This window comes from Melozone crissalis, unplaced genomic scaffold (genome assembly GCF_028551555.1).
Source record: "Melozone crissalis strain CALT ecotype California unplaced genomic scaffold, PUWL_Pcris_2 ptg000033l_1, whole genome shotgun sequence".
In the NCBI taxonomy this organism is placed as follows: domain Eukaryota; kingdom Metazoa; phylum Chordata; class Aves; order Passeriformes; family Passerellidae; genus Melozone; species Melozone crissalis.
In genome coordinates, this window is record NW_026535811.1 from 10,179,832 (window position 1) to 10,324,010 (window position 144,179).

At 41.2% G+C, this 144,179-nt stretch overlaps 2 protein-coding genes across 2 annotated transcripts; both read left to right on the forward strand.

Moving 5' to 3' along the window:
- Positions 1-3,334: 3,334 nt before the first annotated feature.
- PAH (phenylalanine hydroxylase) lies at positions 3,335-37,357 on the forward strand. The gene is made up of 13 exons (XM_054282020.1): positions 3,335-3,376; positions 7,357-7,464; positions 18,240-18,423; positions 23,674-23,762; positions 26,330-26,397; positions 28,730-28,926; positions 29,831-29,966; positions 31,497-31,566; positions 32,997-33,053; positions 34,062-34,157; positions 34,478-34,611; positions 36,576-36,691; positions 37,250-37,357. The coding sequence occupies exons 1-13, from the start codon at positions 3,335-3,337 to the stop codon at positions 37,291-37,293; spliced, it is 1,341 nt and encodes a 446-aa protein (XP_054137995.1). The 3' UTR covers positions 37,294-37,357.
- Positions 37,358-41,164: 3,807 nt separating this feature from the next.
- On the forward strand, positions 41,165-69,197 carry LOC128940410 (tyrosine 3-monooxygenase-like). Its single transcript, XM_054281794.1, has 12 exons — positions 41,165-41,362; positions 42,240-42,414; positions 44,316-44,404; positions 46,455-46,522; positions 47,184-47,234; positions 50,903-51,048; positions 56,557-56,692; positions 57,311-57,380; positions 59,055-59,111; positions 62,054-62,149; positions 67,174-67,307; positions 69,038-69,197. The coding sequence occupies exons 1-12, from the start codon at positions 41,165-41,167 to the stop codon at positions 69,195-69,197; spliced, it is 1,380 nt and encodes a 459-aa protein (XP_054137769.1).
- Positions 69,198-144,179: the final 74,982 nt, after the last annotated feature.

The window sequence follows — 144,179 nt, forward strand, 5'->3', positions numbered from 1 at the left end:
CCAGAGGGAAGGAACCGGGGAAATCCGGGTGGAGTGGGATCGGGCGCAGCCTTGAGGTCTCGGGGAGCCCGGTTCTGCAGTGCTGGGTGGATTTGCCAGCACGGTGCAGAGGGACGTGCGGGAAAATGCTGTCTTTACGGGGTGTAAGGGAGAGCTACAGCATCCTGAGATCTCTGGTAAATGCATACACAGTGTTGATAAGGGGGATGCCCCCCTCCCATGCACACACACACCAAGTACCTAAGATACTTGTGGAATACTCATCTGGGAATTTCTTCCACCAACTTAGAAAATTCCCCATTCCACTGCTTACTGCACTCTCACACTCACTGGGACCTCCTGAACCAGCAGGGAAACAGGGAGCTGCAGGCCAAGGGTGGGCCCAGTGTCCTGGCACAGGAAAGGACATCCTTGCCCAGACACAAAGACTCAGAGCTCCAGGGAAGCCGCCACTGTGCAAATGGGTAGCAAAGAGCAGCCTGAAAAGCAGCCCAAGTCCGTGGCCCCTTGAACTCGCATCGTGCCGGCCAGGGGAGCTTGCCAACTTCAGGGCAAAGAGCCCTGTGAGCTGTGGCTGAGAGCACAGCCCAAAAGGACTGCATGTGGTGTGTGCATGTGTGTGTGTGTGTACTCAAAGAAAGTGTGTTTTGCAGGGAGAACACGTGTTTTAGGCAAAAGCAAGGTTGGACATCAGTGCATATTGTTGAAAGAAGAGGGGAATGCTCTGTGCTGCAGCAAAATCCCAGAGCAGAACTAAGAGACTTAAAGCCCAGCTGCTCACACCAGCCAGGGAATCAGGCCCACGAGGAAGCTTGAAACCCAAGTGGGAAAACCTGGCTGGCAGTGTCACTGCAGGGGGAAGAATCCGTGCTTGGTATGCTGAAGTTGTACTTCAAAGAGTACAGGGAAGCTCCAGCAGTTTGAACTCTGAAATGGCCCAAGGTAACCGATGCTGATGCAACTGCATATTCCTAAGGGGAATGTCACTGGGCATACACATGCTCACACAGCCCCACACACCACTTTGCTCCAAAACAGGAGACACTGGGAATTCCTCCTAGCAAGATGGAACTTTGTTTTCTTCAATCAGTGCCTTCTGCCACCAGGCAACCTCTGACAGTGCAGTGACCAAACTGGTGGCAATACACTGGTGATATTATTATAATTGTATAACAACAAGGGTGAGAGATAATCTTGCAAAATAAATACAAAAAATCGTGGGCTAGGAGGCAAAACAGATGATTACAAAGATTTGTCATGAGCAGTGTTTTAGGTATTTGATATTTCACTTTGTCTTGCCATTACCATTGAGTAGAGTGGACACATGCAAGAAAAGGGATGGAGAAAGGGAATGAACGGAGACCAAAACCATGTAAAAACCATAAAGTAAAAGAGAGATTAAAGATTATAGAAAAGAGAAAGAGTTAGGAAAGAAAGAGGAAGGCACAAACAGAGGAAAGAATAGTTTATCGCACTGAAAATTACCAGGTGGCAAGGCATGGTGTGTGGGGAAGGTAAACAAGACTAGTTTCTGGAGTCTGTCTTGTCCTGCACAGGGGCTATAATCAGAGTTGTCACCATCTTCATCTCACTGTTATTTTTTTCCAAGGTGGTCTTCAGTCTCCCTATCATGATAGGGCTATGCCTCGTGCTGCACAAACACAGGCTACAAAATACTGGCTGCCATAATGAATTTACTGGCTGAGTAGCTAAAACACAGTAGTTTTTCTACTGCTGGCGATTATTAGGGATACTTTCCCCTACTGCTCTGCCTTTCCTTGCCCCATCCTCCTGCGACGTGAGCAGGATCCAGTGTGTGTAGTGTGCATCACATTTGGTGATCTTGACCTGCCAGCCCATACCACAGGCTTGCTGATCACATCAGAAATAACTTCCTACCCTACAGGCAGTTTCAGAATGCACAAAGAAGCAGCTCTTCTGAAAAAGGTATGTATGTATTTGCACCCAAAGCACAGAGTCACTTCAGAATGCATGTTATATAATTGATATTTTCAGTGGGATGGACTCTGACTCCACAGTAAGAACTATGAAATGGTTCCACTCAGTTTCCCCGCTGTAAGGCTGCTGGGTTTTGTAGGTATGAAAATTTACAGTAAGTCTTTTCTAATGTTCATCAATATGAGTTTGCACAGGTGTGGGTAGTAGAGCTTCCTTCAAGGAGAAAATAACTGTAAAGAGAATTTTTCTTCATCATGAAAATATAGCAAGATTACCTGCCTTGGCACAGTTTCTAAGACTTCATTTTCCCAAATAGCAAGATAGATACTTCAAGCTATCTATCTGTCAAGCTCCATTTTTTCACCTGCCCTCTGATATTGGGATACAGATTTCCAATCTCCTTTACCCCCTTTGGTGACTCTTATTAAGCCAAACCTGGGCTTTTTCATATCAGTACTTTACTAACCTTTCCTGATTTATGTGTCCCACCCTGTTCCCCTTGTGCTTTCCATGGCTGACACCACATACAAGCACACGTACATCACGTGTAGTTTTCTACATCTTCCTGCCCTGGAGCTCTGACCTACTGTTTCCTGCTCTTTTTCTTCCTTTACCTTCCTCTCTTTCCCCATGCTCAGGCTCATATCCCAGTGTGAGGTTCATGCTGCTAACTCCTGTCTCATGTTTCCCCTGGACTGGATGTCTCTCTCTGGTTTCTGGTGAGCGGAGTGGTGTCTCCTGCTCTCTGAGATCTTTGGAAGCAGCCCCAGAGGTCCTACTAAAGGATAAATCCCTCAGCTGCTGTGCCTTGCCAGAGCCTTCCGTGCCTGACGTTTGATATCCCAAGAACACATCATGGAGAAGGTCTGATATCTGTCCAGAGCCTTCTGTGCCTGATGTTTGCCATCCAAAGAGCAATCCTGGAGAATGTCTGATATCTGTCCAAGGGGAGTGACCCCGAGGTGAAACCCACCTGAGGCTGAACACGCAGCTGCAGTGGGAAGGAACGGGCTGGAGGCTGAGCTGAAAACCATGTGTTGACTTGAAAAAAAATGAAAACAGCTGATGTTGATCAGGAGGAGGAAGGCTGCTAATTCAGAGCATGCTGCTGCTCCACGTTGGGTGCAGCCAGAAGCAATCTGCTGGAGAGCGGCAGCGGCTGCTCGGTGTGCCAGCGGTGGGTGGGGTGGGCGTGCAGGGAGAACGCCCCCTTGGCACGCTGTGCAGGGGAGGGAGCTGGGGAAGGGAATGGCTTTGCCTTGCCTGCTCCTCTTTAAATACCTTTGCACACATCTCTGCCCACTGCACTGAGTCAGAAGGTTTCACCTGCTCTAGTGGAGGGGCCTCCCTGTGTGGGCATTGCTGCCTTTGCAACATGGACTCGCAGCACTGCAAAATGAATGGTGACGCTTTCCAGGTAAGTGGTGGGGGTCTGTGCCTGCTTTTTGCAGAGGTGAGGGGTGTCCTGCCTCACTCCTGCACTCCTATGCTTGTCCTTCCCTCTCTGAGAGGCAGTGTGACCCCAGAGGAGAAGAATCAAGGTGGCCTGTCCTGATGCTTTGCAGTACCTGAGCAATTTTGGCAGCTCTGTATTTGTCTGCTGTTAATTGTGCTCACAAAAACGCAGTGAGAATACAAACAAACATTGCAACAGTATCATTGTGTACATGGCAAAAAGACAAAGAATCAGAAAAGACCAGAAGCTTATTGGAGGTCTTAAATGTGTGTGATGAAAAAAGCTGTCTTCTTTGGTTAAAGGAAAACAGATGAAATTATGTGCTCTTCTGGTGTAACTTTTTGTTAAATTTGGGGCTATCTTGTCTTCTTTTTTAATGTTTACTTACTGACTGACTTTGAACTCTTTGCTTTGGGAAATACAGGAAGGACCTGAAGTTCATGCCTTTTCAATACAGGCACTGATGTTACTGCAGGGGCAAGTGATGTAACCCGAGGCCAGCATGGTTAATTATTAGGACAAAATTCTGCACTTATCTGTCCTATGCAATGCTGCTGAAGCCTGAGACAAGCTGCATCAGATGTGCAAAAAAGGGCTTCTATTTCTTTTAAGAGCAGAGATGCCAAGGAAGCCTCTATTCCTACTTCTTTGTGTGCTGAGGCTGAACTCCCACAGTATTTCTCTAGAGTCTCACCTTGCTGCTTATCCAAGTTGTGTAATTGCTTGGTTCCAATGATGAGTGCCATGAGGAGCATTTAAATGCCTTAAGAAATTTGACTTGGAAACTAATTCCATTTTCACAAGTAACTTGGAAATCTTTTAATTTGAAATATTTTTCCTTCCTCCCCTCCCCCCTCCGTTTTGCATATCTAGTAAATTTGAACTTTACAGCAGTGAGGTGAAAGTTTTATATCCCTGAAATTGCAAGAAAAACTTTCTCTGTCTCTACCAGTGTTGGAATTCACTCTGAAGGGCTTTAGCTAAATGTCTCAGCAAGGGATTAGAAGGCAAGATGCATTAGATAGGATTGGGTTATTGACCCCTAATGCTGCCACCTGTGTCAGAATGGCAATACCAATCTGTGCAATGTGGCTAACTAAAAATGCAGGTTTGTGATTGTCTCAAGTCCAGGGATGGTTGTTCATGCTCTTCAACTGGTTCTCATGTTATTTCCTAGAAAAAAAAAACAGAGCTGGAAGAAAATTAGAGCCGAATTTATGCACATTATAAATCACATATACATATCACAGAGACAATATTGCAACACAATAAAATTGTTTCTTTGAGTCTGAATCATAATCACAATAGTAACAAAACTGTAGGACTACCCCAAAGCTTCAATTCCTCCATGTATGTTGAGGGACAAGTAGTTAAAGTCCAAAATGAGAATGGAAAAACTGATCAACAGGTAAAGCTATGCATAAGTACTACAAAAATCTCAACAATAATGTGAGTGCCTCTGTTTTTGCTGCTATCACCTCCAGTGCACATGTTGAGGTTTATTATCTACCGTATGTATTGATACAGGCTCCATATACCCTGATAAGAGCTGAGTACCAGGGAAACAATCATTTTAGTCTTCTCCCCCTTTGCAATTAAAGGTGTCACCTCTGTGACAGGTTCAGGCATGGGCTGATCCTTGTCAAAAGACCTTCCAGGGAGCTGAGTGCAAATGCAGATGTGCAAGAAGTTAAGCAAGTATGAGGCTCTTTAGAGCATTAGTGCCTACTCCCTACTGCAATATAAATCAACTTACAAGAGTGGGAAAATTACTGAGGACACATTGAAAGCAGCTGATCTTAAATCAAAGCTAGTGACCAATGAGTTTGAAAAGATTTTTTTAAGAATTTTTTGTCTAATCTCGTTGTACAAAGAGATCAATTATTATCATCAGGATTACCTTGCAGGACTTCAACTTTGCATTATCTCCCCTGCAAGTATGCAAATCATGAATTCTTTATTTGTCACACACATTCAAGTCAATCTGTCATATAAGTTGGTTCTCACAGCATGACTTGGCAAAAATATTTTAAATATATAACTGTTGTCTTTTAGAGCAGTTTCATTGCAGACAGTGAAAACCAACATATCGACCCACTGGACAGACAATGGTGGAGCCAGTTCTGTCCTTGAGATCAGTTTTGGCTGTGGTGGGTGAGAACAGAAGGAAAAAGCAAAGTATGGGCAGTATTTGAGATGACAGTTTTGGTCACACTGCCATAAAATTTCAGTACTACAGACATTTGTTTTGGCTTTTGCCAGACTCCTGTCATTGTTTTCCCCTGTGGTTGCTGGAGGTGTAAATGGGTTTCATTAGCCAGCTGACACATCACTTCCAGCTGCTGTTCCTCTTGGTGCTCCCCATGTAGGAGCTGGGCTGGCTCCTGCATGGGGACTCAGGAGACACAGAGATGCTGCAGGAAGTGTCACAGCTAAACAGGTGGCAATCTTCCTTCTGGTGCAGCACTTCTACTACAGTTCGCACTAGAGGTCCCTCATAAGGCTGAAAGACATTTGGAAAACCTTTGCAGGCTCTGGAAACAAAGCCAGATAGAAAAATGTGTGGCCAGTCTGTTAGCTGCAACCTTGGAGGCAGCCTTGGAGAATCAGCAATTATTTACTTTACAAAAGAAGGCAGCTCTTCATAGCTCTGCCTCAGGAAATGTAGGCCCACCAAGAGCTTCATGGCTTCAGGGCAGCTGGCTTTGATTGCTAATTTGTCTTCTACAAAGGCTATCTTTGCTGAGGACAATATTTGGGAACTGGGACTCTTTTTACTCTGATTTATATGTTCAATTGAGCAATAACCATAATAAGAGCAAGCTCTGCCCAAAAAGACAGATCTTTATAAGGAATATTTGAATGGGTACCTTGAATCAAGCTTTAGCCCAGGTCTTTAGCCCTCTGTGTTGCAGATGTGTGGTGTGATCTTCGAAATAACGACCTCAGACAATTTGTCCAAGTCCAGTAGATGTTAAAAAAAAATGAAATAAACCTGCAAATAAGATATTAATGTGGTCTCCAAAAGTTTGTGATGGTTGTACATGAAGTTTACTCTGATATCAGAAAAATTGGGTGATTGAAATGTCAGCAGGCATTTACCTGCCATGCCAAGTACCCAGCTTTCAAGACCTGCCTCCACTCCAGGGCTCAGTTTCCTCTTTCAGAAGTGGTGAAATAGCTCTTCCCTTCTTAACAGGGCTTTTGTGAAAAGAAACACGTGTAGAGACATGCAAAGACATTCTAGTCATGAGAACTGTGAAAATAATGAAAATAAACCTTTTGAGAGTATGGAAAATTGCCTTTTGGAATTTGCAGAGCAGAAAATCAATGAGAGAAAGGGAACAAACATAAATGAAAACACATCTTGCCCCGAGTCTTTACTCATTTTGGGATTTAGGGAAGATCTAGATGTTTGCTCCAACATTTTTCTTTTTTATTTTTCTTTTATTTGATTGATGTGGTTATTTTGTTTCAAAATCACCTTCCATATCCTTCCTGTGGATACTACCTCTCTCCTGGGGATACCTGGAAGGTACAAGCAGAACTGAAGGGAAACACAGACCATGGTCTGCATCTCTGCACAGAGCTCATCCACATTTCTCTGCTTAACCCTGAGTGCTGAGGAAAAGGAAGCCTGAGGGAAAGACTTTGCTGCACTGGAGCTGAAACCAAAGTGCAGAAATGTTTCCAGTCATCCCTGAGGGGAGACAAGGATGATATTAGGTTTATTTACATGTCCTTTTTGACTACCTTACTCTCACCAGGGCTCTAGTTGGAGAGAAGGGATTTGCATCTCTACCATCATAAATCAGAGCAGCCCCAGAGCTGTTTTATACCTTCTTTACATCGCTGCTGTGCAAAAGGGACATGGAGAAAGGCAAAACTGACTCCTAGGGTGAATGGTAGTGATTTTTGTTTATTTTTTTCTTTCCTTTCAGGAATCTAGCTACATTGAAGACTCCCCCAGTAAAAATGGTGTGATTTCTTTGATTTTCTCTCTGAAAGAAGAAGTCGGGGCATTAGCTAAAGTCCTGCGCACATTTGAGGTAAATATTTTCCTTCAGGTCTTTACAATTTTGTATTGCAGCCACACTTTCTCAGGGTCTTGGAGGTTGTGTTTGTGATTCTATTTCATTGCTATTGCAGGGGAAAGCAGCCTCTGTTTCTTTTCTGGGCTTAAAATCCCTTTAAGTCTTGGGGCAGAAGTAGCTTAAAAATTAAAGTAGTAAATTAAAACCGCTACCCCACATGAGGGTGGGATAAATGAATTTTTTCCACTTAAAGGGGAAATATTTAATCATAACTGCTTAGTAAAAGGTAAGAGTGAGTTGGGCTGTGACCTAAGATTGACTTATAACCAAATAATTTGCCTTACAACTTGTAAGGCAAATATAATTTGCATGTGAGCCATGTGACTCACAATGCACATTGCATGAGGTGTTTCTGCTGGGGGCAGCTTTTAGCTCTTGCCCACCCAAAAAATCTGATATAAAAGATTTTACCATCTCCTACCTGCAGTACTTCTACAGAGTGGGTAGAGGGTGCCTACAGAACAGCATAAAAATGACAGCAATTTTTTTCACAGCAAAGGGACTCAGTAACTTAGGCTGAGTGATTTGGAAAATTTTGGGGGAAACAAGGAGCCATTTACCTTTCAGGACATTGTGTGCTTATTTATTCTTGCAGAAATATTTCCCAGATGTCATGAATGTTGTTTGAAAAGCACGAAATCCTTGCGGTTCAGGATGGTTGTGTTGCAACACTCAGCTGTGTACTCTGTGCTCCCAAGCAAATACACTTTTATATTGGTCCTGTGGCTTTTTTTTCTTTTTTTTTTTTTATGTAATAGTTGTGCCTGAAAACAGCATTTTTTTTTAGCACACTCTAAGAAGTTGTGGCCTGCATATTTTCCGTTCATAAATTGAATTTACTAGGAAATGAGAGGTTGTGTGTTATGGGTACAGAAGAAAAACAATCATGAGTTTTAGGACATACTTGATTCATTAAGATAAAAGGAAATTCACCAACAACAGAAGAGCAAGTCTAAATCTGTGAATTGACTAGTAAAATCCTGCAAAATGTCCGTATGTCAGTGATGTGCATGTCTGTAAATGAATTAATGAGACTGATGATATTCTCTTATTAATGCATTGATGTCTAGTAAATAAATTGCTATCAGCTCCAGAGAAAAGTTTGTAGAGGAGCTAGTATAGGAAAGAGAGAAGCAACCATTTCTTGGATGTGACTTTTCTTGCCCCAAAGCAGATACCTAAACTAGACCAACAGAGTCACTTTTCCCAGTGGCCCTGACTGCAGCTGAGAGGTTGGGACTCGTTGGTTTTCCACCCAACAAAGCCAAATCTTTCTGTGCTAAATCTCAGCTCCTCCAGCACCAAGGCTTGATAAGAGACCTGGCACTGGTGCTCTTATATCAGTTTTTCATTTGGCATTGTAATGGGGGCATGGATGGATGGATGGATGGAAGGAATTTAATGGTACGAGCACAGCTCCTCAGGGCTATTGTTAGTGAATTCCTGGTGTAAACCAGAGCAGCCTTTGGGCTGTTGTAACTCCACTCCAAGAACTGCACAGAGGTGTAAGTTTTACACACATGCACAGCTGGGAGAACTTTCCCCCTTTTCCATCCTGGCCATCGCTGTGGTGCCTCAGAGAAACAGACTTTGTGCTCCCTGACATCACAGCCCAGACAGGGAAAGTGGTGATAGGCAGGTAAAGAGTGGAAGCAAACAGGAAGAGCTTGAGGGAATGTGTTTGTCTTGTTCTCCTTCACTGCCTAATAGCAGTAGCTGAGAGCAGCTACTGGAGCTAGCTCAGACTCTCTGTGGGTGGGCTCCCTGGGCAGGGAGACACCCAGCCTTGTCCCCTGGTTTGTGTCGCCAGCTCGCTGCTGCCTTGTGGAAACGGGTTGGGTTTGTCTCAGAGGGGCCTCACAGGAGGATATGTGAGGGTGGCTGCTCCTGCTGTCATTGCCTCATGCAGCAGGAAAAGAGAAAACTGACAAAGCCACAAACAGGATCAGGCTGTTTCCAGGAGCAGATGTGGAGCTGCAATTGTTCACTTCAAGGAGGGGGTCCACACCTTGTGCAGCTGCTGGTGCTGATGTTTTATGCCCGAACCTTCTGCTCCTTGCTGGGGTGGGGGTGCCCTGGCTGCTGGCACCTCTCTGGGCACTCCTGCATGGGAATGCAGGCAGAGGGCACAGCTCAACCCCCTCCTCCCAGCTCGGGTTTGGGAGTGGATATGGGACAGTGCCTCCAGCACTGGCTTTGAGGATTTTGCCTATTTTCTAGACAGTCTGTAACACTAATGTGGAACATGAAAGGGAGAGGAGGAGGAGGAGGGTTGAATGAGCTGTAAATATTAAGGACTTTGAAAATTTGCCCTCTCTCCCAGGGAAGTAAGATCCAGGCTGAGTCATAGGGAATTGAGAGGATACCTAAAGAAAGGAGAAATGCTGAGGAGCCATCAACACACAGGATGTCTTTCTGTAGAGGAGGTTTCCATATGGACATAGGAAGGCTCATGGCACAGAATTGTGTCCTCTAACTGAGTCATCAAGTTTAAGAGAATTTAAATGTGTTTTTGTGGAAAAAGTAATGTTTGTCCTACTCAAACATCCCTTAGGGTTGCTCATGCAGTTGGCAGAGTACTGTATGCTTAAATTTGGGGGGTTTTTTTGCTCAAAGACCCAAACTCTAGTTTTCTGTTCAGGTCTCAGTTGCACAGAAATATGTGCTTACAGTGACAACTCTTGTTTTTTCTATGCTACTTGAAGGGGTTTTTTCGTGAGGAATCTTCTCAATGAACTCAGCTCTTTTTGTCTGCTGCCTTTAGGTCCAAAATAGACTTGATTATTTCCACTTTTTTCTTATGTTTGCTCAGGAAGGCCCATCTAAACACATGGCCTCAGCAGGGTTCTAAGCTTTTCTGATCTCTGGCTCTTGTCTCTTCTCTCTGGTTTGCAAACCCTTGCCTGACTGCATGAATCCATTCCTCCTGGACTGGCACAGCATAGAGCCCTGCCACAGCTGGCAGTGCAGCCCCTGCAGCCCCTTCCTCACCTGTCCTGTGGAGAGATGTGTCTGCAGGGCCAGATTCACACTCTGTAAAGTGTTAGCAGCTCAGTCATGCTCAGCAATAAGCAGATTGCTAAAGCTGAATCCACTTTGCTTCCACACTAGCTGCTCTGTTTGCATGTTGGGAACGTGGCAGACATTCACTTTTTGCTTGTCAAACCCAATTGTTTTGCACTTGAAAAGCCCCTTTGTCACCTCTGCCCTCGTGCAGGCTTGAGGGTGGCTGTGGGGACAGCACAAATCCACCAGCAGGGTCTTTACACCGACTTAATTTTAATGGGATCTGCTGTACACTGCAGTGCTCCTTGGTGTAGCCTTGTGCTGTTTATTTGTGCTGTAGAAGATGACAGCTAGGCAGCAAAAACTTGAATAATTACCTTCATCTGAAACAGAAGAGCACACATGAGTAAAGGATCATGCTTAAAATCAGGAAGACTGAACAGTCACGGTGAAATTTTGTTTCTTTTTTGATTCACTGGATACATCAAAAATATTCAGAGTATAAGTTGAGGCCAAAAAAACCAGAAATCTTCCAGGTTTTTTATCAAAACTGAAAAAGCAAAACTGAGCACTTTGGGTTGACCTGTGTTATACTTGGTAAAAATATTTGTTTCTCTGTAGTGATAAAAACCTATTGAAATTGAGGAAGCTTTTTTAAATAACAAAGTTCATTCTGAAAAAAAAAAAAGTGAAGAAAAACCCATATTGTTCCCCCTCAAAGATTGTCTTTTCTGTAAATTAATCATTAAAAATATCAGAAATAACAATTTCCATATACAAAAAGGATTGCCTTCAGTTTCAGTTGCAGATTCCCCACATGAATTTGTGAATACACTAATCCTCTCTGAAATGCTTTTCCTGCTGGATTTACAAGTAGTAGATTGTCAGCTGTTTTAAGAGGCAAACGTTGGAATACATCACAAGTTTGCTCAACCCATTTTGAGAGGGGAGCCTTCCATCTTCTCCTCAGTGATGGGATCTTCTCAGACACAGAGCAGGATTCAGTACAAGGTGCAGCCATCAGTGGGTAGGGATCTAGCTCAAAAGCAAAAAAAGAGAACTTGATTTGCACCAAGCACTCCCACTCCCAGTGTAAGTTACTGTCCCGTGGGGGTGAGTTACTGTTCCATAGGAGGATGGGATGGGAGTAACAAGCTGTGCTAAATGAGACCTGCCACTTTCAGAGCCAGCAGAGGCAACTCTGCTCTGTTTCTGTTTAGGAACTTCATTTCACACAAAGCCCTACGTGACTGTAATCTCTGTGTGCCCTGGGAAGGCCCTGGCTCTGAGGTGGCTGGGGTTGTTTCCAAGCCAGGGGAAGAAAATCACTTTGGCCAGGGGGTGTGCTGGGAGTGTCTGCACTGATAGGTGAGCTGGCTTGCCTCTACCACAAGATTGTTTTTTCATTATACTGTACATATGCACAGCAGGGATCATTTCCTTACACTGCTCCACATCCACATCTGTGGAGGTCCCAGTTGTTGGTTTCTCTGGGTCTGGATGGAAGGCACTTGAGACAGTAATTTGTGTTTGGACTCAAGTGTTGATTATTTCTTATCAGTAAAACAGTCTCACTACTGTGAGTTTGGCAGCTTTTCATTAGAAGGCACAAAATGGCCAACAATCTCTTGTTGCAAGGTCTTTTGAGACTAAACTATCCAATTCAGAACTGACACCTGGATTATTTTCCCTTGGAACCCAATAACTGATCCCACAGAGCTGCAATGCAGATTTTTCTGCCCAATTACAAAATGCCACCCAAACCCATGGAGAAGAAGGGAGAAGAGGCCTGAAGAAGAAACCCAGGACAACACCCTGTGCCCTCCATCTTGCTTCCATCCACAAGGTACTAAAAATCCCAAACCCTAAATTTCTCACCAAGTGATACACCTACACTACTCTCAATAATCTATTGCACACTTTTGTAGATTCCAATCTATCTTGAAGTCTGGGAAACTTTCTCCATGAATGAGGGTCAAAGCCAGTGCTCCCCTGGGGGTCAGGGCACCCCAGAGCAGACAGAGAAATATTCCCTGTGCCTTGGGTTTGCACACACATCCTTGGTCTTATCCCTCCTTTTCCTGTGGCCACAAGAGCAGGACTTGTGGATCTAATTAATCACCAAGGGTTTAAAGAGAGGAGTGCTCTCTTCACAGGTGCTTGTGCAATGCCACACGCTGTCACGTTTTTGGTTTTCCTGCTCCACGTGTTTTGCAGCCAGATTCTGCTGCAAGCCTTGTGCCAAATTTCAGGGTTGGAGCAGAGTGATGGACACCAGGGATCGCCCCAGGGCCAGCTGCCCTCTGGCACTCTTTGTTGGTCTGAGACACTTTTCCTCCATGAGCTGGGAAGAAAACCCTAACATTTGTGAAGAAGATTCTCTCTGTCTCCAGCTGAGAAGCAGACCCTTGGATAGTATATCTGAATCTATGATCTGAAAAGATGGCTGCTTTTGCTTTTGCTTTGGAAATCCATGGCTGAAAGCATTACCGTAACTTCCTAAGTCCTCTGATCTATGAAAATTAAGCACTGAGCTTATACTTGTGCCTCTGAAAGTGTCTTCCTTCAGGAAACCCTGGACTATACCATGGCAGGGGTTAAAAGAACATCTCTTTTTTTGTTTTGTTTTGTTTTGGTACCAGAAAGTGCAAGTAAAATCCTTCTTTTGGGAGATTTTACCCAAATTCTCACTTAGCTTTTATTAGTGGCACCATAGTGTTGTTGAAAGTTCTTCATCTGGTGACAACGGGGGGTCTCCTGATGAAGCCAAACTTCATTAATGGCAACAGTCATGAAAACAAGCTGCAGCTGGATTTCACAGCTGTACTTAGTTTTAGAAGCATACATAGGAGCATTTAGTAATTAGTGAACAGAAGGATGTGTGAGTGTCATGGGAAGTAGTAACCCATAACATTTTCAGAAAGGATCTATCCCTACTGAAAGCTTCCCTGTGTAGCTGTGAGCACACAACTTTCCTTTTCCAGTGACCAGGCCATTAAACAGAGGGTGGGACTAAATTCTCTTGGTAGTGACCTCAGCAAGACCGCTGGTGTAGTGCAGCACCAGTCTGGTTTTCTCCTGCTGGTGTGGGGCACCATAGGTGGTGCTCAATTGGGATGGAAAACCTGGAATAACCTGGGCAAGGGGCTGGAGCTGCTTCACAGACTCTCAGAGGGAGCCAAGGCTGAGATCCATCACTGAGAGGTAAGGCAGGGAGGGACATGGGCAATTTCCTCCCTGCATCCACCATTGTCTCTGTTTTAAATTGATATTTGTGTTTCTCCCCCTTCAAACCCTGTTAGAAGTAATTCTAATCCATTTCAACCTCATTATTCATCTTTGAGCTCTGAAAATGTATCTTGAGACTTCCTTCTCTAACGGGCAGTGATAGAGGTATCATTGGCTTGGATATTAAAATAATGAAAGCTGAGTTTTTCTACCCCTCAGAGTGGGGGTTTTAAGAAAAGTTTAAGGAAAAGAAATACAGCAGGCACATGGTTTTATGACAGGATGTATCTATAGAGGAGAGACTCAACCTCTCCCCTGGGTCATAAATCTGAAGAGAAGGGGAGAAGTACCAACCTGCTCTCCAAGTTCCTTGCAGTTGCAGGGAATGGTGGGGTGAACTCAGCAAAGACACATCTAATCTCATTCCATGGACTCATCTGGGCTCTAAAATAGGAAAGGCAGAGGAGATCCATGTTAATAGCTCAGATGGGAACCCACCACAAACATGTGACAGTTGAGATCTTCCAAAGGTGTTAGGTTAGGAGTTAGGTTCCATCAACAAAGCTCATAAAACTGGAATAACTTTTAATAGCTGACTTTTGAAGGCATACATTGTCAAGATGTCAATCTCTACTAAAGAGCAGATAGAGATTGTAAACTGCTTAAAATGTACAACTAAACAAAAAAAATGCCCCCATTCTCCTTTCTCAGGCAACTATTTGTCTCCAGAAGTTGCAGCTTTAAAGAAAACATCATCTATTGGGAGAAATGTGATGCAATAGCAAGATCTGGCAACATCAAGGATACTAAAAATGAACAATGTGAAACTATGAGGATTAAACACTAGATGGAGTAGTTGGACTAGAATGAAATTGAGATTTATAAAGCAAGTCTAGTAACAGAGCCGCTGTAAATATTTTGAAATCAAGGGCTTAGTAGCAAGGCACAGCACATGAGAACACGCTTCTCCAGGAGTGCCAGTTCAGGGAGTTGGACATATGCTGCTGGATTCTTGCTCTATAAACAGTCACCAGAAGGGTTCTCCCTTCAGTGTCTCTGTTCTGAGGACCAGAAACCTCAGCAGAAAGAGGTAACAGGCTGGCTCTGGATGTCGCTGGGTGGCAGATATCCCTCAAATAAACAGCAAAGCAGCTTGACACTCTGTGGGAAGGTGTTCTGCTTCTCTCAGGTGTAAGAAAGGAGGTAACTCTCCCCATGGGCTCCTTCCTCCATCTTCTTTTTTCCCCTCTTTTTCTCACTGTCTTAGGCTGTGATAGTTTGAGGGGTATTGATACTCCTGCTACTTTAAGTGTGTCCCATGCCCACCCTGCAGCTTATCTCTTAATTCCCAATCCTTGCATAATTCTGTTTATTTTGGGGGCATTGCTGTCTGTCCAGCTGCTCACTGAGCCTGACTGGAGAACTGGTGCAGCAGAAGAGTCAAAAAACAAAGGGAGTTTAAGGAGTCTTCAGCCCAGAAAAGAGAAGGTGCTGGGGTGAACTTATCGTGGCCTTCCAGTTCTCAGAGGGGTCCTGTAAGAATGGATATGACTGTGTTCACAGGGGTCTTAGGATGAGGGAAGAGATGAGGGTCTGACTCCATGTTTCTGAAGGCTTGATTTATTATTTTATGACATATATTATATTAAAACTATACTAAAAGAATAGAAGAAAGGATTTCATCAGAAGGCCAGCTAAGAATAGAATAGGAAAGAATGATAACAAAGGTTTGTGGCTCGGACTCTTTGTCCGAGCCAGCTGACTGTGATTGGCCATTAATTAGAAACAACCAACACGGACCAATCACAGATCCACCTGTTGCATTTCACAGCAGCAGATAATCATTGTTTACATTTTGTTCCTGAGGCCTCCCAGCTTCTCAGGAGGAAAAATCCTAAGGAAAGGATCATAAAAGATGTCTGTGACAGATTGGGACAGAGTTTTTCTGCAAGGCTGTTTTTGATGGCACATGGGATGATGGTTTTAAGCCAAAAGAGTGCAGATATGTAGATGCCAGGGCAGGCATAAGAAAGAAAACTTTTAGGATGAGGATGATGAGACACAGCGAAGGCACAGCAGCTCCCTGTGCCTGCTCTCTGTCAGGAGCTCCCAGTGCCTCAGCACAGGGACAGCACAATGGGCAGTCTGTGTGGGAAGCAGGGCTTTGGAGGCCTAAAACAAACTGTCCCCAGGGCCAGGGACAGTGCTGGCCATTCTCTCCCTGGACAGACAGCCCTGTGAGGATGGCATCTCTTGAGAGCAGCAGTTGGTGAATGAGCTTTTGACCTTTTCAACTTATTGTATTGGTATCTAGCCAAACAATTTGAGTTCATCTGTAGTGTGCAATGCTCAGGAAACAGAGCAGTGACATATATGTTTCCTATCAAGGAATAAACTGCCTTTTGTGGAGGAGTAAATCAGGCCTTTGCTGCTGATGGCCAGATGCCCTCCTGCACTATGCAAGCACTGAGAGGAGCAAAGAAAACCCTAAAGAGGCTCAGAAAGAAGGATGTACAGTTAAAAAATCTTTCATTTTTCTTCCTTGTAGGTCAAAAGTAGATCCTAACAGCATTACTTTGTGGATGAAATCCTGACCCCACTGTAGCAAGGGGTTTGACATTGACACCAGCAGGGCCAGCACTTCACCCCATGTAGTTTGGAGTCTTCTTCAGCTTGAAATAAAAACCAAAATTTCTCTAGGGATGCTGATCACCACATGTCATCGCCTCAGACTTTTCTTAGGGTAACGATTCTGTGATCTTCAGGCCCAGATTTCCTCCAGGGGTTTGTATATTCCTCCCAGGGGACAGAAGCCCAGACCTGGCCATGATATGCTGTGTCTGTAGCACCAGTGTGAGCCTGACAAGATGGTCAGGGGACAGAATCAATATCCATGGAAACCCGTTTAAAAGATTTTCTCAAAAAAAAAAAAAAAAAAAGGAAGGAAAGCAGTATTTTCATATTCAAATTATAGTGCTCAAGACAACATTTGAGTTCAGTTAACAGGGGTAGATGTTCCTGGACTTTTCTTTTGGGCTTTCTGGGGTTTTTTTCCCCAAACATTTTTGGTTTTCCTGGACTTTTTCTTTGCTTTTTGTTGGAAAAATAGGATTTTTAGCTGTTTGTTGCTTACACATCAACATGGCAGCATGTCTGAGGTCAGGTTCCACTGGCTATAGTTGTCAATGCTATAGCTCCCAGTGATCTCTTTCTTCAGGGCTAGGAGACACTGCTGATGGTCAGCAAAGATATTTGGTGAGACAGAACTTGAATTTCTGTGCTAAAGAAAATAATCCTTCTCTGTGAGGGTGACTAGACTTGGGAGCAGCTGCCCAGAGAAACTGAGGAGTCTCCAAACCTGACTGGACACAGCCCTGGGCAATGCTCAGGCAACCTGAGCAGATTATTGTACTTGCTGATCTCCAGAAGCCCCCCCCCCCCCCATTCAGCCTCACCACCTCTGTGATCCTGTGATTTAAAACACCCATCTTTTTACTTGCCCAAACCTGGGCTGCCTTTTTTAGTGTGGATCCATGCTTCCCTTTGGATCTTTGCCCAACAGCTGCTGGCAGCCCTGGGAGCTGTGCAGGTGGCTTTGCAGGTGACTGAGCAGAGGTTTGGCAGAAGCTGATCTCACAGGGTGCCCAGCTGCCTGCTCATCCAGTCTTCTCTCAGGATGCTCATCAGGACAGCATTCAGTTTCCCATGAGAGGGCACTCCACAGGTGGAATGCCTTCTTCCTGTGTTGGTGCTGGGGAAATGTCTCTGTCAACACAGACGAGCTCTCATTATGTGCTTGAGGGACTGCAGTTGCCATTTGCAATAAAAAACCTGTTTACAGCCTGTACCCTGTGACTGTGTTCACAGGGGTTCTTGGATGAGGGAAGAGACGAGGATCTGACTCCATGTTTCAGAAGGCTTGGTTTATTATTTTATGATATATATTATATTAAAACTATACTAAAAGAATAGAAGAAAAGGTTTCATCAGAAGGTTAGCTAAGAATAGAATAGGAAGGGATGATAACAAAGGTTTGTGGCTTGGGCTCTGTGTCTAAGCCAACTGGGCTGTGATTTGCCATTAATTAGAAATATCCACATGAGACCAATCACAGATGCACCTGTTGCATTCCACAGCAGCAGATAATCATTATTTACATTTTGTTCCTGAGGCCTCCCAGCTTCTCAGGAGAAAAAATCCCAAAGAAAGGATTTTTCATGAAAAGATGTCTGCGACAGTATCCTGCTTCCACCTTTCTCTAAGCCTTCAGCAGTGCCCAATCCTCGTGCTGAAGCTCTGTACAAGGGTGAATCCCACATATTTCTCATTCTTCCTTTCTGCTTCTCTCTCTGCTGTGAAAGTCCTCAAGTCCAGTGGCTGCTTTTGAGTTATTTGCATGGTACAACATGGTTTGTTGACTGACCCGTGTTTATCCAGTCTTTATGTCATATCCCTTCCCCCAAAAACTGCAGGACCAAAATTTCTCTTTCTCATAGGAAAAAGGAATAAACTTGACCCACATTGAGTCCCGACCTTCCCGTCTCAACAAAGATGAGTATGAATTCTTCATTAACTTGGAAGGCAAGAATGTCCCAGCACTGGACAAGATCATCAAGTCCTTGAGAACTGACATTGGAGCAACAGTCCATGAGCTCTCACGAACAAAGAAGAAGGACACTGGTAAGGAAATGCTGACAAGGTTAACACTGACATGGACTATTTATGCCACATACTGAAATTACTTATTTTTCCTGTCTCTATTTTCCCTGTACTGTTAACTTTTTCATTTGGGATTTTTTGTAGTGTAAATTTTTGCCATGATTCTAAGTCTCCTGTGAAACTAGGGAGGCTCTGCCACCCGTTTTGGTGGGAACAGGACTAACTCTCCCTTACTGTAAGAAATCCCAGGGAATTGCAGTTCTGCCTTTGGAGGGAAAAAAGGAAAGATTTTTTTGAGTTGCTCCCGCTCCTAATTCTCAGAGATTTGCTGGAGTTGAGGCTGCTTGGTGCAGTGGTGGCTGCCTGGCAGATAGTCTGAGACAGACTTGAATGCCTCTTCAGATAACAGATGTGATTTTAATAGGATTTCAGACTTTAAATACTTTAGGCCTGGATCTTCCTCTTCCTTCCTAGGAACAACATGAAAGGACATTAATACCTTCTTGAGATCAGTACTGGTAATCCTTTTACCGTTTCCTTTGTGTCCTACCCATGACATTACATTTGAAGATGAAAAAGGAGAAGGCAGATTCTCTTTGGAGTCAGTTTTCTCCATTCATAGACAAAGGGACAAAAGGTTGATTAGGTGATTTATGATCATGTCAGATCGAAGAGGTTCACTTTTGGGGGCTTTTTTTATTTCCAGAATAAAGCTACAGGACCTACCAGGGCTTAACATTCATTTCTCTAGTTAGTATGAAGAAAGTAATAAAGAAGTTTATGAAATAATAAAGTTGTCTATAAACATATGCCAGAGTCAGACAGAGATACAGCTCTAAATATCATGCAGGAAAGTCATGCATGTGAAATTCTGACCTCACAGAAATCAAAACTCCTGTGGTCAGCTGTAGGATTAGGATTTCACTGCATGTTACTCTGTTGATCAAAGGAGTTTTTGAGCTAGATTATCCTGTCAGCTTCAAAAAAGGATTTGATCCTCTTCTGTCTGAGAGGATAACTTGTGTTTGTTAGTTTCAACAATTCAGAAATATTATAAAATGGGAACAATTTATTGCCAGGGAGACAGAGGAAGATTGATATTTCTTCTTGCCTTTTCTCATTTTTTTTCAATTTCAATTCCTCTCATGAGCAATAAGGATCCAGTCAAACTGAAATCCTCCAAGGGCCATATTTTGAAAGGTCAAACGAGCCCTGCTTAGGGGATGAACTGTGGGTGGCAAATCCTGGGCAGAGGCACTGCAAGGGCAGAGAGAGATGGGAGCAGCCCGAGCTGCAGGAAGTGTGGTGAGATGCTGTCCTTTATCAGGGATGGCACTAACAAATAACAGGCCTTGTGGTGCCTTTTGGGCCAGCTTGTCTTTCAAATGAATCCTCCTGGCAAATCTGGTCCTAGTCCACAGATGTGCCTGTGTGAAATCTTATTCCCAAATCACAGAACAAGGGCGCTGTGCCTCCAGGGAGCACAGTCTCAGACAGATGGTTTATGGGGATGTTGCCACACTTGTCTCAGTGGGCAGGTAAAGGCTGGGAAGGTTTTCTTCCAGGGGCAATCTGGGATCCCATGGGACTGATTCTTTTGCTGCAGCCTAGAATGCTGTCATTTCTTCCCTGCAAAGGATTCATTTTGCTCCTGCTCATGATTTGAGAAAGAAAAACCTTAGTTTTCTGTTTCCTCTGGAAAGAACACAGTCCCTTTTTTGGGGCACTGCTTTGTTGGCACTCAGAGGAAATTTCTGTATTCTGTCCCTTCTGTATATTAACATATAAATATATGTATGTTTAACATACATATATTATATGTATGTTAAACATGGCGTGTATGTGATTTATTGGGCAAGGGATAAGTGAATGACCTTTTCCCTTTTCCCTTTTCCCTTTCCTTTCATTTCCTTTGTCACTTTAACTGCTTTTAGTATCTTTTCTCAATGCAACATTTAATTGACAAATTCCAATAGTTACAAATATCAGGTTTGGATCAGCAGTATTATTTTAGGCGAGAGCAGGCCAGCAAAGTGCTCTAAATCCAAATGTAGCTTTGGAGCTTCAGATGAGAAGGGCTGGCAGCTGCTGAGCCAAAAGTTCTTTGTGTATGTGGAAAGATTTGTTGTAAAAACACAGTGCATCTCCTAGTGGCTCTTTTTGGGAACAAGATGGTAGCTGCAGTCCACTTGGAGCCCATGAATAAAAATAATTAAATATTATTCTGTTGCAGCATTAGGGAAATGCAGACAATTTATTGCATTTCTGAAACAAGCTGGGGGCTGAGGATCTGTAGGGCCCTTGTTTGCCAGACCCTGAGGCTAGCCAGAGCATTTGAGAGTGTTTAAAAAAGGGCTAAACCTGGGCCTTGAACTGCTATAAATTGCATAGACCTGTCTTTGACCCTCCTCACAATGGTCCAAGTGGAGGATTCTGCACAAGTCCTGCTCTGCTGCCTCTCATTTAAATGGCTCATTAGCATTCTGCTCAGCGTTTGACCCCACGGTAATTTGGTCACCACTTGGGTGTCCAGCACCATCCCCTAAATGCTGCTATTTCACTTACAGACAAATCAATATTTATTGCTGATCAGCCCACGTTGGCTCCTCAGACCTTGACAGAGGCCCAGTGTTGCAGGAGCTGGCCCTGGCAGCTCATTAATGGCTGTGCAGACAGACAGACAGCGAGTCTGGCTGCAGGAGGGTGCTGCAAACAAAACGTGGGATAGATTCAGCCAGGGGCTAATTTGATTTCATCTTTTGAATAGTTTCTGGGAGGGCTGGGGACAGTGTCCTGGCACGTCACATCTAGGCAGAAGACCCACCAGTAGCCTTTTTTCACCCTGGGCCTCAGTGTGAGGGCTGTATGGACTTGGTGCAGTGTTTGCCCCAGAACTGTGCTCAGAGTCTTTCATTCTTGTTTCCATGAGAGCTGAGAGAGCTCAGCACTTTCCAGGACCCAACCTAACAACCTGGGATGGTGCAAGCAGCACTAAGTCTCCTTGGGATTTCCCTTCCACAGCCTGCCATGTCCATCCAGCTCTGCAAGCTCAGAGCTGCTCTCATTTAGCCCCTGCTGGTGTTTGGGCCGGCAGGATCAGGGCTTGGTGCCAGGAAGATAAGTTGCTTCTCCTGTTTAGGGAAAAATCAAATCACCCATCTCCACACCCAGGGCTGACACCACATCAGCCTGGAGTCAGTTTTTCCTCGAGTCTTTAATGAGTTCTGCACCAAGTACTACTGCAATCTTGAGAATAGGATATTTAATGAAATAAGTCTGTATGCAAAGTAAGGCAGCAATGTTTCAAACCTGGCCCAGCGAGACCTTTTTGATTCAGGCCAGCAAAGCCCTACAGACATCTCTGCCAAAATCCAGCACAGACTTCAGCCCCCACCAATTTTTCTACACAGCTTGGACTCTCCAGGCCATGGTGCATCCCTGAGAGGAGTGGTTTTCTCTCTAACACTGACCAATCCTTTGCTGTGGGGCTACCAGGAAGCATTTTTTCCCCAGTGCCTAACACAAAACCTTTACCAGTGTGCCTCACCCCAGGCTGGTAGTAGGGAGTGTGAAGCACAAAACACTGGAGCAGTTCCCCATCATCACACAAAGCTCAGTGATACAGCCAGGAGACAAACCCAGACAGAAAATGGGCAGAATATGGTGTAATTAGTGACCATTCTCTATAGATCAAACACACCTTTTTCTACTCTCCCCTGTGACTAGTTTAAATGAAGGGGTTGAGGGTGCAGAAAACTTTCTGGCAGCGAGGGGAGAGAGTGTTTCTGGAGCAAGTAGGATAACCAGTGGTATATCCAGCAGCACAGAAACCCATCTGCGGACCTTCCCGGGTCTGCTGCTGCCATCTAGTGACTCGCTCAGGTCTGGATTTCAGGGCAAGGAGAAGCGAGAGCATCCTGGAGAGGGGCGGACCAAATCCCCCTTCTGCCGGGCGGGGAAGGGGAGGCACGGCTGAGCGGGTCCCTGCATCCCGGGATGCTCAAGCGAACAAATGTGCAGGCTGCCAGCACGGAGCCAGGCTGGGATGGGACAGAATCCGGGGTGTGGGCTCTCTCTCTCTGCCTAGGGCCCCAAATCGAGCCCTGTAAAGCTGCTGCTGCTGCTGCTGCAGCGCCTCTGTGCAGGTGCCTTGCAGAAACCCAGTGTGCTACAAGTGCCCTCCGTGCTGTGAGGCTCGGCACAAAGCTGGATAGTCCTGGAGACAGAGATCCTCTTATCCTGCAGGTGGTCCATCGGGTCTGGGATGAGCCCCATCCCCAGGGCACTGCAGGGAACTCATTCAGCAGCTGCTGTCCCAGGATCAGGTTCACTTGGCACAGCCCCCAAATTAAGATGGGGAGGTATGGCCCGGCAGCAGAGCTCCCAGCTGAGCAGAGAGCCACAGAGGGGAATCAGCTGTTTGCCAAGCACTGGCTGGGCAAGCAACACCCATTTTCCACCAGAAAGTCTCTCGAGGAATTGCAAACTTTTTACTGATAGAGGCTGCCCCTGCTCAGTCCCCTGTATTGAATTGCCATGAAGATGCTTGACTTACTCTTTTTTTATCTCAACATATCACATCTGGAAATCCCTGTGATTCTTCATTGTCTTGCACCTTATATCCTGTAATGAGAGGGTCACAAGGGCATTATGCTCTGTGTGCTCACCATGGTCCCTTCTCACATGGCTGTGCCTGGGACAGTGGGTAGAGCAAATGAGTTACAAGTTACCAGACCAAGAAAATTAATCAAGTTAATGCATTATTTTGTAATGACTTCAGTAATATAATGCTAGTGTGAGGTATTAGGATGCCATTTGTCATTTGTTTCAGAATCCTAGCACAAGTGGGTCACCAAGTAGGTCAAAGAAAGTGTGTTTCAGACAGCCCAAAAATTCTTTATCCTTGTTGTGGAGTTTCTTGCAATTTCTTTGAAGGGGATGATTCTGGCTTATTGTGAATATTTTTTTTTCATTTTGATAAGCCAAGACACCAGAATTAATATAAAGAAAATCATAAACCTTTCAAGGCAGCTCTGCACCAAGGTTCAGATGTTCTTGATGTTCTGTATTCTCCCAACAGTGTGAAACAATCACAAATTCAAGACAACTTGCTTGGTTTGTTCTTGTTTTGATTATGGGCAAAAGGATTGAAAGAACTTAGCCCCTTGCCTATGTTTCTTTATATATATGATGAAAAGATGAAAATATCAGAAGGAGGCCAAAAATCAAGTAACAAAGGATACCAGTCTCTATTTCTTTTCTGTTTTGCAGTACCGTGGTTCCCAAGAAGTATCCAGGAGCTGGACAGGTTTGCCAATCAGATCCTAAGCTATGGAGCAGAATTGGATGCTGATCATCCTGTAAGAATTATTTTTAGCAATTTTTCTACTTATTGGCAGTGATGTTTCTCTCACTTAAATTTGCTCTTTTTTAATATAGATCTAATAGACTAAATTTCACATGGTACAGGACAAGAAGGCCACCACATTTCTGGGGTTACAATCAGCCCAATCCCTCTTATGGAGTAAATCAAACCAAAGGTTGCTATAATTGAGCAAATGGCAGCAGATCTTAAAAATTGTGGTGGTTTTCAGAGCACAAGGCCACCACAAGGACACATCTAATCTTCCCAGGAGGCTCTGATGCAGTGATTTCAGGCTCACTTTGTGCATCACTAACTAGGAAAAGAAGCAACATGGCATAGCACAGAGAAAGAAAGACTTTTTTGATTCTTGATTACATACACATGATTTAGCTCAGTGTATTGTTATGTGGATACTAAATCTGACATGGTACTTTTAAGGTGAGACATGACAAAAGAAAATGTTCTTGGTTCAAAAAGTTTATGGTTTCAATGCATCAGAAAGTTTTGTTCATTGACTTAGCTGATAAAAAAAAATTGTTTTGTGGTTTTTCAGTTTTGTTCACATACAAGAATATTTTCTGCCTCTATTCCCTCTCCAAGCAAACAACAACTTACTTTCATTTGTCAAAACACACTGAGTTCCATGCAGTGCACCAGAAATTGCTGCTATTAGTTTAATTGAGATAGGGTGATTATAAATAAATTACATGCAGTGCACCAAAAATTGCTGCTATTAGTTTAATTGAGATGGGGTGATTAGTCATTCACTACCTATTGCTTAATTCAAGACGTGTTATGTACCATGCACAATGATTCATGATGTTCACTGTGGTCATATGAGAGGCAGGATGAAAGGGAGTACACTGAGCCAATGGCCCCCTTGTGTGTCATGTGGGAATAGACCAGGATTGCATTTGAAAAAAGAACCAAGAAAAAAAAAAGAAAAGAAAAATATATAAAAAGAAATGAAGTGTCTTTCCTCCAGTTCCTAGAATTAGTTAGTGAGCACTTGTGCCTTAAAAAAGGAAGCCAGCTGCTGGGGTAAATAGGTGACAGTCCATAGAGTGTAGAAAAAGAGAAATTAAAGGAGCCTGTGTTTTTAGTAGTGTGATGCGTGGAATTTAATCACAATGACCTCCATGACAGGTTAACCTTGGACAGTGCATTTTTTTGGCCATTGGCTGTCCCTTTTTGATTCACACCCATGAATTTACACTCCACTTCAGCTGCCTCCTGTACTTGGCTGTGTTTTGTGGCCCCTCAGACCAGTTGTGCCATTGACCACTAGGAGATGCATTTATGGATCTCTGGATCACTGCATTTATGCTGCAGTGCCCAGGGAGCTGTTCCTGTTTGCCCTGCAGAAGGGCATCCTAGCTTGGAAGGGAGGATGTTTCTGCACTCCAGGTGGTGAAGGCACTCCTGCTCCTGAGGATCTTTTAGTCCAAACATCAGGCACACTGGGGTGGGAGAAGGGTTATCCCAGATGAAGATTTAAGGGTTTTATTTCTTATCCTTGGTTTTATTGCTAATTAGCTGCAAAGGTCAAGCTCCCAGCCACAAGGTCTATTAGACATTCTTTGTAGTCATTAATTGCCTTCAAATGGTTGCATTTGTACGACAAATAGGGGGTTTTGGCCTGCTAAGTGGCTACTGATCCTCCAGCAGTTTGAAAATGAGCACTTTTAAGTGTGGTTCATGCTGAAAATCTGCCTAAAAGGTCCGATTGAGTTGATGAATGTGTTTCTAATGTGTTTTGATTCTGGTTCTCTAGAGCAGCTCGGCTGTGCCAGGCACAGCAACAAGCTTCAAGGGAAACCAGAAGGGCATGGTTATCCAAGTACTGATAATTCTGGGCTGCGCTTGCCAGGAGCACCTTGTCGTTATTGTAAAGGAACGTTTCCCTATCTTATAGGAAGTGGAAATGAGAAAAAGAAAGGATTTATGGGGCAGGGGTGGTGAGAGACTGTGGCTGCTCAGGGAGGCAGCCCAGGAAGGGAGCGCTGCCCTGGCTGAGTGCAGCCTGGCAGAGCAGAGGCAGCTTTCCCACCTGTAGCCATGATATTTTCTGAAAAATCCTTTCCTTGGGATTTTTTCTCCTGAGAAGCTGGGAGGCCTCAGGAACAAAATGTAAACAATGGTTATCTGCTGCTGTGGAATACAAGAGGTGCATCTGTGATTGGTCTCATAGAATTGTTTCTAATTAATGGCCAATCACAGTGAGCTGGCTCGGACCCTGTGTCCGAGACACAAGCTTTTGTTATAATTCTTCCATTTATATTCTTAGCTAGCCTCCTGGTGAAATCCTTCCTTCTATTCTTTTAGTATAGTTTTAATATAATATATATAATAAAATAATAAATCAGCCTGCTGAAAGATGGAGTCAGATCCTCGTCTCTTCCCTCATCCTTGGACCCCTGTGAACACGGTCACACCCACTGACCTTGCTGCCCTTCTGGGATGCACCAGCCATGCCTGAGGGTGCTCACTAGGAGCAAGGCTCTTCACCTTTTGCCCTTACCGTCCATTTTGCATGGACTGAGCATCAGTGTTTCTCTGCAGGGGTTCAAAGATCCCGTGTACCGGGCCCGGAGGAAGGAGTTTGCAGATATCGCCTACAACTACAGACAGTGAGTACCCACGGCATGGAGCAGAGCAAGCCCTCATCTCCTGCCCTCATCTCCTGCCCTCTCCTAGGCTGCTCACCCTGCTGCCTCTCCAAGCTTTTCCACAAGCATCCTCCTGCTGTTGGCTTTTCTCTGCCACGTGTTTAAATCTTCCTGTTCACTCATTTATCACCAAATCACAGCCAAACAAAGGTAAATTGTTCCAGGCACACGTTCAGAAGAGACATCTCCCTTCTCTCCCCACAACACCCCTCTTTCACAGCTTTGTTGTCTAATTGAGCAGCAGACTGTTGCTGCTACAAAGACCTGAGCATTGAATAAATCTGGTATTCCCCATTAAACCAGGGCTGGGGGAGGAGTGCCCATCATTAACATTAAAGCAGGATCTGCATACACTATTAAAATAATGAATAACATATGGTTCTGATGCTAATCCAGTGTCTGTTACCCTACTTTTATCATGTCTAATCCAGCTGCAATCAGCAATTTAGGCTTTCATTTCCCAAGAAAAATAAATTAATAGACATGATAAATTCAGTTAGAGCTTATTTGATTGCTTTCAATGATCAGATCTGGAGAAGAAAAAAATTCTGTTCCCAGAGACACTCATGTGTATAGATCAGTACTACTGGGCTTGATTCTTCCTGGGACTGGTAAAAACTGTGTTTGCAAGGAAAAATTATCATATATTGTAAATTTTGGGCTACAATTTGCAATTAACATCTTTGCAAGATAGCCCTTGAGCCAAAGAGTTAATAATGTAATCACAAAAGGACAAACAAAATCGGACTGGTTGATGGAAAGTACAAAATGCCAGGTGAAAAAAGTCAGAAAGCCAGTTTATAGCCAGAAAATTTGGATAAGAGTTTTGTGTCCAGGTGTGAACAGATCTAATGTCCATTGTTAGATATGCCACAGATGATACAGAGAAGTGGACGGGAGGAGAGGCATAACCAAAGTTATCAGGCTTCACTGAAAAGGAAAGGGTTCTTAAGTTGTGAAGGTGCTACACAGCTGCCACAGTGAGATGGGCCAGTGGTTGCTTGCCTTGTATTCTTCCTAACATTAATTTAATCCTCTTCTCTATCCCTTCTTTTGCATCTGTTCTGTCCTTTCTTTGTGCTGTTTGCCCCTACTTTGCCTTTTCCTTTTTGCCTCCTCTCATGATAGATTAACCCACTGTTTTTGTTGAATGCCCAATTTCCCTGATTTCTCTTTGCTTTTAGCTTCTCTCTTTGCTCTGCCTTACTTTGCTTCTGGCCCCATTGATCCCTAGAATTTTTTTTTAATTGAAATTTGAAAGGTTTTAAAGTCATAGCTTCCCCCAGGTAGTCCTGGAAGGTGGTTGAGGATTATTTAGGAGTGCTATAGGAACAAAAATCACCCGGCAATCCTCATAATTCAACATGATGTTTAAAGCTCCACAGATCAAGGGGAGCTGATACAGAGAGACAGAAGGTGATGGTTCTCCAGAGGAGCTGCCCTGAGGCTCAAGATAAAAAAAGAGAAAGTGGGAGATAGTGGGGAGTCATCAAGAGTTTAACAATGGGTCTCTGGGGTTTGGAAAGCTTCAGCATTGTTCCAGCAGTGTTGTTAAACCTATTAAGTTACTTAAACCCCTTTGATTATTTCCAAGCTGCTGGATTCACCCACGGCCTTAACATTATTGCTAAGGAATTGGTTGTTCACAGGAGGCCAAACTGCACTGCTTGTGATGGATAACTCCTGTTAGCTTCAACATGAGCTAAGCACGTGCAGGCCTGAGGGTGGGATTTAACTCATAATTGCCCCTTACAATTATAAAAAGTCAAACTGGCTGGAGTCTGCATCTGTTACGGCACAGAGCACAGATTAGAATTTCTCTGCTCCTGCAACAGTTTTATGGAGCTGATGGTTTCATGTTTTTACAAAAACCATCAATGTAATGCTTCACTAGAGCAAGAAGCGAAACAGCTCCTTCATATCAAGAAAGGAAAAACAAATTGAAACCAACAGCAAGCAAGTATTTTTAGAAGAACACATTTAAAAGACAAATAAGCACTGATTTATTTTTAACACAATAATGCAAGGAGCTGTCTAAAGGCCATTTTCTTAGCCAAGGTCATTAGAGTCCTTTCCAGACACTGCCTAGGGACAAGTGAGGTTCCTTTTGCACTTGCACATCAACCCAAAAGCAGCTCCTCCCCTGCAGCAGCAGCTCCTGGCCAGTCCTAGTAAGGCTGCAACATGAAGCAGAATAACAAAACTGTTTTGAAAATGGGAAAGGACAAATAGCATGTTGATGGCATAAGACATTTTCTGTGGATGCTATTGAGGACATCCATTTTCTTTCTAGTGGCCAACCTATTCCTCGTGTCACCTATACGGAAGAAGAAAAGAAAACTTGGGGCACTGTCTTCAGGGAGCTGAAGAGTCTGTATCCAACTCATGCTTGCTATGAACACAACCACGTGTTCCCACTGCTGGAGAAGTACTGTGGCTACAGGGAGGACAACATTCCCCAGCTTGAAGATGTTTCAAATTTCTTGCAGAGTAAGTTTGAAACCTCTAAAAGAACAAAATGAAATGAAGGGCCTCAGCTATCAGTGGGGGTGGTGCTTCCAGAGAGGGATAAACAGTCCCTGATTTAGCAAAGGTTCCCTAAGATGTTTGGGCACATCACTTAGCCTGTGTCCCAGGTCTTTCTCTAATGCTTCTGGGGATACAATGGGACAAATGCTCAGATACTGTGCTGGTGGTATTCCTGGGCAGAAAATTGCCTGCAATTAAACTCTATTTAACATAAGGACATGAGAAACAACTGCTCACTTTGAAAATTTAAAAAGGTTAATTAAAACTTAACAAGAATACAACAAAAGGACTACATAAGGAAAAAATCGCAGTGCTGGGAACCACTCATGTGCATGACATGTGGCCGGTTCATCTTCAAGAGGGATGCTCAGTCTTTTAAACCCCTGGGGTTCCATCAGCCAGCCCTGGCCCCTCCCAAAGTCTGTCAGTCAGCCCTTCTTTGCCATTTATCAGTGGAGATGCTTTCTTGTCACTGGATTGGAGGTCAGGTGCTGCCATGCTGCCCCCCTGAGCACCCCCAAGCTTTTCCATTCCCCACTGCCCCATGCCAGGGACACCTGTGCAGCTTCTTTGTACCTGTCCTGGACAGCCCAGGCTGTGTGATGGCAACAATACAGGGGGAAAGGGAACTGTGGGGAGAACAGAGGACATCTAAACTACAATAACATAACTGTACAGCACTAAAGCTTTTCTTAATATTCACACAATAGTTATCTTTTAATTGTGAGAGCCAATCATCCCCTATAACAAGGAGATTAAAGAAAAAACCAAAACAACAGCCATTAAAAAACTTTTATAAGGCGTCTGGATGGGGACAGATCAAACACACAGCAGTTTTTAAGGTGCTGTCTGTCTGTCCCTTCAGGCTGCACTGGGTTTCGGCTGCGTCCCGTGGCCGGCTTGCTCTCCTCCCGGGATTTCCTGGCGGGGCTGGCGTTCCGCGTGTTCCACTCCACGCAGTACATCCGCCACGCCTCCAAGCCCATGTACACCCCGGAGCCGTGAGTACCCCGCCACACCGAGGGTGTCAGGCTGCTGCACACCACCAGCAGGCTCAGACCAGCTGGGAAAGCTGCCTGGGACTCCTGGGAACAGGGCTAAGGGAGAGCGGCCAAGGGACTGCTCTCTTCTGGAAACGTTTATGGAGACTTTCTAGTGTGTTTAACAGTCTGCATCCACTTCTGCAAGTTCTCCTGGGGCGCATGAGAGAGTTTTGCTTGTGTGGTGGCTGGGATGCAAGAGTGTGCAAGGGCACTTAGCTATTAGCACCCAAGTAGTGCAGCAAGGACATAACCCGCTGCAAGCAAGCTTCTGGCAGTAAGACAGGAGAAGCCCAGACTCCTCAGAAACTCAGAACCCATCTCTTTTTAATTTTGGAGTGTTTCTCTCTGTCCCTATCTGTTGGGGAAGATGAAAGAGGAAAGCCGTGTAACTATGATTGTCTGGCAAAAAATTTTGAGAATATGGAAATCATAAGCGAGATTTCCATATTTTGAGAATATGGAAATCATAAGCAAGCTTTGAGATTCCTTAGTTACTGAACAACTAGAAAACAATTGTGTGACTGGACTGAAGGTAATCCCCTTTTGATGAAACAACACCCTCTGCCTGCAGACAGGCCCAAGGGTCAGAGCAGACCCTACTAGCTTGGCAGAAGGGGTCCCAAGAGTAGTTTTTAGGGTTTAAAATGTAACATAGTATGGTAATGTAAAGATTCTTATAGGCTATAGGATGTTGTACTGGATTGGTTAGTGAGAATTAGAGTATTCAACATAGAAGATTTATTGTATTGTAACAGGAACCTCACTCTCTTACCCTTTTACTCTTTTACCTTTTTACTCCCTTACACTCTTACTCTCTTTCCCCCTAATCCTCTCTACCCCTCTCTTCTCTCGGGCCTGCTCCGAGCTGTGGCTGGCAGCTCCCAGCAGGGCCCTGCACCCAGGCCCTCTGCAATAAACCCCAAATTCCACAACCTGGCTTCAGAGATCTCTGGTCTCCATCCATCCCGACCGTCCTATGCCCCCGACGCTCCTACACCTATCCGCTGTCCTTTTGCACTTGCCATTTTAAAAACAGATTTGTTATTCTGCTTCATATTGTTGCAATTCTTGGTTTTTTTGCTTCCTGCTTTCCACAAACTCTTTTTCCTTTCTTTTATCATTTTTTGATTATTCTGATTTTCTTTCCTGCTTCTGTTTACCCCATTGTCAGGCTGAAATGTCTTTTTTCTTCCTTTATTTCTTTTTTGGACATCTTATCCCCTTCCCATCTCACCAAATCACTTGTCTGTATTTGAAAAATCTAACAGTCCCTGCTGCTGAGGGATGTATGATGCAAAAGCACAGAAAACCCTGGTGTTTGCAAGCATTTCCACCACAAGAATAATTTCAGAGCAAAATGTTTTCCTATGAATGATATCTGCTGGTAGGAGCAAATGCACTGTGCTCTCGACAGTGTGCTGGCTCTAGGGCATTCTTCCAGCATTGCTGGACTTTTCCTGAATCACAGTTATTCATGTTTTCCTGCAGTGATATTTGTCATGAGCTGCTAGGACATGTGCCTCTCTTTGCTGATCCCAGCTTTGCTCAGTTTTCCCAGGTAAGTTATTCAGTGGTTATATTATGTATATAATCAAACACACAGTAATTCAGAGGATGATCCAAGAGCTGTGAAGGGTGGTGCAGATTCACCTTTAATCATACTGTGTAAGAGTGGCTGAGGTGGTTTATTTATTGCTTGAAATCTGGACAAAATTCACGTAGGTGAAAACATAAAGTCCAGCTCCAAACACGATCTTGTGTGAGTTGCTTTTTGACAGACCCTGTGAAGCCATCATTTTAAAACCTTCCTGCAGATGTTGATTCTTCTGAGTGAAGTCACATAACTCATGAGTCAGATGGATTATTAACTCATGATGATATTCAAATGTTAGAGAAAATGGAGATTTTGTTTTGTTTTCTGTTAAAATGACATTGGAGGCTGAGTGAAGTGTGGAGCTGTCTCAGCTGTAAGCAGGGGAGAAGGCTGGAGAGGAGAGTTCTTTTTGGGAGTGTTAATGTCTCTGGAAAAGAAGCCAAACCCTGGTGAAGCAGTAAACTTTTGGCTGCATCCTACCAGAAAACATGGAAATACACAAAGAGAGAAAGGCATGAAAACAGAAAACTTGAAACTGCACAGAGAGAAAGGCATAAAGGCAAAAAGATGATGGATGGATGGAAGGAAGGAAGGAAGGCAGGAAGGCAGGCAGGAAGGCTTGATGTAACATCTCAAAAGACAAAAGTCAGTTTGATCTCGTTAGCAAGTTTCCAGTATTGCCTTTAGGCTTTGCCCTTTCCCAGAACTGATGTTTCCTCCCAGATAAGCCCTGTACCTTGGCTCACAAGGATTTGACATGGTGATAAACTGCTCTAATGCCTTTGGTGTGTGTGGGGAGAGCCCTCTGAGTTCTGCATTATGCAGTCCTCACTAGAGCAAATCAAGAAAGGAACCATGTAGTCTCATGGGTCTGTCTTTTGAATCCAACTATTGCATGCCTCCTGGAAAAATCTCCATTAGCTCCCAAGGTATGAATAAGCTCTTTCAAATCATGCCCTGTCATTCAGAAAAAATAGCTCATTCAAGGCTCCAGGAAAACTCCTTTAATCAGGACCCATCAAAACAAAGAGAAATACATAAGGTGTGTAGGTGTGATTGATTTGCCTCCTTTTGTCCCTATCATTCTCTCAGATGTTCATTGTAGGCTTGATCAAAAGCCTGTCAAAGCAAGAGGAAAATTTTATTTGACCTCAATGGGCTTTGTACCAGGCACAAAGGATCATGCCTTGTAAATGACATTTGGACAAGACCCTTTGTTCATTTTTGGAGAGATTTCTGGTTTAAAATTGATCTTGCATGATAGGAACATGTCCTGTAAACATTTGTGTGTGGTAGTAGGCAATGGTAACATTTAAAATGTGAGCAATTACATAAGATGGGCAGGAAGAATGTTTGCAATAAACAGCTTGAGGAATAATGGTTTATTGTTACAGGAAATTGGACTGGCATCTCTGGGAGCTCCAGATGATTTCATCGAGAAACTTGCTACGGTAATTTAATAAATGAGGGCTCAATTTTCCAAAGCTCCCTGTGCTGTCTTAATTCTGCTGCCACTGAAGTCACTGATAGAACTCCCATAGAGCTGAATGGGATCAGAGTGAAGACCACGATTGGAAAACCCTACCCTGAAACAGTTGCACTAAAGGAAAATAGCTTTGGCACCCCTTATTCAAAGTGACAGTTGTGATTAAACACAGAAGCCCAAACGAGATTTCCTCCAGCACAAACATATTGGGCAAGAAAAGATTGTATGTTGCTACATCCCCACGGGAAATTTCAAGAGGCAGCTTTTGTAGTTATTTCACCTTCAAGCATCTCTTCCACTTTGCCAGGCAGGCACTATCTTCTGTATTCAACACAGATCACCTGGATACCTACTCTGAGACTACTGAGACCCAGAGCTGCAAACTTTGAATAAAACTGGGGGTGTTGCTCTGAGATTAGTGCCCCCAGTGCCAAATGAGGAGCACCTGGGCAAAGAATCGCACCAGCTTTGACACTTGTGATAGATGGGGTAGTTTTTTCTGAGCCAGGGCAGGCATCCCTTCAAAAGGACAGACTCATGAGTCAAATTAGGCCACTCACCACCTTCCTTCCCTATCGCACCAACAGCCTGGTCACACTGCTGCTGCAGTCAGATGCCCTGTGTGAAACAGGACTCAAGCTTTTCTAAAATAAAGGTTCAAACTTCCACTGGGTTGGCCAGCCAAAATAAAGCTTTATTGCTATAATTTCATTGCTCCTGCTGACAAAGATAAGCACAGTAAAACACAGCTTTGTTTGTCATGGAACTGAACTGATTCTCAGGCACAGAGAATCTAGTACTGTGCTTCTCTCCTAGGAGAAGAATTTCAGTCTGAAGGGACATTTATTGCATTTATTCACCTGAATTTGACACACAACATATCTTACATAGAAATGAAAACTCTAAATGTATTCAAATAAATGGTGTACTTTTTATCTAGTAATAATAAGTTTCTGTCTCATTTTCTTTCCAGGTTTATTGGTTTACCGTTGAGTTTGGACTTTGTAAGGAAGGAGATTCCCTCAAGGCATATGGTGCAGGGCTGCTGTCTTCATTTGGGGAGCTGCAGGTGTGTTCTAGAAAATATTTCAAATGTGTTTATAATTATTCAAATTTCTTTTCTGAATATCTTCGGGTCTTTGGTTTTGCTTCATAATTTGTGCACAGAAGTAGGATGAAATGTAGTACTTCATTGTAGATCTCTGATAAATGTGTAGGTGTATGGATACACAGGGAACTCACAGCTCCTTCTTTCCCAGTAAGTGACATTATCACTGTATCCCACAGGAGAAACTCTTCCCTGTCTGAAATGGAGGTGCTCTTGATTTCTTTCACAGCATGTTCAAGCACTCTTACACTGAAATTAATTTCTTACCTTTTTGTTCATAGTATTGTTTGTCAGATAAGCCTGAGATTCGGCCTCTTGCCCTGGAGAAGACTTCTGTGCAGGAGTACTCTGTTACTGAGTTCCAGCCCATCTACTACGTTGCTGAAAGTTTTAAAGATGCAAAAGAAAAGCTAAGGTACTCCAGTCATTCCAGAGAAGAACTCACTCTTGCCTGCTGCAAATACAGAGGATCTCATTGCCATAATGGGTCTTGGGTTGCCAATCATGTTTTGAGAGGCATTAGAAAAATCAGTGCAACGCTTCATGATAATAAACATTTTATATCCTCAGAATCTTGGGCAAAAATGAGTAGTAACAGGAATATGCTTTATGCATGAAACCAAGAATTTGTGCTTAGTGTAACTAAGAGCTTCATCTGTCCAACCAAAATGCAACAAAGAAAGTTATTTGTTCAATTGCAGTGATACTAACATTTAAAATCAAATCTGACTAATTAATGCAAACCAAGTAACTTCACCATTACTAGCCACTGGGGGTTTGCCTTGGTTCACGCTCAGCTTATTTCTCACTTGGAGATGCCACACACAGGCTTGTCCCAGACCTGCAGTCCCTTGTCCTTCTACCATTCAAAGATAAATTATTCTACATCCCAAGATATTCTCCTGCCTCAGACTCCTCAGCTCTAAGGTGTTCCTAGCTCTCTGCCCTGCTGCTTCCTTAGTTGCCATAAATCTGCAGCTTTTCTTTGTGCCCTTTTCTCTGGGGAAATACCTGGGAAAGATGCTCTTCTCTTCTGGGCTGTGCTATTGATATCCTGCACACAGCTTCTGTCTTCTCTGTATATACCCCTGACCAGCAAGCTCCTTGAGGAAGTGGGAAATGCTGCAACAAAATACCTTGGAGCTTTTTTTATTTGCTTCAGTGACCAAATTGAAAAAAGGGGTTAAATTGAAATAGAAGTTCTGGGGTTTGGTCCAGTGCCTGTGTTAGAGGCTTGCACATGGACATGTGTGTTTGTGAGTAATAGAATACCTTTCTGAGAAATTATTCTGAGACTGACCTAAAAGATCTCAGCTTAAGGCATTCATCTTCTAATTGACATTTTACCTTCACCTAAGATTTAGAAAAGCCATCTTCTAATGTGATCTCTCCTCTTAGAAAAACTAGACCAATGCTGCTAAGTTCATCATAACCAATGTTTTTGGGTATTCATCATGTCCAATTCATCATAACATTTTTTCACTGCCACACCTTGTGGCCTGTTCATACTGGGTCCTGCTTGAGACAATGTCCTTAATAAGGTTAATAATAAGGCTTAAACTGAAGAAGCTCTGTGAGGGTGGCATCCAGCATATTCCACTGTTCTGGGCGTGTGGGATTTACCCTGCTGAGTCACAGTCTGTGTAGTGGGGCTCCATAATCAACTCCTGCGTGCTTCCCTTCCTCTTTCAGCAATAACTCCAGTAATACAAAGCAGATCTATAAGCCAGTATCCTGCTGGGGTCCACAAGGAGCCTGGAACAATAGCCCTGACCGTCTCATCCCATTCAGAGCCCTTCTTTCTGCAGTACTGTGGTTATGCAAATTAATATTTTCCCAGGACACCAAAATCTCAATGCTTTTGACATGGAATTAACTGTTTTGCAGAAGAAGATGCTGCTTTACTCGAATAACTATAGTCTAGCTTTTAAATTACCTGCAAACTACCAGGTAATTTAAGAGCTAGACAATGACAAAAGTTTGGTGCCTCCTTGCTCCTTGGCAAGCCAGGATGATGTAGATCCTTGACCTTAATTCCCCAGAAAATCAGACTTGGATTAGAATTCCTACCTTTTGCACTAGTGACAGGAAAATGAGGTTTTCAAGCTTGGTAGATCCCAGTTGCTACATAGTTGGCCTATACCAGGAGCAGTGTTGTCATGCCAATAGCTTAGTTCTGTTCAGAAAAAAGCCCAGAGGTGATAAGGACAAATGCAGTTTCAAGTGTGTTGTAGGTCTCAGATCAATCAGTAGCAATTTCAGTTATTTCTTCCCATGGATTTTCTTATCCCCCACAATCAACAAATGCACACACCAAGAAATTAGTTAGAGAAAAAATAAAAATTAAACTGTACATTTGTTTATGTTTTTTCCCCTCAGGAAATTTGCTCAAACAATCCCTCGTCCTTTCTCTGTCCGGTACAATCCCTACACACAGAGGATTGAAGTCCTGGACAATGCAAAGCAGCTGAAGAACTTAGCTGACACGATCAACAGTAAGGAACTGCACATTTGTTACCTTGAATTCCTCAAAACTTGGTCAGAAATAGGAAGCACAAGGCAGATTCCATCTGGTTGCGTTTTATGCTCTGAGCCTATCCAAGATAAGGCAGCACATATCTCCTTTCTCATGAAAAAATTAATTCTAGCCAAGCTCTAACAAGCATTTCCACTTGACTGTAACTTGCTAAATGTGAAAAACCCAGATTTGGGGGAGCTGCTAGGAAATGGCAGATGGCCTTGAGGTGGATCCTGGCTGTTTTCAGTAAGGAAGAGAAGGAGAAGCCTGGCTTTGATCACATTTTCCCCCTCACATTGGCTAGCCTGCTGAGACCCAGCTCCTCTGGTGCTGTGAGCCAGCCTTCTGTGGCTGATGAAGGCAAAGGGATGACTCTGCAGACTCAGCTCTAGTAAAACCTGAATAAACATGTCCAGTTCAACACTTCTGTGCTCACCTTGTTCTGTAAGAGAACAGCTATAAAGGGAAAAAAACACGCAGGAGTGTTAGAATGGGCTGGTTCTGGATTTAACTGCTCTGATTATTTCCTTTGCAGGTGAGATTGGGATCCTTTGCAATGCCCTCCAGAAGATCAAATGAAGATTTGCTGTAGCTTGCTTGTGACTAGAAGCTGCCATTCTTGATCTAGCCTCAGTCTATTATCTTCCAGTGAACTGCATCAATAATTATGTTATATATCTTAATTATTAGAGATTAGCAGAGAAACAGACATCTATGGGTGACCCTCAACTCTTCTGGCCTTCAGACACCAATCCATTTTTTTTTTCACTAGTGTATTAAAAAATTACGTTACTCCTGGGAACCTGGGGGAAGTCTGCATATGTTTTGTGCCAAAGGTTAGCAGAAGGAGATCTTCACCATGCAGAGCATAATCTGCTGCATCTGTGAGGTCTGGGACCAGGGATGGGGTGTCAGTGATGACCAGAGTGATCCACCTTGCCTTCTCTCACAGTCACTCTCCACTCAGTGCCTCCCAGTTGTCCAAGGTTCCCATGGATCTGGAACTCTACACCTTCCAGGGTATGCAGGGAGATCTGTCAGGGTACAAGGGGAGATTTCTCTTAACAGGCAAACTCACAGTGCATGGCTGATGTGTGAAGGCTTGAAGGCTACATGTTTTGTGTGTGTCCTTCCCTGAGAGGTGTCTCTTAACTTTCTGGTCTCACAGCCTAGAAGGTGGGTACCAGCACCTGGAAATGGAGAGGAAGTGCCTTTTATAATGCAGCCTGGAGCCTTCCAACTCCTAACCCACTGTGTCCATGGCTAGAGTCCCCACAAAGCCATGGAAGGCCTGGGTCAGCTTTACCCCAGTCTAATTGCCTTCAAACCCAAACATGTTATCTTTCAAGACAAGTCCTAAATAATGACACCTTTTTGTATCTCCACTGCCCATCTGAGCTTTAATCTCCTTTTTTTCTTTTGGTGAAAGCAGTTTTAATTGTCCTGGAGTGTATCTCAACTGTGCCAGCAAATGGAACCAAAGGTGGCTCCAGTTTAACTCAACAGCTGAGCGTGGAGAGAGAAGAGTTTTGCTGTTCAGGAAGCTCTTTCTGTATTTATCCAATAAATTTCACTCAATCAGCATTAAGTGCCCTCTTGGACTGGTCCACACTGTATAATTCTTGTAGCTCCCTGGTTGGAGGAGGGAACTCATCATTGGAACATTGGAGCAGAATGGAGCAAGGCAAAGCTGAACTGCATTTCCAGCTTGAAGCAATTGTGCATCATGACACTAACATGGCTCAGGGGTCACATTTCTGTCAGAAGATTGAAAGATGGAGAGGGATTTGAAAGCCCACGAGTCTCATACCTGTGATAGTACTAATTTTGCATTTATAGTTTGAAAATCAATATGGCTTTCATGTAAGCATCATCCTTTAGGAAGATAGAAAATACAGTTATTTTCATTATGTATATGGTAGGTAATAACATTAATTTAAGGACACCAGCTGGAATCCTTTTCAATAGACATATATTTATGCAAAATGGTATAATTTTGGTGCTTTGAAGTAACCTTTTTTATCTCAGTATCTTTTTATTCCTTTTTTCCTCATCACAATGTCTCTCTAGATCTTTCAATCCCACTTGACATGTATTTTCAGTGTGAAAGTAGCCCATATTTTTCTCTCTTAATATAATAGGACCCATGAGGTAACTGTATACTACAAAGAGGCAATTTCATCCCAAGGGGAAAGTCTTTCAAACTAATCCTCAGACAGCTTTCCAAGCTCCTCTGCTTCTGGCTTGAATGACAGCAGCAGTAGTTCTATAGTGATATTGAGAGCTCAGGATTCATGTTCTTCTTTTAAGTACAAGTGGAATAGTTAGAGAATATTGATGTCACATGTCTGATTCGCTGTGCCTTAATACAGGTTTAAATGAGCAATAGCTCCAGCCAAAGCATCATAGCATGGCTGCTCAGCAAGAGATGAGCAAAAATTAAATGTTCAGCATTTTAAAAGCAGAGGAAATGTATGGAAAGTAGATTTTCTTGTAGAACAAATAATCTTGTACCTAAGTACTTTAAATACTACAAATAAATCACATTTTAAATAGTACTCCTTAGTGGGTGACTTCTTATTTCCATGCCTAAAGAAAGTTCCAGCTGTGTAGGAAATGCTTTTTGCATTATCAGACTGGTGTAAATCCTCCTTGTATGGTAAGCATCCAAATCAACCAGAATTAAATACTCAGGTAGGAGGTAATGCCCATCTGAGGTGCTCCCCAGAGCAGGAAAAGGCTCTCCTGGGCTGGTTGACAGTCACTCATCCAGCCAAGATTATGGGATTTCCTGATGTGTGCCATTACTTAGAAATGCACAACCAAGCCAAGATTCCTCTACATTTGCATACTCCAAAGTCTTTGGTACTACTCTGACTAATCTACCCCAAGCTAATCTTTTAGGTAACCTTCCTCACTTCTATCCCACTGTGATCACATTTCTTGGTGTCCTCATCCCCAGCTCAGTTCCAGGTGCATAAAGAAGCTTTTTGTGAGGCCCTTTCCTTCACAGTGACCTCGGCCCAGGTCAATGGCTGTGATGGAGGGACACCAGTCTGCACTGGGGGACTCCTCTGGGTACCTTAAGATGCCTACATCTGACAGCAGTCTTGGAAAAGGGACATTTTAGTCCGCAAAAAATGCAGAAATTGTTGAAAAAGGGATTAAGCACAGGAGCAGCCCACAGGAATGCATTGTTTTTAAAACTCCCTCTGCTACTTCAGACTATGCTGGCTGCTCTCAAAGACATTTTGATGTCCAGATGTAACCACCTAAATTAACCTAAATGAACTAAAAATATTAATGCTGCATCCATCTCAAATGACTGGCCCTCTGCTCATACAGGATAAAGATACCTGAAATGGTATGAGATAAAAAAAAGGGCAGATTGTTTGTGGTGATCAGATGTGGCCTTCTCCTGGACCAAACCTTGCCACCACTGCTGCAAAGGGAGGCCAGAGGGGTGGCAAGGTTTGGTACAGGAGAAGGTCCAGATCTCTGGACCTGCGGGATGACCTTCACAGGGGCTCTGCCACACTGTAACTTGAGGTGTGAAGATATGGGCGCTCATATCCCGAAATAATTCTTTTCATGTCAAGTGTAATGGAAGGGAAGATGTGTCTGCCCTGTCAGAAACCGAGCTAAATCCCCCTGGAACTTTGAAGTAACCTTTTTTATCTCAGTATCTTTTTATACCTGCCATTCAAAAGAAAGATGTGACCCTGGTCTTTTTGAGAGCCTATTTCACTGGAGATAAAATGGTGACAGAAACAGGTTCCAAGGGAGGAATGTAGCCTGGGGGCAGCACTCTGCTCTTGGAGGGGTAGGATAGAACAGGTTCAGATTCTGTGGGAAGGAAAAGCTCAGAAACAGGCAATGGATTCTGACTCTGGTTGGAGTCTCTCTGGCACTCTCAGATCTGTGTCTGTGCAGAGGAGACAACACAGAATGGGCTGTGATTTGGGAAAAAAGCCCATTGGTTCACTGGGGATGCAGAAAACACAGAGAGAGTCTCAGTGAGGTGAGACAGAGTGGGGATGAAGGACAGTCCCAGGCTCTGTGCAGGTCAGTCCAGACCGGGAGATGTAAATGGACCTCAGGCTAATCGATTGCCTCTCCACAAAGGAAGCCCTATCCAGGGCTGAACATCTTGCAGACACCTTCAAACAGAGAAGGAGGACTGCACTTTGAAGTCCCCAGGGGAGGAGGGCCATCTTGGCTCTTGCGCACATCCTACGCAGGCGGCTTCCCTTGATGTGCCTGGCACGGCCACCATAAATGTCCCTACACCCAGCAGCCAGCCCGTGTCCCTGCTCCTGGCACCTGTGAGCTCACCACACACTGACACACTGCTTCTGCAGTCCCACCAATTCCCCTGGCCATTGCCCCCACGCCCCCAGGCAGTTTCCACTCAGTATCTGGCTGCTGCAATCCACTCCCCTATCTCCCAATGAAGACTGATCTGGTGGGGATGTCAGGCCCAAAAGAAGAGGCCAGCAAGGAGAAGGAGATGTGTGGCATACAGTCACTGGACAGCCAAGGCAGCCTGGACTCCAACAGGGAGGATGACAGAGCATCTCTCATCCTGACCCTCACACTCTACAACGTGAGGAAGACTGAGCTCTCCAAGGCAGCCAAAGTCTTTGAGGTACAGACCTCAATATTCCCTTCTTTGCTGAGCCTCTCTTCTGTCTCTACTGCCTTCATGTCTCACATCTCTCCCCCTCTCACCCTTCTCCTGCTCCTGCCTGCCTTACACCTCATTCTGCCTTCCCCCTTTCCCCCATCCTGGTTTTGTCCCAGCTGCTCAGAGAGGGGATCTGGTCTCACGGAGGAGAGGGAGAGGGCTCTGGAGGGGGGAGCACCTGGGCACAGTCTTTTAGAAGAGTCACCATTTCACGCAAGGACTGTTTAGAGCAGATACCAATCAGCTGTTTCTTGCTAGCAGTTGTGGTGGCCAGCCTTTCAAGCACTCAGACTGTGGGGATGTTAGAAGCCAGTGAATTTTCTCTGCATATTTGGCAGGAGATACAAAGGCTATGAGAGCTGTGAACCACACGGGCATTATGTAGTCTGGACACTTGAACTACCCCTACCAGGTGCTCACTCTTATCTGGGAAAATGAATAACTCCAAATAAAAGTATTGTGCCTGTTACTTATTTCTCACCATTATTTTATGATTATGGTGCTATTATGCATCAATAGATCTGCTTTCATTCTGGCAGGGCTTTAAGTTACCCTGCCACTCATTTGCTATTTCTGCACAGATGAAATTCTACAGTCAACAGTATCTCATCTTTCATCACTTTCTTTCTCTCCCCAGTGCTATAGTGTTTAATCTTTAGCTCTGTCTGTATTTTAGCTCTTTGTAAACCAGATGTTATTGGACTTCATTGCCTAACATGTTCTTCTAGTTAATCCCTCTTTTAGTCACCTTTTAAAGACGTTGTAGAAATGTATGTAGACTTACCTGGATTTTCAGTCTTTGGAGAAGCTTCATCATACCAACACTTGGCTCTTGCAGATGTTTGAAACTCAAATCTATCACTTTGAAACCCGGCGAGCCAGAGAGCCCAAGAACTCTGTGGACGACCTTGACATTTTTGTTGAATGTGAAGCTCACAGTGCTGATGTTGGTATCCTTGTCACCTCCTTAAAGAGAGTAGCAAAGGACGTGAAAACCAGCCGAGAAGACAAAGGTAAGAAATGTATGCATCTCCTAGTGCATTTATTTTAGAGTAACTTTTTTTAGTTTTAGCTTCAGCTTCATAATAGTAATTCAATTTGTCTGGAAAGCCAGTGAGTGTGCATTCATTATTTGTCTCTGCGTGGCTGCTTTCCATTGCCATTGGTGCAGAAAGGGAGGCACTTCATCACAGCCAGTGGAACTGAGGTGAGAAATGCTCCAGCAAAGAGGGAGATGGGAAGGACAGAACAGCAGAACAAAAAGCTGAGGAGAAGCTAGAAACTCCTCAATGACGGGAAGATTTTGTGCTGAAAGCTGTGCAGAGAACTGATCCCTTCAAGACAAACACAGAGGCAGAGGGGTATTTTTCCTGTTTGCAGGCAGGAATGGGTGAATACAGCCCTTGGAGACCTTTGGTACAATCCTGAGGATGGCAGATGAGGAGGCTGAGGGTGCAGCTCACAGACTGAGCTCTCTGGATGCAGAATTGCCACGGGGTTCCCCTCTCTTGCCAAAGCCAGACAGATATTCCAGAGCACTTTTAACTTCCACAGTACTGTTTGGGCACCTTTGGGTGTTGTTTGAAATTCTCTGTCAGGCTAACATGAGAGGCAGCCCTCGTCAAGCTGCTCTCAGGATCTGTGGGCACATGAAAAGGGCATCACTGTTATCAGGGAAACTGCAAAGCCAAAGAAGGTTTTGGAGGTGAAGAAGAATTTCCTTAGGATTTCCTTGGGATTTGAGAGGTTTCAGATGTGCCAGGACTTAGAACTACAATAAAAACTGTTAAAAGAGGGTGTGTTTATGCTTTTTTCTGTAGGCAAGATGTGTATGGGGGCACACTGGGGCAGCTGTGATCAGATATAGGTTTTGAGGGGATATGGAAATAAATGGCAGGAAAGGTGCCTTGCATGCAGAACCATTGGTACACCAGAGAGAAAGGCTCAGAAAAAAATTCTGGGTGCACATGGGGCATCTGTCAGACTGGAATTTCTTCCTATTTATCACAGAATTGGTTGTAATGCATGAAAATTACATAATTTCCCCAACATCCCTGGATATTTTTAGATTTTTACTTCTCTAAACTGGATGTTCTTAGATCTTATATAATACAGCAAAGGTTAAATTTACCATTCAATAGAGAGATTTTGATGTCATGTCCAGTATGCGATTAAGGTTTCCCCAAATGGACCTTTCTGAGCTGTAACACAGAAAGTCTGATTACAGCATCAATCTGACCTTGGAAAGCAATATCAGCTTTGTGTTTTTCCAGCAATTCTTTTTTTAAATTAATTTCTCATAAATGCTGGCATCTAAAATAAAATTATCACATTTTATTTTCATTTTAGTCACTGGAAAACCTTCCCACTTCATGAGAAAGAAGCTGCTTGGAAATACAGCTAAAGAATAATGTTGCTGGAAAAAATAATGAGCCAATAGGAAAAAAAATTTAAAAATTCTTCTTCACCTCTTTGGTCTCTAGAAATTTTATAAATATCAAGTTTTCTTTTTAAAATATTGTCTAACTTTTAAAGGTATTAAAATATAAGACTGCTTTTTAGACAAGATCCAAATATATTCTTAAATCCAGAATGCAGAAATAAATTTGTTGTCCTGTGTCAAACAAAAAACACATTTGTTCTAAAAAATATTTTTGCCTTTAAGAATTGTTTCTACTAATTAAAATTGATAGATTATCACAGCAAGTTAATTTCAGATAATTTTTCATCCAATCTGCCAGTTTGGTCAGCAAGCAAGTCAACTACTAAATGCATGACAATTATGATAACATGCAGATATGAAAATTCTTAGATATTGATGAAAAGAAAGTTTGTAATCTTCAGCACAGTTTTTATTTTTGCTCTAAAATTTATTTGATTCTCTCTCACTTAACTCTTTCTGCTCTCTCTCCAGTGCCCTGGTTCCCCAGAAAAATCCAAGATCTGAACAAGTGTCACCATCTGATCACTAAATACGACCCCAGCTTGGACCATGGTCACCCTGTAAGTTTAACATTACTGTAATTTCATTTTTAAAAGAGAAATTCTCTGTAGGGAGATTGTTGTAAGGGAAACTTCAGGAGTAAAGAAATACTCATGGAAGAAGAGGAAAAAAACACCACAGGGGCAGATAAAAGCTCATCTTCAGTGGCATTGGGGACTGCATGTGTCCCTGCAGGAATGGACCACAAAAGGGTTTTACTGTAACATATTTATGTGTGCCCTCTAAGCCATGCCCTAAGCACAAAGTCCGGGAGAGGGACATAAAAATGCACTGTAGAGTCTTGCTTTAGTGATGATAGTGAGGCAAAGTACTGGGAACAAACAAACAAACAAACAAACAATCTAACACTTATTTGTCATCAAAGTTTCCCAGCTTTAGTGCAGATGAAATGTGAGTTAGGCACAGACACAAAAGGGACCCCAAAAGGCCATTTGTCCTTTGACAAGTCAGGACACAGAAGCTTTTTATTCTGTCAAGCATCACATAGAAGCAATCCATGGAAAGCACAAAAAGAAGAGATATTTTTCACTGAGAAATGTAGTGAAGATGTAGATGTGTGTCAACAGAATCTACAAGGAAGATTTTTTCATTCCTTTCTCTATATGGCTGAATTCTATTTAGTCCCTTTCATTAACCTAAACCAGGTTTTGTTGTGAGCTATGTACAGTCCTGTGTAATATGAAATGGACCTTTCCAAGTCTGTAAGTCTATCTTCTATTTTTGAGAATCACTTATTCAACTATAATGCTCTAGGAGAGCTTCATGTCCTCCTTAACCAGGACATCTTTCATTTCCCTTATTTGTTTCTGGTACAAACAGTCCAAGTGTTTGTAATTTTCCTGAGCTAGCTCTTAGGCTGTTTCTCATTAGACAAATGAACACACATAGGGAATTCTTTGAACTGGACTAAGCTCCCCTCATCCTTTGCCAAATAGAAGGTATGAGCACTGAAGAGGTTGAGAGAAAGCAGCAGTGGTGCTGAGTTAATGAAGTATTGAGTGGGGATAAATCTAAATTGCAGAATGTAGTGCAATTTAGAAATACCTAACAAGTTGAAAACAAGTTACCTCAGGCACTGAGCATCACTTGTCTGTGGCAGGAGAGGGTGCAGTGTGGGCTGATTTACCAGGGCTCAAAAATGGAGAGGCTGGAGGAAAGCACAAAAGAAGCTGATGCACAGGGAGCTCAGATTTTGCAAACACATTTCCTACCAAATGGACAGTTTGGGTTGTTTCTCTCCACACCTTCAGTTTGTTCTTTGCTGGCCCAAACAATCAAACTGGCATCACTGTGACACCAATTTCTGGGCTACCCTGTCAGTGGCTGCCCAGAGGGTGGGTACAGGGACAAAGCTGGGATGTCACAGCATCAGTGTGAGTCTGGCCCAACAGCTTTTCCTGTGTTTTGCATGGGCTTGTTACAGCCACCGACAAGCACCTGAATGAACACATTACCCACAACACATGACAAAATAAACATGCTCTCAGGATCCAGCCCTTCCCTCAGGTTCATGCATACAGCACTCATTAACAGCAGGGTTGCTGATATTATTGCTACACTAAAAATTTTGTGAATAAACCTAAGGGACAAATTTGGCTTGCAGTACACAAAGTGGTTCCAGTAAATGCTGAATATTTTAGAATAATAAATATTTGTACAGTGATGCTGATCAATGCTGTTTTATGAGTTATATTAGCACACAGTCCCTGATTTCAGTTTTAATTCCTAGTATGAATGATGTAAAATTAAAAGGAATGTGATTCCATGTCTGTGTGCATATACAATATCTGGCAAAGACTGCCTGAAGTTTTAATTTTAGTAAACACAGAAGGAGCAGAAAGAAAATGCTGGTATTCTGTAGGTAAACTTCCCCCTTAAACAGATATCACTGAGTCTGTCCTTATCACAACACAATAAAAAAATGGGCAGGAGGATTGTGTGGGGATCCTGCACTTCCCACAGACCCAGTGGTGGTTCTGATGGTTTCTACTTATGCCCACAGATCTCTCATGATGTAAAACTTTTTTTCCTGATTTTTTTCTAACCCAGGGATACTCTGACCTGGAGTACAGCAAGCGGAGAGCATTCTTTGCTGACCTGGCCTTTAATTACAGAGAGTAAGTACAAAGGGAAAGTGCAATGGCCCACACTGTGAGACTGCATGTCCAAGACATGTCAGATATGTCATATTTTGTCCATGGATCAGTGGGGCCACTGATTGATGTTGTTTGAGACAACAAAATTCAGCCACAAAAGCTTTCACTCCCTATGGAATAGACTTTAGTGATGACACAGCAAATACATTTTAAGACAAAAATCTTAAGATTGCATTCACATTCGCCAGTCCAGTGCTTGATTTTTTTTTAGCAGAAGTGATTGCAATATTATTTATTTCAATTTTCAAGTTCCTTTTAGGACTCAGTCCTGAGCTGAGGCTGATGTTTTTCAAGGAAATTTGAGGAACGATATTTACGAACATATTTTTGATGGTGGAAAGTGATTTGCTATTTTTGTTATTTGCTTTTTTAAATGTCTCTGTCTATGCACACTAATAACATGAAATGCTCTCAGTTCTCATGCAAGTGATGGAAAATGTTTCTACCTTTATGTCAGCAGAACTACACTGCTTTCTGATGGGGTTAATCAAAGGTATAAGTACACGGATTATACCATGGATTTTCAGCCTCATGGTGTTCAAGAACTGGTGGAGGCAAAAAAACCCCTTGGAAACGGAACTTGAAATCTTAAAACATGTCATATTTCTTCTCTTCATTACAGAGGAGACCCTTTACCCCACATTGAGTACACAGCACAGGAAACAGCAACTTGGTGAGTTTGGTACTTATGGTCCAACTGCTGGGCCATTCCACAGCAGTCCCAGGAAAGACTGGCAATGTGACACAGCTAAAACCTTTCTAATATGTTCTTCATCCACCCCTCATTTTACTCTTTGGTTAAATGTCATCTTTTGGTCATTTGTTTTGCAGAAAGCCATTCTCAGGGCTGGCCTTAACTATTCACTTTCTAGAGCAAAAGGCATTTTCCTGACTGTCTCCCTGCCTGCAGATCCCAGCAGGATATCAGGAGCCAGAAAACCTCTGGACCCTATAGAATAACTTCTTCTGACAGACCTCTAATTCACCATAGCTATGGTGCTGGCAGAAATATCACATTTTCAAACTCATTATCAGGAGAAAATGCCCACTCACAGCACAGAGATTCACTCAAAGGACATGGCTAATTCAATGTTCACAGGACAGAGGAGCCTTGCTTGTTCTCCTTCAAGTATTCCTTGCTTTTAACATGAATATGTAACATTTTCTAAACTGAAGGTAGAGGAAATTTTGAAATACCTTTCTAATACACATTATTTACGCTATAAAAGGGCCTTAGATAACATATAAATATTGTATGAAATTATAGTAAGTTACTGGTACAAGGGTGCAGCATTTCTTCACTGGGGCTTTGTTGCTCCTGAAGGTCTGCCTCTCCAAAAAAAAAGACAAACCAAACCAAACCAAACCAAACCAAAAAAAAAAAAAAACCAAAAAACCAAAAAAACCCAAAAAACAACAACAAAAAAACCAACCAAACAAAATACCCCACCAAAAATCCACAACCAAAAAAAACACCAAAAACCCACAAACAATGAATTAAACAAAATTAAGCTTTTTTTTTTTAAACATTACGTGAAATATGTGGCAGATCTAAAAGGGAGCAGAGCTCTCATTTCAAATCCCTGTGTTTCTACTTTTTTGCCACTAACTTTAAGATATATCAGTAAGCAGCAGTAATTCCACATTTGTATAATACTACAAAGCATTAATATGTCCAAAAGTCTCAAGGAAGAGCAGAGTCCTGGGATTGTGCAAGGTGCCACATAGGAGAGAGTCTTTGTTCAGAAATTTAAATGGAAAGAAGAACTAAAGGTGGGGGAAAGGAGGAATGAAGACCACATTTTCTAACTGTGCACCTGAAAACCCTGTAACTTGAGTAATTTGCCCTAAAATCATATGCAAAGTTTATTCCAATGCCAGGACTTGAATCCATAGAGCTAGATGTCTCATGCCAGAACCTCTCTGGCATCCCACCTCTTTCGATACTTTATTTTAAGTAAAATCTACTTTGCCACAGAAAGCCACAAGCACATAAAACCCTTGCATCCAGCTCATCCAGGAGGACGTGCTTTATTAAGCTCAAGTAGGTTTTTATAGCATCTTTCAATAGTCAAAGATTGATGGTCAGTGTCATGCTCATGATTTCTACCACCAGCCAACAATCTTGGCATGGGATGGCGTGCGGGAATGTCGTATTTAAGAAAATTTAATTTTGTGTTCCTTCCTGTTTTTCTCTTTTACTGCCAACCTTCGTCATTCCAGCTCTTCTCCACCTCAAATTAGACCCATTGTGGCAACAGAATAGACTTTTAAAGGAGTGTCTGCCCATTTCCTTAAACAGCAACCCAGGTTGACTTGTTATGTGAAGCTGTTCCCAAAATTAGCCTTCCCAATGGTTATCACAGCCCCCCGAGGCTGTGCCCTGAGGTCAGCTGCATTACAGCACAGCTTAACTGGGCTGAGCAATTGCAGGGGAAATTTGTAGCACAAACTAAACTAAATTCCCTTGGTGTCACTCTGAGGAGCTGCTGGACGCCTTCAGTTTGCAGCCACGTGGTATAAAAATGAAAACCAAGGCAGTGAAGAAATACGACTGTCAGAAAACAGGGGGCACAGATGATCGGGGCTTTTGTTTTCAAAGCAACTTCTTGGAAGGCCCTGAAACTAAGCAGTCAGAGATGCCATATGGGCAAAAGCTGTGTAAGAAAAATGGAGAATTCAGGAGAAAATTATGGGGATGCACCTGCCACATGTTCATAATGAAGCTGAATATTGCCACTTTTTTTTTTTTTTTTTAATAAGGAAACTTATGTAAAATTATGTTATTATCTTTAAAGTCTTTCAAGCATCTGGCTCCATCTTTTGTTAGGATGCTGCTTTCTAGAGTGTTTCATAAAGTTTGCTTCCAGCAGTTCTTTCATACCTGCTCCTCTCTTGGTTTTGGAGAGTTTGCTTGGATTACTGTCTTAGAGGAGCACTGAGCTTTGGGTAATCCATCCCTGGGACTGCCTGAATTTCTGTGGTAGCCAATGTTTGGGCACCCAGAGCAGAATGACACTTTGATAAAGGAGACCAGATGTGCACAAGTGTAAACAAGGCTGCTCTCTCTGGGCTCCAGCCTGGGCATGAACCCTGTGCTGGTTCAAATCCCACGCAACCCCACGAAGCCAGGAGCATTCCATGAGGAAATAAGCCAGGGCAACACTTGAACTCCAGTCCTCCTCATTTTTTCCTAATTCCTCCATGGAAATGGCCCAGTCTCCTGTGGCTTTTGCAATAGTGACAGCAGCCACTGTTTCCCTCTGTTCTTTCAACATTTTTTCCTCCTAAGGTTTTCCTCCCCCGCTTCATTCTGGTTCATTATTGCTGCCACACTGTGTAAGACATTTGTACAAATAAAGAGCCATTACCAGGGACTGGCTATCACCTCCATAGCAACAACAGCATCACAAAAAGGAGAATAATCATAATAATAATAATGGTTTTAAAAAAAAATTACAAAACCAATGAAAGGTCATTTCCCATACCCAGCATTTCCAAGAATGATCTCAATTTTCATAAAACAATGTTTATAAAGTTGTTGAGACCCTAGGGCCATGTCTGAACAAAAATAACCATTTCTATAAGGTTCTTTGCCATCCTATTACTACTTGCTTATTTTGCAACAGCTAAATATATTCCAAACCACAACTCTAAATCCAAGTACCATCAAGCTTGTGAGAAGCTTAAAGCCTGTGCCCAAATCAGGTTAGATGTATTATTTTCAGCTTGTCTCTTTTTGTATAGTGGGATAAATACTTCAAGAAGCTGGCATATATTTCAAATATATATCCTGTGCCAGGCATTTGGAACTGCAAAAATACAAACCTCTTCACCTGTGCAGATATTACACTTCAGTATCAGAAAAGATGCTTTTCCCAGAGGCTTTTAAGAGGCAAATCGAGGCTTCAGGGTGGAAAAGGAGGGACCAGCATGCCAAGTTGTACCCAAACACAGAAAGGAGGGGAACACCTGATTCATCCCTTTCCTAAAATGAGTGACAGGACATCCCACATTCAGGTCTCTTCCTGGGATTTCCCTGGTTCAGCTCTCTTCCTGGGATTTCCAACACACTCAGCAAGAAGATGCCTAATCAAGAAACACTTCTGCATCATTATCAGAGTTCTGTAATATTAAAGGACACCTTCTGAAGGAAAGGTGAAACAAAAAGCCCTTATAGTTTGCTACTTCCAACCAGGACCAGCTTTCAAGCAACCAGCTGTCCCAAGCTCACATTTTTAGACCATGACCCCCATGCCAGGGCTTTACCTCTCTCTGTGGATGGCACAGGTAAGTATGGCTCTATTGAGGTGTCTCACTCTGTCCAGTTTTGATTTTCAGGAGAGAAGTCTACAGGAAGCTGAGGAGCCTTTACCCCACCCATGCCTGCACCCAGTACCTGGATGCTTTCCAGCAGCTGGAGAAGCACTGTGGCTACAGAGAGGACAACATCCCTCAGCTTCAGGACGTCTCCAGATTTTTAAAAGGTCAGTCATTACAAACCATGGTTTATTCTGGGGTTCCCTGCAGGTATTTGTGCACCACAAACCATTTCCTAGGAGACAAGCTGGTAAGCAGAGCTGATGAGCTCCAGCACAGGGCACTCATTCCAGGCACATGGAATGAAACCCAGCTGGAGGTTTGTGTGTGTTCTGGGAGTGGCAGCAGCTGGGGTGGCACTACCCAGCTAATCCCTGTACCAGCAGCACTGCAGTCACAGCAGACACTGCTCAGCACTGTGGGAATCCACAACATCAGAGGGTTTTGGGAGAGCTGCAGAAGGCAGGCCTCAGAGACAGCAGAGCTGTGATTAGAGCTAAGCAGCAGCCATGAGATAGGTTAGCAGAAAAATTATTTAAAAAGTAGAAAAAACAAGGACAAATAGAACAATATTCTGTGTATTAATGCTTGTCTAGAATAACTCCGTAAGCTACAGAAAAGTTTATCTAGCAAGATATTAGGAAGTTTGAAGCTTAATAATGGAGCTCCGTGCATTGTGTTTTAAGGCTTACAAGTAGGTATTGTATTTGAAATAAGAAAGCATTGTTTTAACCAAAGGTACCTGTGCTTATAGTGGCTGGATGGAACTACTCTTAATATGCTTTTGCTTTGTGTGATTGGTCAAAAAACTTATAAAGTAAGTTGTAACATTAAGTTCTTAGTCTGCTGCCTGGGATGTGAGCTGATGGCATCTTCCCATTGTCATAACCATGTAATGAGACTGCTGATGGAAAATAAAACAGCTCAAGGCACGTTCCACAGCAGCCCCACCCCATTTGTGATTTGTACACAGACCCCTGGCCAGAGATAAACACGACTTCTACACTGCCTTTTTGTGGGTTTGCCTCTGTTTGATGCTCCTATAGCCATGCTGATAGCAAGACCCAAACACAAGCACAGGTACCTACCTCTCAAGCACGCTTTGTTCCTGATCCAGCAGGCAGGATGCGGATGTGTGCTGGAGGAGATGATTTCCAGGAGATCCTGCTGGTCAATCAGCGGCTGCCTTGGAACAACTCTGCTTCCTTCTGCCTCTGTGGCACCACTTGTCACACCAAACCCTTTGGTGGCTGACAGGAGAGCACAAAGGCAGTGGTGCTGGTCCATAAAGGCATGAAGAGGTCATCTTAGAAAAAGGACACACAAGTTTGCCAGGCTGACTAGCAAGGAGCAGAAGAGCAAGGGGGCCTGCATTGTGAGGCCACAGGCTGCATGGATTCCCAAGGGCAGGTGCTTTGTGTAAACCACCTGATTATCAAGAATTGCTAATGAAAGTTGATCTTTAAAGTCTCCTCCTCCGTGAAAAGGTGTGACAGAGAGAGGTCAGCTTATCACCATGATGAAATACACAACAAAAAACATGGCTTAGCTTTAAATAAATTGTACTTAAATACTCAGAAAATCAAGTGTCCTGCTCCATATAAGAGTAGGGGGTACCCCTTAGCTTAAATAAGCTTTCTTTGTCTGAAGAGTTTTCTAAGACTTTGGCATTTCTCATGAAGATTCAGCTGTTTGATGACAAGGTTTTTATTGCATGTTTAGTGTGAGGGAAGGGAGGGTTGCCATGTTGCCATGTGAAAAGCATCTTCCATGAACACCCTTGCACCCAGCTGTAGGAACTTTTCTGTGTAGGCATTATGTATTTTCCCATGTATTCTCACTCCTATTCAAGTACACATCTTACTTCCCTCTTATAAGAACTGGGCTCATAAATATTTTTTCTCTTGAAGTAGTTGATCTCCTTTAATTTACACAATAGCTGACAGCAGGGAGCTCCAGGAATTATGCTTCTGACTTGATTGCCACAGATATTCATATCCTTTAAGTGTATCAGGTGATTTCAAAGTGGGAGAATTTAGGATAGTGTGAGGCTATGCTGCCATAATCCTATTTGCATTGCTCTTGTTAGTTGACAGGATTTGATTGCCTGGAGTCTGCTTACTTCCTTTACAGGCTCTGGTTCTAAACATTCCCTGTGTCATAAACAAAACAAGACAAGCTAAACAGCAACTCTGAAAAGCATGCCAATAATGTTTGAAAAGATGTTCTCAGTGATTTTCAACTCATTTGCAATAAACATAAAGTGTCTACTATGAGCTAATTGTATGAACTACTTGGGAATGAGTATCAAGCATTCCAGAGAGATTTTATTCCATCCTGAAATGGACAGCTAAGGAAAATGTAGAGCTATTCATAGTTCTTGAGACCACTGGTCCTACCCTCATTAAACTGTAGATTAAAACTGGATTACTTTAGCCTACAGGTTATGCATGAATGAAACAAATTTTTTTCATAAGAGCTGTGTTAACAGCTAGACACCATTAAGAGTGAGGAAAATGTTTTAGTCCCGTTATGTGAGGCTTTGAATGGGTATCTTGGCTCTCTTTCTTCTGACAAGGTTATTTCACTATGCAGAATACTTTTCAGAATATCATGAATATTGACATTATTGCAAGGCCCAAACTCGGTCTGAGTCAGAAGCATCTGCAAGGTCTAAAATATGACCAAAAGTTCAAGCATGTTGTTAAGGGCATTGACTGAACACCTCCTAACTGCTGTCAGGTTTGGGGCATTGATCAGTTCTCTAGGGAGCTTATTCCAGTGTTTGACCACCCTCTCAGAAAATAAATGCTTCTGAATGTCCATTCTGAACCTCCCCTTGTACAACTTTGAAAATAATAAACCATGGGAGGCAGAGAGAGACAGAGAGAGGGAGATAACCTGGAAAGAAAGTGATCATGTTAAAACCTGCCCACATAGCCAGATAAACTTCCATCTTCTCTTTAATTTAGCATTATCTGTGAACATAAGAAAGCAACTCCTTTTGATTTGGTATGAGATCTGTCTGTTATTACCTATTAGTGAGGCTGGCTTGAAGAGAAAAGGTCTGTATACTTCATAAATATTTCACAATTACTTAAAGGGAATTAAGTAGTTAACAGTGTGATCACTTACACATGGCAAGCATTTTCCTAAAGGGTTAACTGGATGAACCTAGGCACATCTTTCTTTCTAGGAAAGATGTTTGGATTTAGGCAGTCATTGTGCTCCACAGCTGGAAGAAATTACAGCCAGTGAACTCAAGCAAGCTCGCACTACAATGCACAGGCTGCCTGTATACACCAGATTTTGGGCCAAGAATTAAGAATTAAGCCTTGCAGATCACTTTAGGTCAACTGCTCGAGACCTTCTCTGCACTTTGATTTCCCAGATCCTTGGGCAGCAGGTCCAACCAGCCACAGCCCCAGTTCTCTGCTGAGTGCAGGTTTTGTTGTGCAGTCATGAACCAGGAGTTCACGTTTTGCAGATATTACCTTCAGCAGATAAATTTTTCCTGGGGCTTTTCAAGGCAACTGGCCAAGTCTGTTCCATCAGCAGACTGTCTGATTCACTGGCCTCTGTTTAAAAGGACATCTCAGGGAACACAAGCTGTGATTTTCATTTTCCCTCCTTCTCCTCCAACATGGATGCTAAAACTATATAAATTTCCCTAGGCTCTTTCAGAGTCTTTCGAAAATTGAGTTACTAAGGTATTGGTTTTCATATAATATATTTTTCATCTAATGTAATTTTCACTCAGAATTCAGCCCAAAGATTACCAGATTCTGAAATTTTCACATTCCTCTGGATTGGACCAGCAAATCGACAAAGGTACATACATAATCCCCACAAGTTTATTATTTTTTTTAATTGTTCCTTTTTGAGGCAGTTCTGTACTAATTTACCTTTAAATTCAGTGGAGCAATACAGATATCTGTGGCAAATGCCCACCACCTAGTCTGTCACAATGTCAGGAAGAAGCACTTGCTGTCCTCTATTTCTTCATACATTTTGTCATTTCTTTGAATTTTTTGCTTTTTTTTTCTCTGGGTGTTTTGTTTTGTTTTGTAATGGGAGAAGTACTAATAGCCTGACAGAGTAAGACAAGAAATTCTGGAAGAAACATGAAAAAACAAACCAAAACAAATCTCATAAATGGATTGGTTTCTGGGTGGGATTTTTTTGTTTGTTTTAAAAAGGAAAAAAAAGAGGTTATAGGCTTCATGACACAATAGAATATGGAAGAAGAATTGAGAATAAAGCCATTTCTGATTTTTTTTAAAATGCAGTTTTATGCTTTAAAGAAGACGAGATGTCATTTACGGGAGCTGAGAATGAAACACAGATTTTGAATATAGGACTTCAAAAAGATTATCATTGGCTCACTTTGAAAGCGGTGATTTTCAATCTTCTTAGCTTTGCAGACCACCAGCATGTTTCACATGGACATGCAGAGTGTGTGTTCTGTTGGCCACCAGACTGGTTATTTTTTTGGTTATCTCTCACAGTAATGCAGGGTGCTCTGGGGTAACACTGGATGTACAAGCTGAAACCACAGTGCAAAAGTGTTGCATCCTTCTGTGTCCTGTTCTGTGGACATGTGCAAAGCAAAACACCTATAATCACATCACTGGGAGGCTGTGCAGCAGGTTCTAGACAAAAATAATGGTAAAAAAAAAAAAGCCAAGAAAGAAAAAAAAGAAAAAACACCAGTGTTGGAATTTTAGGCTCTTCCTTGTTCCAAGGTCAAGGGGAGTAATACTAGGAAATGTTGTTTTTGAAGTCTCAGTCTGAAGTTTATTATCCTTATCTATTACAAACTCATGAGGTGTGAGTTCTCCCTAACAAGTTGAGAAAGTGCCCTAAAATGGTGTTTCTTAAAGGCTATTTAAGTCCTAATTACCCAATAAACAGTTGACATCTATATTATTTATGCTTCTAATCTGATTATGATCACCCAAAACTCGCAATGTGGACGTCTTTAATCTAATTAGAGAAAATCATCCAAATCTGTGAAAAAAGGAAGATGAAGGTGAAGAACAATTTGCCTCCATTCTAAACCCTCCACCTTGCTTCATATTTATTTCTATATTCTAAAACCCTAAACTCTAAGTTCTCCACCCTGTGCTATTACACACTTCTAGCCAGCTACACACCTGTAATCTCAGTGCCATTAATCAATTTTGGAAGCCTTCTCCAAACAGCCTCAGGTCGAATGCAGTGTTCTCTTGTGGGTCTGTCCCTTTCAGCACAGAAAGTTTAAAATTCCCAGCATCCAGGGTTCCAACACACCAGGTGCAGGTCCTGTTCTCTGGTTGATTTTAAGGACCATGTGAGACCTCAGATGCACCCCTGTGGTGTGGAACGTAGAGAACTGTGTGTATTTGTGCAAAAATGTGCATTGGGGTGGGCAGTGCTCTCACATCTCGTGACTCTGCTGTGTGACTGCCCACAGGATGGATGGACAGGTGATTCCATGTTGCAGGAACTGCTCTTATACCAGTTCATGCAACAGGGGCACATCAGTCATGATAAGCCAAGGTGTGCCCGCTATGCATGGTGGAGGGAACTATTCCAACAGAGCAGGAAGGATCCCTGAAACTGCTTAGCTAAAGTAAACCTGCTGTGTGGTTAACCCTAGAAACAGCTGAATTTGGTGTCCCTTCCCTTTGCAGAGAGGACAGGTTTCCAGCTGAGGCCAGCTGCAGGACAGCTGTCTGCCCGCGACTTCCTCGCCAGCCTGGCGTTCCGTGTCTTTCAGTGCACACAGTACACAAGGCATTTCTCCTCTCCCATGCATTCCCCAGAACCGTAAGTCTGATGGCCTGACATAATTCCATCCTTCTGAGTGTGTTGGGGATCATTCTCTTGGGACTGGCTCTGGAGCTCCATCCAGTAGTCTGCAGAATAAAACAATTTGAGAAACTGGTAGCTGGAGAGCTGGAAGGGGAAGTCATGCATGAGAGGGTGTGGTGCTCTGTCTCTTTTGCAAAGCTGTCTGGAGAAGGAAAAGACTAAAGAATATCTGGTTTAATCTTTTCATCCTGCCTTCAGTTACCATCTGCTGGGGTTTGATTTCCTGCTGTGAAACTCTCCCAGTAAGTGCTGGCCAGACAGCAGCAATTACATTTCATGAGAAATTACAAGTTCACACAGACGCTTTTGTTGTACGCTGGGACAAAACAGGGACCTTCCAAAGATGTTGTGACACAGAAGGTTAGTGCCCATGCCATCCCAAGGAGACAATAGACAGGGGGCAGGAGGGAATGCTCTGATCCTTGCAGAGCCAGGCCAGGTGTGGAGGCAGCACTGTGGAGCAGCACTCACACCAGCTCCCTTTGGGGTCTGCTGGCTAAAGTTCCTCCCAGGGAGTTCATGAAGGGCAGGAAAGGAAGCCTTTAACAAACAACAAGGTCACTTCTTTTCCAGAGACTGCTGCCACGAGTTGTTGGGTCATGTTCCCATGCTGGCTAACAAGGAGTTTGCCCAGTTCTCACAGGTAAGAACATTTTCTGCTGACCCTTTAACAGCAGTTCTGGATAGCAGGCCAGAGCACCTTAAATACATGCAGCTCACCATGCAGTGCAGTGCTAAGAGTGGATTGTGCCTGAGCCATGACCTCCAGGCATGGTGGGCTGGAAGCCACCTGGGAGATGCTTCCTCCAAGGGAGTGGTGTCACTGCTCCCTACAGACCCGGTGTGAAAGGAAGGGCAGGCAGAGCTTGTGGGGCTTCTCTGTGGGAGGGCTGTGTCAGTCTGGGTGTCTCTGTGGGGCTGGAGGCTGAGCCCTCCTCCCCTGGCTGCCTGTGCTCCACCACATGAACCTACACAGCTGCGCCTCCGAGCTGGGCCTGTCCCTGGATGTACATTCTTGTCTCACAAGAAACTTTAATTGTGGCCATCACCATGCCATTCATCAGAGTTGTTTTTCCCTTTACAACTCACCAGATTCTCACAGCATTGCTCACACTGGTGAGGAGGCTCCAAAAAGCAAACAGAGCTTCTTTGTACAATAAGGGGCTATTGAGTATGAACAATCAGTGTCAGACCCAACTGAACTCGATGACCTCTCATAATTAAAGACTTCAGAACTTTGAGTGTTCCTCAAAACCATAGCAGAGGAGGAGAAGACATCTCATTGTTCAGGCTTATCAATCAGTGGCCAGTGGGGAAACTGGGGATAAGATCAGAGGGGTAACATGATGTAGGTCCCAGCATGACCTAGGTCCCTGAAGAAATATCTTTAAAACAAACTCAGTTCACTGCATATGATGTGGTTTCCAGTTGTATCAACTTAAATACATGCCAGTTACCATTTTGATCCTAAATATTGGTTATTAACAGAATCAAAAGTGTAGTACCTTAAGCACCCTAGTCATCTATAATTTATTCTGGAAGAAACCTATTCAGTTCAGTTCAATACTGGAACTTCAGACACATTAAAAATAAAATACTACAGCAATTTCAAAGCTTTCAATTTTCTTCTTTTCCTATCCATAGCACAGACTATACAACATCAGATCACATTCAGTGAATTTTCACATTTCACTTATTTGTCCCCACAAAGTATTTTCACCATTGAAATTCACCCCATGAAAATTCTTTTTTGCCCCATTCAATATGAGACAATGAATGGTGAGAATACCCTTATTTTGTTTGTTTGTTGCATGATATGGCTCCTGGGATAGCAAAAAAAAGAGACATCTAGAGTTTCCTATTGTGAGAATAACATTTAACAGGGAGCGCAGATGAAAGTAAACAGAATCATCCCTGCACAGATCTGGCCTGCTCATAAGGGCTGTCAGACAGAGTGAGGGACAGAAAGGTAATGGCAAAGACAAAACCCACCTTTGCTGCCCTTCCTTCTCATGCCTCCCTGTAAATTTTTGCCTGCTGTAGATAGCCCAGCATTAAGACAAGAGATGGTTAATTTTACACACAGTACACTGAGGATTAATCACTCATCTAATGTGGCTCCCAGTGGTATGTAGCTGGGGGCCAGGGAGAGGTAGGCATCCTGGAAGCCATGGAAGGTCATTTTGGGTGACAAAAACAATGACTAGTTCATGCTATTCATGCTAGAAAGGATGGGGCCCTCCCCCTTCCCCTCTTCTCTCCCTTGGGCTGAATAATCACACTGGTGTAACTCTGTCTGCTTGCTTGCTTGCTTTAGGATATTGGACTGGCTTCTCTTGGATCATCTGAAGAGGAGATTGAGAAACTGGCCACAGTAAGTACAGATGGCAGTTTAATATCAGAGGCAAACCCCAAACGATTCCCTGCATATCCCTTGCTGTGCAGGGAAGGCTTTTTGTGCCTCAGATTGACTGCAGAAATGGGAGCATCAGCAAGATTGTCCCCTCTCCTCCACAGGTTAGGAAGGTGCTGGAGCAGGGACCGGAGTCCCTCTAGGGGAGCCCAGAATGGTGTGATTCCACCTGAGGAAATGCTTGCATTTCTTGGTTTTATAAGAATATATTTCTTAAGCTAAGGTTTTATAAGTTCAGATACAGGATGGTCCCAACTCACATTCCAGACACAGGATGGTCCCAACTCATATTCCAGACTCACCTAAAACATTAGATATCCAGTGTGATACCTGTATTTTCTCCTACACAAGATGCAGAGAACCATCACAATTTGGTTCACCTCACATTCATTAACCCCACCAAATAGGTGAGCACTTAAAAGCAATTTGGGAGCAGGTACTGCCATTCAGTTCTGAGTCACTGGGCTCCCTACAACCATCAAAAGTATTTGCACAGCCTCTTACTGCCATCTTAACTTGTTCTGAAAGTTGTCTGGAGGCCAGGTGATCTTTTTTGTGATAATGGCACCCAATTACCAGTTCTGGTGGTTTTTTCAGAGACTTACCCTCACCTCATTTAGTACAGGTAGGGAATGAGAGGGGAATGTCACTCCTGAAGTTCCTCACCCACTAAGGAAGGAGGTGGCAGCTCACCCAAAATCCATCTGCACATATCCATCCTTGGGTTAGGAATAAGTAAAACCACCATTATTTCTGAAGATTGCAACAAGTGCTGAATCCTTTGTGACTTCATCCAGGTCCTGGACTGGTGATGTGAGGAGACAGTGACAGTCCACATTTCCTCTTCCACTACCTGGGTCTAGAGAGGCTAGAGAGGGATTAAGATCCATGCTTTTGCTAGGGTTAAAAAATGCCAACCCATGCTTTTGCCAGGGTTAAAAAATGCCAGAGAACTTGCATCATTCGCCAAGAGTTGGTGAGACTGGGTTAAGACCTGTGGTTTATAAAGCATTCCTCTGCAAGCACCTCCTGATCCTGAACTGAACAGGCCTAGACAAGGATAAGGTTAAGATCAGAAGGATAAAGGGTCTCATGGCTGAAAGTTTCCTAGCATTATCTATGGTTTGGGGAGGTAGAACAAGGGTACCTTTTTAAAGGGCTCCCTGCAGTTCAGGGTCTGTGAGAATACAATTTTGTAAGTGCCATTCAAGTATTCTGAACAGTAAACCTATTCTGGATTAACATCCCAATAGCCAAATGTTTAAAATTTCTATACCTAATCTAGGCTTACTCTTTGAGCTCCTTTTCTAAAAAGGGAAGATAGAGGAGAACCTGAAGTGTATTCATTACCCTGACATGAAATCTAACATGAATTCTAAGATTTTCTCTCGAAGTCCCTGTCATTCCCTGTTCTTCATAAGGAGAATTTTGGTAACTAGCTTAGAAGTTTCTCTAAAGAATCTCAAAATTGTTGCTATGGTCTAAAACATTTGTAAGACAAATTTTGAAATGCCATTATTTCATTCAGCCCCATGACTTCTCTAAACAGGTGAATGGATGCACCAGAGATGAGAAACTGCCAGAGTGCCACTAATACATTTTTTTAACTCTCTTAAAACTGTGAGAGCTTGAAAGAACCTCACTATCCAAAATCCAAATACAGGATATCTTAAGAAGCACTAAAAAGACTTCCATCTCCTCCCATGTCTCATTTTGCAGTCAAAAAAGCCTCCTACAAAATGAATACATACTAAAAAGAGTTTTCATTGTGAGATAATAAGAGTCAAGATTATTAACAGAATACAAACGCATAATTGTTTGCTGAAACTCAGGATCTTGCAGAAGGAAAGATCCTGGCATGTTTTTTCTTCAGTGATAAATTTGAAGACTAAAACTAACTCATCGAAATGAAAAGGCGTGTAAGAGAGGGCGAGAGAAAGAGGCACAATGTATGAAAAAGGCAAAATAGACAGAATAATATAGAGCTTTACATAGTTTTACAAATTGTCTGTGGTTCTTTAAGCAGGCTCCTGAGAATGCCATACCTATGAAGCCAAGGTCTGTCCCTGTGTATGAGGCAGCAAAGGGCTCTGTGTCTCTGAAGGAACCTTGAAGAGTTGTGAGACAAAGCCATACTCTTGGAATGCCTCATTTTCCATGTTTTCCCTTTGCACAATGCCTATCCAGCTTCCCAGGGCATCAGGCTGTGTCCAGGACTTTGTCCTCCGCTGTCATTTTCCTCAGGTTTTATAATAAGGGAAGCACTAAAAGCTTGGCAGAGTCAAGAGTTGCTTTCACCCCACTGTTGTCCAGCAGTAAGGGAAGTGTGTTCCTAAGGATGCTTTTATCACAAGAAAAGTCCTGAGAATTTTATCTTTGTTTTCTGCTGGAGCATGACTAAGATATAATTGGCCCAATATGGACAAAGGCATCCTTCAATTCTTCTGAATGAGATCACGCAGACAAAGGAGGAGGGAGACTCTCCTTTCAAGCACCTTTGTAAAGGTATTGAACCCTCTGCCAGGATCTTCCTGTCCTTTTGGGGACTGTGGTGGAAATCTGACAGCTTCCACTGACTGCACTGAGGCTCTGGGCTAAGAGGTTACAGGGTAATTAGTAACATCTTCCAAAGAAATAAAAGAACATAATTTTATTTACCCATGTATTATCACTCCAAATTTAATTTTTTTTTTAAGTGGGACAACAAGTTCTGAAAAATTACATGTAAAGTTTAGTGTGTTTTATATGCTGAGGGAAAAACATATTTTCTTAAAATATGCAACTATAATATTTGAAGACAAGGGTATTAAGAAATTAGCACAAAATAAAATTAAAGGAAAGATGAGAAGCTTTAAAATTCCTGCCTTTTCAGATTCTTTTTCACAAGTTGTTCTTATTCCCAGCTTTACTGGTTCACTGTGGAGTTTGGCCTCTGCAAGGAAAATGGATTGATCAAAGCTTATGGTGCAGGACTGCTTTCATCTTATGGGGAGCTGATGGTATGTGTCAAATGTTGGAAATATTGAAAGACTTCTATAATCCACTTTCCTGAACTCTGGTAAAAGCAAACTATGTTTTTCTACAAAAATCAGTATGATTTAAAATTCAGATTTTTATTTTGCAAATAATTCTCCCTTCAAAGAAGCTACAGGGGAAAAGCTGCTGTGGTATTGTACCTGTCTTTAATCTAAAAAGATGAAATACAATGTAAGCAACCACCCCATAAAATATTAGATTTGTTTCTTCCTGCTTCTGCAGCTGACTTTGACACAGGACTCAGGTTCCTTGCCGGATTACTCACTAGAGGGCAATATTATGCCTATTATGAGCTTGCCTATTTTTCCATGCTATTGTCATTCACATACATATGAACCAGAAAGGCACCGATTGACTGGACCAAATGAAGTGCAAAGAAACAGGAAATAGCATGGACACTGATAAAAAGAAATTGCTTTGGTATTTTTCATTCCTAAACACATTTCAAAACTTATGTAAACTCTAGTTTTACATAGATCAAAATCTGCAAGCACAGGTTTCATACTGCCTTGCTTAGGTAGATTTACTGTAGAAAGAAGATTTGTACACTTTTAAAGAAAGTGGGTTTCCCCTCCTTTGACCAAACAGCTGATAGGAGAAGTATTAATTTCTCATTAATTTTGAAGATTTCTGATGCAGGTGATCACTTTTTAATTGCAGAAGCCCTAAACTTTTATCAGTAGGGCTCAAATCCTTCAAGCTGTGCAGATATTGGATGATATTTTTTAAATTGGTAAGAGCCAAAGGAAAATAAATACCACTCTTTTCAAGCATTTTTATAAACCAGAAACCTTTTTTCTCTTTCATGGGAGCTATATTTTGTGTTTAACACATAAACTCAGCAGCCTAACAGCCAGATGCATGATACATTCACATGGAATTGTGGCTGGATTAGCATAGCTTGGACTCTCTGAACTGGAGATGGTTGGGTTGTCATGACAATAAACATTTTACAAAACCCTCCCAGTTGTGTACAGGTCAGCCCACTTCCCAGTCAATTGGCAGGAGGGAAAAAAAACAACATTTTGATATCCCTCAAGGCATTTCAAGTAGGAATCCCCACAGAAAGGCAGATGAAATTAACACAGGGAAAGGGGATAGACATCAACCTTCACTTTTAGCACTTGATGAGTTTAGCATTGCTTTTCCTCAAAACACTTGCAATTTGGAGATGTTTGTGAGGTAACTCTGTGGAGAGCTTTCTCTCCTGATAAGCTGAAAGATCTGCATGTTCATTAGCCCTCTAGAGGAATAAACATGACTTCCTTTCTACAGAGCAACCTGATCCTGGCCTGATTGCTCATCAACTTCACACTATGTGCTGCTGAAGCTACTAAGGATCTGGGAATCCTTCAGTGCTTCTTATATTCACTGACAACCAACAGGAAACAAACTTGCTGTCATTTACCCAGTAAAACCAGAAATGTCCAATCAAAGCACAATTCAAAGCCAAATTTATTCTACTCTGCCTGGCTTAATACTTCATGGTTCTAAATCAAGTTCATTTACATGTTCAACAGGATACTAAAGGGCAGAGGTAATCATATTGCTGATATTTATGTAGCTTTCATAGAAATACGCATGACAAAATCCATCTGATGTGGTCACTTCCTTTTTCTGATTAAGGTTTATTCAAATGAAGGTAAAAATCTCATCAGAAATGCTCACTTTTGGTGTCTGGAGACAAGCTCAGCAGACTTGTACTCTGTCTTCTCTATTTCCACTCTTTTCCTCCTCAGGCACCAACAAGCTCTTCTGCTTTTGGTTAAAACCATAGGCAAGGACTGCTTGTGCACAAAACTGTGCTTTCTATATAGAACAAAAAAGTACAATCTCAAACTCCTTACCTCTGAGCCTGAGAGGGAAGTCCTAACTGTTCCTGAGCTGAAAAATGGCAGTTTTTTATCACTACTTTTATCACTGATAATTGTTGGGTAAAGCAACTGGATAAACTTTTGATAAAGCTGGGTCTGCCTCTGTGTTCATCCATCATATCAGTGAAAATACATGCAGGAGTGATAGCATCTATATTCAACAGGTAATGAATAGGATTATCCCCCTTTCAGCATGTTCTTCTTTTATGTAACACCTAAATCAGAAGATGGTCAAGCACCCTGCAGAATCCCTTTGTGAGCTCTGCAAGTTCCTCACTGTGCATCTCCTGGGACAATGGCTTACTGGTTCTGTGCAAGTCACCCTGAGCTCCTGAAATTTGTTGTACTCAAGTTAATTATATCTATAAATTTAAGTGCTGAAGTTTCCTTCTTTAGCTGATTTAATATCATTGATTTTTATTTAGAACAAAGCCAAAATACAGAAATATTTCCATTTATTCATTCTAATCTGCCTGTGCATCTGATTCTAACTTCAGTGTAGGCACTGGCAGTGTGGGTGAAGTGCTGAGGTCCAATGCCTGAGCACCTGTTAGCAAATTGCAAACCTGTACCAGCTGCTTCTTTTATAGCTGAAGAGAGAAAATGTGTATTGCAGTGCCTGTTTAGAAATAAAGCAGTGTCTAGACACATCTGTCAGAGAAGATGAAGATTGGAAGACAGTGAGGCTCATGATAGACTTGAGTTTATTGCTCTAGATAAGTTTTGTTGCTGCTTGGCAGAAAGCCATTATCCAACCTAATAATTATCTGCCAGCCTTCTCAGTGGGACCAGACACACACTCCTGCATGGACGTCCCAGACTTGATTCCCTATCTTTTAGCTGATCAACATATTTGGCACAGGCAGTGAAGTTTTGGCACTTTGCTGGCAAGGAACAGAGCAAATCCTGTAGGAATCTCAGTGTAGGTTGTGTGTTGAAGGAGGCACCCTGCAGCAGGGAGGGCTTTCCTTGGGCCTGAAGACTTTTAGGCCAGGACCAGCAGAATAATTCAGCCACCAAGGAGGGAATAAGGGCATGAGTTACTAAAACAAGAAGATAACAGCTAACCAGTGGCAGAGGGCAAGCAGCAGTCATCCAGCTTATGTTATATGAGAACTGTGCATCAGCAAGAAGCCTGGGAACATCCCTGAGCTGCAGTCTGTCCTGACTGGCTGTGGGTGTGTGACTGTAACCAAGGGAACCACATCCTGGCTATGAAATTCTAAAACATTTCCCTTTTCTACACAGCACCCACTCCTACCAGTTTGAAGCCAGCTTCAGGTAGATGAAGCTGTACAGAACTCAGGGCATAATTTGGGGGTAAGGCAGAGGATGAGAGGAAGAGCTAGGTACTCTCTGCATAAGTCTTGCACTTGAATCCCTGTTATCTAACAAAGCATTTAGTAACAGCAGCTAGGTATCAGAAGGATAACCATCCCCAAGTCTAAACTGAGCAGTTGTAATGTGTCTGACTGCTGGCCAAACTTGCCTCCTCTGAACTGTAAGAATTCCTCCCCAAAAGCTCTCAGTATTGCACTGTTTATTTCACTATACTCTGTCAGCTGTTCTACATTATCCCAAATGCTTCTTCTGTTAACACTCAGCTGGACTCTGTCCTACATACTGTAAAATCTTATGGCTCATACCACAATTCTGGCAACAATCGGTGCTCCATATGCTTTTCTTGCAGCACACCCAGTACTTAACTTGTAGAGGCCTTTAAGGCCATCCGGTTTCAAGCTGAACTTCCACTGAAATCAATGGGATTTCAGTTCTGCTTCAACACTGACTCTATAGTGGGACCCCTGTCAGGTTTTGAGTTACTGAAATCTTTTCCCATTCGTTCCCCAGAGCTTCTAAGATTCTAAGAGCAGCCTCATGTTTGTGTATACCAACCATCTTAGACTGTATGAGTGCTATCCAAGGTTTACTCTTCAATTACACACTGCAAATGAAGAGCAAGAAAAAGACCATCTTTTATATATTCTCGGGAGTTTTGGGGTTTTGGTTTTTTGGGTTTGTTTGTATTTTTTTTTAAAGCCTGGTATTTATTTCTGCACCAGTTATTGAAATGTCTAAATATGTGCTTAGGAGCACTGTCTGAATTTTTCCAACTAGAAGATTGAATTGAGCAGCATCACCCACTCTTACCAGTTATTTACAAGTAGCACCCTGAGAGTTGACATTTGGATTATAAAAGGGTGAAGGGAGTCTCCTGAAGGCTGGGGAAGAAGAGAGAAAGGGAAAGAGACAGATCTCAGAGAAGGCTGGGTACTAAAAGAATGTCCCTAGGTGAATGGGGCCCACTGTGCAGTCTGAAGGTGAGAAAAAGGGTCTCAATATTGATGGGATGAGTTCCTTGCCTTCCCAGGACTCTGTGCAAGTAAAACTGGCAGCTGGTTTAAAGGCATTTCCAATATTTGTAAACAGACTATGTAGATGTACCTTTGACTGCAGTGTGGACAGAAGTGGCTTCTATAAACCTCATATTTGCCTGGGGGGGACAATGTAAGAGAGCTGGAGAAAAACATATAGAAGAACCTCTATGGGTTCAAAACTGCAAAGGTACAGATGCAGTAGAGTGTTTATTTATATATTGGATTTCAGGGAAGATTTTAGGTTGCTATACTGGCCTGGGAGCTGTGCATAAAATACCAGAAACATTCTGCCTTCTGATCTTCATTGCAGCAGGAAGCATGAAATTTGTGACAAGGGCTAGGGGACTCTGAAGTAATGCTAGACAGCACTGTGAAATTTCTGTGATACTATCTGAAAAAAAACAGCATGATATTTTTTTCTTCTGGATATTTATATTTTGGGGGTGGCATAGACTTTCCCCTCCCTGTCTGAGGACATGGCTGTGCTATCCAGTTGTACACCACTGTAATACAGGCAATATATATATAAATATATATATCTCTTCTTTTATCTTAAAAAAATCTTTATTATTTGGTTTATTAATTATTAATTATGAAAATTAGCTCTGACATATGAAAGAACAGGACTTTCTATTACCCCTAACTATTTCCCAAAGAGAATTTTACTGCCCAGCAGGGACTAATTATTTCTCTGTTCATTCACCTGCTCTAACTGGTGCTGTTCCTGCTCCAAAGTATGCATTGTCAAACGAGCCAGAGTACAAGCCTTTTGATCCAGAAGTGACTGCAGTTCACCCCTATCAGGATCAAGCCTTCCAGCCTGTCTATTTCATTGCAGAAAACCTGGAAGATGCCAAGGTCAAGCTTCAGTAAGTAAAGTGTTTGTGGGTGTTTTCATTGAGGGGCACACACTGGACTGATTCTTAATCTCAAATACTTCTATTTACAAATTATTGCAACAACTATGGCAGGCTATCTTGCTGCATCTGCATAGTGGCTTTTGTACCACAAAGTAAAGCTTATCTCAGAAAAGATTCACAGAAACTCAGAATTTATTTTTGCTATGCCCTGTCCCCTGCTTCATCTTAACAATGCTTCATTTTAGCACCTTCTGAAGTAAATTCTGTAACTGAGCTGTGAGAGTGCAATCCCACCCTGTGTGCTAGTCCACACAAACAGGAGGTCATGAAGAACTGATTTACCCAAGGTCACTTGGAAATTTCATAGCAGTCTCTGCAATTAACAAGGATCAGCAGGGGGCTTGAAAACAAGGTTGCCTTTCTGCTCTGATTATATCTGCACAAGAATCCAGAATCAGCATTCACGGGCAACCTAATTTCTACAAAGTAGCTGTCTGCAACCTAAATAACATGATTTCAAATTAGCTTGAGGTGTTTCTAAACACATTTCCTTAACTGTGCAATGTTGTACAGTAAGGATGTTTGTTTCTTTTTCCTTTAAAAAAAAAATAAGCAGAGCTTAAATTCTGGCCTTCATCTCCAACATTTAGAACAACATGACCAATTCTGGCTGGAGGCCAGGATGTTGGTTGTGGAGCTACTGGGGAGCATGCAGGAGCTGAAATGAGGAATTTATTAGAGGAAGAGAACCTGAGCCAGATTTCTTCTCTACTCTCTTCTCCTCTTCCCCAGAAGCACTGTCTGCTGGGGCTGTAGCCATGGCTAATTAGGCTCATCATCTTAAATCTCAATGTTCACATTAAATTTTTAATACGTGTAAAAACGTGGGTGAGAATTCCCTGGCAGAAGAGAGGGGACTTGCAAAGCTTTTGACTCAGGCAAACCTGCAAAGAACGTACGAGGACAAGGAATACACCACTCTCAGGCATGGAGCTTTTTCATACATTTTTTTCAAGGCAGTTGCAGAGCCAAGGCTGCTCAAAATAACTGAAAGCACAAGAATCTGTCAGCACGGAAAACATAAGGCAACATCAGTACAGGGGGTTCCTACCAGCGTGCACTTAATGGAAATATTGTAGAAAATGGCAAGCAATCGTGTTTTTTCTTTTAATAGAGACAGAAAAATAGCCCAGGATGCCTAGTATCAACAGGTTTTTAGAATATAACACAGAAAGAACTGCTCCAGGTTATTTCTTGGAAGTGAAGGCGGCAGACATGCTGTGCTCCTGCATTCCTCAGCTTGTGGTTGTAATAACTCTGAGTTGTGTGAAGGCAGAGCGGTGAGAGCACAGACGGGGCCCGGCCAGCCAGGCTGACACCAGGCACTGCAGAAATTTGGGGCTACAAGAGGCTCAAACTCAGCCAGGCAGGCTGACACCAGGCACTGCAGAAATTTGGGGCTACAAGAGGCTCAAACTCAGCCAGGCAGGCTGACCCAGGCACTGCAGATCTCTGGGGCTGTGAGGGGCTCAAACTCAGCCAGGCTGACACCAGGCACTGCAGATCTCTGGGGCTGCAAAGGGCTAAGCCCTGGGCAGGGTGTGCTGCACCAGGCAAAGCTCAGGAGAAGCAGTGAGGAGGTTTCACAGCAGCCTCTGCTCCATGAGCGCACCCTGAGAAATGAGGTTCTGCAGGTTTTGCCCCTTTTGAAGCAGAAGCTCTGTCCTGTCTCCCCACAGGAGCTACGCCATGAGGATCAAGAAGCCTTTTGCTCTGCACTACGACCCCTTCACCAGCAGCGTAGAGGTTTTGAACACACCACAGAAAGTCAAGAGGGCACTCCACCAGATAAAAGAGGAGCTGGAAAAATGCTGCTTGGCCTTTGAAAACCTCTCTTAAAACCACAGCAGTACATCTCACCTGCCACTGAGATGCTTTTAGGTGGTGCTAGCACTTGGAGGCTTAGTGATGAAGTTGTACTCACAGGTAGAAATGTTAAATGCACAAACCAGCTTAGTTCAAGTAGTCTTTTCACTGTAATTTAGGCTGCTGACTTAGATAAAATAATAAGCACAACCCAGCCCAGTTCAGGTAATCTTTCCACTGTAATATAGACTGCTGACTTAGACAAAATAATGAGCTCCCGCTTAAAATGTTTCAATCACAAACAAGCCTTACTCCAATTTTTGGTAGGTGATATGATCATACTTAGGTGTATTGGGACTCTTAAAGGTTTTTTTTCCTTCCCTTGCCACGTTTTCAAGTTATCTGTCACAAAACAGCATAGTAACTTTTCATCCACACAGTGTTATATTTGCTGTCTTAATGGCACCATCACAACCTCTTAGGCTGGCTAGCTCCTTGCTGCTAGCAATTAGCATCACCTATTGCCCACAAGCTGTGAATGGTCCCCTAAAAATATGCAAATATAAGAGTTTGTTAGAGGACCACTTCTGCTCACTATTTAAGTACTCATTCAGTAGCCTTGAAATACAGCAAGATAATTTCTCGTCACATTTAAGATCACAAAATATTTGTACCTTCATTGAAAGAAAAGGAGGAAAAAAAAGGACCCAAGTACTCTGGCTCTGTCACATACAAGGATGCTTAATTTGAATGGGAAATCTAACTTCTAGGAAGGAAGTTCTTGTCTAAGGAAACATTTGTAAAAAGCCCTTTAGCAAATCGGCTTCCATTGCTTTTTTCAGGGAATTCAGATTCCCCTGGATACCATTAGAAATCTTTGCCTCTTGTTGATGTCTAGATGATTGTAGTAATGATCAAAAGCTCAAATCTATGGAACACCTGATGGAAAACCTAAGATCAACCACTAGCAGCCATATAGCCTTGCTATAGGAAAAATATCTGGTATGTTCTACAACTCATCTCGTCTCCCTCTCCAGCTCCTAAGATGTACCTGAAATTTATTTATGTTCCACAGGTCACATTTCCCAGAATCAGTCTTATTATTGCCCAGTCCAGACTTTCATGCTGTTTGTGTCCCCTTCCTTCCTCTACAATGCACAAATAGAGGAAAAGAAGATGATGCTCCAGACCAGAAGGGTTCCCTGTCCGCTCAGGGGCAGCGCAAGTAGATGGGGTTGATGTAGGTTACAGGCATGGCATGAGAAGGGAAAATGTGGATCTCATGGCTCAAGCTGGGTGATAGTTATATACAAATGTAAAAGAATATTTATCCTGTGCCACTTAGAAGCTCTACTTATTTATTCAAAATTGTATTTAGCACGTGGCTGCCTCGTCCACTGCTACCCACCAGCTGCCCAGCACCCAGTGTACAGAGCTCTGGGGAAAATGTGATGTGGTTTGGCTCTTGATGGAAAAGGAGTTATTAGAAAATGAGTTACCATGAGCTGCTCACTGTGGGATTGGAACACGTACACAGACACCACAGAGCAATCCACAGGCTGTTATTTCATACAGACCTTATCTCACTTTGTCATTTTTCCACTTGTCAGGCTCTATAGAAACTGTCTTATTGAAAGTTAATAGAATGCTGGTTCTTAAAGCTCCATGTCTGCAGCACTTCCAAAAATTTTTCCATGAGCAGCAATATCCAGGATCTGTGGATCTGCTGCAACTGCTCCGTTTTATTAAAATGTGGTGATGCCTGAAAAATTTTGAAGTATCTTGGCAAAAATGACTATGAGACCCCCTTCCTCTTAACAGAAGGAGCATCCCAGTCTCCTTTTTTATTTTAATTTGTTTTAAAATTCTACTCCAGGAGAACACTTGCATATCATAAACCCTGTTTTGCTAGAAATTCAGCCAGGGACAGAGCTGAAGTGAGTTCCTTTGCTTCTAGTATATTTCTGCTGTGATAGGGGATGATCTCTCAGCATGCTTTTATGGGTTTAATTCTACTTATCCTGCTCATAAACACACACACACAAATACCATTCCTCCTCAGAGCAATTTGTTTCCTTACATATTGTAATAATTTATCTGTCTGCTTCCTGCCAATTGGTGCATAGGCAAAAATATTTGATAGCTCACAACAGATTGTTTTCAGAAGTATTATTTTCATCAATCAGTCCTTTTACAGTGAAAATTAAATCATGTGCTCCAGTTCTGTGTGTTTTCCTTCTCTTTCTTTTTAAGTGGAAGATAATGCCAGAGCGGAAGAGCTATCAAAATATTTTCTATAGACGGACTCTCTGGGCCATAGGGTCTTTTTCATGTATTCCCTCTGAAAGGGCTGAATGTGGAATTTAGACTTGAGTTTGGCTATTACTCAGAACAGACCTATATTTGGAAGAAATGAGAGACCTGATGGATTTGTTTTGCCCAAGGCCTCACACTTTCTTTGGAGGGACTCCAGGCCCGCCCACACATCCTTGTCTTTTCCAGGTCCTGTAGCAAGGAGAGAAAAAGAAACCATTTTGGAGCCAGATTCTCCCACCCTTACACATGCTGAGTAGCACCCAGCCTCTCAAGCAGTCCCAGCAACAGCACTGAGCCTGTTTGAGGTGCTGCACACAGGAAATTTTATCAGCAAGATTATCAAAACCACTGTGGGTGTACTTGCTTTTTCCTCGCCTTAGTGATGGTCAGCTGCCACACAGGGCTGGGGCTGGCTGCAGTGAAACTTGGTGAAGCTGCAGAACTAATGGATTTGGCTACCTGAACTTTTAAGATGAGTAAATATTTTTCCAAAGGATGTAAATCTTTCCCTCCTTGCTCAGGCAGAACCTACCCCAGGCTAGCCATGTTTGACACTCCCCTCCGAGAAGGTCCAAATTCTTTTCTTTTGATTCAGTGGAGTGACAAAACAAAAGCCTTCAGGGTTACATCCTTAGGAGTTACACTGGTCATTTTCTGCTCCTCCAATAGTCATTCTTTCATTTCCTCACAGAAGCCAACAAGTACCTTATCCTCCTGTCAGTCTAAGGCAGTAATGATGGGAAAGGCAGTGATGGGGCCTCCCGATGAAAATAATGGCACAGAGGAAAAAGCACCAACCAGTACAAATATGTCTTTTTGTCAGTTTGCATTTCAGCAGTTTCATATTAATCTTGCACAAAAAAGGTTCCATAGCCAAGTAAAACACATCTTGTGACTTGAAACTGAACTGATGAACTCCCCATGGGCCCTTTGCTTATCCCGATAAACTTATTTTTCCTAGATGGAGTGCATTTAGAACCAAATAGTGTATGTTATTAAATCTGTATTGTGCTTTTCAGTTATACATGGGAGAGTTAGTAAATTCAGTTTGTGGGTTTGGGTTTGTTTTGTTTTTTGGCTAACCAAGTCTGTCCTCTACCAATTTTGGTCCACCTTCAAGCCTCCAGCTGCTTCACTGCTTCCCTGCAGATTTGCTAGTGATGCCAAGGGTACCACTGTGTTAGGAGAATACACAGTTATGCAATTTGGGGAATTTGGCAGGACAGCAAGGGGAAATTTAGGCTGGCCTCCCACCCACTCCCATGAGAAACAGTATTGTATTACAAGGCAGAGCTGTCATCCTCAGAAAGACCTTCTCAATCACTTCCCTCTGGTTCCCTTAGCATTTTGATCTTTGTACTACCTGGTGAATATAAACCCTTCTTAACCACTTCAAGAAAGGCTGGGGTGAGGGGATAAGCTGAAGGAGGGGTGAGTAGAGAAAAAAAAAAAAAGTAAGAAAAAAGAAAAAGGCCTTCCAAGAAAGGAAACCTCATTACCCTCAGTCTTCTTTGTCTCTGCTGAGCCACTAAGAAAGAAGAAAACAAATCAAGCTTCCATGGAAAAGATAGTGTGTTCCCAAAGAAACCTACATCACTAAATTCTTCCATGTACAACTTCAGGCCTGAAGATTTCCTTACAGCCATCCTGAAATGCCATAACTCCCCCAGTGAATCATGGCCACCAATTCACTGTGCACAGAAGTGTTACATGACTTCTGGAGTCAGGAAATGAAGCTACCAGGAAAAACCCTGCAGCAGCTTTGCCTTACACACCTACTGCAAAAACAGAAGGCTCTCCAGAGCCTGCTTCCTTAGATATCCTACGGTATGGAGAAATTCCAGTTGGCACAGAAACAGAGGGGTACAGACACACATCCCCAGTAATCTCAGCCACCACTAATCAGGAGTTTATACGTGGGCTCCCAGATTTAGTCAGAGGACATTAGTTTGCAGCATTCTTCAGCTGGCACATGATCAGAGGTTGGCAGAAAGGCTTGTTGGCTGCATCATATTAAATATACATTAGGTTTGGGTAAAGCTGGTGGCTGAGGCCCAAAGTGAAAGCAAATCTCTGGCACCCTCCCCCACCATACAAACTCCCCAGGGGAAAGGAAGAAAGACTAGAAAAGGAGCAGAAAGGCTGACAACTGGCAGAGCAAAGGCATGAGGAACAGAAAGGACCCATAGATATGCCTGAAACATGCATAGGCTGTTTCATTGTATTTGAGAAACATTTCTGTCTGAACAGGAGTTTTTTAGCATAAAGGACACAGTTTTGTACCTGTTAGAGTGTGAAGGACTCAAGGTCACTTAGGATTTTTTAACCTTGCCAGAAGAATGTTAGCTTTATCTGAGGCATTTCACTTTCAACATGTGGTATAAAAGATAGAGAACAGAAAAAGAGATCTTTAGAAAAGAGGTTTTTAGGTGGTGTGTGGAAAACAACACAAACAAGAAGGGCAAAAAGTCTTGTGAAGAGTCTAGAAAACATCTTATGGAACAGCTAAGGCAGATGATATTGTTCAGTATCAAGAAGAGGAGGCTTGGGGGTACCTCATCACTCTCTACAACTCCCTGAAAAGAGGCTGCAGGGAGGTGGGGGTCAGTCCCTTCTGCTGTGCCTGCTGTGAAAGCACAAAAAATGACCTTCAGCTGAGACAGGGGAGAGTCAGACCAGATATCTGAAAGATTTGTTCCCTGCTAGGGTGGCCAGGCATGGAAAGAGGCTTCCCAGGAACGAGATGGAGTCACTGTCCCTGGAGATGTTCAGGGAGTGGATCTGGCACTTGGGGATGTGGTTTAATCATTCAGGAGTTACAATGGTAGTGCTTACAGTGGGACTGGATGACCTTGAAGGTAACTTCCAACCTTAACAATTCTATGATTCTACAATTCTCTGAAAGCTGAAGCTGACAAGGCCTTGCTGCCTTGCAAGACACAGGAGTCCTAAATTTAGAGTGAAGGCCGCATTAGGAAGGAAAAGGGAGCAGCTGGCCAAGCCCTGCCCTCTCAGCAGAAGATGGTAAAATTTTTGTTGCTGTAACTGTATGCCAGATGCTGTCTTTTACCCTGTTTAACCATTTTGTCAAGAGCTTTTTTATTTCCATTGGTTTATAATGTTATTTATTGATGCCTTTGATTTGTGCTTGCAAAAGGGGAAAATTAGCTCATTAAACATGAGAAAGTTCAAGATTATTTTCCCAACATTTTGGGTGGAACTTGAACAGCACATGGACAGTTTTAAACACAAACCTGGCCCTTGATGAGGTAATTAAGACCTGGCAAAATGGTTACACTTGGGTAAAGAAAGTGACAGCTACTATTTGATGTATCCAAACCAAATCTCTACTCCCATCCACAACCAGTGGTGTTCATCTTCAAGGTACATCTTCCACAGCATTAACTGTGATAGATTTAACATAAACACCTAAATATAAAACACAACACCTAACACTTGTCATGTACAGTTACTAGAAGAATCCTGCCTAAAAACAATTTTGGATGCCATTTACAATGGCGTGTTCTGTTTCAGCTGTTGCTGGAGCTGTGGAGTTTGGGCATGGCATGCAATAAAACAGGATGTGCTGCTGACTTCAGTGAAGCCAGTCTGACTGATCTCACTTGCAGACTCAGATTCAGCAGCTAAATTTCTGTTGAGCAGGCTAATAGCTAAAATGTGGAAGTAAAAATAGAGGATCCATTTACAGTCATATCACTGTGCAGATTTAGTAGTTTCTTAATATATTTACTAAGAAAAAAACCCCCAACTGTCAGTACTATGAAATATTTCTTGAAGTGGTAGACTGCAGACTTTAGATACTCTGCTATAAACAGACAACTGAAATGAATTCATAGAAGGAAAATATCAATTAATCTGTTAATTAAAAAATGCTGTCTTTCAATAATATCTCGCAAGATGACACAGAGGATCAATGTGTTTTGTACAAGGCTGTTAGGAACAGTCTTAATAGAACCTGTAAAATAAAAACAAAGAAAAAAGAAAAAAAAAAGAAAAAAGAAAAAAAAAGAAAAAAGAAAAAAGGCCTGTTTTTAAGTATTTCCTGAATGAATCCCAAAACTGATGGGTTAGAAATGGAATGTGTGTTGGATGATGATATGAATTTTGTACAGTGTTTAATTCTTCTACTTCAGACATTTCAATTTGGTTCTGACTTTTGAATTTGTTCATATTTCTTGGTTTAACTCTGAGTAAACACAATTATTTAACTCTATTCCTGTGTCTCTAGTGTCCTACAAAGGCAGGCTTTGCAACTGAATCTGAGGTTTAGCCCCTTTGTGAAATGCTATTTGAGGATGGGGAGGAAGGAGTGTTGTAAATGAAACTTGCTAGTTGCTTAGTAACTTTCCTCCAATTATAATCCTTATCCTTGGGCAGAAAACAAATTAAAGGTCACCAGAGTGGGTTTTCTGTGACAAATGTGTCATCCAATATTGCTATCTTGTGCATACACAGTTTGGGAATAATTCCAGCCCATCCCTAATGTGGTACTGGCCTTCTGATGATATTGGCTGTCTGGGAAATTTCTCTGTACATCATTAATTTCTGTACTGCTATATTACTCTGATAAATGGAGCTAAAGATAGATTAGGAAAAGAAAAAATTCATGGAGAAAATTGACTTCCTATTGCCTTGACATCTCTATTTGTCCAAGAGCTAGACTGAAAACATGAAGCACAGAAGCAATGATGTCATTGCACAGAAAGCTAGAGAACACATCACTCTTTACTGCTTAAATGGAAAAGATGGGTTCTACAAAGAATTTCCTGATGAACTTCTGCAAATTCTTCCTCACATTCTAGAAGTTTACCAAAGCCTTAGAGTGTTGACTAACAGCTGAAGACACTAAAATTATTACAGAGGACTGTGGGGCCCTGTATGATTCATACCAGCGGCTTAGTTCTGTATCAAGCTGATAAAAAGTGGTATTACAACAAAATTTCAGAAGAGCTGTCTTAGGCTATGCTAATGGTGTGCTATGGTGCCTGAGAATTTAGGCTAGGAAGTTCAGGTCTTTTGCTTTCTAATATAACAGATTTAATATTGTGAAATCCTGTTTATACTGGTGTGCAACGCAGAACAACATAAATTGTATCATTTAGGAAACATGGAGTGAGAGGAAATATTTTTTTACACAAGGGGCACTCATATAAGTGAGGAAGAAGGTGCTCACGTAGCTGAGGGCACCAACGAAAACCACCAAGAGCTGTTTTACTCTGAATTCCTCCTACAACACCATCACAGTCTTCTGCTGGCAACTTCTCTGCAGAGAAACAGGTTCAGCTTTTGTCACATTAACAGACTTCCACCCTCAGCAAACGAGTTATTTTGAGCATGACATGAAAATCTTTTTCACTAACAAGATCTCGGTAGATGAAATTAGCACATCCTCAAGATGTGTCCTACACAACCTGTTACTCCACAGCAGCTCTGCTGTTTCACACCATTGGTCAGTGGAAGAGAAAAGCAAAAGCACAGCAGGTGGGAAAAAAATGGGAGTTCTGAGCAGCAATTTTGCTGTGCTTGGAGCAGAGTGAGGGGTGTGTGATCTGTTCCTGAATTAAAGGACCACTCTCACACACAGCTGGAGTGGAAGAGTGCCTGCAGTGCATATTCTGTTCTTCATGCCTCAGGCATATCCTGTGCTTATGCCACATGAAAAAATAATATATACTTTGGTCTTGCTGGACAAGCTGGGGACAGAGATGAGCTGTGATGCTTCAATAAGTTTCCTTGGGCAACAGGAGAAGTAGAGCACAGAAAACTGCTGAAGAGAGCATGAGCACTCACTCATGTCCCACAGTAACTGTGGGCCGAATGTTATCCTGAAAGCAGAACCAAAAGATAGAAATGGTTTTCGTCTCTGCCAAAAAGGGAAAATGAAGTTGTACACAGAAGCATTGCTCCTATCAGAACTGTGCCTGGAATAATAAATGTGTCACTGTACAGAATCACAGAATTTGGAAGGAACCTCTGGAGATTGTCTACTCCGACACCCTACACAGAGAGGGTCAACTAGAACATGTTGCTCAGTATTGTGTATCAGCATTGAATATCTCCAAGGATAGAGACTACACAAACTCTCAGGGAAGGCTGTTTTAGCATTTGACCATTCACAATAATTAAAAAAAAAAGCTTTTAAAATTTGAAAGTAATTTCAGGTATTTGATTTTTGTGCCCAGTGTCTTGACTCTTTTCAGCGGATACTGCTGAGAAGAGTATCTATCCTTTTTACTGTCTCCATCAGGTATTTATACAGATTATTCAGATCCCACTGAGCCTTCTCTTTCCCAGGCTCAAAACAGACCCAGTTTTCTCAGTGTCTTCCTGTACATCACATGCTCCAATCCATGGATAATCCTCATGTTCCTTCATTAGACTTGCTCCTCCATATTTTTGTCTCATCCTTGTGGCTGTGGCACTCCAGACATTGTTCCAACACTGCTGAGCAGAAAGGAGAGTTCACCTGACTCCTTGTGCTGCATCTTCCTGCCATCCAGGATGCTGTTGGCCACCTTTGCTTTGAGGGCAGATTCCTGGCTTGTGGTCAATCTGCTGTCCCCCAGCACTCACAGACCACCAGGTTCTTTCTGCCAAGCCACTTTGCAGCTGGTGGATCTCCCTGGTCTGTGCTGGAGCCTGGGGCTAATCATTATCAGGTGCACTGTTTCACCAAGATTCTGGTTGTCCCATATCTCCAGCTAAAAAGCCATCAGTCTTTTCCAGGTCTCATTCAGCAGCAAGCCTACATCCCACTCCCCTGCTCCTTTCTTTTTATTTTCCTGTAAATACACTCCTAGAAGCCCTTCTTGTTTTCCTTTACATCCTTACCAGATCCTACTCCAGCTGGGCTTTAATTTCCCTAACCTCATCCTTGCATGATATAATGTGTCTGTATTCCTCATGGGAGATCTGAAACTAATTCCACGTCTTGCATGTTTCTTTTTTTGTGTTTGAGGTTTGTCTGGAGCTCCTGTTTCATCCATGCAGGCCTCATGGCATCTTTCTTTGGCTTCCTGTCTGCCAGGATGGATCATTCTTGAGCTTGGAAGTGGCAATACTGGATTAAATGCTCAAAATTTCTTATGAAAATGTAGAAAATGGGGGAGGTGAAAGAGAAGGAAAGCAGAAAGGATTTTACTTCCTTCCTCTAAGGCAACCTGTAGTCATGTGAGAGACCCAAGTTCACATGCTTGCTCCAGCAGATACCTAATTTACCTTGTGAAGGGGACTGCTCCAAAGGAAGAGCAATTGAGAAAGGCTTGTTCTGGAACATCAAAATATATTCTTTGGATGTGGAAACCCTCAGTAAGATTTTGCATCTCATCCCGCCCCAGAATGTGGCATTGGCGTAAATCTGGAACTCTGGCCTGTTGACTAACGGGAGGTCAGTTCCCCAAAAGCTTTTATCTTGTACCAATCATAGAATCATTAAGTTTGGTAAAGACCTCCAAGATTCAACCTTTGACCAGCTGTCACTGTATCAACTAAAGCACAGCACTAAGGGCCAGGTTGAGTTGTTCCTTGAACAATTCCAGGGAAGTCTTTGGCACGTAAGAGATGTCAGAGAAACACTTGTTTTACAAATCCCTCTCTAGTTAGGTGTGAGGAGGAACATCAGACATTACATCTGATTGTGCAGAGTCTCAGATGTTCAGGGAGATTCCTTCAGTTTTAGTGAAAAGGAAGATAATGTTTTGAATAGATCTTCTCTTGGAATCTGTTAAGTGCCATGAAGTACTAAATCCTGAAGGCATGAAGAGGATACCAATAATATTCTTATTAACAATATATTCAATAACTTGACTTTTAGGTGGCTTTCTTATTTCTATCCTTCCCTGAAGCACAGCACAGAAATTCAAGAGAGCTGCAGCAATCCTGGAATGTGGAGAGAAGACCACGGAGGTGTTGGGACTCCAAGGCAGCGCAGTGCCAAGGGATTTGTCAGTGCAGTTAGCAGGTGGAAGCCAGTCAAGAAACTTGTGAGAAGCTCTGAGGATCGTGGTTAAGAGCAGGCAGATCAGAAGAGTTCCTTTATATAAAGGCATTGGTACTCCAGTATAATGGGAACATGATTTCATCCTACTTGCTTCCCTTTATATCCCGCAGGAATACCATACTGCCGCATCCCTTTGCAGGGCACCCCTCACTTCAGAGCTCCGGCAGATTTCCACAATCTGCTCGGTTCTCCTGGCTGATCCCGAGGTGTCTCGGGCTGGGGGATGCAGGCTGTGCCGTCCTTGGGCAGCAGGGTGCCCATGGTGCTGTGCTTGTCCCCGTGTCCCCTGCGCCGGTCCCTCCGCGCTATTTACCTTCTGCCCACAAGGTGGTAGCGCAGCATCAGATTAATGGTGTCAACGCTGGCTTGGCTGAGCTCCTGCCCTCCTACCTGACACCTCCCCGCTGCTGGATAAAACTTGGGCAATTTTATTCCTGCTCGCTAACTTTCTAATGACAGAACAGCGTGATACATCTTTAAGAATAAATATTTGAGGATATCTATCCATTCTATTTCAGATATCTATTCCATGTCCCAAAGGGCTGTGTGGAAAGAATGAGTGATAGGGATAAAATCATGTAAGCCAGCCTGGAGATTTTGACTTGTTTCCAGAGCTGGGGAGGCCAGATATTATCAAATGCTGCTCCAGGGTGATGAACCAGTGTGGGCTGCAGTGGTCCCTATCATCACACTCGGGTGCTTGCAGAGTGTGACAGATTGTCCTTTCAAGGCCCACCAGAATCCATGTCCAGCAGCTTGTAGGACAATAAGCTGGGCATCTCTCTAGTGAAATATTTGAGCTCTTTTCCAAAACTACTTTAAGTGACAGCTTTGTCCTTGGCACTACTACTGCTGCTACTGGTTTCAGGCAGTCCCATCTAAAACCTTCTCTGACTTTCCACCACTTGCTGCTACACAGCACACCTGGCAGCATAACTGTGACAGATCAGGAAAATACTTTGCCATTATTATTCCCTCCATTATTATTTCCTGTATTATACAAACTGCTTTTCCTCAAAACCAAATTCCAGCAGTGCAATGGTGGTTCAGGAGCTGCTTTGTCTGTGCCATCACAAAGAAGTAGACATTCGACTCACAGCAGAGGGTCACAAGCGGGGAGAAACACATTAAACCAGAGCTAAGCCCATTAATCCATTTTATCATGGACCTATGCTTAGTTTCTGATGGTGAACAAGTTCTCCTGCTAGCATTTGTGTCTTATTTTTCAGTCTGCTTTACTACATGAGGTAATTTTCCCTTTAGAACATGTAATTCCCCTTAATGATACAGAGATAACTACTTAGAAAGTTATTTAATAACAAAATATCTATTCATTTTCATGTCATTATTAAAATAAAGCAAATGAACACCTCATGAGGATCCATACATGCTCAAATCCTCTTCACAGAATTAGGTCACAAAATAAAAATAAATTTTAAGAGTGTTTTTGTGCAGTCCCCTGTTCAATAGAAAATCAGAGCAAACCCTTTGAGGTGATATCCTACCCCAGCAACTTGTGCTCAATTCTGGGATATGTAACTTAATCAAGTAGTGATTTTTGCTGGAGACAAAGAGGTAGGAAGACAGCTTTAGCTCTTAATTAGTGTGGTCTCTCTCATCATATCACATAAGTTAGGGCTGATTAGTAGGGCCCTATCTAGACTGCCTAAATTGCTCTCTCTTTCAGCAGATCACCAAACAAGGTGTCTCTAGCCTCAAAGCCAGGCTGCTGGGCTTCCTACACAGGGTTGACAGGACATGGTGTCTCAGTACCAAAGAAATCAAAGGAAGGTTTTCAACCTGGCTGGTACCAAAATGTAATACTGGAACAAAATTCCCTTGTTTGAGTTTATTTACCAGCAGTTCTAGGTGGTCTCCCACCAAAGTGCTGGAAAGTCCTCCTCAGTGTCATGGTGACTGCCCACAGCCCTTACAACCAAGACGAAGTCTTGCACAAACTACGCAGGCTCTTTGTTCCCTGGGGCATCACTTCATACCATGGGGCTGACTGCAGCCCTTCATCTCTTACTGTAACTGTAGTAGGAGGCCTTTATTTATGTCAGAGTACCCTTACAGTGTGCTGATAAAGTATTACAAAGTACTCCAAGGAATGGACATAGCTGTCTCCAAGAAATGGAACTGCTGTTCCAGTCTGGTGAAAATATCCAGTTGAGTGAAAATACTTGCACTGATAAAAACAGTTCTGCCAGCATGATCATGCCACTATTGGGGATCTCACACTCCTGACAGACATAGCCTGGCAGGAATCTGGAGCATAGATGGGACCTAGATCAAATGAACAATTTGGAGTTAGAATCATATAGCAATGATCCTTTCAAAATGCTTTTATTTACAGAAAACCTCAACTGAAATAAAGTCTCTTAACAGGAGGTCTTGATTACTTTTCCATTTCCAAACCACACATCATAATGGGGATGGAATGTGGTTACCATAAATTGTTGGTTTACAAATCATCACTGACTTGTTAGCAACAGCTAGGATGTTAGAGTTAGAGCAACAGTTTGGATGTGATAAAATAGCAAGGGCCCATTTTTCATGGCATTGTTGGAATGAATATAAATGAATTCTTCCCAGAGATTCATTGTGGTGGTTGTGGTAAATAACAAACTGCATATTTCCTGCTGATGTTGAAATCAATGGGAGTTTTATTATTGGCATCAGGAGAAGCAGGATTTGACCTTAATAGAAAAGAGAAGAGGAAAAAGAGAAAAGAATGAGGAAAAGAGAAGAATGAGATGGAGAGTTCTAAAATGATTAGTGCTTCAGCTGCCTGGGTGGAGGCACTTCAAAAGAGGAGTCTGAAAAGCAGAAAACTGGGGCCCCTTTTGATTTGGATTTTCTTCCAAATTTTCCTTTGAATTCTCTGTTTGTGAACATTGAAACTGAGGAAAAACCAGTAATAGTCACTGCTGAAAATGCAGATTTTCAAATTTTCCTTTTTCTTGGAAATGTTTCTGCCTCTCTAATGGCACTGAAGGGTTCTCCTATTGAGTTTTGGATGAATCCTTAAAAAATCTGCAAAGGCATTTTTTCAGGGAAGGCTGCATAAACTTCCTTCCATACTTGTATTTGTGTCATGACACAGATCACTATCAGTCACTTTGCCTTGCTCAAGTAAAATACATATTTGTTAATAGGCAGAATTAGAAACCTTGCCTCTGTCATAGAGGTAAATCTTTACGAGAGAAATTCTGCATTAGAAATAGAGAAACTAAGACCTAGCCCAAAAGAGGTCACTGCTCTCATTTAACTTAAAGGCTAAGCTATACAATAGACTAAGACTAAGCTATACAAATTCATGAATTTCTCCTCAAGTACTCTATAAAAATAGAGTAAACCAAACAAAATAATAATGTATGCATTCTCACCATGTAGAATGACACATTATGAACTTTCCTTATCATGTGAATTCAAAGCACTCACCAGCATCACAATTCATAAATATACTTGTTTGAACATTTAAAAGAGCAAAACCTGGTCTTCTAAGGTTGACAGAAGAATTTCCAATTACTTCACAGAGACCAGAAGAGATAACTAGCTGAGTAAAATTAATATTAGTGATGTTATGTTAGTCTATATTAGCTGAACAATTAGTCCTTGCCCACTTAGATTTTAACACAACAAACATAGACCATCCTTTCCAAACTGTAGATGTCCTTAAAAATAGCTAATGGGGGTTGCCAATAAATATACAAAGAGTAAATTCAAAGAATAATTCTGCTGCCCAAAAGAAGTATCTGTCCATTTGATTGATGTTTTACCCTTCAATACCCACAAACTACATCTCCTGAAATACAAGTCTATATCCAAAAACTCTGCTCTTTATAGTTCATCAAACTACTTCTCATGCAGTTATGCAAGGCAGGATGACTTTAACCTTTGCAAAAACCCCCTAGAATTTGCAGTATAAATTAAATGGGTTCTAGTACTTGGAAAGGGAGAAACCAAGCCCAAAACACCTTTTTTTTTTTTTTTATTGTAAAGGGCTAATGGAGTTCATTATTTCCCATCTAACATATTTTTTTTGTTATCTATGCAAAATTTTCACTAGTTGCAATACAGCCCTTTAAATAGCATATGTTGTCCCAGTCAGATGAGGAAGGTTTGCAAAAGAAAGTTGTGTCTAATAAATGTAATTTTTCCTTAACAGATTCAGACACTGTTGAACTTTTGCATGTAGGAGCAGATGATCCAACTGAGATTATCACAGGAAATCCAAGAGGAATTTAATCCAATCCTTTGAACTTTCAGTAAGATTACTTAACTGTGAAGTACACAAGGAACTATGTTGACTATTGTCGTATTTGGCTAAAGACCCCTCATTTTACCAAAACCTTCTCTAGAAAATGATCCTTTATCCCCAGAGTGCCTTTGCTGTTGGTTGCAAACACAGTTGAGACTGATATTGAAGGAAATGCTCTACTTGAAGGAAATGGAGTGTTCTAGAAAATCCTAACCAGTCAAAATCTCACCCTCCCAGAGCAAAAGGTAGTTCGTGCTTCTCAGAAGATGCACTTAAATTTATTAGCTTCATTTAGCTTTTGCCTGGACAGCTTATCCCTAATCTAATCACTGGAGTACACAAGGTCTCTACTGCAGAGGCAGCCATTGCCCATTTCACTAATGTAATAAATTTGTTTCTCATTCCTCCAGAGTGGAACAGAGGTCTTGGGTCCAAAATAGCAAAATGCATGAATTCCACAACAGGACAGCTTTTTCTTGTCAGTGCACTGCTCTACAGAGGATTTCAGAAAGAAGCATTTCAGCTTCACTACTTTCCCCTGATCACTGGGATGTTCAAAAGAGAGGCATTCAAACTGGTATCTTGGAGGTGTGTGGTCTTCTTTTTTTGGAAATGGATTTGATTGCACTAGATTGAGTTAATTACTGCGACTATTCACACACTGAATAAGTCTGGACTATGGTTTTACTAGGTGGTACAATTTCCCAGACTCATAATGAATAAAGGTACTGCTATTAGAGGAATTTCTAAATGTTTCAACATTTCTCTACGTGGCAGATGGAATGGTTTTGCAATGTAAACTTATCTAACCTAAGCTGCCTTGCTTGCACACCGGTAGCTGACTCACTGTGCCAGCAAGGAGCTTAGTCAGGGCTAATTTGCCCATCTTGGGAGAGTTTTGCAGCCTCTGCTGAATTTCCTGCTCCCATGACCAGAATTGCCCTGCTGGCACTCATCTGCAGCTGCAGGCCAAGTCTGCCACCTCCACGTTTCAGTGGAATCACAGCTCACTCAAAACTCACTCCTAAGACGTCCTAGTATGTGCCATACTAATACCAGTTAATAAAGTACTTGCCTGACCTACATCAGTTTTATTAAGAGCAGAACAACACAAAAAAAGCAGGCTTGGGACTCCAGGAAATCTGGAACAGAATATTTAGAGGCTGTACAGACCTTCCATATCAAAACAAGTTGTCTTTAAGTGCACAAAAATTCAGGCATAACAAAGTCATTTTACTTAACAAGGTGTTTAGGTTCAGTTTGCCCTAATTCTGTGCTTTCCATATGTTTATTTGCCAGTACCTGAGCAGTTCAGATAATTACCGTATTTCAGGATTATCCTTTTATCCACAAGCACTTCCACATCCCCTTTCAACTACACTTTTCTCCTCGGACTCAATTCTTGCTTAGGGAATGCCCATATTTCAGCATTCTGGGGCTTAAGAGAAATGTGTGAGTGCTTCTTAAAAGCCACAATTAATGCAGGGAGCTACTCCCAGTCAAGCAGTGGGCTGGGAGGAGAGCTCATTGAGACCTCACGTTTGAGAGGCACTGAGGGAGGCAGCCAGCACAATCCTAAGGATGCCCAAGAAGTTGACAGACACTGTAGAAACTCCTGTGGAGATCAGAAGATGCTTCAAACTGAGTGCTTCTCACATCCTGCTCAATGGATAGAATAGCAACTGTTCAGGCATCTGGTAGCCTTTGGCTATGTGTTTCCAAAGGAGTGTGTGGTGCTGCACACTGGTCAAACAGCACAAAGGCTCCTGGGTCTGTGGTTTATAAACAATGCACAAGCCAGAATGTGGTATTTGGAAAGCTGACGTGTTTCTAATGTATGTAGACGTTGTTGTAAGTAATATCTAAATTATAAACACTCCCCTCTCCTCCACCTTCCGAAGCGAGTCCAAAGTACCAATCCTTGCCAGGGACAATAAAGTAACCCAAGTTTGGAGCTTCTCGGTCGAGATAGTTTTGAGTCATGACATTTCTTTAAAATAAACATCAGGAAATTGTCCAAAAAGTGAGATCACCCCACTTTGTAAAATATCTTTTTATCTCCCAAATATTTTGCCTAGTATCAGTCACGTTTTCCTGGAAAACTGTGGTCTGACATAGAAGTTTCCCTGTGCAATTTCAGGTGGATTAATTTCAGCTTGACAAAGTCAGGGTGGGGTTCAAAATCAACCTTAAAATGGAAGATCTTGCATAAAGCTAAATTATGGAAGAGCTTCTCCATCTCGTATTTTCTCTCAGCCAGCTCACAATAACTGTGCCTCTACTACTGAACATCTGAGCCAAAAAACAGAAAGACAAAAGCCAAAGCCAAACCAAAAGACAAGAAGCAGAGACAGCAAAGAAGACAGAGAAAGAAGAAAACAAAACTACCTCACATAAAGACCTTAGTCTGAAAGCCCAAAGATAAGAAAAATAGCCTCTGTAAAAGGCAGTTTCAACATTAGGAGATGACAGAAGCAGCAGAGGTGGCAAAGAACCTAACATGACCTATTGTCAAGAAAAATGATTAAAATAAAATGGGAAAAATATGGCAAGCTTGACATTTTAAAAGGAAAAAGTAATTTTTAATACTGAGAGTATGCTAACCAACAAAATACTCAGAAGTTGGACCAGATCCATATCAAAGTAACTCAGCCTATAATGACATGAGGATCAAAAAACACCAAAACACATAATAAAGATACTGCAGAGTACTTTGTCTTTCATGGAGCAAGCCCATTCCTACCACCAAATAAGGAAAAAAAGTTAAAAGGAGTTCAGCATAATGATTACCAAAAGGGAACCATAATGGATGGGAATGGGCAGAACTGAGAAGGAGAGAGGAAAATGGGCTGCAATTAACAGTAGTAGTGAGTGAAAAAAATGAGGCAGCTGTGTATGAGACTGATACCTGAGAAAAATCGGTAGCAAACAATTACATCTTGAAGAAATCCCCATATCTAAATTTGCTGAGAAAGATAGTATCTCACATCAGTACAACTAATGTTAGGAAAAGAATAAGCATGTCTTCAGAAAAATAGATCAACCCTCAGGTGTGAAATGGGGAAAGGATTTGAAATGCCCTGAAGGTTGTTTGAATTTCCAACAATACAACTTGGTATAACAAGCATACCACCACTTCCCACAAAATTAATTTTGCCTGTACGCTTAATCCCTCATAGTTATATCAGTAAGTCACTAGGAATCCCCAGAACAAAGAGTCAGATATAAATTGATCCATCTGCACTGAGTAAAGTGATTGCACATCTAATTTCATCAGCTGATAAACCACTTCAGGATCTGCCCAGCAGCAATGCTTGGTCCTAATTCCTTGACAGGGAATGCTACCAAATATGCTCATCATGTATCTTTGCTCCTATTGAAGAAAAAGGAAACCTTAACCTGTCATTTTGGTGGGAGCAGGATGAGGCCAGCTTTGAAAAATCATACCTATTTCAAAGAAAAATTCTGTGCCTTATAGATATAGCCCATCATTGAAGAATCAAACACCAGAGTACATGAATAAACTCCTTTTTTGTGTACGCAGCATCAAATATTTTTCACATATCTTCATTAGACTTTGAAGTGTATATCAAAAGAAAGGAAATGGAGAACAGGAAAGGAAAATTATCACTATCTATTCTACCCAATGGCAAATAGAAGGATCAAACCCTCAACCAGGTAAAGCCTACTATGTCTTCAGTTTGCACATTTATACAAAAGGGACAGCAACCTTCCGTCCCCAGAAGCAAGCTCTTTTTCTTCTTATAGACACCCCATTTAATCTTGGAACATGAATAATAATCCTGAACTTCCTGCATTTTACCCTAGATCTACTGCTGTCAACAATGGGAGCATTGAAAGAGGAAGGCATAGGCACTGGGCTAAAGCTTTAGGCTAAAAGATCTAAGTCCAAGCCCATGTCATTTTCTGTGTCTGAAAAGTGCCCACAATTTTATGGGTAGCCTATAAAAACAACTGAAGTAATTGTGGTGGTCCTACATTGTTTAGATTGTTTTCTTTCCGCTCCCCAACCTCGCAATGTGAACAAAGCCGTGACAATGATCCGTGAGAGCTGGGGCCAGACTCACTACACAAAACTTAGCACGACCTGAGAGCCAAAATGCAAAATGCAGCCCCAAACACCTCAGGGGTGAGGTGAATTCTTTGTCTATACTGTATCCTAAATGCATCCAAATTATTCCAGCATCCATATATCTATGCGGACCACTTAACTCCCTCTTGAACTCTCCTTAGTGCTTTAAATTGCTTGTCAGCCACATGTGAAAATATCTAGCTCATCTAAAATTTACATTCCAGGGTTTTCTATCACTGATTTCTCTCAGCAGTAAAGTTTCTTCTGATCCCAGTGCCACTGAAATGGTGGGGCTGAATTTTGCACAGACACACAGAACTGTGTGTGGAGCAGAAATGTAACGAGCCCCGGGTCAGAATTTCAGCAGTCCCTTATTTAGGGCATCAGCATGGGGGAGGGCTAGCTGAGATAACAAGGTAATATGATTGCTGCTGCTGGCAGGAGCACGGATGTCAACATTGCCTCTCCTTTTCACGGAAACATACCTGGCTTTATGAAGAATAGGTTAGCAAATATTTTAATACAAACAGCAACCTCAGCAGAGCTGCCAAAGCAGGCTCCAAAGAGACTGACTTGTTTACAGTCTGGACCAGTGCCTTAAAACCTGACGTGCTTATTCAACAGAAAATTAACCCCAAAACGGGTATCATCATTACTGTAGGGAGAAGCTCCAGAAAGATAATATCCTCACTCCAGCTGAACTCAGGACATTGTCCACTTTTTATCACATCCAGTGCCCTTGTAGTCATTCAGAATAAACAAGCAAATAAAGAAGTGAGGTATATCACATATGATAGCTTGGGTCACTGGGACTGCATAGTTGTTTGGATCCAGCCCAACCTCCTGCCTTCACTTGAATTACTACTGGAATCTAACTTCTTGCATTGTTTTAAGAGACTAAATTGTTCTCTCTATGTACTTTGGTCATCCCAACTCAGATGTTATCTTTTCCTTTCCCACTCTAGTTTTTGGCCACAAAAAATATACATAGAGTGCTGAGAAGAGCCTTTTTTTCCCAGCTGCAGAGTGTGTGTGTGTGTGTCTATGGTACTGTTCTCCCCAAAAAGCCTTTGACCAAAAGTGTCATTTATGAGGTCATTTGTTTAAGATGTTACTAGTGATCCTCATGAAAATGAATACTGCTATAGATTTGACCTTGGAGGCAGCATTAGTAACACCAAACTGTTGTAGGTTAAAAAGGAGAGAAAAAATTGTTTCCAAATTTACTGTAGATATGCAGTGACGGGAGAAACTTTCACAGGGAATGGTCACTGCTCTGGAAAAGTCACTCTGCAGAGGTGTCATAATCTTTAGCTACCAAATTTCTTGGAAGATGGAAAGACTGATCCTGGAATTATTATGCAAAGGCCTGTAACACTGGATTTACCAACAGAGACCTCGGTCAGCTTTCATTGCATAAGTCAGTTCATTTTGAGCAACCCCAGGGGGGAACAAGAGACAAAGCTGAAGAGAGACAGGTATGAGCCAGGGCTTTCCTGTGTGACCTGGTGCCAGAACTATGTCTGAGACCACACATTGCCCAGCATCCCAGTTCTTTATGAGAAACCGACCTCAGACCTCCACATAACCTGGAATCTAAAGTAACTGGATTTGGATTTCATGCAAGACTTCATTTTTCCTTGCAAAACTTTTACTGAAACTAGAAAAAATTGGTTTTTTTCCTATCCCAGACTATTGCTATCCCAGACTACTAGGATAATACCTCCAATATTAGGAGACAGCTGTTGTGATCTAGAAGAAAGGGCGAACACAGGGAGTTATTGCTTGGGGTGGCCAAAGGTGGTAATAATTTGTGATGGCCAGCATGGAGGGACATGACTTACTTCCTTGTTTAGCTGCTCTTCCAGTGAATTTGGAGCTGGGCATGCAGGTTTCTGCATGCAGCAGCATGCCATTTCTTGGAGGGATGGAATAACAATCCCTGTCAAAGTAGTGAACTCTTTAAGAATGCAAAACCAAAGCAACCTGCAGTTATCAGGTCACAGGAAGTTTTGTGGATTAAACACAGAATCTAGCTGGGATTTGGTGAGAACTGAAAGCACATACTCTCTTCCACTGAAAATACCTGCCAGCCCCTCCTTCATGCTGAAAGTGGAACAGAATGCAATGAGAGCTGAAAGGTTTCTCACAGTAACCTACTTTTAGGCTTTTTTAAAAATTGCATCCCTTTTGTAGAATTCTGTAACTGTTTAAAAACAAAACCAGAAAAAAAAAACACTGCATCCTCTTGAGTCTGTATTTTTAGAGTGCTATCCACAGAAATTTGCTAGAGCCAACCCCACTAAATTCCTTACAATTGTCCCACAAGGGTGGTTCTCAAAGTGAAAAAGGAGAAGAATGCTGGCAGTTTATGTAATGTCTTTTTCACTTATACAATCTGAGAAGATATCTAGGAATTTTAATGGTGCATGAGTGTCTGGTGACAAGAATTAGTCTGGAGAGCTTTCTCTACAAATTCAGCCTTGTTTATGTGCCTGTCCTCATCTACACCCTTGCCCCATCTCTCTCTCTGCTCCTGAAAAGACAAAGAAAAAATAAATTCTTCTGAAAATCAATCAACTAGAATGCAGTATTGAACAACTGGAAAAAAAACCCAAAAAACCCCATAGATTTTATAAGAGCTTCTTCTGGGTGTGTTTTGCTTGAAACAAATGTTTGCCTACTGAAAAGTCTGGTTGGGTTCAAGTGGCATAGTAAAATGTTCCCTAAATAATCCTCACTCAATTCCCTGCCTTTCCTGTAAGAAGCCCAGCTTCTTTAACCTTTTCTATCAAAATTCATGAGCACAGTCCCCTCCTCTCACCCTTGCACCATACTGAATCTGTAATTCTGGACCTTGAAATGCTCAGCTTGTACCTTCTTGCTGTTAAGTGCATTAATGACTCTACACCTGTGCTATTTTTCTTCCTCACATGTCTGATACAAAATGTTGAGCATCCTTGTGACCTCTAAACATCCTGCACAGTTCTCCAACTCCTCTTTATGTGATCCAGACTCATCTCCACCTCCTGTTAGAAAATCCTGTGCATGCACCTGGCTTGATTACATCAGCATATCTGCACACAGCTGAGCCAACACATTTCAATGAATCTACTGCAGATGCAAAAGGAAATTAATACCTTTCCTTCTTTCTGCAAGCCAACAGTTGCTCCACCATGGTATCAATCTGGCTTTAAATGAGAGTTGTGTATAAATGCATTTCACTGCTACCTGAATGCCATGATGTGGAGCTGGAAAAAACCAGCCTGACAAGATTTTGATGGTGGCCACTAAAGCATAAAACTATTTAATTTCACCATGCTTAAACATCACATTATTTTGGTGTTATTTTTTTCCTGCCTTTTTTACTAAATGAAGTAACCACATATTCCAGGAGTAATATGTGAGTAAAGAAAAAGTTGTATGAGACATATATACCACTCCCTGAAAGCTGCTACAGAATTCACGTTACATGCAGACAGGCCAGCAGTTGTATTTCTCAAGGGCACTGCTACACATACGGCATTTTTCAATATTATTTTACTGTACATAAGTAGGTGATGCCTCTTTCTTTAACCTGGACAATGAGCATGCAGGGAACACCAGAAAGTCACAAGGGTCATATAAATGAACACACACAGCAGCACATTTGATCTGTAATCCTGAGTTTCACTGTGCATACACAGACTTTTTTCCTTCAAGGGTAGAGGGCTAATGGATTGCAAGGTTCTGTAAATAACTTCTGACTTCTGCTGAGCAGGAGGAACCAGTGAACAGAAACACGTGTTCATCACAGGCACTGGTTAGCTGAAGAGAGCAGCACTGCAGGAAAACAAGTGTTACTAGGAATAAAAAAGTCTGCTCCAGATTCTTGTTCTGAACTTGACACCAAAGTACCAGGAAAGTCTCTGTGGGAGAGTTTGGAAGACTCCAATTCATGTCTGGTGGAGCAAACAGCAGTTGTAAAATCTCAAGAGATGAGGGCCACCCAGAGTGTGTCAGTTTATCAACTGGACAGCTGTGGTGTGTCTACAAATGCCAAACCATAAGCACATTGGCAGGGGAAGCAGGAATTGTGGCCAGCACACAGAGAAGTGGCTCCTGAGTTTCTGAATTGCCTGCCTCTCAGAGCACACTTATGGCGCAGGCCAGCCTGCCAGCTCCAGCAAGGCTACTGTGCAGCAGCCCAGGGACATAAACACACCTCACACCTGGCTCCACAGCCTTTGGGGAGGGCTCTGGATTACAGAGGATGGCACTTTGGGAATGCTGCAGCACTCATCTCAAGTCTCTGCATTGGACAGGGCAGCAAGATAACAGTGTACAAGGAAAGACCTTATAGCCTTATTGCTCTCTAGCTTGAGAAACAGCCCTTTGGGAGCTATGAGCAGCACAAGAAAGGGACTTTCTGGTGGTGGAGAAACCACTGAGAGACTTGACCGAATGCTCTGGGATCACAGGCCTGGGAGCAGAGCAGTAAAGCCACCTTAAGGCACCAAAGTTGTCTTACCAAAATAAAAAAAAGAGACCCATGTGTCTTCCGTGCAAGAGTCACTTGTTGCTGATGGCCATATTTTCTACCCACTGGAAAGCTGAAAATCAAAACAAATTACTCTGGAGACGAAGGCAGAGAATTGTGCCTCACAGAGAAATTTGGGCTACAGGGACAAGATAACCAATGTCAACAGCAAATGTCCAAAGAAAGTGAACATGGAGTAACAATTGAATGAAGCGTTATCTAAAATATACATGGTATTTTATATCAGTCTTACTTGTCCTTAAGATACTTTATCAGCTGTAATATTTATGATTATTTGTGTTTACAGTAATAGCAGTAGCAGCATTAATGTATCAATGGGCTGTGAAGAGATAAACTCTATTCCTAGAGTATTCCTAATGGAGTTCTAGTACGTCCTAGAGCATTCCAACTAACCCATTCTGAAGTCATTGACTAGGGCTTAGTTTGTTAGGATTTTAAGCTCCTAACACTGGAAGGAAGGGCAGAAGATTATCCAGGCTTCTTAAAATCCTCTAACCAGTCCAGTGTTAGGCAAAGGCAAGGGAAAATGGATGCTGTTCCTGCTGATTCCCTGCTATCTTCAGGTCTGGCTTCATGGGCTGTTGGATATTCTGGCCAGAAGCTTCCTCTTGCTTTTCTCTACTTTCTTTGGAGAAGAATACAAACCAGCGGGCTGGGATGCACCTTGGAAATGCCTGCAGCTCTTCAGAGGTTAAGGGAGAGGGAAGGAGATTTTTAGGAACTGACAAATGATCCAGCTTGCCTCTCCACTGACTTTGCTTTCCTTGTGAAGAACCAGTGTCCCAAGAATCCTTGAAATAACATGGACACTTCATCCCTGCAAATATGGAGATACAGCCTTGGGGTACTATATCAAGTAGGAATCAAGAACTGCTGGTGCTGGATCCTACTGATAAAAGTTCACAGCAACTACTCAAATGTCCCAAACTCCAATTTATGGTGACTATCATGACCACAACATAGAGAACAACACAGGCTGATTTAAATTTGTTTCCCAGAGAGATGACGAATCAACATGAAATCCACATCAGGTGGGTTGAACTAAATGACCATTAAAGGTCCCTTCCAATCCAAACCATTATATGATTCAATGATCTCTGAAGTTTTTCAATATGCATTCTGGAGGTAACAATTTGAGAGATGGGCATTGGATCCCATTAGGAAGCAGGTGGTGATTTGGGATATCAGGGAGCCTCAGGCTGTGTGCTACTGGGACAATGAGGGGACCCCTGACTGTTGTTCTGTTCCTCCACACCTGCCAGATTTTGTGTGTATTTCTTACTAACTGACCCCTGGTCCAGGCAGCTCCTCCAGGCTGGAGGGAGGGCAGGCAGGGCTAAGCAGGGTTAAGCAGGCTCCAGCCCTGGCCATGAGCACAGCTGCCAAGTGCCACTGCCAAGGAAAATGTTAATTGCCTAAAAAACATGGTCCTGCCACCCAGCTGATAAATCCTTTCTCTCTGTGAATCAAATTCTTTCTCTCTGTGAATCAAGAGGATGTGGGACCACCTGGCATAGGATGACTCTGGTCATCCTAATCCCTGGATCTCTCATCATAATGACAGTAAAACATGAAAAAGGGGGAAAAAAAACCACCGCGAAACCAGCCTCACTTGTTAACTCTTTACCTGTAAATGCCACGCCTATTAAAAGAATCTTTTGGCTACTGAGATCAGAGTGAGCAGTCAATTTTGCCTAACAAGTGTGAAGAGGATGAACTTCTCCTTTGAAACTTTTATGGGAATATCCAAGCACTGTCTTGCAAAAGAAAAAAAAAAAAATCTATTTTATTAGCCACAGTGCATATCTCCAGATCTTGTTAGGGCAGCTCCAACAGGACAGAAGGGGGAAGAGGTTGATGATTAGTCATTAATGAAATGCAGCCACAAAGAAGATGACAGCTATGACTCTAGCATGTTATGCTGAAGAAAGGGAAGCATTATTGTCATTCCAGAAAGCTTTGGCAAGCCTCCCCTCTGAACACAATACAATTCTGACCACCCACGTGTGGCAAAGATGTGCTGAAAATGAAGCAGGTACAGGGAATGGCCACACAGCTGACCAGAACCTGCCTTGTAGAAGAAGGCCTAAACCAACTGGTGGTTCAGCCCAGAAAATCAAAGGCTGCTGGATGTCCCAATGATCATAAGTTCAGCAAACAAGAAGTATAAAACTAGACAGAGAGAAGAAATTTGAAAATCTAGACAATAGCAATGTCAGTGGTTGCATATTGTCTAGGACTAAAGTTAGGCTGGAAATTGAAAGGTTTCAGGTTTCTGTAAGAGTAAGGGGAGCTTTGGTGCTCCTCTCCCTGCAATTCCCACTCTCTGCTGTTCATGGTTTCACTGAGTGGCTGTTGGTGTTTTCTCCTATGTAAATATGAGCCAAGATTAAAAACTGGCTGTCAGCCTCCAGGTTCCATGGTGCCCAGGCAATCACATTCAGTGAGTAGCAGCTGTCCTTCTGTGCACTAGGAGTGAGCAGGTTTTTCCCTATCTGTTAATCCATAGCAAAGCCAAAGGGCTCACATTCCAACCCACTCTTTAACACAGCATTCAGGTTTACAGAGCAGAGCAACACCTTTTTTTTTCCTTAAAAGAAACCCCACAACTGTTAATGGCAAAACCACAATGTTTTTCCCTATAACAATGAAAAAGACATAAAGAAAACCAGACTTTTAAGAAGGACATATAATTCAACAGAAGCACTGAAGATGAGGCTGGATACTTTAAAATTATCCACCTTCCAATACAAAATATGTTTCTTACTAACTGCTTCATACCAAATATTAAAATATCATTCATCCATTCCACGCACTGCTTTCATCTATGTCACACATTACAAAATGTAATACCAATGATAAGAAGCCATCAACAGCAGCTCCACTGCTCTCAATAAATCTGCTTTCTACTCCTCTAAGAAATAACACCAAGATCTGGATTAATCTTTAGTTATTTGCAGTAGCAAATCCTTATCTGAAGCCTGAATTCTGGAACAAACTCATATAAACAAAGACTAGTGTAAGAATATTGAAATGCATTTTATTTATCTGCATGGAACATGCTATTTTGCCCATAAACAAGAGAACTGTCATATTTAAATATTTCTCTAGTACAGTCATAAATCTCCTATAAATGAATGTCTGAGCTCTCTCTTTGAACTTTATCTTGCCTTTACAGAAATGTATTGTCTATGTTTTGGTCTTTTGATTCTTTTATTTTTTTTAGTTGTCTGCTTGCAGTTCTGTTTGGTGTCTGTCTTGCAGTTATCTGTGACTCATTGAGTAATCCTGTGGTACAAATGAAGGCACTATGTGTACAAACATAGGTATATAGGAGGATTTACACTGGGAATACTATACACTCATCATACTCATGATACTCATCATCCTTATCCCAGGTCTAGTGAAGTCAGAAGCAACTTTTACTCACTCTATTTATTTTTAATTAAGCTTTCTAAAACAGACTTTTTTACCCCCTCACATCAATAGAGCTGAGGTGTAACGTAAAACTCAGAATGGTTGTTAGAATGTATTCCATAGGTCTGGTGAGATATCTCCATAGCTTAATAATGTAGAAAAGAATAGAAAGAAAACAAAATGAAAATGGAATTTCACTAGAGTCTACTGGGTCTTAAAAACCTAGTACTGGAATCCAAGAATTTCACTCACTGGGCTGTGGTACTATTCAAAACACAGCAGCAAAAAGTTAAATGGTGATACAGTGCCATTTTTTCTATACTGCACTAATAACAAAAGCCTGGAAAGCCAGCCACTTCTGCAGGAAGGTTCTCCTCTAATCAGTACATTCTGTACATCTCCCCTGAAGTTTCTGAAATTTCTATAGGGAGGTTACATTTTCACTTTCTCTTCTGCTGTCCACGATCAAATATTAAAGTGCCAGATGTCATTGCTGGCCATGAAAGGATTCATATGTTCATAAAATTAATGGATAGCATTGCTATGAGACAAAAAGCTGAAGGAGGGGAAAAAACAACTCTATTAACAGCACCAGAGAAATGAAATTCTCAATAACCAGTATCACTGCAAACCCTGTTTCACCACAGCTTTTAAAAGGGCTGTATTGCAAGACATTAGTCTTTGCCAGAGACAATCCCCCTCGTTATCCGAGGCGAAGCCTGCAGGGAAAGGTTGGACAGACTCTGCTGGCTCACTGAGGTAAGTGCCTTGTTATCCATTCTGACATAAAGGAAGTGGGAGGGATCCCCCAGAGAAGGGCTCCAGAAGACAGGGGAAAAAATCTGGCAGAAGGAGCCCTGCAACCAGACAGGCCTGGGGAATTGGCAGAATGTATGTGAAATTATTGCTAATGCATGGATGAGCAACAAAGAGCCCAGAACAGATGGACTCTTGGGATCCAGCTTCAGACCCAATAGGAGTACCATTGCCCATCCTCTAATCCCATGCCACCCATCCCAGGCACTTTGAGGGCCAGTGGGATTCTCTTCCGATGTACTTGAAGCGCATCCAGCCATTGTCACTTTCAATACCTCTTTGTAATGTCTGCAGCCCCAAAGTCGCCCTGTAGGAAGCAGCTGCTGTATGAAAAGGGAATGAGCTTCCACTGGAAAAGAAACAACAACTTCTGCTATTGAAAATAGTCATTACTTCACCACTCAGCATGCTAAAACATTAAATACAGGAAATTGTCTCTCTCAAATCTAGTATTGCTAGACATATCAAAAAATACATAGAATTTGCAGGGATCCATCCTTGCTACTCTCAGTTTAAAAATCAGCTTGGATCCCCTGTGAAGGAAGCAATCTACTCTATGAGTACATCTAATGACATAGAAACTAGCAGCAAGGCCAGTAGTCTGCAATGAAGAGAATCATGAAGGCCAGAAAATCTTCATTAAGCAGCAGGTCATTCCAATGGTGACAATCATGCCTTCTATGGAAGACCAGAGCCCAGGACAACCTTCAGGCACCCATCTGTGTGGGTCATCAGAAAAAAATAAGGTGATGCAACAGAAAACCCAGCAGACTCCTAGATCATCTCAAAGGAATATTGTTCCTACAGCATTACTGGTGCCTTATCGTGACGTGGAGATCTTTCCAGTCATGCTCTCTGAGGAGTATTTACCTCAAAATGGTTATTGCAAACTACCACAAAGCACAAGCCAAAAACTGTGAAAAAATGTCAAAAAGAATTTTCCTCAAAAGGCACTAAAGCCTGAGTAAGAAATCCTTGCAGTTTTCTTTTCATCCTTTTCTTTTGGCCATGTTTTTATGTCTTTTCCCTGGACATGTACTGTCCTAACTCAAAGCCAAAGAATAAATAAATGTATGTACACATATGTAGTAGGGTTACTGAATGTTGAGGAGGGGAAGGAAAATTTATCAGGTCAAGTTTTCAAATCAGAACTAGATCTCCTCCTGAAAGATACCATAGCAATCAAAATGAAGAAATATGCTAAATAAAGCAATTTATAGGGAATAATTTATGGCTGGGATCATAGAGGAGAAGCTTCAAATGAGAGGGAAAGATCCAATACAGGTCCAATACAGCCTGTCTCTGACAATAAATGCCTGGTTAACTCTTTAAACCAAAGGGAAAGTGCACTGTATCAAACTCCCAGAGCTCCTTTCAGGCTCTGCATTTGGCAAAAAAATGTTCTGATAGTGTTGCTCCTCAAGAAATACAGAACAGTTCTTATGGGAGAAGCAGCATCTCTGAGCCAGGATGTGTCATTTCCTCTGCATAGAAGGTCTTAATGGGAGCAATCTTTGAATCATTGATGTTCTGGGATACTGCAAAAAAGAGATATCTCAAAAGAGAATAACTTGCATTTAAAAGAAAAGGAAACTAAAACACACCACAGACTCCACAAACTTCCATATTCCCCTGAAATACTTGCTATAGGAAATCTGATTAAATGAACAGAAGTTGCTCTTTCTGCTCTTCCAGAATTAAAATCTGTGAATTTCTATTATTTATTCACTTTTTCATCATTAAATGTGTAGAGAGGCTTAAACCTCAGAAAGCTCAGGAATATTTTTTTATCAAGAGACAAAAAATAGTTTCAGTTTATTTACATAAAACACAGCAACTCATCTCAATATTTCTTGCATCTGATCTCTATCACTTCTAAGTCAAGGGCCAAGTCTGTAGTGGGAAAAATAGAAATCACTTTAATCTATACTGGAAGAAATGGATATTTGTTCTAGTTGACAGACTGGCAGGAACTCAGTAGAACAATATAAAAGACAAATCTCATAGAAGGTTATTTATTCTTATTCAACCACAGTACAAATTTCCTGATGAAGCTGGAGGTCTGGAATGCTTGACCAGATCTCTGTGAACCTTCTTATTAAGGTTGAAATTATCATGAATTACTGTTGTACTCATTAGTGGAAGTTCTCAGAGACATTAAGTCACCTACTGGCTGACCTTCTGAAGTAGTAGATTTACAAAACTCAAAAAACACCAATATCAGCATTTAATCACTGAAGATTTTTATATAAAGCTTGCCAAGTTAAATCAAAGGACTGAATATATCAGTCTAAGAGACCAGTATTCACACCTGCTCAAAAACCTCACTATTGATTAAACTTTGCTAGCTGGGTTTCCTTTTAATAGATTTATGCCAGGTTAAAAGTGACAGCAATCCCTGATGGTATCATGCAACTTCAATAATTTTTTAAAACACAGTTCATTTTTGCATGCAGGCAGATAGCCAAAAAGAGCATTTGTGTTGGGACTAGAAGCATTTGAAACATCAGTGGCTAGTTTTTACTTACATCTGAGAAAATGACAGTGTAGGAAAGTTGAAGAGTGCCAAGGGTAAAATCTCAGCCATGCTAAGGTTAAATGAAACCAGAACTTCTACCCTGAAGAAGTTTTTTCAGCAAAAACTCCCTCAAAGTTTTGTAACAATTAAAGTGGTGTGGTTATGACAGTTACATACATCTTAACAGGCAAGAAGCTTGCATAAATGTTTGAGGGTTTGGGATAGATTCATTTGAAAGTAAGTAACAAAATTGGAGCAATTATTCCCTTTTCTTCCAGATCTCAAAAGTTCAGGCAGTAGCTGGAGAAGATCAGCTCTGACCCTTATTTCCACCTTCACAATGTAAGTTCTAAGTGCACCAAAGAAAACAGCACTGCTCTTCATTATGGTGTCTTAACAGATCCGTTCAATAACTAATCACATAGATTTCCTAGTGATTTTCCTTTCTATTTCTTTTCCTCAAAATGCCTGGTGTAACTCTGTCTTTAACTTACCCATAACAAAATAAACACGACTCCTCTTCCCTGCTGTTCATTTTTAAAATTCTGCAGCTTCAATCTCATACAATTCTCTGGCTTTCAAGCTACCGGCAGAATTTCCCTAGATGTGTACAGCTACAGCTACAGTATATTTTGTTCTTCATTTGTGTTGGACATGAAATTTTAGTTTGGTGTTATGCATTATGGAGAGTCTGGAAGGGAAGGTTGTTCTCTTTGCACTTGGCCCTGAGGGTTGGCAGCAACACTGCAAAATGACTTTATCCCCAAACCAGATGTTCAAGTTGTTTTAATAATATCTTATGTTTCCTTCACAAAATAAAACAAAAACTCACTGTATCAGAATGTTCCAGTGTTACAGCAATGGGATTTTTGCTGTCTGCATTTTGCCCACCAGATGGTAGCACTGAAATGAAATCAGAACTTTTCTTATCTAAGCACTTATCACTTGGTTGGACAAAATTCTTCCTTTGCAGCAGTGGTAGGATTTAATTGCAGGTAATTCCCTAGGGCATCTGTATCCTACAATCTTCTGTATTATCTGATACAAAACAAACATAAGTAAAATGGTGTAAGATGGACCCTCTTCTTTCATGGATTAGGTGTTATCTAGTTTACATCCTTATTTTTTTCTTCTCTATTTCAATTTTGTCTCTCATCATTGTAAAAGAGACTAGCAGAAGGAATGTTATTCACATAATATCATGGCTAACATTATCAAATTTTAAATTCAGTAGAGTTGAGAACAGCATTGATTTTCCATGAAAACCTTGTTCTTGGTTCAGAGAAGGTTGAAGGCAACCAGAGGACTGTTAAAAACACACACAGAGTGCAATGTGTTGTCTTAGAGAGAAGCTACTTTTTATCTCTATGTTTCCTGTTTTGATGTCTTATTCATGGACTAAAGATGCTACCCTGGTTCACTTTTGTGATAAGAACATTGCTCAGATGCTGTGGAGGGCAGTTTTTCTCAGCTCATAATGGATAACAGGCAGCACTGGGACCAGAGGTAACAAAACTTCTACCTGAGATCCTTCAAGCACATCTGTGCATTTAGGCTTTCAGAAAGAAAGAACTTTTAAATATATCTAGTGAATTCAAATTCTTAGTTTTTGTTTTGAATGCTCCATTCAAGTTTCATCATTAGCAGATTTTCCCAAGAAGAAAGGCTTTATTGAAAACATATTTTTTCACCTGACTTAATTCCAAGCTAGTGACTATCTAGTTCAGGCTTAAGCACAGTACCCAAATTCTATAGGAAAGCAGTGCAAATATTTGAGATTTGAATCAGGACCATTTTCTATTCAGAGGTTTGTTCTTTTCCAAACTTTTGCTCTGTGTAAGTGGCCAACATATCGTTGTTTGCAGACCCTTATCTAACACCATTAAGTTGTAGCAAACATATTTTTAGTCCACAGGAAGAATCATTGTCTTATATTTCTGCATGAAAACAAGGCTCTGTACTGAAGATGAAGCTGACAACTCTCAAGTGCTGCAAGAACAGGTCTTCATGAAGTCTAGCTCTACCAAAATTACTGATTTGCTGCATTTCTACGGTCTTGTCTTTTACAGGCACTGTGGGCTGATGGCATATCATTAAGAAGAACTCTTGTATTTAGTTTAGACCTTAGCATTTTGTCTCCTTTGTTGGGGCAGACCTGTCTAAAATTAAAATTCTTGAGAATAAAACTCCAAGGAACACATGGAAGTCATGAGTTTTCTGGTAGGATCAACACAAGTCCCTGAGGTTTAAATGTAAATGCCAAAAAAAAAAAAAAAAAAAAAAAGAAGAGAAAAAAAAGGGCTAAGAAAGCTTAGCAAATGGTTTGGTGGAGAAGACTACAAATGTCTGGTAAGTATCTTGGTACTATACCATTTGAGGTAGCTGCTGGATTCCTGCCAAGCTTTGAAAGTGAAATGAACCTAGAGTACAGCAGGTTTAAAATATTTTGAATCTGTGCCATCAATCTGGAACTTGAGCAGTATTACTCAATTTTCCATACTTTCTTTCTGAACCTGGCTGCACAGTAAGAAAATTTGAAGTGGTTTTCTATAAACCTGGGTGGCTTCATGTTTTTTTATATAGAAACCATCTGAAGTGTTGTTTTCCCTAGGTTTTGACCCCAAACCAGGCAAAAGTTGGTCATTTCAGCTGAATTTCCTTTTGAGGTTTTGGATTCCTTCCAACCTTAAGCTCTCATTCAGGCTGTAGAAGGTTCATATGTGCCTTCTTTGTGAACCTGCTGAGTTTACTCATCTCACACAGTCAGCACTCAGAGGTTCTAAGTGAAGGGAAAAGATGTACAAGGAGCAAACAGATCAAGCCTGTAGTCCCTCAATATGCAAAACTTCCATTAATTTTGTTGAGAGAACCATGCATGGTGCAGATCTAATCACCCTTCATCAGGAAGGGTGTTGTCACGGGACAAGGACTCAAAGTTCAATTCCTGTCTCTGGTGCAGACTTCCCCTACAGTTTTGGACAAGTCAGCCAGGGTAGAAATCCAGGTCATTTGGAAATGAATGGCAAAATTCTTATTGACATGAGGGCAGGGTTTCATCTTAATCTGCTTGCATTGGAGCTCTTGATCTCTCACCTGAAGCCCTTTGCTTCATCTCTGGTTTCGTCCCAGCCATTTGTGCTACAAACTGAGCAATCATGAGTCTCTGCACACTGCCTGGGTCAGCAGGAGCTGATCTCAGGTGGGGCCTCTCAGTGCTCCTGCCATGCAGATGACAGACAGTAATAAATGAGGAGCTCATGCACTTGACCTGAATGGAAACAGATGGAGAGCACAAGGCCAGAGGATTTCACTGGACAAGATCACAGCACCGCATGTGCTCCATTGTTAAACTCTCCAATGTCCTGCAAACATGCAGGATCTTCCTGCAGGCTCCCCTTGCTAACAGGGCAAAGCAACACTTCTGGCACAACAGAAGATTGCATTCATTGACAGAGTATTCACATTAAAAGCTGTTTTTAAACAATAATTTCTGTTAGCTGACTGGTTGAATCCAGGTACAGGGGTACAATTTAGGTAAGTCAGTAAAACAAAACCATTTTTAAATACATTAATTATAATTTTATAAAGCAATTTTCATCAACATCTGGACTTTAACAAATGCTATCAGGCAGTGAAGAAAGACCTGAAAGCTGTGTATTTACTTCCAAGTCTAGTTGTACCGAACATCCAAATACCTCCATCAGATCCTCTGCCAATTTTCAGATTCAGCATATGCACATTTCCCACTAGATCCATGTTTCTTCTAGACTGCATGTTCTGCTCACAGCAGCATCATTCACTACATGTGCTTTGAATACAGCCATTACAGTGGATGATAAATAAGAAACACCAGCATTCCAGAGGATGATAAACAAGTAGCACTGTCCACTCCCATGTCTGATGTTCTGCCTGCTTATAAGCACAGAAAAGACTGCATGTGCTATCACCTCTACAAATACAGCACTGATATTTTCATCAGAGTGGGCAATGGTTCCAGCATATCCAGATACAGCTCTAGCTTCAGTTTAGCTCCCCTCCTCACCCCAGATTTATACCCGCTCTTCTAGTTTTGTGGTTTCCCATTCTTTCATTGCCTGGAGGTGCTTCTACACTTTTGTGTGTACCTTGTCTCTTCCATTTCACACGCTTCTTCCAGAAGGCTTCTAACTCTGCACCTTTTTCTATCTAAAGATAGGTGACCTTGTTCTAAGCTAAGGAGCAACTGCATCCTCTCTTTTAAAGAGAAGAAACAATGCACTCTTTGGCTGCATCCATGCTAGTAAACTAAATGTGCTAAGGAATGTTCCCTGGCCCACAGCACCATCTGGCACAGAACAGGCTGCCTCAGTCCCATTCACTTCCCTTACCCGCCAAGCTGCCTCCTGGGAGCTGCCCTTGGCATGCACAAGCTCCCCAGCCATATTTGGGAATCATCTAGGACAGTGCTACCTGACCTGGGTCACAGTGTGGCCAGCATCCATGCTAAAAATGTCATAGCAAAAAGTGGTCTTCAGCTCTCAGGAACATTCCCTGGCATGGCTAGATTTGCTAGAGTCAGTCTAGGCTTGATTCCTGTGCTGTTAGCTGAGCACACACAGATGACACTGTGCACAGCCACATCCTTCCAGCTTCTGCACACCAAATCCTCTAGTGATAGGGATGGATGTCAAGCCAGCAAAGCCAGAGGTACAGCAGCATGGACAGGGAGGGAAAAATAAGATTGCCTGCAGTGGAATAAACAAACAACAGAGGAAAAATAAAAGGAAAAAAAAATTGTTTCATTGCATGCCTTTCACCTCAAAATACTCCTCAATTCACTGTTACATTTCTCTGAGCTCCTGATTCTTTTCCCATCTCCATATGTTTTCTGCAGCCCCTGCTACTTCCTCTGTGATCTTTTTCCTTCTCTTCACACCTACTCACAGCTATTATTTCTGAATAAAATTTGACACACATTTCTCAATTCATTACTTTTCTTTCCTATGTTATGCCTCTCTGCTTTAAATTCTCCTCTCCTACATATTTTTCCTCCTTCCTCAAAACTACCAAAAAGCTCCTCTGTTTGATTAACTTACTCCTTTGAATTTTCTTTCATATCCTTGATTGCATATTGCTCAAAATCTAGAATAATTCTTGGACTTCCTCCTAATCTCACAGTTACTTGTTGCCTTCTCTTGACACACTTTTCCTGAATTCATCCTTTACAATTCAGGATACCACAAAAAATCTTTCCTGTTTCTTTCATAATCATAACCCAGTTCCATTGACTCTTATTTCAGCACCCCTTGACTCTTCTCCCAAACTTTCCATCATCCATTCTCAAATAAAAAACAGTAAGGGAGAGCACCTAAGTTATTTGCAGCCAAGGGGAGCAGAATAGAGTTTATTACACCAATGCCAGTGGTTTCATCATGGTGGGATAGAACTGGTGCTTGCCAACTGGCAGGTGAGGAAACTTGGCAAACCAGGAGATTCTGCAGTGAGACCTCAGGGAGAGCCTGACCTATCCACAGCCTGACACCTATTTTCACCCAAGACCAGCAGTCATTTGCTGTCCTTCTTTGGGGTGCTGCTCCAGATGTGCAGCGAGCATTCATGTTCATTTCCATTCAATCTGTGGATTATGCTGGTTGATTCTGCCTTCCCAGAGGCACTGACTCCTCTGACTGATATCTCACATTAACTGAGGTCCTGAGTCAGTAAAATATTTAAGCTTGTATCTAAAGATATCTCTGTTCAACAGTGAGAACAGCTGTACAGAGACCCAAGGTGCCTCAGGCAGGAGTTCACCTGCAGCAGACTGAGGTTCAGCACAGACAAAATGTCAAAGCATCTACCCAGGCCCTTGTGTTTTGCAGCCTCAAATCCTGGTGCCAAAACCAAATGTTTCTGAAAGAGCCCAGGTATGTCTACATGGAAAACCAGCCATTCCTGTTGAATGTTGCTTTGTGAGGTTTGAAGAAAATACAGAGCACTCCAATAGCTCTCCAGTCCTTATTGCACAGTGGCAAAACTATCAGTCAAGTTTCAAGGGGTAAATGACAGCATCTGCCAGCCTTTGAAACCTCACAAACAAAAGGGAGGTCCACAAACACTCCCAGAAGTCCCACATTTGTTGGGCACAGTAACTAAGCTCAGGCAGGAATAACTGGTAACATGCTATGGTCTGCAATCTTCAGGAAAACAGAATAATCTGATAGTCTGGAAAAAACATTTTGACATTGTTCTTTCATATGTGGCTTGACCTATGAAGCTTTTGTCAAATTTTAAATTAAATTTCAATTTTTGAGCCCATTCTTCTTCTGTGGACAAAATTAATTTTATTCAGCAGGAAATCTAATCTGCAAATTTTAAAATATTTCTCTATTTGTAATGTTGGAGGCTTTTCAAAGCTGAGAAATAAACAAGCAAAATCCCCCACAAAACAAAGAAAGAAAATCTTAAAGAAAATTTCAGGAATGAAGAGCCCCTAGACATTGCATTTACATTGCATTCAGAGGCAAAACAAAGTAGGGAGCAGGGAGGGAGGAAAAAAGTATTAATAGAAGAACAAAATATTTGTTTCCAATTGAAAAACAAAAAAGAAAATTTAGAAGAAATTGAAAGCTTTTCCTGAAAGTTCTGGTTTTGGAAAAAAGCCATTTTATATTGAAATGTTTTACTCCAAGTATTTTTTCCGTCAGCTCTAGAGTAAACTGTTCGAGTTGAACTTTTGCTTCATTAGCTGTTTAGCAGTTTCAGGGCAAATCAACAAGACACAGACAAGTCTTAGTAATCACCCCAAGTATTCTTTTGTGGTCCAAACAACTTAACTTTTTTTTTCTTTGTAGGATTTTACCCCTCCTCTCAATTTTAAGAGCATTTCATAGATTTCATTTGATCTCTCTTGGTCTTTGGGCCCTCAGAAAAAGATTTGCTGAAACTATGTGATAGAAAATTGGGGATTTGGCAAGGAAAACAAACAAAACCAACAACTTTTCACAAGGATACTTTCTGTAGAGGATTTTCTTTTTCTTAAAAAAAATATTAGAAATGCATCCAATTTTCTGGCCTGAATTCTTTAAAGGAAAAGGATTTCCAACAGAGCTACTTAAATAATTTCAATGGTGAATTTTGGATAACTTTTATAAGTTAAAGAATGTGTTTCAGCAATGACAACTTCTGTAATAAGTCATGCTTTCTTATTTTTATAAGCAACAAAGTCCCAGCAGCAGAGATCTACTGAACACCCTCCATTTCAACTTAACTGGGGAAGAGGTCTCAGTCATGAGACCAGGTATGTACAGGAACAGCTGCTGGCTTTGCACAGACCATGGTTTATTTGCAAATAAATTACTTCTGTTGCTGGTAGTGATACCAGCACACAATGGAGGGGTAAGAAATTCTGAGGGATCGCAACAGACTCAGAGCAAACCCTCCTGAGATAAAGTCAAATGTGACTTTCAGAATCACACAGCTTATACAAACTGTTGACTGCAAACTCTGGCAGTCTTCTGCTGCATTCACTTTGTGTTGCACTTGTTCTCTATTGTCATTAAAAATTATGCCAAAGAAAATTTCCAAGGAACCTGGGGACTGCATGCAATCTGAGGAATTTCAGGGTGGAGTTAAATAATTTACTTATCAGGGCCTAAGATCTTATGCTTGGCTGGTTGCGCTTACAGAAGTGTACTCTACAAGGATGGAGAGCCCTGGGAAGGTCAGCCTACATCCCAATTCCCTCACATTCTTTCCCCTCAGCCCCAACACATTTTGTGTTATTTTGTGTTTATTTACTCTTCTCATACTTTGCCCAGAGGTGGATACAGCTGCAATATCGCGGTAAACACAGTGCCTCAGTCCTTCTTCCCAACCTTCAGATCAGCCACAGCCTGGATGGTAATAGTGAACAGAACAAAGCAACATTCTCCCTCAGAAAGAGTTATAAACCCTTGCTTCTTTTGCAGATACACAAAAGTTTAAAGAAGTGAGAGTTATGTGCCTTTCTTACTGTATCGTCTCATTGCAAACACCAAATGTTTATGATCTCTCCCACTTGCTTACAGATCCTTTGGGACTTTAACAACCCAGTGATATACTCACTTCAGTACCCAACATGCAAAAGTCTTGTCTTTATGCCTATGAGTGAGACCTTCACTCAAAACTTGGTATTCTTTTTTAATCAAGGGCATGGAGTTGCTGATCCCATCTTGCTGATTTCTTTGCTTGTAGCCTGAAACCTTTTCTGGCTCCCTACCCAGCCAGCCAGCACTTATTCTCTCAACAGCAATAATCACATCCAAATTAGATTTGCTGTTAAAGAGCATCCCATTTCTTTCAGAAACAGGAAAAATGAAAACATGTATAGGAAAGCCTTTATTCTTATCCACAGCAACAGGATGTGGGGTTACCATGGGTCATGCAAGCATATGGTGCAAAAGGTGAATATTTGTTGAGAATCTTTGCTGTTGAGATCAGACTGTAGAAACTGCATTTTCTCCATAAGGGTTTAAGCATTCCTACTGGCAATGGCTGCTTAAATTCACACAAAAATTTGATTTTGGGCCCACCGCAAATACTTATTTATTTTGGGTTCAAACATTGAACCATCTCCCACTAGCCTCAAGGAACATTTGGAAGAAAAAGGTCACAACTTCTATAATTCTAATCCAGAATACACTTCCTAGGTCAGAGTTTCACACTGTTTCATCCCTCTAAATCAAGGAGTCCCTAATCTTTTCTTCCTTTTTATACCCAACCACTTTTGCTCTGAAAGTCGCAGGCCTACACAGTGACTTGGATAAGAGAATTTGGGTTAGTCTCTCTCCTGTAGATATTTCTGATAAAAGAGTTTCTGTTACTAAGGTAAGCTCTAGGCACTGGGAGAACAAAGGGATTCTGTACAATTACCTTCTCTAACATACTTCTTTAAGCACCTCTCTCAAAACCAAAGAACATTATGAAGTCACCATGTGGTTCTGATGACTTCCTCTCAAAAACATCCCAACAAAAAGTAACCAAACCAAGAACTAGAAACAGTATAAAAAGAGATTACTAAAAGAATTAGAAGCATGGGGTAGCCTATGTTTGAGAAGAAATCTAGAGCTCTTCAGCCTTGAAAGAGACAAATGGGAGGGAAAGACATGCAAGAGCTTCTATAAAGTCACTTTTCCCACTGCTCATAATGAAAAAATGAGAAGTCATCAAAAGAGTTTTAAGTAACTAATTGAAGTAAATGAAAAGTATTTTAATTAAGAAGGCACAATTTAACTGTGGAACCGCTTCATCACTTCTATTTACAAGGAGAAAATACTTGACTAGAATGTTGGGCTTACACTTTATTTAAAAATAAAATTTTTCTTTAAGGGTGAATGTATACACCAACAGAAAGTATGAGACTTCAGAGTTCTGCAGCAGACCATGAAAGCACACTTTAAAAAGCAAGTGTATTGGAAAATCCTGCAGCTGTCTCATTACATTAAAAATACTGATCAATAACCAAGGAATGTTTGACATGCAATAATTATGTCCTAATATACCTTGAAAATTTTTTAAAATATTTCTAGGCAAAGTCATTTGCCTGAGAGCAAATATTTGGATCTGAGAGCTGCCACAGACAAAACACCACTGAAGAGTTAAATCTGACTGGTTTTGTTTTTTTTTTTTCCAGATAGGTACATTGCTTCTTTGAAAAGGGATGTGAAGTGCCAGAGGAATTACTGAGTTCATTCACACAAATATTTGTGGTAACATGACACCAGTAGTACTCTGTGAGTGGGCACCAGTAGATTGCCCATTAAGAGAGCCCTATTAGAGTCTGGAAGGTGGGCAAAGGTTCTGAACTGCAAAGTGAGCATCTCAGCCTTTAATGCTGTTCATAAAATCACTGCTTATATGACTTATCTGAGGAGCTGCTGAAGGATTGTTTAATTCAACGAAAGAAAATATTCTTTCAGCATTTTAGGCCTTGCAACGTAACACAAAGGAGTGTTGGTATTTTCTGGCATTAGCCATAGGATATGGGCAGGGTCATTAAAGACCCAGCCACTGGATTTAGTAGCTAAATTATATCCAATTACTCTCCAGATATTTTTTTAATCTTGGAAAATTATATAAGAAAAGCAATGTTTCAACTCAAACTAACAACTACCATGGATGAATTCGAGCAATTAGCAAAGAATTAATCAATAGCCATCTAAAAGAAGACAGCATAAACTCTCAGAACTCCCCACGATCATACACAATCGTGTAGTGATGACTTTGAGATCTCTGTCAGCAGTAATCACCTGTGTTCCCCATGGTTTACCATTGCCATGCACTCTGAGGCTCATGAGGCTGCCCAACCAACTCTTTAGGTGGGAGCACTTCTGGAGGTTTCTGTGAGCCAATTCCTGTGGCTCTCCCATTTCTAAGGGCTGCATTGGCTTTATATTTGTTCTCAGGAAACAGAAAGCCAGTGACTCCTGAAATTCTCTTCTGAGAGCATTTACCATCATGAGTGCTTACAAGAAAGGGCATTGTTACCATCATAAACTTATTCCCTCAACAGAAGTCCCATGGATTTGCCTGAAAAATGCTCTGAGACATAAATGGCAACTATTGTACATTCCTGGAGCTCGTTTTCTGCCCTATCTGTCATTCTTGATGTATAGTACTTCTGGCTAACCACAGTTAACCACCTTTGGTTCAAGAAACCCATTACATTCTGGCACTGAAACCTCTGTTCTTCTGCCCTGAAGTCTCTAACATCATCTCTGTGCAGCAAGATGTATGATGTTTTGCAATAGTGCTCAATGTGAATAAATTTGTTAAATGCTCCAGAATATATTCTCATAACCAAACTATTTCTGCTAACCCATGCAAATATTCATAAAAGGTTGGCTGAAAAAACTAGAAATTTGTGGACTGCTGAATACAATTGGTTATTAATTCATCTGGAATCCTATGGGGGGGGAGGGGAGGGAAAACATACAACAAATTCATAAATTGTTATTTTCTGAGATGTAACATATAGCAATTTAAATTTAAACAATACCTTTCTCATTAAAAAACAATGTAATCCAAAATGATGAATCAAAAGCAAGCAAGATCTTCCTATTGTTTCAACTTTTTGTTTGTTTATCAGCATTCTGTTTCTTAGAAACCTGTTAATACTTGAACTCTGATAATGTACTCAGGTCCTTGGAGCAAAGAAAGCTACACATTATGAGACCTAAGGAGCAGAAAAGATTATTTAAAATTCCATTAGCACTTCTCCAACAGTCAGCACAGGGACATTTTGACACTACCTAGTGACACCCTCCTGATCTCAGCATGTTCCATTTCACTTCCAACACCTTTGCAAAAATCTATGCTTAGGCAAGGATCTCCCTGAAAAGAGCCCTCATAGACCACTCCATGCTTCCTCTCATAATCATGCATATTCTAATCATGCCCTTTTCAAATTGAAGGCTTTTATTTTATCAATTTTGTGATAAATGGACACTTTCTGAGGCTAAAAGGGTGATCTGTGGAGTAGTTTCTATCACATAGATTCCCGTGGTAATATGGTCTGTTTTTACCTCAAGTGATTTATAAATTTGTACATGAAACCACTCCTAAATCAATCCAATAACCAGCAGTTGCATTTTGCAGTCTGAGTACAGCTCTATCACAGTCAAATCTGTGTGTCAAAAGGATATGTCCCCAGATCATCTTGTTCCAGAAGTGCAGCCTCTAATCCACATGAATTTGTCTCATTTTGGACCCTTTCTTAGGCAGAAAAAAAAATTAGTTTGAGCTCCTCTATGGCTGTCCCCTGAGCCTTTCCCCTTGTAATCACAGGAATGTTCGCTGTCATCCCCTAGCGAAATGCTCAGGGGAATATTCATAATAAATCAGGGAATAGGTTTGCTTAGAAATATTAATGAGGCTGTGAATCTCTGGGTGGCCTCTCTCTTTTGAAGTCCTTCCACTTGCCCAGTTACCTTACTGATGTTCAGTCAAATTCCTTTGTCACGACACACAAATCGTGGTAGGTTTCCTAAATAACCAGTCTTACTCATCCCAATTGGATATTAGTTCTCACTCAACTTAAGGCTTCTTTTTTTTTTTTTGCTTGGCATGCATTGCATAGATTTTTATAACACATCATAACTTCTGTCCCAAATAAGCACATCATCAATCATTATTTCCAGTCAAAGAGATTTTGGTACATCTTATGTGTCAGTGGAATCCTGCAATGAAAGCACTTCAACTTATCTGCCTGAGGAGAAGATTCTAACTCAACATGCCAACACCAGAGCCTGATGGAAAAAAAAAATTAAAAATTAAAATAATTTAAAGAAATAATGTAGATTTGGCCTTTCCAGTTTTTCTCACAGGCTAAGAGATTACTTGATAGCTTTGCCCCCCTCTAAACATGTACAGTGGCCATACCATCACTCAAGTTCACTGACTTCTGACTTCATTTAGCACATTCTAAGTCTGCTAAGCGCTTTAATTTTCTTCCACAAGGCTCTGAAAGGATTATTTGTACTGTATGAATGTTTTGGCACAATACTAGGATCTAAATTTTTGTGTTGCATCCTTGGTACATTTCTCACCATTAAAAGATAATTATAACTTATACAGTTATAAGACTACCTATGCCCCATCCAGTAGACCTGCTAAACAACTTATGGTTATCAGAATGGCATTCAGAATGGCATGTTTTAAAAGCTGAGTGGTGGTCATCTAGCTTTACTATGTTGGTGTGATTTTTGTCACTCAGATGCCTATTATCTTTGCCGCATAAAAATAATTTTGCTGTTTTAATACTAAGTAACCACTAACCTCTCTGTTAACTGTTAGATATTTCAAATACATTATTTTGAAATTGACTAAACAAACATGGCTGTTATCACAAAATTATTTTGAAGAAAGCAGATATACCACAACAGAGAATAATCACATCCCATAGGTGCTCCACACCCAAGCTCCCACCACTCTTCGAAACAGAATGCACAGAAACAGATTTCAACTCACCTCTCTTCCCTCTCAGGGACCTTCTCATCCTGGTTCTTGAAAACTGCATCTGGGAAAGCGATTTTCTCTTGCTCTCTGCTTGCCACAATAAAGCACACAGACCAGCTCAGCAGCTCCTGCTGCCTCACAGAAGTGTTCTTTAGTAGGACACTCCCTAGGAGACCTAGGAAGTCTGGAGGTTTTCAAGACCAGACTCAATAAAGCTCCAAGCAACCTGGTCTGATCTCAGAGCTGGCCCTGCTCAAGCAGAAGAAGAAGATGTCTCCTGATTTAGTCCATTATTATACACTTCAGAATGTGTTCAAGTTGTATCTCCTTCATTACTGACTTTAGAGAAAAAAAATAATCATGACAATCCTCCTACAAACACTCCTAGAAGCCCCATCTTCCTCGGGGTAGTCAGCCTTAATTCTCCTCCAGCCTTAGAACTGCAATCAGCTGTGGATATCAGCAATCTGGTGTCTGTTAAGGACGTGTCAATTAAGATGTTATTCACAGGTGTATCCCCTTTGAACAAGAACCATGGCCCTCTTCCTCTGATCACTGACCCATTATTATCATCATTCAGACTGCAAATGAGATGGCTATTACTTCCTTTAAACATTTTTGCATCTTGGTTTTAGAGTAGAAGCATCCCAGAAAGCAAGGTCTGAAACAGAACGTGAGATTACAGAAAAGTGGTCTGAAAGTCCCTAAAGGACACTTGAAAACATATATGTATTCCTTGGTTTATATCAAGGATATGCTTTATATCAAGGATATGGTTTATATCAAGGATATAAACTCATATATCATGGATACCAATGCAAATTCTGACTCTGCTGATCCCAATTGGAAGTCACTGAGAAAGTCAGCTTTCCCTTGCCCAGGGAACTTTAGCCTGATAATATGAACATGCCTTAAAACTTTTTCAGATATGATAAAATTAAACCTGCATTACATATCTGCAAGATTAATCCCTAAGATCTAAACCATGCATTTATTTCTGGCCAGAAATGTAATAAACTGGACCAGAATCTAAAATAAGATCTAGAGCTAATAACTCCCTCCTGAAAATTCATAAATATCTGTCCATATTTGAGCAGTTACACTGAACCCATTATATATGCCATAACTTCGACTTTTCTACCCTTTTTGGGGAATCTGATTCCAAATATGCTACTCATTCAGGTTGATGGCTGTCCTAAACAAAATTGACCCAGTTGCAGAGTTGTTGCAGATCAGAGGTCTTGCACATTGGAATAGAGATACTTACATGAGAATAACCACTCACAGATATTGCAATGTGAAATCAAGATTGTATTTTTCTTATGTACAGTTCAATGTCTAAAATTATAAGCTTTCAACATGATAAATCCTATAATTACAGATCCATAACTTTTTTCCATTTAAATACGTTTTCGTATTGCATTTCTGCTTACAGAAAGGCATAATTTCCCATGTATATTCCCTATGTCTATACCATCTAAGTATGTTTGCATGGTTTTTTTTTGTTTTGTGTATGGAATTTAAATGCCACAATGACAGGCAGATCAGTCAAAAGGGAAACTAAGATAGAAGTGTAGCAATATATTGTCCCAAAAAAAACTCTTTTGCAAACAACTTACAGACCTTAACTTCCCAAAAAAAGCCAACAATAATTCCCTCAAACACAGAATCTTGAGGTTAAAAAAGATAAGTCTAAATAGTGGTTTCTTACATAAGATTCAAGTCTAGCATACCTTATCAGGGTCAGTATTTCTATGTTCTGGAAGTATGAAATATTTCCTGAGCATAATTGCTGTAATAGGTCTTCTTCTATAACCTCTATATTTAAATGCTGATAATTCAGCTCTATCCTCCCCTCTAATTCTTATTTTCATAATCTCAAGACCTTGGTCTGGCTCAGGTTATAATTTTAAACTCCTGTTGGAGCCTCATTTTGAGCCTCTCTTAATTCTTAGATGAATTTTATAACCCCTAATATCACTATATCTACTGGGGAAAGCAGTGATTTACTGTGACCACTCTGCAAAACAATAATCTGTGATTCTTAAAAGAATCATGGCTTGATTGCCTCTGTCTTCTTTTCTTGAGACTTCTTCTGGAATTAATTTCCCTCCACTCCATGCAAGCTCCTCTCTGCTGAGTGATTACTCCACATATTTATTTGGTCTTTACCTGGCTACCTCAGATATGAGAAATAGCAGCTGGCCTTGCAAACTCTAACCTGTTGTATCAAAGAACCAGTTCCACTGATTGCATTTTCATTTTTATACTTTTAGAGTAAGTCAGAAATTCCACAAAGATGAGCTGGTACAAACTCCGCTGTAAGACAGGTCTTGTAGAAAGGATTTCTTCAGTGCGAATGGAAATTATAATTCCTCACTATTGATTTAGGACATACTTTTTAGAAGAGCCCACATCCTCCACTCTGACCCCACCATCCAAACCCAACTTTCAGAAGACTTCAATATTTGGAAGAGTATTTGTTGAATATCGAAGTCTCGTTTCTAAAACCAAAAAGTCATCGAGAGTTCCACATATCTAGGAAAAGTTTTCATGTTCAAAAACAAATGCATTGCACCACCTTAGCAGTTATTATTTTCAAACAGATGTGCTTGCCTTTTTATGGATACTTCTTCATATCTTTACACAATTTAAAAAGACTGTGATTTCTTAGTTTGGATATCCAGCTACTTCATGGCCAGCACCAGTGTCTTTCCCTGAGACAAGCAGGGGACAAGGACAAGTGGGTGCAGAGAGCAGAGCCCAGCTGGTACTGAAGGTAGAAGGTTCCTAAAGCCTTAATGGGACACAATATAAATTTACAATGGCACTGGCAGCAGGGGGAGGAGAGGTAACCACAACTTCAAGCTCTCCTTTTTCCAGTCCCTAGTGAGAGAGATTCAAGAGTGAATTTTTGGTCCTGTTGCTGCCCAGGACCAAGACCACAGCCAAGAAAACCTGGCTGGCTATTTGTCTGCAATCACAGTGGATATGTGCACAGTCCAGCACCCACTTATCTCCATTATCTGACATTTAGTCAGTCTTCAGTGCTCCTCTTGAATTCACAGCCATGGATCTTCAATTTTCCAGTAGACTGTCCATCATTAACAGCTCACTGAACATAACAGGCCACCAGTGTCACCCTCCTTCCACTGTGCAGTTCCATGATCAGATAAAGTTATATCTCAGTTTTATTTCCTGTACTCATTACATGCTTTTTTTTTTGTCATATGCTAGACACTTTACATTATTTCTTACTTCTCTCTATTTTTGTCTCTTGTACATGAGCTAAGACAGCTGCATAAGGCAGCACCAGTATTTTGTCACTGTAATATGGTGTTCCACTCTCAAAATCACTCCTTTGGAGAGCCCTGGGATTCTGGCAGACACCATAAATTACCGTTTGGTCACATCCACACCTCTAAAACAGCATTCACAAGCACAGCTCATTATGGTATTTGGCTGAAATGCCCCATCTGTCCTCACAGTCCAGGCTTTTAGCATACCCTAAACTGAGCCAAATCCAGTCTGTTTTTGCTGACAGGTAGTCTTACTCCCAAACTTTTGCTGCTCAATAGACAGTGTTCTTTTTTTTTTCCGATCTATTTGCACCTCACAATTCTAAAACCTCCCACTCTTCCCTATATCGAAAGTTTGACTCAGCCCAGAAGTGCAAGGATTCTTTAATCAAAGAAGAACTGTCTGGTGCATAAGGCAGGGTGGCCAGCAAGGCTCATTCCACACTCTCTGAGGAAGAGATCTGTAATCTCTGAGGGAACACACAAAACTTCAACAGGCTCCAAATGAAGGCATTTCTTGACCCATTCCTTCATAATTTCTGACCACAAGCACCCTCCCTTCAAACAGCACAGGACTTGGGTCAGTGATGCTCTCAGTCTGATCTTTTACCAGACTGTGAAGATAGTGCTGGTGTCACCTAGTCCTACAGGGGTGACACTAAAATTAGTGGGTTTCCATGCTTATCTCTGCTCATGGCAGGAAAGCTTGCCCCTATAACTCTTTATTCTACCTTCCTTCTTCCCTGTGTCTTGACTACACCTTGTTAGCTGGTTCACATCAGCCAAAATGAACTGTTTCTCCATGATTATGTGCAGTAAGTACCCCAGTACTCTCTACCTTTGAGACCTTGGAGCCTTGCTGTCTGACAACCCCCTACCACATCTCTGGGTCTCAATGAGCCTTTCCAGAGAAGCAACCAAGACATTTGAAGAGCAGTTTACCAGCATGAGGAGAAACGAGCCCAGGATGAAAAAGGGGAAAATGGCATCATGCGCTTAATATAGGAAGATTATTTGCCCTCATGTGTCTGAGAATTCTCTGGAACTAGTAAGGAGTTTAAAAATCAGGCTTGCTGGGTCCTCAGATAATTGTTCTTGAAAAAAAACAAACCCACAGAAAATAAAAAGAAGCCTCTTGAACTCTAACCCTTACTTCTGCTCCAACATGCAAAGTAATTAAAAAACCAAACAATAATTAAGTCCAAAGTGGTCTTTCTGTCATTTGGGCAGGTCCCTTTTGTCTGCTCAGCAGGTACTTCTACCTTCACCCTTTGTAGCTCTCTGGGATTCTGGACAGTGCCAGAGACAGCTTTGAAGGCGGCTCACAAAGGTCTGGGGACTGTAAAGCATTGTCTATAGATAGCCTAAGAGCAAGGAAATAGGATTTCTGCCAGTAATTTTTGCCCTGACTCTTCCAGAAACCTGGCAGTAATCCCATGACATCAATTTCTGCTCTGATCAATGGCATCTCACACAACCTTATGTACTCACCTTCTTCAAGTATTCATTTAATATTTTATCAACCACCTTTTATGTTTCTCCCATGGCCAAACAGGATTTTGGCTCTTGAGCGAACAAATCTCATTCCTCTCTTTCACTTTTTCCCCTCTCTATGATTAACTTCTCCTTGCTCGCCAAGTGATGCTGTTTCTCGTGCCACAGGCTTCTCTAAATTTCTGTGATCTTTGCTTTTCCACAATTCTCTGACTTCTAAATCTCTTATTGCTGCATAGTCCTGTCACCAACACCTCCCTAACTTCCCATTTTTTGCACACAATCATACTTATCTTCATCACCTCCTGCAATCAACACTTTGCCTCAAAGGTCCATAAAGAGTTGGAAATTTTTGTATTATTGACCAGAACACAGAATCTCAGCCTTCATCAAAGTACTGTCACTCATGAAAGCATTGCAAGGGCTCTCAAAGCACCATTAATGTCCATTTTCCCCCAAATGACAAGATTTTTATTTAGAAGTGTTTTATCTAGAGACTTCTTCAGAGATGAATCATAACAGATCAATAGAAACATACTCCAGGAATAGAAAAACTGAACTCCTTTGCATTTCAAAAGAATACAGAAAGCCATCTTTTTCTTCCAGCTGAAAAACAATATGAAATAATTTTTTAATCCCACAAAATTAATGCCATAATATTTTTCGTTTCATCTTCATTATGATCTTGATGACATGTAAAAGAAAGTTTTTGTGATCCAAATTTCAAAGTAGGACTTTATAATGAGGGACTTGATCAACCTATGAGATAGACTTTGAAACCACAGAATTAAAGTGAAGGAAATGGATGAAACACAGTTCATTAATACAACAGCAGTCAATCAAAGTGATGAATCATGGGTTATAAATTCTTCTTAATTTTTTTTAAATAATGCAGATTTCCTGGGACTTGACCTTATTACACTTTTTTTTCAGAGATCCGGCAACATAAACATGAATTTAAGTGACTTGTGACTTGGTAAACTTTTCTGGACTGTAGCCTTAGATTTTATTTGCTTGTGAGTTCCTCATCCAGATTCTTCCAAGAAAAAAGAAAAACCTAAATAAATCAGTTAAACCACACAGTTTCAGGTAAAAAAGCTTTAAAAGAAAAACAGGAATTGCATGGTATGCTAGTGGAATGCACTCTTAAAGGATCAAGGTGGTATGTCACTCACACCAACTTACGGTTGCCTTGGGTAATAAAGGATTAATTTTCCCTCTCTTGGAATGGACACATTCCATAAGATGTTCCTGGCCTTTCATTACCCCTGGAACATTGAACACTATGAGGTGGAACACACCAAGCATCGTTCCTTTGTCTTGGAACAAGAGGAATGGAGGCATGTGCATGGGTTAGGCTTTCCAGGGATCTGCTAGAACAGCAAATCAGGATGCACAGCAGCACCCAGAGTGACTCAGGAGCAGAGCAGGGAAGGCACTACTGGTGCTTCCTTTCTCTCTATGAAAGGAAAACACAACTTTGTCCTTTTATGGGAAAAAACCCTTACTGTGTACACAGGTGCTGATCCAAAGCCACTGAAATCAACACAAATATTTGCATGGTCTTCAGAGGACCCTGAATCAGACTTACAGGCATTTGCTCCAGCTGGCATGCGGAGGGGGAGGCAGAGTGAGGTTCCTCATGGCTCTTTGCTCTCCTGTTCACCCTCACAGGTGAGGAGTTCCTGCACCACCAGCGCTCAGGCTGGGGCCACTACCTCAGTAGTAAAAGTGGTCAGGGAACAACAAGGGTGTCAGATAGAGAAAGGGGGGAGGGATGATGGAAAGCTTGTTCTCCAGTTGTGCTGACTAAGGATTGTGCTTACTTCTCCCATCTGATCACTACAAAATTATTTATAACTGTCCTTGTGGGAAAATACAGAAGACAATAATGAATGCTATACAGCAAACAGCTGAATCACAGTGTCCCAACCTCACATTTTCCAGCCCTTGAACTCAGCCATCTACGGAGTGCCAGAAACTAGAATGCATTTTTATAAAAGAAAGTGCTCCTATCTATTAGGCAGCCAATGTTTGCCTGCCATTGGCTGCTGGAATCATAGCTTTCATCTAAATTAAGAGTGGTCACAAATATTCTCATAAACTCAGTAGTCATCCAGCTGTGTGGTGGGAGCTGACAGCTGTGTGACACACAAGAGTCAGAATAGAACTGGCAGGTGAGCCAAGGAAGTTTTGGCTGTCCTTTGGAAGGGAAGACTTCTACAATGTTATTTAAGCTTTCTCTGAAATCAATTGCACTGCAGTGACACAAAAAAGAAAAGCGTATTTCATAAGTCTTATGAGCCAGGAGGAAAACATCCTGTGAGATGGACTTTGCAACCTCAAATTCTAGGTCTGTTTGTTAGCTAAGTGTTAAATTCAATTGTGCAATCAGAAAATAGGGCTTAAAACCTGATTCCTAAATTAAAGAGCCCCGTTCTCCTGTTTGTAAGTTCTCATAGTCCTTCCTAGCTGACTGCCTGCATTTGCTATCACCTCAGCTTTAATGCTCTGTGTTGTCACCTGGGTTTCCTCCCATTTTGTTACATGACCACTTCTAAAACTGTTTCCAAACAGAGCTGTTAACCAATAACATGGTTCCCATTTATCATTTAAATAAGCAACAATTTGTTTAATATTAATGGATTACCACGTTTGTCCAGGGAGAAGGGGGACAGAGGCTTTGCAGGTGAAGTTTGTCATTAAAAACATTTCCCAGCTGATGATTACTGAACTATTTATAAATAGTCCTGTAGGACAATTGTAAGGTACTGATGAAGCAAGATCATCCTGTAGATTAGATGTGCCTTAACCTTGCCCACAGATTACCTTCCTGTGAACCCCATCATGCCTTTTTTTAACCCTATCCTTCCCACAAGGTAATTTTAGATTGCAGCCTCAAATATCCACGGGGAAACAGTTCCAGCAAGATTAGCATCTGGGGTGATGCATCCAGACACATCCAGAGCTATGCTGGACTGAGGGAAAGAAGAGGGATAGGAGGAATGTTTTAGATGTGTGACTAACTGTGGTATCCAGAGGCATGAGGGAAAGAGAGAACATGAAAGTCCAGCTGTATCTGTAAAGAAAAGGAATGTTCAGACGCAGATGGAGCAGGAAAAACTTCCTGGAAAAAGGTACTTAGTGTCAGTTTTTCATTACAATGTTTGGGATGCAGCTTTTTACCATTATTGAGTTCATTTGATTAGTTACAATTACAAGCCAAAATTAATAGCCCTAATTTTAAGCAATCTAGAGTCAGATCAAGCAAACCAATCTACAATCCAGGAAAAGGCTGCCTAGGGTGGCTCAGTAAGCTGGAAATCACAACAGACAGATAGTGATATTAAATCAGACTTAGTGTGAGTTAGTCTTTCAGGCCTCTACCAAGTCTGTGACCCTATGGAAACCTCAAAGTACGAGGTGTAGGTGTTATAAAATGTGCATATAGAACAAAAAGGCAATTATAGGGCAAAAGGAGAAAAATATATCCTCTCTTCTGTCTTTCAGGAACCATATCAGATATCAGAATGCTGGTGAGAAAAAAAAATATTTGTTATGCTTCAGAAAGATGTAGTACAGACATCTCAGTCCAAGAGCACAAACCTGTCACCATGAAAAAGGAACTTAAGTTTTTTTGACTCCACCTCATCCCACAGCCTATAAATTTTGGGACTGAGGTTCAAGGTGCCTATATATCTTTAGGTGTATCTGTGAAAGAGGGCAGGAGGCAGAAATGCTGATGCAAAGTTATCAAAATTCCTCCATGGAGGAATACTCAGTGCACTTTAGGGACTGAGTTATGCCAATTCTTCCTTTAACCTTTGCTGTGAAGAGCCTGTCCCTTCTGCCTTCTCAGATAAAATAGGACAAGATTTGCTATCTTATTTCAAAGTGCTCTGATCAAGTATAACTGTTAATTAATACACAGAATTAAGATACTGACAGCAGTCTATTGTGAATAATAATCTTTTCTCAAACTTATTACCTAGTTGTTGGCTTCCCACATTATAAAATAACAGGATTGATATAGGGTATAGGATATAGGATTTCACCCTTTTTAAATCTTTCTTGAAGCATTCAGATTCAATCACTTAGGATCTATGCTTCATTTTTGCAGCCAAGAGCAATAGCTTCTTTGTCCTGATGTTCATTCACTTGGAAAGCCACCTTCTCATGATTTCATTTGCCCAAGCTCTGTTAGCAATACCCATAACAGGAAATTTTGGGGTGGTCACATTTGGAGGCAGAAAAATGTGATTTGTCCTCCAAAGGACTCGAAAAGTGAAATATTGTAACAGGAGCATGTTATAAAACTTTGACAATTTATATATAAAAACCAAACTAAAATGCCACAGGGGCTCAAGGCCAGCTTGGATGGGGTTTTGAGCAAGCAGGTCTTGATTGCTCCATGGCAAAGGGGGCTTGAGCCAGACGATCTTTCAGCTCTCTTCCAATGCAAAATATTCTATGATTCTATAAATTAAGTCATGACAGTGGTCAACTCACTCAAATTCAGATAACTGTCAATCACTATAGGTTAGATTTTTATTTTGTCTAAATTATAATTAAAGTTTGTAGTAAATCCCCAAGAAGTTCTGCAGGGTCTGTGTAGCTTTTGATCCCTGCTGTTCATGGCTTGTTTACTTCCACTGCAAGAGAAGTTGTCATTCTTCACATTTTTCTGTCCAGCACAGATCAAGAGATGTTTTAATATTAACTCTTCCTTGGACCATGAAGTAAGGAAGATATCCAATGTGGAAGCACATCTTCATCAGAGATATCTGTAATACCACCTTCTGGAAATGTACAGTTTTAGTCCTCTTTCATGCTCCATATTCTTTTGAAGAAGGATAAACAGAAAGGCAACTAAATTATCATCCTCACAGAGAACATTATCAGCTAAAGGTCAGTTTAGGTGATGCTGAATTTTTCCGCATTTTAAAAATAATAATTCCATATGTTTTACTTTTTATGCTTGCTAAAAAGCAAAAAAAGCAACTAAAAAACCAGCCGGTGAATCCCCCAGTTTTCATTTTGACACAACCAATTAAATTCTTAGTTACATAAAAAAGAAAGAAAAAATGTGTTAAACTTTCATTTTCATCATTTAATCCAAATGAACAAAATCAAACTAAAGCAACCCCTGGCTGCTGCCACAGGACTTTTGATAACAGGTTATACCTAAATCAGAGGCTTGAAGGAGCTCAGCTGAAACAGCCTAGATATTCCTACAGTCACCTCTGAGTTTTTGGAGAAATCCTCCTGTGGCTGCTTGTACAGTGGCAACCATAAATGTTATTCAGACTTGAAAAAACTTTATGGGCAGCAGGAATAGTTGAACACTGGAACAGGCTGGCAATCCTCTGGCATTTCTGTCAACAGAGAATCATAACAATAATGCAGAACAATATCTGTTCTGAATGACATGTGGCTCACCTGGGTCAGAAGAAATTACCTGGATGGCCAACATATGGCTGTTTTTTCAGCCTATTTTCAAATATTTCTTTTGTTTGAAAAGATTGGGGTTTTTTTTCTGCAAACTTCAGGTTTGTTCTGGATGTGCCTGTGTCTGCAATGTCACCTGCAACACCAACCACATAGAAAGGTCAGGAAATAGAACTGGATTTCATGAAGCATGAGTATCCAGTCTCCTGAGATCACATGCTTTCTGTCATATGATCTTTCTCTCATAAGCCTCTTGAAAATCATCACTAAACCACACAATATTCTTTTTCTACCTTTCCACTACCCTTTTAGATGCTAACAATACAGAAGTGACTCAGGCAGCTTTCTAGTTCTTCAGTGCAGAATGCAAGAGGAAGGAGAAACCTACCAGCAGTAGTACTGAAAGGACAGTTTTCTAAGTCTCCAGAGAAGGAGGATGTGTGCCAGTCTGGCCCCAAATGTGAATGGAAATAGAATAATTTATCTCAAATGGATTATTTGGATTGCAGGTGAATTTATACCCATAGGTCAGTTTTACAGGTGTTCTTACTTTGAGAGCAGTGCATCAAAACCACAAGCTCTTCTTACAGGCTTAGATCACATCATAGGCAGTAGTAGCTCCCTCAATAGGATTGGTCTGTGGCATTGTAATTCAGTGTGTATCAGCAATAAAATGAATAAAAAACCCAAATATATATATATATATATATATATATATATATATATATATATATACACATATATATATATATATACAGAACATATATATATACAGAATATATCTACAGAACATATATATATACATATATACCAAATATATATATACAGAATATATATATACAGAATATATATAGATATAAACAGAACACATATATATTATATATATGTTCTGTGTGTGTATATATATATATGAACAATCCTATGAAGAAATCTAGAGGAGGGAAGGGTTCACTAGGCTACAATTGTGGTTTAAAAATATAACCTGGGAAGGTGTGTTACTTCATCATTTTAGCCCTGCTGAGTTCTAGAGAAATTTCTCTGCAAGTCTATAAATGAACAAGGAGTATTAACATTTCTGGAGGAATCTAGGACAGACTGAAAATGAAATAGAAAATAATATTCCTGTTAGAGAATCCTTCACATTCCTAGGTGAGGTTTGCATTCCCCATTGAATTCTGCAGAACTTTTCCATAAGAAGACAATACAAAATGAGTTAATAGGTACATAGAGTGTTAGCCATATTAAAACAAGAGTAAAAATGGGCAGGTATCCAAACTAAATTCTCTGCTGATGTAAAAAATCCCAAATCAACTGAACCTGATTAATAGTAAGTTAGGAACCCACTCAAAATTATCTCTCATTGGCTCAGAAAATATTATCAATATTTATTTTTCTCCCCATAGACTGAGTTCATGTAAGTTGAAATTTTAAGGGCAACAGAGAGAGTTGAAGCTGACATACTGTCTATTTAATAGACAGGATGTAAGCAAATAAAGATTTTGCAATTAATTTTTTTAATCACAAAAGATGAGATTCATTGGTTAAAGTCTAGATACAGGGTGCTAAAACATAGCATAAATTCACAACCTCCTTGTGCCATGCTGCTGTTATATCTCTAAATTAAGTGGCACTTGGAAAAGATGCTCCTTTGACATCATAAGAATATTTGATTCTTGAAAATGTTCCTGAGCCTATAGGAGAAATAAAATGAAAAAGCAGAAGCAACAATACCCTGATGAATTCACTGGGACAACTGAGAAACTAAGCAATGAATATAAATTCAAAACTGAAAGACCAAAAGAGGAACAGGTCCTGTACCCAAACTCATGGGACTAATCCATCCTAACAGTCCAGGAGTTGCCAAGGGAAGGGAAAAATGAAGATGAGGTGCTGGCAATGGGTAGAGAAAGATTTTGAAAGCACGAATACCAGAGTGTTAGATGAAAAAGAATTTAAAGGCAGTGGGAGTAAAGTATTGGATCACAAAGGGGAAAAAATGGGCTGGGGAAGAAAGGCACAGAAAAAACCATCTGCAAGCAGCACTAGTGATGGGGAGAAAAGAAGCAGGAGACACACACCCAGGTGCAGCATTGCCAAGCAGCCCAAAACAAAACCCAGCATCGTTCGTGTGGGGATTTTTCCTCGCACTCGCTCTTCAGATCAAAAGGAGAGCAGCAAGGCAATCTGCTCTTTGCAAAGAGCACTTTCAGCCAAGACAAGGAGAGTGCATACACTGGAACATCTGTTCCAAGAAGCCACTTGAAAAATAATCTTATAATAGCATGGGGAAAACATCTGTGCAGCATGCACCAGACCACCAGTAGTGCAGCAGTAGAGGAGGAGAAGGGGGAAGGAGGACAGGAGGGAGTGAGGGAGACAAAGTAGAACAGGATTAGGTCAGGGGCAAGTACCCCAGTGAGGGGCATGACCCACATGTGAGGAAACTGCTCGTTTGGTGTCTTTTCTCTTCTAATCCTCAGCAAGAGGCAGACAGATTTCTCACCCACTGAGCTGTGTTTATTGGCAGATATTACACAACATGTGCAGCTTTGAAAAATCCCAAACTACAATCAAAGTGTTTGAGAGGCTGCACGGAAAGCTCCCTGTCCTTGGCCTCTCATGTAACCCCCACCCCTTCTTCCTCAACTTGCTTTATCTCTGCTGATAGTAAAATAAATGTGCTTGATAAACAGCCACTGCTAGCTCAGGTGAGGAGAGCTAGGAAGCCAAACCACTTTTACACTGTTAGTGTATTTGACTTATTGTGACCTCAGTAAAAGAGAGGTTCACTTGTTTGGTTTTCACCTTCAGTCTCAAAGCAAACAAATTCAGCAGAAAAACACTGTAGCCATCACACAAACATGCACACACATGTGCAGTGTGCATTGTGTTCTTGGCTTCTCCCTTCACTCTGTTTTATTTCAAGAGAACAGAACCCTCAGAGCTGCCCCACACAAACTCCTGTAGCATGGCAACAGTGAGGATATTTCCCCTGAGTACTGACACCTTTTGCAGGAGATTTATAAGGAAAACAGTGCCAAGTTGACTGATCCAATGTTTAACTCTAGGTTCTCTAAACAAGGAGAGCCTTCCCGAACATGTATCTTCTTGGCAATGAGAAAAAGAATCAACAAGTGTTAAGCATGAAACCTCCATACAAACATTTAGGTGGTTGACAAGGCACATTAAATTTAACTGGGAGCTACTGGAGGTTGAAGAACTCCTTGTGTACATGTAGGTAGCTGCAGCCTTCACCGCCAGCACAGGCAGGAGGAAAAGGCCAGTATCCCTATCCCCCACATAATCAGCCTTCACTGTGGGAAAGTGATAGGGCAGTGAGGAAGTTTGAGTTATTTTAGAAGCTGGTTGTTAAGCTGAATTAACCAGACGCAACTACAAAATAGGTAACTTTTGCCCACATCAGAAGTGGGCAGGAGAAGATGTAGCAAAGGACATATTAGGGCACAACAAAGAACCAGATGGATGTGTCCACTGAGGGATGCACAGATGGGATATTGGGTAATTAGATTGCTACCTTGGAACACATCCATGGTCAAAATTGTACACAGTTACAGCTGGTAAAGTGTACCATGCAAAGATCTTCCTTATATCAGTCTTAGTGCTGCTCTAGATGCTCATCACCTCTATAACATGGCTACAAAAGGCAATAAGAAAAGACACCAAAAAAATAAAAAAAACATGCTGGGCAATTAGGAAGAGGAGCTAGTAGCATGATGGAAAGGAAGGCATAACTTTCCTGCAGATTACAGACCAATAAAGGTCTTAGGAAGTAGGCAAAATGTGAGAAACCAGGAAACAGAGGATCAACTTTTTTTCTGTTTCATTCACAGAGATTCAACTTCCTTTTATGCACCACTGTTATGTTACTGGTGCAAGTCTTTCTTATTTCTAGCAATGCTCTGAGAGCTTTGTTTCAGTTGGAAGACAAGATATTTATTTATTCTTTTCAAATCTCAGAAGTGTAAAATGGAAGGAAATTGTTTTCTTGTCAACACTCATATTGGCTCTCAAAATGGTTTTATCAGTTTAGCTTCTGCATGCCAATGCAAACTAATGCATGTATCATAGGTTTACACAATAATAAGAGGAATAATCCCAAAGAAAGCTGCCTGGTTTGCTTATATTAACATAAAAATATATTAGGTCAATACAATTCTATTTGGAGTGTATGAATTGCTACAGAAACAGCTAATTAAAATCAAGATGATTTTAATCAACCAATGTTGATTAAAAACAGTTTCACTTCAGTCTTTTCTTTTGTGGACCACAAATCCTGTGAACTGAGGTCATTTCCAGATCAGAGATGTGGGAGGGGGAGTCAGAGGAAATGAAACTGAATATATGGGCAGGAGCACACAATAAGGGCGTTGTAGGTAAAGATGAGCAGCTTGAATTTGACATGGCAAGTGACAGGAAATCAATGGAGTGCTAATGTGTGGGAGGAAATGAGTATGACTTTAGCAGAAACATTCAGGACAGATGTGAGGGAGAGAGCAGAGGAACCATGGGGCCAGACAGGAGAAGATTACAGTAACCAAAGCAAAAAACATCTGAGACACTGACAGCAACCTATTTTGGGAGTTTCCTCTTTTCTCACTCAGAGACAAAAGTTGGGTGAACTGTTAGGTGTTATATGATCTCTAGGCCTCTAACAGCTCCAGAACTAATTTTTTCTTACAATGTATTGTAATTGTGCCATGAGTTCCAAACAGAGAACATCATGCAAGGCTGTATCTCCCTTGTTCCCTAATCTCATTCATCTGCACGGTTATCAACTGGAATATCATCCAAGACATAAACATTTTGAACACCCTACCCTCATTTAATTAATAGAAGTATCAGAAATCCCATTCTTCAATCCCTTGGCTGGGAAGCACTTGCTCAGGGCCAGCCACATATTTCACCAGCATTAGTGTTATGAGTGTTTTCCTCTCACTCTGAAAAAGCTTTCCATTAACCTAATGACCAATATTCCATAAGTCTGCATTTGGCAATCTCCCTGCACAATACCTCTAATGAAGCCTGAGCTCTGGCATGATCACCTGCAGGAGGAAATAAACATTTCTCCACCTTCTTTGTATGCTAAAAGAACTCTAGAAAAATGGGGATCCAGAACGAGATCCTTCAAATCTTGACAGAAGTGTCTTATTTTCAGAATAGTCATGGGTGAGATGCCTCATTCACCAAAAATTTGCAGAATGTTCTTTAAATTGGCATCTCTTATATAAAAGGTGAACCTGCTCCCTTTCTGAGAGCAGCATCTTCTTCCATAGCCCCCTCAGACTGATGTGGCACAATACCACATTGTAAGGGTGCAACCAGTAACTTGTGTGACATATTTAACAAAAAACAGGGCAAAGAAACATGGAAAGGTTAAGCCACCAGTGGCACATGGCTTTGTTCCACAGGCAGCAGCATTTCTCCCCAATTGCACAGCAAATTTGCTTGTTCAGGACTGCCTTCCTCACAATTCATCAATACTTTGTCCCCACAAGCAGGGCAAGTGATTTATCTGCTGGCATATATTTAGAATTGTCTCGCCTAAACATGAAAAGTATTGTAATGCTCAACAAACAATGTCTTCTTTGCATAATTTAAGAAATCCTTTACTGCTTTTTTTTATCCATCCAGGAAAAATATGGGTTTTATCCCTACAGATACGGAGCATATCAACTAAATTAATATATCACTGGGGGTTTTTGTGTCTCGAAATTGAGTAAGAGGACAGAAGTTGAGCAGAATGTTTTTACCATTAGCTTTCTGTAATATACATAAAATTGCCACTGAAAAAAAAAAACTTGGTTGATTAACAGAGAAAAAAAAATATTATTTAACTCCAATAAATCTATCAAACTTTCATTCCATACGTACCTTTTATTTTTTGAGATATTAAGGCAGAGGGGATTGAAAAATATGCAGTTCTGAAGTATGCAGTAACATACTAAATAAAATTTTGAATCAATTCGCTCAGCCAATCATCACTCCATGTTTTGAACCTTTTCATCCTACTAAGGTTTTATTAATGGATTAAAGAGTTGTAAATTTTCACAGACATTCAATATTTGACTGTAAAAAACAGACTGAGTATAAAAGAGAATACAGCTTTTCACTCTTCCACTATGATCACAAAAACCTAGGCCACCTTATGATTTTTTGGAACTACTTTAGATAATCTCCTAAGTATCAGAAGAGACTACAGACTCATCTAGAAGAGCTGAAGATGGTAGATTCAGGGCACTGTAATTCATTAGATGGCACTTATCTTTAAATAAACCTAAAGTCCAGGTTCATTTGGGCTGAAGAAGATGGATAACAGGTTGCAAGGCTGTGTTCACAACCCAGACCCCTGACAGATACCACTGAGTCTGCCTGATTTTGGGAAAGATTAGGCTAATAAAATCTATAGGCATATGTAAGAGTAGACACTGACCCCAGAGGACTGATGATGAGTTTCTTTCTTCTGAGACTCTCAAATGTAAAAAGCAATTTTTATCAGTTCTGAGGGGCTGAGAAGTCAGAATTAATTATGTTATACCATAAGACTTGTTTCTCACCTAAGGAGTGTGTTCAAGAAGGTCATAAACAGGAGATTAAAAGGTATTAAGGGAGGTGCCAGTGCTAATAAACACATGCAGTATGTAGGGACAACAGCCTAAAAGTCTCTTTGGTTATGGTGAAAACAGTGAAGAGAGAAATATAATTAGCTTCTATCAAAAGAAAGAGTTTTTCTGATCCTTTAAAAGGAGTATACGTTGCTAGAAGAATAATTTCCAGTGGGCAAAATTGCGTAGAGATCTTTCTCTGAAGGGCAATAGGTCTCTGTGTTGTCATGAAGTGACCAAAATGGTCTATACAGTTGGATCAACAGTTCTCAGAAGACACAATTTTTACTCCAGTAGGTGAATATCAAAGGCTTCCTGTTGTTCCTGATGATTTTGTGTCATGACAGGAACTCAGCATTGAGTTATTCTTACAAACACACTTCTGAACCTCTTCAGGACCAATACAGCCACAGCTGCACAAGCAAATAAAACATCTCAGGGTCCCTTTTCTGTCCTTTAGAAGGAATGGCATGCTCTTGAGAGCAAACTTGTGCCCTCATAGCCATGAGCTACCCCAGACCAGGTGGTTTTATCCATACTGTTTTCTACAAACACCCCCTGGCCCTTACTATAACCTCAGCCACAACTGAGTGCTATTTTGGAGGATATGGGCTGTCATGCAAACTGTGCAAAGGTGTGTGCATCAGCCAGACACTGGATTGTAAGAGAATGTAGCCAAATTCTACATCATGGCCCTTTACAGTATCCCTCTACAGATGGAGCCTGTGGGACCACTAAGTCATGAAAGTTAAAAAGCAAGGAAGAAACAAGAGACATTTATTTGAAGACTTTGGATTAAATTATCTTCCTTGAACTCCCTATGCACTGTATTGCACCAAAGGAAAACTACTCAGACATTAATGAGAAAAAAAGGCCTTCCAAACACAGAGTCCTTGCCCTCTGTGTTGCCCTGCTGGTGTCTGAAGAAATCCTCAGAGGTTCCCAATTAAGTTCAAGAGAAGACACTGAAGATCTTTTCTTTTATCTGAGCAAGTGAAAGATATGGAGTTAGTGGAATCTCCAGAATAAAGAATCATTAAAGAAGATAATTGCTTTCTGAAAGCAATTATCTTCTTGACAATAAGGATTCTTCCTGACACATGCCCTCAACACATGTGATGGGAAGTGCAAGCAAGAAGACCTTGTCACAAAAGAGCCATGTGGGATAAGGGACTAAATTGTTCTGAGGCAGAGAACTAAAAGGCTATTGGAAGCCACATGGCTTAACTCAAACTGAAAATCTCCTCTTTTCCCTGTTTGCCAAGAGGAAAGTTTTTGGCAACAAAAAAAGTCTAGGAAAACAAAGAAAATTGCTAAGTAACCAATGAACAAACTAACAAGCAAAATGACAGAAAAATGATCACAAGGCCAAAAGCATTGCAGCCTGTGATGAGAGCAGAGCTACATCTGAAGCCAAAGGCAGTTGAAGCAAACCAAGAAAGAAGAAGCTCACACCACTCTTCACAATCTCAGTGCAGAGCACAAAATAGAAATAGGGCATGGATATGCTGTGTAGGCAATCCAAAGGCAGATAGCAATCTGGTTTGGGAGCAGAAGGCACTTTATCATCCCCCAGTAGATACACACATGGACCAATGCTGAATGGAGCAAGATGGTGTTTTAATATGATATAAAAAGACTGAGTTCTCCCTGTCAGTGTAAAACAGAATGCAACCTTAAATATGGCCTCACAGTGGCTCCACCATAATTGCTTGTTCCCTGCTGTGTTCCCCATACAGCAGACCTAGTACTGACATCTGGTACTAATTTAGGGTTCATCTGTTCTACAAAAACAAATATATTGTGGGGCCTCCTTGCAGCAGGCTTGCCCCTCAACTTGGTTAAACCACGTTCCATCTTGTAAAGTAGATGTGACATAACTGTTTGCATTTTGGCCCTGAACCACGCTACAGATGTTGCAATGTTCAAGAGCCTGAAGTGGCTTAAACTGCAACGCTTGGGATCTTCTAGGAAGCAGCAGCAATTCCAGCTCCTTTAAGAGAGTGGCATTAACCCTCTCCCTCCACTCCATAAGAATACTTCCATGCTGTTAAATACACAGATCTGCACAAATCTGACACGAGGCAGTTTAATTTTGACCATGTTTTAAGATGCTCAGGTCAGAAAATATTGTGGGAAGTTTGTCTGACCCTGCACATAAACACATTTGCTATTTATGTGTGAAAGGTTGTGCACTGCACTCTCAGGGAGAGAAACAAATTCATTTGGACTTAAACACGACAGAAATTACTTTTGAGGCTAAATGAAGGGCTGTGTGAGATACACAAAACTTCACAGAAAGTACCTGAGGGGCCCCCACCTGCCTTCGCAAAGGATTTATCCCAAATGCCTTTCTGAGCACCTGAATGTTAATTAACATTTCATTCTTGAACATTCCAATGTGTACATCCCCACTTACTGCTCCAGGGACTGCATGCTGACAAGGCTGCTCCAGTTCCAGTTATTGCAGAAACTTCTCACGCTCCACATGCTGTTCATTCTCATGTGGCATTCTCTTTCACTTCTTTCGCTCCAGCTACTGTTTCTCTTGCCAAAAAAGATTAGCATAACCTTCAAGAAAATCTGGCAGAAGGTCACGGTCATTTCAGGGAGAAGTAAACAGAGTGAGAAAAGCATAGAATGGAATTACTAGAAGAGTGTAAGAACTCTTTGCCCACTATGTAGAGGCCATGCTGTCAAGCAAAAATATATTGGTATTTAAATCAGTTTAAACTTACGTAAACTCTGCTAGATAGCTGAGAAGTTGCATGGGTCTGGAATTCAGCACTGCATTAGGCCTTAAAAATATTCAAAACCTACAGTCTTTTACTCAATACAGATTGTTTTTCTATTAGTCGGGGTGTGAGCAGCAGAAGAAATAATTTGCAAATATTTGGAATGTTTCTGTTTGTCATTTTTAAATCAATATATATATCTTGCTATTCTCCATAGGGTTTTTCTCCCCCTCTTATGTAATTGGTAAAGCAGATTTTTATTTTTCCTCTAAGAAAAAGAGAAGTTGATCATATCAGTCCGGGACTTTTTCCAAAAAACCTGGAGGCAGTGAGGTTTCCATACACCAGGGCCAAAATACAGATGTTTGGCCTAAAATTGGTTTTATTATTTTTATTTTGGATTTTGGAAAAACAAGCACACAAGTCTCCGCAAAAGAACACAAGTCCCCACAAAATAACACAAGTACATGTGTTCTCTCTATTACTCTGGAAGAAAATGTAGCAACCAAAAGGAACAAAATGAGCAGGCCTGCTTTCTCTAAGCAGTTCTTTCAGACATGGAAAAACCAAGCAGGCAGAAAACAAGTGTAATGAAGGGACTGTGACCCCACAAGAATGCCCATTTTTTCCAAATGAACCAAACAGTCTAATAAAGGATATTACCTTGCCCATAAATCTTGCTTCTCAGAACATAAAGGCGTAATGATTTCAAAATGCTCCCACAACAAGGAGTAGAACCAAGCCATGGAGCAGCCAGGGCGACAAACAGGCAGAGACCAAAGGCAGAGTTCAAGCAGTAGCTCATGGTGAGAGGAAAGGGCTGGATATATGGCCCACTAAAACCCTCCTGTTTGGAAGTTTCATGAACAATTACAGGAATGCACTTCTGGTTTTCACACACACTGCCTGAGGTGTGTGCTCTTCCTCTGGTGTTTGAACTTGGCTGACAACTCTTGACACATGGTGGGATTGACTTGAACAATGAATAAAAGCTAGCTGAAACAGACACTGTGAAATATAAATAGAGGAGTCAGCAGCAGAGTTTCCATCAGAATTTGCAGAACAGTGTTTATAAGTTTTGCTGTATACATGTGGTTTTGCTATAGCAACAAAGATGAATAGTCATCATTTTCTGTGACCAACACCAAATCTAGTATTATCTGTATCCTTCCTTATGAATAGAAATGATTTCACCTCTACATGAGGTTCACTGTGGTAGCCAAAATGGGGAAGGAATTTGTGATACTGAAGTTCACATACTGAGCACATGTGGGATTCCCCAGTGGATCAGCTCAGTCAGTATCACAGCAAATCCTCCAGTTTCCCAATGACAAGTAACTGACACAAGTGAGAAACTAGAAATATTGGTCTGTTTTCACTCTACATTTTGAGAGTCTCTAAAGTCTATTGCTCCCAGCTGGAAGAATCAAATAACTACCTGATAGTGTGTGAGGCATCAGAAAATAACAGCCTGTAAGAACTAATCTATTCGTTTAGCAGAAGGAAATTCAGAGAGCTGATGTTCAGCTCAAACTAGAGTACACAAAAGTGCCCCAGAAATATCTTGGGCATGTGCCTAAGATGTATTTCACAACAGGATGATTTCTCCCATCCAACAGGAAGCACTAAAGGCAATTAAAGAGCTTTGAAAACATGATTATTTATTTATTCCAGGTGATTTTTCAGCCACTAAAAACATTAATCAACCAGGCAGCTGAGGAAAGGATAAAAAAGCTACCTTAGCTGATACTTTAAAAACCTTAAACCTCTTTTTTTCAAGAAAAATTAAAAAGCAGACAGAACACAATGGAGTTCAATAATAGGGGTGGTAGGTGAAGAGAAGATTTTGGTTCAATAAAACAGCAGGGCAGCCTCTATAGAAATAAAAGATTGCATGTTATTATGGCTTTAATTTCAGCAAAATAGGTACCAGGGCTCTGGTTGACAGATGAAGTAGTCAGGAAGACTTAATCTACTCAAACTACATGAAAGGAGAGAATCATGATGACAGAACAAGACATACATGTCCAAGCACATAGGCCAAATAACAACATCATTTTTTATGACAAAACAAAAAGCAAATGAGTATGCTGAGAGGTAATATGAGCACTATTGTGTGGAGTCTGGAGAGTCAATAAGGGTAGTTGGAAATGGTCATGTAGGAGAAAAGAAATTATGTGATTAATAATAGAGAAACCTGATGGGGTAAGTCCAATGGATTTTGGAGGATTGTATTTCATGTCTAATGTGTTCCATAAAAGCTACAGTGGAAAATCAGATAAGGTGGTGGTGATATTTTGCATCCAATGTCCTGCTATATGATTAGAAAGTCAGAGATGACTGAGTGGGCTCCACAGTGTTTGTGGTTAAAGTACTAATTGGCTAAACAAACAAAATCAAACTAGAAGGTCTCTTCAACAGCTTACCACATTTCACAAAAGTAGAGGAACTTCCCCTCAAAAAATCGGGTTGTTAAGAGCAGAAAGGAAAATTCTGTTACCTAAAGTGACTTTCATCCTGCAGATCCTTTTCTCACTCTACACAGCCAGTGCAGACTTCAGAAATTTCTAGAAGTAATGGATTTTTTTCCTAACACAGAAACCCTGCATGGGATATCAAGTAACTCAGTAATGTCCATTATCAATTACTCACCATAATGGACCTCATTATGATAAATAAGGAACAGTTAATGGCTTTTACAAAAATTGAAAAATTGAAAAATTGCCCAATGAAATGAAGTTTGATTTATTTAATGCAAACAGGATATGTCACCAACCTGAAATATCTCTTGTTGGATCTTTTAAAACCTGCAGGTTTTTGAAACTGAAAGGAACAGTTGAGTTTAGAGTTGGGAAAATCCATTTAAATGAAAAAGTGTTAAAACAACTGGGAATTTTTCAGGAGCATCTTGCTGAATGCCCAAGAAGCCAAGATCCTTCAGATTAAAAAAATATACTTGAGTGAAGATCCTCTTAGTGAAAGCAAGCACATAAATTTTGTATTTACACCAATATTTACACACAAGTACATAGTACATGTATGTGCATGTATGCATGGAGAGGGAATTAAAAATAACAATGAAATTAATATAAAATACAAATAGAAGTAAGTGTGTAATGGGGTTAGTAACTCAAATGAATAAGTTTTACTAAATCAACAAATTTTTAATGATGAGGCAATTAGAATTATTCCAGAATCTGAATAATAAACTCAGTGAATTAATTATAAGTTAATAGCTAGGTTCAGACAGTGGGATGGTGAAGTGGGATCAAGGAAAAGCAGGAATGTATTTCAGTGGAATTTGGAAGGAAACAAGCTCTGTAGCTACTTCTGAATGTATTATGATAGATCAAATATTTAGCCATGCATAACAAAGGAGGATGTGAGGTAGTCTCTGTGACAAATAAACATTAACAAACTCAGATATTTTAGGTTCAAGAGTTTTACATCAACCAGCTGAGGAGACCTTTAAACCATTAGTATAATTTTCTGGCAAACATTAAATGGCAATAAATACAAAAATTAAAGAAGACTGGAAAACTGACAGCATTGTCATTGAAAGAATCTTGTTGTTAATCTGCATTATTCTGAGAAAAAAAAAAAAAGAAATTTACTAAAGCAAAATACTGACAATTTTAAAGGTTATCTCAGAATCAAAATGTGAACTTCAGACATCTGAATAGTGAAACTATTAAAAGTATCAATGATAAAATTATTAAAAGTATGAATAACCTGGCCTTAGAAGATAAAATCAAATGAAAATGAAAAATAAAATCACCAGAAAGAATCTCATTGATTGTTATAAAGATAAACAAAATAGACATATAACCCTTACAAAGGTGCTGATGAAAATAGGTGCTTCATTAAAATAAATATCTGAAATTCACATCTTAGTATTATATAGCAAAGACAGTTAGTTTGAATTTGAAACAATAAACTGAGACTCAGAATGAAGTACCAACTCCAATAATTACATAGTAAAAGCATAGATATTTTTCCATAGCCAATCCAATAAGATGTTCTGTTTCTTTCCACCCTTGCCTCTTAGAAAATGTAAGGGCAAATTTCAATAATCTAAGCAACATCTACCTGGAAAAGCAGATAAAAACTGGTAGTAAAGCAGATCAACCAACAGGGCTTGTGGACAGAGTAACATGTATGAATCTAAATCAGTGTTCTGTTGTGGCACTTAAAGCAAATACGCCATTTATCCTTGCTTACTAGGCATCAGTTCAGATTGTGAAGCCAACCTACCAGTACAGAACAACTGCTGATGAGGTGACTGCATTATTGTGAGGTCTCCCAGGTTGTACCAAAGAAACACACAGTAACACAATGCCCTGGTGCTGCTGATATCTAAAACCCTGCATCAATTCTCATACAATATAAAATGAAAAAATTTGTCCATGTCTTTATGTGGCTATTGTACATTAGCTCTCATAACTGTGCAACTGGACTTCCTTTATCCAGCTTTTCTGCTGCCTCAACATCCCATCTTTTTCACCTGATCTTGATATTTTTGTCCCTGTACTCAGACTCTTAATCATCCTCTCTTCTATCACATTTTAAAATGCTCCTATCACATTCTCCTATCACATTTTAAAATGCTGTTTTCCCCAGTGCCAAGGGGAAGTTCCTCAGATGAACCTCCTAGATGTCCTCTAAGCCTCCAAAGACACAGCACCTCTCAGCCTGCACTTGGAGAGGCTCAAAAATTCCTCCCACAGCAGGATTCCCCAGCAGAATCACCATGGCTGGTTGTACAACAGCTTCTGGGTCTGAGAGAATTGTGATTCCTTGAGAGCAGGAAGGGCTGGAGAAACTGTGTAAACAGTAGCCCGTATGACACTTTTGGTCCTCTTCCAAAATCCTGCTCCCTTGGCCACTATGTATGGGCCAGCTGCAGGAGACACCAGAGAAGAAACATCAGCTGAATCCTGATATGGATCAAATAACAGAACATTATGGGGTTGGAATAGACCATAAAGATCCCCCAGTCCCAAACCCTGCTGCCATGGGCAGGGTTATCTCCTGCTAGACCAGGCTGTCAAGGCCTCACCCAGCCTGACCTGGAGCACTGCCAGGGTTGGGGACAGCCACAACCCGGGCCTGGGCAACCCATTCCAGTGCCTAGCCATCGTCATAGTAAAGAATTTCTTCCAAATCTCTAACTTGAATTTCCCCTCTTGCAATTTTTACCCATTGCTCCTTGTCCTATCACTACAGTTCCTAGCAAAGAGTCCCTCTCTGACTTCCCAGTAGTCCCACTTAAGACACCAGAATGTTGCTGTGAGGCCTCCATGCAACCCTCTCTTCTCCAATCTGAACAGAACCAATTTTCTTAGCTTGTCTTAGAGGAAAACTGCTCTAGTCCCCTTATAAACTTGATGGTCCTCCTTTGGAATTGCTCCAACATTCCATGTCCTCCTTTTGTTGGGAAGACCTGAACAGTGCCCAGTACTCCAGGTGGGGTCTCACTCTATCCTAGTACTCAGAAACACCCTTCTGCTTCCAAACTGGCCCAGGGAAGTGATGCATGTCAGCAGGATTTACACAGCAGGGCATCTGCTGGGGCCTTTCCAGTCCTCTCAACAACTGCGGTGTGTAAGAACTGCCACACTGGCTTTTTTAGGGTTTTACTCCTCAGTGGACCAAGATATCTTACTAAGGAATATCTGAGTGGTGGCCATATTTGCTACCCTTTTTTATTTCCTATTCATTCCCAGCCGCCCCCCAATCTCTCTCTTTCTTCATCATCTGGCAACTTATGGGTCATGTTTGCCCTCTCAGGGAATAAAAATTTGTTGTTTGAACACTTTTGCTGACACATTTCTGTTCAGCTGCAGGTGTTCCTCCCACTCAGATTTTTGGCTGTCGCTTACAGCTACATGCCTGGTCCATGGGCTGTTGAATAGTGGTCCCTTTCTGACTTTGCAGGGGAATAGGCATGCAGAGAACTTGGCTCCTGAATGCTCTGTGAGTGGGAGGATGGAGTTGGTTGCTGGGACTGAGGAGGTCCAGCTGTGAGGACCTTTAGGCAGGGTATGCAAGCCATGGGGTGTTAATGGCCCATCATTAGACTGCAAGGGCGTAGCTGCTCTAGGAATAGGTGCTTCAGCCAAAAGCATAAACACAGGATGGATTAATCATTTCACTAAAGTAGCAAAAAAAATTTGAAAAAGGGAAGAGAAGTAGGGAAGCTCTTGTTCCTGTAGGGGTAAAGGGCTTCCTATTTGAAGGTACCTTTCTGACCCACATTGTCTAAGACACCTGTGCTGACCCATCTGATTATTCAAAGTCATGCAAAACCAATACTGGCTTTATCCAGCTCCTCTTCCCTCACACCCCTTCATCCCTTGCCATCTGCCAGTGAAATGAAGAGGAAGCAATGCCCCTCCTCTCCTCTCTTGTTTTCTTATTTCTTGCTTTCTGACATTTTTAATCCATCTTGTCAAAGAGCCAAAATATCTAGAATTTATCCTATCATTCATTAATAACTTTGCCTCATCAGTGGAGCAAAGAAAAAAGTGTTTAGCATTCAAAAACACAGTTAAAAGTACCATTGTAGTATAGTCATACAGGTCTACTTGAAAAAGAACAAATATCTTCAATTTTGGCACAGTTTTGAAGTATTTGACTTTTCAACTATAACACACTTGCAACATTTTTAATGTAATTTCCTGAAATTTATCTTGTAAACTAGAAGTGTGACCTGAAGTAGTCTATTGGTCCTCGTCTGAATCACAACTTTTAGAATCACAACACAGGCATTTACAACCTGAGCTAATGCAATAAACAGCAGGAGAAGAAACTGAGAGAGTTGGAAATGACCTTTAAAAATAATCTAGTTCATTTCCACTAGGGACATCTTTCACTATCAATTTGCTCAAAGCCTCATTCAACCTGACCTTCAACACTTCCAATGATGGGCCACCCACAACTCCTCTGGGCAACCTGTTCCAGAGTCTCATTACTGTAATTGTAAAAAATTCCTTATGTCCAAGTTAAATCTATCACTTTATAACCACTGCCCCTTGTACTGCTTCTAATACCTTGGTAAAAAGTCTGATTTGCTAAAGCAAATTGCTTAAAGCTACGTTCACTAGGGAGGTTCAGCCTTAGGCTCCACTCTTTCTTTCTCCACTCAACCTTCTCCATGACATTTTGGGAGCAAGAGTAAGATTATGGTGAGTACTATAGGTAGTGAATATAATTGCAGAACAACTGTACTTATCTGTGCAATGCAGACACAGCCAGTCATTGCAAGCCAGCATGGAAAACAGTAAAATTTTGCATGGTGTGGATGTTCTTCATGCAGTGTCCTGAAAACAGTGAAAACAGGTATTTCCTCAATGAGATTGAAGATGTTTCAAACAGTATAAATTGCCCATCCACTGTCTGAGCAAACTAAGCATGCCTTAGACACAGGGAATATTCATAAAATGTGTGGGGAAGTTTGTTAACAAAACTCTGCTGAGGATGTGTAAATTAAGACTATTCAAATAATTATAAGTTATCCAAAACTGAACAAATTTTCAAGGGCAAGTAAATGATCTATCCCTAAAACTCAAACCATCCTTCTCTCACACAGCAATTCCCTGTTCCAAAGTCTATACTCATGATCATCATTGTCATGGCAACAAGTGTAAGATGATGCGTATAACTTATCATCCATGAAACTAAAACTTAAAATGAACAAAACCAGCTCTGGTCAGACAAGGAGATTTCAACTCCAGCAGTTTAATTCTAGCAAAGTTAATAGCTATTTTTTAAAAAATCACCTTATAATGGAAAATGTCAGAATTTTCTTGCATACAATGCTGCTATCATGTCAAAAGAGCTTCAGCTATCTGTATAAATTTCTGCAGCATGCAGCTAAGTGACAATTTCTTTCATGCTGTACAAAACACTAATAATTTTGTTCAATTTTTCAAATCACAGTGTAGAGCATTGTATTATTTGATATTTATTTCTTCTTACTGTTTGTAGCACCTTGGGTACAAATTTGGGTCAAAGAGAATCGCTGGCTCCAAAAGGACAGATTGCGTTTGCAGATTCTGTGATGAAAAAGAGTAATAGAGGTGAAAGGCAAGGTGAAATCAAAATGGAAAGAAAAAAAAATTGAATTAGAATGAATTTATATGCCTCAAAGACATCATAGCAGATGAAAATATGAGAGAGAAGAAAGGAAGATAACTTAGTCTGGAGTATTTACAATTTCTTTTTGAACTTATCAAACAACTTCATTAAAAAAAAAAAAAAAAGTGGATTAGTTCATACCAGCACATTTACATCCAGGATTGTTTTCATCCATTTGAATCTGTTCAAAGATGTGTTTAAAAGAGCCAATGGTCTCTTCATACATTCTCAAGTCCTACATGTAATTGCAGTCTCCGACTCCAAACCTGTGTATTTGTCTGAGTCAAAGGTGTCTTCCAGCATATAATTCCTGTTATAAAGTTTCTCCTTTTTTTTGAAAATAAATCAAAACAAATAACAGAGAGGAACTTGCAACTGAATCACCCCACTTGAACAAGTCTAAATTAACAGTAACTAAAAGGAACTCATAAAATTGTGAAAATAAGGCCATTACTCAACTGATAAAAAGATAATTGTGTCCTCTTATTTTTCCATAAGTTGAAGTGGAGTAAATCTTTGGCCATTTTTTTTAACTGACTGAAGAGATTTCTTTGAGAGAGAGAAGTTACACAGTAATTTTCCCTTGGGATATGTAAGCTTGAAAATTGATATAATTTCATTTTCAAATAGAGGAAGAAGGGATGAGAGTTTTTTCCCACTTATTACCTTGACAGTTTTGTCTTTGTGAGCTTACAAATCAACTTAATTATGAAGTAGCATTTTGTTATTACCAAATTAAACAACTAATAAATGAAAAGGACTCCTTTTTATGCTATCAATCAAGACTGTCAGCTGAGCAAACCTAAATAATCAGAATTAGCATCCTAAATAATTACAAATAAGTCACATATCTAAAAAAAAAATTCTAAGTCACTTCAGGAAATAAAGTCACATCACTCTTATAAATACCAGCATGAGAAGTTTCACAGCCTAAGTCCACCATAGCAAAAATATTTGACTAAAGAAGCCTTGAGTCATTAGTTCAGATTTCAGGGAGTGCATGACAATTATTTTGAAACCTGAAGCAATACAATAATAGATTGCTAATCTGAAGTCAGATTTCATACTTTCCCTTTAGTGTCTTAAAGATAGGTATTACCTTAAATATGCATTATATATATGGGTGTTTAGAGCTTAAGAAATTATCAATCATCACAAAAAAAACCCAGTATAACAGATATACATTGCAAGGGAAAAAACCCTGAACTTCATGTCAAACCTCAAGCAGGATTTCTTGTTTAATTTTTATTTCTAGTTTCAGTCACTGAATAATCAATTCAAAGACAGGAATCAGTTTAGTAAATATAGAATATATCTAAACTAGAAATATTCTCCTAGAATATACTCCTTGAAGTACAGAACTGGCTATATTATGAAGGCCTAAAACACATGCAGAAAGTAATCAAGACTGGCTTGAACCTCATATGGTAACGGTATTTTCAGGTAAATGGTATTTCAGTTCAGAATTTTCAGTTAATTAAAATTAGCATTTATTTGAAGGTTTTTAAGTAAAAAAAAAATTAATTTATAATTAATTACCATTTATTTGAAGGTTTTTAAGTTAAAAATATGATAATATCCAGTCTTGTCTATGTATTCAGATACAGATAAAAATGGGCAATTTTGACAATAAGCTTGATTAAAACTAGGTTTTAGAAACATAATATACATGATCTAACATTACTGTTAAGAAATTGGAAACAAAGGAATGCACCTGTCTCCTAAGCAGTATTTTTCAAGCTATATGATGGTTCTGTAACAACAGAGAATACTGGCAGAAATATTTTTCAAGGTATCTGTGTAAATCTCACCAGTGTCAAGTGAAATGTACAGATAAGGGTACTGGCAATGAAATTATTCATATACACTCTTTCTTGTATCAGTGATACAACCAGAACTAATATCAGAGCTAGACTAAAATGTATTCTCAAGGGCTTTAGGAAATAGAAGGCAGTTTAATGTCTGTTGCTTGAGAGAACAAGTGAAACCCTCTCATTTATCTGTCTCTACAATCCACTGCGCAAGTAATTTTGCAAAAGATGCTACAGAGACAGGATTGAAAAATCAGTGCAGTGCATTGGTGTGCTGGTTTCGAGTGGAGTAGAGTTATTTTTCTTCACAGCGGTTGGTATTTTGGATTTGTGCTGAACACTGGCTTGATAGTATGGAGATGTTTTTGTTATTGCAGAGCAGGGTTTGCACAGAGCCAAGGCCTTTGGTGCTTTTCATGAGGCTGGTGAGGAACTGGGGGGAGCACAGGAGATTGGGAGGAGACAGAGACAGCCCAGGTGACCCAAAATGACCAAAGGAATATCACAGACCATATGGCATCATGCTCAGTGGATAAAGTGGAGGGAAGAGGGAGGAAGGAGGGATGTTTGGAGCGATGGTGTTTGCCCTCCCAAGTCACCATCACATGTGATGGGGTCCTGCTCTCCTGGAGATGGCTCAACTCCTGCCTGCCCATGGAGAAGATGACTTAATTCTTTACTTGTGTGCACAGCTTTTGCTTTCCCTGTTAGACTGTCTATATCTCCACCCATGAGGTTTCCAGCTTTCACCCTTCCAATTGTCTCCCTGATCCCACTGGTGAGGGAGTGAGCAAGGGTGGGGCTTGGCTGCTGGCTGGGGTTAAACCATGACAATAGGGAATGATTCCAGGTTGATTTTTATGGAAACTAAGGGCAAAATGCTAATCTCCCTGACATCAGCAATAAATGTGTATTTGATCTCAAAGAACCTTCACCTTTAGCTGAAGCCTTCGTCCCCTGCAGCATGACTACAATAATGAGTGGCAAAAATGTGCATCTCACTTCTGTCTGCATCCAACAGGAGACACCAAAACAGTGCAGATAAAATTGTACCCCAGGTGAAGGGATAAATTTCTCCTTAATTTCTAGTGAACTTCTCAATTAAGGTTGATTCTAATGGCTCTTTGTATTGTACTCAAGTTCTGGGCAAAGTTCTCACACACCAAATGAAATTTCTGAGTTCTTTAAGTTGCTGTAGAGATAATAAAGCATTCTTGTTGCTGCAGAAAATTCAGCAGCAGCTCAAGGCTGAGAGACTCATTATACAGTAATAAAACTCATGAGATGATTATTTAAATCTCCTAATATCCAAACTCTTGGAAATCTAGGAAAGAGCAAACCAAGTGCAGGTTTGACACTTGCTCAATTATGGCTTTTAAGTCATAGATTAGATCCAAGCATTCTAAAAAGGAATTATTAAACTTCAAATCTAAAAACTACAAAATTTACCTTAAAGTGTCATTTGAAATGGTCAGCTAAAATATACTACAATACTATGGTCCGAAAGAATAGGAGGAATACATTATGGAGATAATGTATTCCACACTTTTACAGTATTTTCTTTTTCAAATACAAAAAAACCCCAAGAAGCCTTAAAAACAAACCAAAAAATCATACTTTCAGGTTTTTGAGGTAGAGGTAATTTCTGAAGAATTTGCCAAGATGTTCTGCAGGTTTTTTGCTGGTTCTGCATTTTAGCAACAGAAGCAAAAATGATTCCTCAACAGTTTAGTGGAAAATCAATTATAAATTATGTGAGGTACCTCCAAAATTTTCCACAGGAATGGGAACATATCCATTCATTTTCTGTAAAACAAAATGGAAAAGTTTCCTGCAAATGTCTTCCATTTTTTCACCTCAATTTTAAACTAGGCTCAATTATTTCATTTGGGCTAAAGACATCTTTTAACGAGATGGTTTTGTTTGGTTTTCATGTCATGTTTTCCCATTTCACTGAGGTGGTAATTTTGCTTAAGTAATGCCCATAAAATCTATTATCTTCAGTCTTCCTGAAATAGATTATCCTTAGCAGTGAATACCACAGAGAGATTTTGGATATCTGGATAACACAGATTGTTTGAATACTTATTTAAAAAAAAGAAAAAAACCAACCAAATTTCATGTAATGTTTGTTAGGCTTTTGTTGTGTGATGAACAACAGAAAGAGGAAGGTGAGAATTTCGTATTTCAAATTGCCAGAGAAGTATAAAAGTCTGGAAATATGGAATAAATTTATGTGCCTTGTCTGCCTGAAGAAATAGTACTCATTCAGGTAATCTAAATATCTATTTTATGAACATTCATAGCCCTCTTCAAATAAATAAAAATCCAGTTCAGTTGTAATTGGAGTCCATTTAAGCAAACAACAACAAAAAAATTAAGTTACTTCCTGCTTAAAAATGAGCTTCCATTTTTTTAATTTATCAAAAAAAAAAAAAAAGAAACCAAGTTAAACAAAGAAACAAACAAAAAAACCTTATTATTAAAAGCCCTGGGTTGTTTTTTTTTTT

What these genes read in the sequence shown, in the direction of transcription:
- PAH (XM_054282020.1), top strand. Translation starts at nt 3,335, where the DNA reads ATGGACTCGCAGCACTGCAAAATGAATGGTGACGCTTTCCAG. An exon ending in AAGTCCTGCGCACATTTGAG is followed by an intron (nt 7,465 to 18,239) that starts GTAAATATTTTC and finishes TCTTTCTCATAG; the next exon opens with GAAAAAGGAATAAACTTGAC. An exon ending in CTTCATTTGGGGAGCTGCAG is followed by an intron (nt 34,158 to 34,477) that starts GTGTGTTCTAGA and finishes TTTTGTTCATAG; the next exon opens with TATTGTTTGTCAGATAAGCC.
- LOC128940410 (XM_054281794.1), top strand. Translation starts at nt 41,165, where the DNA reads ATGAAGACTGATCTGGTGGGGATGTCAGGCCCAAAAGAAGAGGCCAGC. An exon ending in AACCAGCCGAGAAGACAAAG is followed by an intron (nt 42,415 to 44,315) that starts GTAAGAAATGTA and finishes CTCTCTCTCCAG; the next exon opens with TGCCCTGGTTCCCCAGAAAA. An exon ending in GCTTGGACCATGGTCACCCT is followed by an intron (nt 44,405 to 46,454) that starts GTAAGTTTAACA and finishes TTTCTAACCCAG; the next exon opens with GGATACTCTGACCTGGAGTA.